Source organism: Macrotis lagotis, chromosome 1 (genome assembly GCF_037893015.1).
Source record: "Macrotis lagotis isolate mMagLag1 chromosome 1, bilby.v1.9.chrom.fasta, whole genome shotgun sequence".
NCBI classification, from domain to species: Eukaryota; Metazoa; Chordata; class Mammalia; order Peramelemorphia; family Peramelidae; genus Macrotis; species Macrotis lagotis.
Window position 1 is genome coordinate 152,783,765 of NC_133658.1, and position 135,666 is coordinate 152,919,430.

The 135,666-nt window shown below is 34.9% G+C and overlaps 1 protein-coding gene and 1 pseudogene across 1 annotated transcript; one reads left to right on the forward strand and one right to left on the reverse strand.

The window, feature by feature from the left end:
• The first annotated feature begins 11,243 nt into the window (after positions 1–11,243).
• On the forward strand, positions 11,244–106,312 carry LOC141517344 (XK-related protein 6-like). Its single transcript, XM_074228302.1, has 4 exons — positions 11,244–12,007; positions 33,641–33,766; positions 94,583–94,695; positions 97,332–106,312. Exons 1-2 carry the CDS (start codon positions 11,244–11,246, stop codon positions 33,657–33,659), a joined length of 783 nt encoding a protein of 260 aa, XP_074084403.1. The 3' UTR covers positions 33,660–33,766; positions 94,583–94,695; positions 97,332–106,312.
• Positions 27,307–27,708, reverse strand: LOC141500162 (large ribosomal subunit protein P1 pseudogene; annotated as a pseudogene).
• Positions 106,313–135,666: the final 29,354 nt, after the last annotated feature.

Sequence of the window (135,666 nt, forward strand, 5' to 3'; positions counted from 1 at the left end):
CCAGAATTACTCGTCATCTCTCAAGTGCCAAGATTTAATGACTGACCTTTCCTCTGTCCTCATCCTTCTTGACCTTTCTACTCCTGAATGCTTTTTCCTTTTACATACTATTTCATGCTAGCCCTCTGTTGAGGTTCTCTTTGTGCCTTTTTGGCTGCTCCTTCTCAGACTGCTTGGCAGGATCATCATTAATGTCCTGCCCACTAGATATGTTATTGTGCCAGGTTTTATCCCAGGTAATGTTTCAGGTCTTTCGCTTCTATCTTGATATTCTCATTGCTATTATGGATTTAATTATTTCTATGCAGATGATTCCCAAACTTATATCATCCCAAACTTATATTATAACTTCTTTACTTCCCCTGGATTATTTTTATAGTTTCCTAACTGACTTTCTGCCCTTAGTTTTATCTTTCTTCTTTCTAATAAATTCTCTAACTAGCTGTTAAATTGATACTTCTGAAGTTCAACTCTAACTATGTCAAACTTTTCATCAGTGATTCCACATTTCCCTTAGGGTATAATATAAATATAAATATAAATATAAATATAAATATAAATATAAATCTTTGGCATTTAAAGCCTTTAACAGGCCTCAGTGTTTCTTACCTGCTTGTTGCAGGTTACTTTTCATTATACTCTCTTACATTCCATCTAAGTTATACTCTTACAGAACTTAGGCCTTTGCACATGCATGTCTAGGATGGTCTTCCTTCTCATCCTTGCCTCGTGGCACTCATAGCTGCTTCGCAGTTCAAGTGCTATCTCTTTCAAGAGGTCTTTGCTTAATCTTTCAGTTGTCCTCTTCCCCTACCCTACCCATCATGGATTTATTATGCATATCTCCTCTAAATTCTCTTCTGAAATTATTGTATCTACCTAGCAGAATATTAATTCTTCAAGGGCCAGTATCTAACAAAATGTTGGGTTCACAGTAAGCACTTAAAAAATGCTAGTCATTTAATTAATTTACATGACCTTTACTGGTTTTTCCCATTATTTTGTTGTTAGTAGTGGTGGTAGTGGTGGTGATGGTGGTCATAATGGTTATAGAGTTGGTGATGGTGGTGGTGGTGGTGGTGGTGGTGGTGGTGGTGGTGTGTGTGTGTGTGTGTGTGTGTGTGTGTGTGTGTGTGTGATATTTATTTTATAATCTGATATTTTCCCAAAGCAATTTACTGTCTCAATTCTGCATATTGGGCTTTCTAGATTTATACCCCAAAATAAGGTCATTTTGCCAATCTTATTCCTTCAATTTCTGTTTTCATGTTTTAGTGTTATAGTGAATGTTTTTAGGATTATGTCAAATAAATGTTCTGATAGTGACCAGTTTTAAACTATTAAATGAAAAACTTTTTTGCTATTTTACATAAATCTACTATATGAAATATTTTATCAAATTAAAAAACCATCTATTTCTATATTTTAAAATATTTTGAATACAACTGAATATTATCTTTTGTTGTTGTTTGTCCCTCATTCTTGGAGAATACCATGACATTGGAAAGGTGATACCAAGACTTGCAAGTAAATTGGATTTAAGTGAGGGGGAAAGCTGAGCAAAATTACCAGTCTCCTAGGTCCAGTGGCAAGATATAGATCAGGATGACTGACATGACTTTGGCCTTTTTAAGCTAAGGTCTTTTCAAGGTCTCGGTTTTACTGAGGCAATGGCCATTCAGGGATTAAAGCTAGGTAAGAAATGAGTCAAGTTAAAAATGAGCTTAGTTTTAAAAAAATCAATCTAGAAGGGAAGACCCTCAGAGTTTCTGGTCAAAAAAGAAACAAATGCTATTCACACTGACTGAGCTAAGGAGAAAGGAAGGGAGGGAGGGGGAAAGAAGTAAGGAAGGAAGGGAGTGAGTGAGCTGTGTTGTCTAACTAGAACTGGCCAGTTGGATCCTTAGTGGAGCAGCTTCTATTACTCACAGGTTGTTATTTGTTCTTTGTTTCATACCTAGCCTCAATCACTGAATGATAGTTGCCTCAGTCAAACTGAGACCCTGGAACTTTTAGTTTCTATGTATAGCTTTACTTTTAAACATTATTTATTTCAAAATTTATTGTACTATGATATATAGAGTACATATGTCTGCTTTTCTAAATATATCTATCTTTTTTGTGGCTGAGGTTGGGGGGATCTTTCCCCCCACATCTATGTTTTCTTCAAAAGAAGAATGAGTAATCTTTGCTTTTCCCATTGAGTTCTCTCTCCATGTCTATTCTGTAATTTGTTTAATCTATTGTTCAGGTCCATTTTTTATTTCTTGTTTACCTTTTGTAATATCCAAATATTACTGATTTTAATTTATTTTATAAGATTGCTAATTTTACTAATAATTAGGTATGTCATAATGAGGAAAATAACAACTCAACTGAAATTGTACCTTAAAATTTTCAAAGTTCTATACAAACAACATCTCAACCTCCTAATAAGTCTGTAAAAAATATTATTACAAACTTCATTTTATAGATAAGGAAACTGAGACTGATATAAGTTAAATGATTTACCTAGAGTTATACAGGTAGTAAAATGACTGAAATGGAATCTGAATCTTGGCTTTTCTAAATCTTGGTCTAATACTATCTACTTCATTTTGTTCTTATTTTGCATTAATTATTTAAGCATAATATAATTTCTTTATCTCTATCAATGTTTTCTAGTTTAATTTCAACTTTGTCCAGAATCATCAATAATTTAACAATAAGATAATAAATTTTTATCCAGACTTTCAATTTAAACCTTGGTTTGTCCTTCTGCATTAAATGTGTGCCTTGTAAGCAATGTATTGTTAGATTCTGTTTTCAGTCCAGTCAGTACTCTTTTTCATTTTATTGGTGAATCTATTTACATTTAATCACTCAGTTCTGAAATTTGTCTATTTTTCTAGCACTGCTGCATTTTTATCAGAAGTGATTATAATCTCTTTTCACTACCATTACTATGATTAAAACAAAAAAAAAACCCAACCAAACAAAAAACCTACCATATTAAGATACTTATATATATTTTTTAAAATTTTGAACCTCTTCTTTATCAAGGATAGATGTTAACTTTAGGATCACTTTGACCCTTTCCCTTTTAGTCTCTATTAATATCCTTCTGAAGTATTTAGTGATATAGCTAATAGAATATGTTCACATATATATGTGAATGCATATTATATATGTGTTTGGATTTACCTTGGTTTGAAAGTATAAGTTCATTTAAATATTAATCCTCTAAGTTTCATGTCTTGGCTTTTTTTTTTTCATTTTTAAAAATTATATTTAAGGCAATGGGGTTAAGTGACTTGCCTAGGCAATTATTAGTTGTCTGAGGTCTGGATTTGTACTCAGGTCTGTCTGACTCCAGGGCCAGTACTTTATTCACTGTGCCACCTAGCTGCACTAGGTTTTTTTTTTAATTTTGTTTTAGGTTTTTTTTCAAGGCAAATGGGGTTAAGTAGCTTGCCCAAGGCCACACAGCTAGGTAATTATTAAGTGTCTGAGATCATATTTGAACTCAGGTCCTCCTGACTCCTGGGCGCATGCTCTATCTTATTGCGCCACCTAGCAGCCTGGCTTTTTTTTTTTTAAAAGGTGTTTTGAAGTATATTTTCTGCTTCCAGATTTTTACAACTTCTTCTGATTTGTGATTATTACATTAAAATAGTATACTTAGTTTTGCTACTTAGATGCTTTTTGCTTAATGACCTACATTTAAAAATATCATTTGTGTCCTATTTAGATTTCTCTAATTATTTCTAGAAAAACCTGCTGATATGCTGATAGATTTTCTTTGGTGCTTTATACTTTCTTTCACTTTGTACCATTCTTGTTTTGTCACTGTAATGTTGAAATTTTATAACATGTTGAAAATTTAAGTTTTTATTTATTGGGGTTCAATAAATTCTAGATAGATATAGAATGATCCATATAAGATATATATTTATAATAGAATGATACTTTTAAAAAATATTCTGTAAAGTTTTACTGAACTATTTCTCCTGGAATATTGTGCTAAAATTCTTTTCTTTTTCTCAATTATCTGGCATGTCAATTTTCCTTATGTATCAATGATGACCTGTCATCCAAATATGTCACTTGCCTCTGCATTGTTTCAAACTCTTTCCAGTTGAGTCACCTTCTGTTCTTATTTTTTTAACTTTTAGTTTTTTTTGCATTCAGGACTAAAGTCTGTTGTTAATTGCTTCTATTAATACTTCAAGGTTTAAAAAATTAGTATTCTACATATTGGGCTCCCTTCCCTTCTTTCACTGATCCTTTTTGGTCCTTTATTTTTTTGTTCTTAGCATCTTTTAATTCTAGTTTCAATTCTTCCATTGTAATTTTTTTGATTGATCTAGGTTCTTCCTTTATTTTTCTCCCCTGATTTTCCTGTGATTGGTCTTTAGCTGCTCTTTAAGTGGGTCACTGATCCATTTTTACTATCTTCTATTATTGGTTTCTGCTGCTTTCATTGCTTCTGGTGACTTTGTTTCATTTGCTTCAATTTTTTTTGTATCTGTGATCCTTTTTTGCCCTCATTTATTTTCATTTCTAAAAACTAAATTTTTATTTTTTAATTGTTTTTAACTTTTTTCTCTTTTTATTTGTTCCTATTATTTTTGAGAGGAATGAGATACCTGGACTCCCTGAACCTCTCATTCTTCAATCTTTCCAGGAGATTTTTTTTTTAGGTTTTTGGCAAGGCAAATGGGCTTAAGTGGCTTGCCCAAGGCCACACAGCTAGGTAATTATTAAGTGTCTGAGACCGGATTTGAACCCAGGTACTCCTGACTCCAAGGCCAGTGCTTTATCCACTAAGCCACCTAGCTGCCCCAGGAGATTCTTTTAAAAAAGAAGAAAACCCAACCCAGATTCCTATGGTGCTTACACACAATGCTGAATAAAAGATAGGTGTTTAATAAATACATGGTGAATGAAATTAATGATTAGGGAGGAGGGATTTCTTATGAGGATTAATTTACTATAAGCTCTTTAAAAAGAGATGAAAATTGAACATTGCTATAACTTAAAAACTTAAAACATATTCCAGCTTCTCCTGAAGAATCTCTCAGTAACCTTTACTGGCACTGAGCTCTTCCATTCTTGAGTATCCTCATCAATTTGTATAGATACCATTTTAGGATCTGATTAGATGTAATTTAGCACTATATGTCTTCTTACAATGTCTACTCCATGAAATGTAAAGCTCATCAATCTAGCTTTCAAAGCTGTCTATTATCTTGTTCCATTCTATTTAACCTCACTACTCTTAAAAATGAACCCTCCCCCCTTCTCAAGTCAGTGCCCTTTCTTATCTCTTGGGTCTTATCTCCTTCTTTCCATTTATTAAATTCTATTCATCCTTTAAAGCACTGGTCATATCACCACTCTGTGAAGTCTTTCCTCAAAAAGGGCAGAGTCTACTACTACTACTTTCTCTATTTTTTTTCCTATTGTTTGCACCACACCAATGATTTTGGTGCCTTTCTTAGTATGGTCTTATTCTATAACTGTATTGTAGTGGAAAAACTGTTAAATAGAAGACCTAGGTTTGAATTTTGGCTCTGCCACCAGCTAGGGGACCATGGTTTAAATCATTTAACAAATTATATATTCAGGGCCAGATTTATCTTTAACTTTAAAAAAAACACTTTTAATTGCCTGCTGGACCTTTCTAAACTAAATCTCCTGTAAACTCCCCAAATATGCTTCAAACATTATCTTCTCTAATGTCATCTCCTCTTATAAACTTCCTTACTTAAGTGAAAGACAGCATCATTTTTCCAGCTTAGTAGTTTAGTAATCTTGGCCTTATCCTTGACTCCTCACTCTTTCTTACCAAACATATCCAACCAGTTGCCAAGTTTTATCTTTTATTCAGCACTGTGTGTAAGCACTATAGGAATCTGTTTGCTTTTTTTTTTTTAAAGAATCTCCTGGAAAGATTGAAGAGTGAGAGGTTTCAGGGAGTCCAGATATCTCATTCCTCTCAAAAATAATAGAAACAAATAGAGAAAAAGTTAAAAACAATTAAAAAATAAAAATTAAAAAACCTCTTACATCCAGTCTTTTCTCTCAGTTCACACAGATATTCCATTAGTCAACTCACATAGATACCTTCTCATCTCGCTCCTAGTTTATTGTAACTGCTGCCTAATTGGTCTCTTCATAGTCTTTCCCTACTCCAAGTGGACCTTTACACTCCTGCCAAGTGATTTTTCTTAAGTGAAGCCAAGATCATGCCACCTCTCTACTTAATACATTGCAATGGCTTCCCAACGCTTTTTCTGGTAAGGTTTTAAAGCCCATCAAAATGATTTCCAGCCTTTGTATCCCCCTATCTGAACTCTGTGATCTGAATAGCTTTCTCTCTGTTCTTCACAGGTGACATTCCTTCTTCAATCTCTGTCTTAAAACTAGTCATCTCTCATGGCTAGAACTCCTTCCTCACTTTTCAGATCCAATCAATTGCTAAGCTTTATTTATATTTGTTCTCTTTATATCTATTCTATATAGACTTATAAATGTGTAGGTTTTACTAATGACAAGGTAAGCTCATTGTGAGTAGATATTGTTTCATTCATTGTTGGCTGCATTCCTAGCACAGTATCTGGCAATAGGAGATATTTAATAGATGCTTGTTAATGAACATTCCTGAGTATCAGTTGTCACATAATGGAATAATTTCTGTACTTACTTCATAGGGCTGTTGCTGGAAAAACATTTTATAAATCACAAATCACTAGGTAAATACAAATTTCTAAACTTCTTCCCTCAATTTTTCTTTTTTCTCTTGAAAGCCTGTCCATTCTCCTCATCACTCAGGGATCTTAATTTCATCATTTATGAATCTTTAACTTTCTTCACCCCAGATATCCAGTCAATTGCAAAGGTTTTTTAATTTTACCTCCATGGCTTTTCCAGTATCTGTCTTTTTCTCTTCACTCACAATGGTTCAGACTCTGAAGTCTCTCAGATAATAGCCCCCTAATTTGTTTCTGTCCTTCCAATGTTTCCCTACTTCAATCTATTCTATTGTTTAATAATCTGCCAAAATTAAGTTTCTAGGGCACAGATCACTTCACACCTCACTCCTGTTCCTTCAAATCTTTGTCTCTAGGATAAGCTCTTCAGTTTTGTACTGTAGCTCTTCCTCAGTACAACTCCAATCTACTTTTTAGGCCTTATTTTACATTATGTCTGCTTCCAAATTGTTTATTCTAGGCAAAATGGACAGAAGCTGTCCTATGAATTTGGAATTTCATATCTTGCTTTTGTCTGGCTGCTAGCTGGCCAAACCAACCAAGATGCTAGGAATGCATCTTCTCTCCACATTTTCTTCTCAGAATCTTCATTTCTTTCCATGTCAACAAGTGTCATTTCTTCCAAGAAGCCTTCTCTCATTTGCCTTGTTAGTACCCTGGCCTTGCTTAAATTGTATTCTTTTCTCTGTGAATATGCTGTACATTCTACTTTCCTCCCAGTAGAATGTAAGCTCCTCATGGGCTGGGCTGTTTTGTTTTTGTATCCTCAGTACACTATACAGTATTAACACAAAGCAGACACTTAATGTTTATTGAACTGAATTCACAAATTATGTGAAGCTATGTGAAACCATTTATCATGAGGATAAAGCACTCTAAACCTCTCAATAAACCCTAAGAGTTTAATTATTATAAACACAACTTTTTCTTTCTTCATATCAGTACTATTCAAAACTAGAATGTTGACCACTAGGTGGTGAATTCTTTTGGTCACGTCAACTCATAAAACTACCTTTGGAAGAATGAAGGTATTCCATATGTGTGGGTTATGATGAGTCTGATAAAATCACAGACTTCCTGAAGTACTGAAGGAATATGGCATAGTGACTTATATTCCTACTTAAACCCCCTATGTTACTGGTAAAAAGTTAAATTATGTTCAGTTACTGTTTTAAAAGTACTGTTTTAAAAGGCAGGGAAGTAAGAATGGAGTTTTGGAAAGATTTCCATCAGAAATAGCTCAGTTTGGCGGCTAGGTGGTGCAGTGGATAGAGCACTGGAGTAAGGAGTACCCGAGTTCAAATCCAGACTCAGACACTTAATAATTACCTAGCTATGTGGCCTTGGACAAGCTATTTAACCCCATTGCCTTGCAAAAACAAAACAAAACAAAACAAAAACTTAAAACAAAGAAATAGTTTAATTTGAAAAAAAAAAGTTGGATTAGTTATATGGAAAATTCACTTCCTCATCTAATGATGCTGGATAAATGAGGTGTTGCTACACTGTTTACTTTTATGTCAACTACAACTGATTGAGCATAAACTGTTTCTGAGCAAAAATTGTTTTGAGCACATTTGTTCTTAAGAAATTTAGGATATTTTAAAAAAAGAGAACCACAATATTTCTAGTTAAAGTAGAGGATCCTTAGGGAAATGTCTTGGACTTCAATAGGTTATGAGTATGACACTGTTGACTTTCTAGTGGAGACTTCATAAGCACTAAAAATTTTAACTAAAAGCTACATTTTGTCATTTTTTTTACATTGAAATGTTAATTGTTTCATAAATTTCTTCTAATAAATAATGTACTTTTTTTGGGGTGGGTGGGAGAGTTCAGACCTTGCATGGTACAGTGGGAAAAAATGATGGATAGTAGAAATATAGAAATTGGGTTCAAATTTTGCTTTTTCCATTTACTGTTGATTTTGAGCAAAACACTTAACCTCTTTGGGTATCAACTTTCTTATGTGTAAAATGAAGGAATGGCAATAGAAAATTTCCAAGATCTCTTTTAGCTTTAAAGGTGTAAGATCTAAAGACTTAATTGGTATTAGAAACTCTTTCTCTATTTACTCATATTAGCAATTCAGCTGTAATTTCAGAGCATTAAAGATTGCTTGAGGTGATCTCAGGTTAATTTATTTGTCTTGCCACTGGTATTGTTTGCTGTGGATTGGGAACCCAATTTTTCCTCATTTTAAGGGCATTTTCCTAGCCATTAGGCTCAGCTGTATCTTTCAAGTTCAAGGTACTTAAAAATAGTTCTCAAATAGATTGCTGTTGTCTCCTTTAATCTATCTCTATCATCATCGATTCATTGGTTAAGGACTTTGATGGAAGTTTTATCATAAATAATCACAACTCTCCAGAAGTATTTCAGATTATTTTACTTTATAATTTTAAGTCTACCTATTCAGTATAAACTGGCATATAGATGTTATTTGTTGAAGACATTTTATAAATGATGGTTTTTTTTATAATACATTCAAACTAGAGGAAGTAGAATTCAAACTCACAATTGTCATATACTGTTTCCATTACCTTTGTAATAAAAACATTCAGAAAATTCATCCCTATAAGTAGTCATAGAAGTAAAGCTTGTAATCACTTTTTTGGAATTCTTCTTATAAGGAAGTGATGAGGTTCTATTTTTTTAAGGGTCCTTGTATGTTCTTAAAAAAAAGAAAAAACTAAATTACTTTCCTCTTTGATGAGGTGGTCTAAAAATAACTTCTAAAAATATACATGGATATTAATAATTATCAAATAAAAAAATTAGTACCATAGATTTATATAGCACCAGTTTTTCCATGTAGAAATTTAAATGCCAAATATATGTTCTTACATAGCATATCTGATGGTTAAGAAGTTGCTATTTACTATTTTTGTGGCTGGGGAAACAAATATAAGATATAACAGAATAAGATCAAATGAGTTCACAAAGGTTTATTTTAAAAAGAGAATCCTGGTTTTCTGCCTTTTGGTGAAGTATTATTTTTCTTTTCACTTGACCATTAATTACATATGCAAATTGCTCTGACAGGGTTAAAATTATGCTTTCTTTGGAAAATCATTATAATTCAAATCCATTCAGTGCTGTTTCACTTGTGTAATTTGTTTCCTAAGTAGCGTGTGCTGCACCTATTTTAATGATATAGCACATTGATAACATTTTCACTCATTTAAAGTCATGTTTACTAACAAGAGTCTTAGCAAGGAAAAATTTGGAAAAGTAATTTTTGTCACTTAAATAGTCTTTTGTAACAACAAAGGAAAAAGGCCAGGTAATCACTTCCCAGCTATTTCTAGTCCTAAAGAATTAAGCATATTATTCTGACAAGCATTTAAAGAGAAACTGTAGTCATTCTCTTATTTTTCTCCTCATATAATAAACACACAGGTTAATGTAAAGGTAGGTGTATATGTAAAGTGATGATGACATTTAGCCAAAAATGCACTTTAGGGCAGTAAAGATAGTCAAGGTCATTCTGTACCTAGCTAATCCTCACTTCAATCCACAAGATTGAAAAGTCTAACTAATCGTCCACTGGCTTATCCTGGAAAGCACCGCAGAGAAGGAGCAAAAAAACCTGCTGACAACAGAGAGACAGAGTTGGAAGTGAAACCGAATTCAGAAGGGTCAGGAGAGGTGAGTCTAGAGAGAGAGAGAGCAGGGCAAAGTCAAAGTTGGGCTGTGACTGGGGTTGTTTGTGGGAGGCTCAACTGAATGATATTTATATTAAAGCAGGATCCCATTAGGATGGGAAAGACTCAGTTTGATATCTGTGTGTAAGTGTGTGTGTGTGTGTGTGTGTGTGAGAGAGAGAGAGAGAGGCATAGAAGAGTGCAAAACAACCCTTTTCATTCTGGAGGCTCTGGAGTACAGAATGAGGTCATCCCATCTCCTGGAAGTGACATCGCAGCACCTGCTCCCGCTCGCCCCGCCCCTTCCCCCCTAGGCCCCGCCCCTCCGCCAGCGGCGGGCCGGGGGGTGAGGGGGCGTTCCTCGCAGGGAAACTGCACGGAGCGGCGCCGCCGAGGAAGGGGTCCTGCAAAGCCGCTGGCACCGTCCTCTCCAGAGGTCACCTCGGGCCCCGCGACCGCCCCCGGCCGGTTTCTGAAACGCCAAGGGGTCAACCTGATGGGTTTCGGGGTCAACGGAAGAAGGAAAGCGGAGCCCTGGAGGCGAGAAACCCCCGGCCCCCCGGCCAGCGGCTGAGGGACGGGAGGACGGCCATCTTGGCTGGGCGGGCCGGGCTGGGGAGCGGCGGGCGCCGCGCGATTGGGGGGCTCGCCCGGAAGTGACGCGCGCCGCCCGGAAGCGGAGGGGGTTCCCCGGCCCACTCCCCCGCTTCCTCCCCGCCCCCCTTCTTCCCCGTTCCCTGCCTTCTCTCTTCCCCCCTTTCCCTCCCCGTCCCTCCCCCCCACCCCCCCCACCCCCCCCCCCCGCGCGCGAGCGAGCTCGGGCGCTGGGAAGAGAGTCAAGATGGCGGCGAAATCCGATGGCGGCGGCGTGGGGGTGGGCTTCGCCCAGCTGCACAACCTGGACGAGGCGGTGGGCAGCGGCGGCGAGGAGGACGGGGAGCCCGGGGGGGGCGGCTGCGGCGGCGGCGGCGGCGGCGGCGAGGAGGACCCCGGCGAGAGCAGCTCCCTGCACATCTGCCACTGCTGCAACACCTCCTCGTGCTACTGGGGCTGCCGCTCCGCCTGCCTGCGCTCGCTGCTGGGCAAGAAGCCGCGCCGCGCCGCCGCCGCCGACGGCGGGGACCAGCCGCTGCAGCCGCCGGCCGCCGCCGCGCGCCCCCCGCCGCCGCCGCCGCCGCCGCCGCCGCCGCCGCCGGAGCGGCCCTGGCTGGACTGCCTGTGGATCGTGCTGGCGCTGCTCGTGTTCTTCGGGGACGTGGGCACCGACCTGTGGCTGGCCCTCGACTACTACGGCAAGGGCGACTACGGCTGGTTCGGCCTGACGCTCTTCTTCGTGCTGGTGCCGTCGCTGCTGGTGCAGAGCCTCAGCTTCCGCTGGTTCGTGCAGGACTACACGGGCGGCGGGCTGGGCGCCGTGGAGGGGCTCAGCAGCCGCGGGCCCCCCATGATGGGGGCCGGCTACGGCCACGGGGCGGCCCGCGCCGCCGGCGGCGGCCCCGGCCCGGGGGGCGGCTCGGCCACGCCGGGCGCCCAGCGCCTGTGCCGCCTGTCCGTCTGGATCTGGCAGTCGGTCATCCACCTGCTGCAGATGGGGCAGGTGTGGAGGTAAGAGGGGCGGCGGGGGCGGGGCGCGGGCTGTGGGGGGGGGGCCTCGGCCACACCTTTGTGCCCCGAGGGAGGCCGCATGCCCTCCTTCCCCGACCCCTCCTCCTCGTGCCCGCCGCGGCCCTCGCCATCGCTGCCCGCTGCGCCTTTCCTGGTGCCTGCCCGTGCGGGACCGCCCGGTTCTCCCCCCACTGCCCCGACGCGGCCAGCCCTCCTCCTTCCTCCCGGTAGCTTTCAGCGGCAGGTGGGCTTGTGCGGCGTGTCAGGAATGTTAAGTGCGCAGGACTGGAGGGAGCGCGGGCCGGGGGCCCTGTCCGCCCGCCCGGGGCCCTGTCCGCCCGCCCGGGGCCCTCTGCGCCCGCCCGTCTTCTGCCCCGCTTTGATTTCTTGTTGGCAGGTCAGGCATTTGAGAAGAATGGGGAACGTACACACGTACACATAGACTTGGCTGTAGTCTTGCTCCTTTTCTCTGAACATTTTCCAAGTGCCAGTTGCATCGGGAAAAAGCCACTTGCAGATGCTCCTTTTGCTTGCTTCTATCTAAGACTTAACACCCTGACAATCATATTTATTAGTCATCCGCAGCCTTCCCCCGGCATTTGTTCAGAAACAGTAGGTTGAAGGTAAGAAGAAGGTGTTAGGAAAATATCTCATCTGACTGGAGAGGTCTGCATGGGGAAGAGACAGCTTCACATATATCGTTTGTATGAAGAGATACGTTCCCGAGGCTGCCCTGACTCTTTAATGCAGATTTGCAGTACCTCCAGTATCTGCTGGTTTAGGGCAGCTGACACAAGCCCCATCAGATGAGTATTTCAGAGTCACAGCATAAACAGAAATAAGGTTCCCTGCTAGTTGGGTTATTCTGCTTGTTCATTGTTCAGATGCCATAGATTGCGAATTGAAAGTTGGAAGATTTTTATAGAACTTAGATAAAATAATTGCAGCTTATGGACCTGAGGCTTTGTGGGGGGGGGGTGAATTGGGGCACCTGAATAGGAGTTCTTAATTCTTGTCTTCTTTTGTTTGGTATTTGGACTCGAGTTTTTTCCCTTCAAAAACTAGCCTGCCTGTAGCTTATTCGTTAAGGAGTATAAAATTAATAAATTGTCATGAGTATAAAAGAGATGTAGAGCGAGCAATTTGCAGTGGGCATTACAAATCTATCCTCTGGTACAAATGTAATTTTGAAAAGAAATACAATTTTTAAAACAATGTAAAATAAAAAAAGCAAACTTTTGAGCTTTGGAGAAAACTATTATAATAAGGAAAGCTTTTTGCTCTTAGATAATAAATGGAAATGCAATGAGAAGCAGAGAGTACCTGATCTCCAATTAACTATAGTTAGTGCAGATTACATTATTAATGAATTTTTGACAGAATGACCAAATCAGGAAGGCTCCCTAAAATATGAAGGAGGAGAGTGAATAATTGATTATCTAACATTTTTAATCGATTCATGCTTGGCAAAATAGCTTCCAATGTAACTTGCCGATTATTAATAGTTACTAGTAAACATTTTGAACGTGATAAAGGTCATATTGGCTTTTAAGAATTTTTAGAGACAGTGTAGAACAATAATACCCTTGTTGATGTGATTTTTCCTTTTTTTTAGCATTTGGGATTATGTGATGTAGGCAGGATTAAAGGAAAGGCAGTTTTTTTGCTAGTTCTCTGTAAAGCATGAATCTATTGAAATCTTCTCTTAAGGTGTTGAAACAAAGCAAAGATTATTTTTTGAGAGGGGTAAGAAGATAAGAGACAGAGACCACTTTAACAGGTCCATGGCTTTAACTTTTTCAGACAAGAACATTTCAGAGGAGTATTTACTTCTTATCTTTCCCTGTTTTTTAATCTAGACACACTGTAAAAGTTTAGATTTCAGAATTACACTTGTTTTTTTTTAATTAGACAATTACAGATTTAATTCTATTAACATCTCTACAAGATTTTTTATATTTGGCTTCTGTGGATAGAAATAACCCAACACCGACATGAAGTGCTTCTTTCTTGGGAGGAGGGGCAATTCTCAAATTTTATTGTGTATTGTTTGCCATGGATTCATAGATACACTACAGATTAATTTTGATTATTGTAAATATCACTAGTTTCTATTAAAACAATTTTATTTCCATTGACCTTAAAAGTTTTATATTATCTATTTCTTCCATGAAGTCAGAAATAATCAACAAATAATTTGCCCAACTTAGAGAAAAACAGATACAGAGTTAAACTCTTGTCTTTGAAATGTCTTTTGGAATTTGCATAAAAATGGAAAGTTATGGGTCCCTTTGCAGGAACCTGGGGCAGGAAAAGGGGGGTAATTTAATATTAACTTTTGCAGGCAATAAATTGAAATTCCATGAAACTAGATGCCCAACCCAAGTTAAGCTCCTGGTTAACTCAAGCCTTGCCTAACACTTAACTCCCTCAACTTCCTCTTTTCTCCGATTGGAGGGTTGGAGGGTGGTGGAACAAACTCTTCCCAGTGCTTCCAAACTTTTCAACTTATTTCCTTTTGCATCTACCTACCCTTCCTGGTTTCAACTCAGAATGAGATACCCCCAGACTAGGTATCTCCTGGTCTCTCCTCCATTTCTATTCTTCTTGTATGTTTCTTCCTTCCCCAGTAGATTGTAAGCTCCTTGAGAGCAGAGACTGTCTTTATTTTTACTTTTATTAATTTTAATTTTTATTCTTTATTTTTTATTTTTATTAATTGTATCCATACCCTTAGCACAATTCCTGGCACATGGCAGGCACTTGATAAATGTTTGAGTGGTTTGGATTGATTAAGTTCTGTTTATTTTCCTTCTAATTACTTAAGATGCTACACATTCAGTATGTCTTAGGTGAGAAGCATCTGGCTTTTTGAGAATATTTCCTGGGATATCACTTATTAACATTTGAGAAGTAAACATAGATCAGAAAATATTTTTATTATTGGAAAATAGGATAACTATTTTCTTGGTGAGTTTGGCTTTTGAGAATATTTTATTTAGTTTGGCATAATCATAATGTATTTTAATCTAGTTTGTCTTTGTATTTGAAATATTTGTCTTCTTAAGTTGCATCTGAATTGTGTTGCCATTTAGTTTATTTGAATGGAAGCTTAAAGAAACTTTAGTTGCTTTTTCTATAAATACTAAAAAAGATTCAGTCTAAAAGAACTTACATTTGGAGGAAAAGAGGTCTTTTAAAAATAGTTTATCTTTTTTTTCCTATCACAAATCAACTTATGTACATAGTAATACAATAGCATTGGTTAAATCTTGTCAATTAGTAAGCCAACATCAGAATTTCCATTTTAGACAGAAGATCGAGGGAATTAAGAAAGCAGGCATTGTGAGATGACAATCCAGTATGGAATATCTTGAAGAGTGTGTTTCTTGAAGGGGGCACAGTTATTCCACAGTTGTATCAACTTTTGAATAGATGTTGATGTAAGAGACAGAATACTAGTTTCAAGGATTTGTCATAATCTGGGAGTTGGGCCATATTGCAATAGAAATAGTCTTTGGTATAAATTTAAGATCTATTCCCTGTTATCAGACTAGAAAAGCGCAGGGGAATGCTGTAGAAATGCAAGGGCAAATATAGATTTCAATAAGACAGTTTCTCATGTTAGCTTTGTGAACATAATGGAGAGGTGTGGTCTGGACAGTGTGATACTATTTAGATTTGTTATTGGTCAAAACAGCTGCCTTCAAAGAGTGTTTGAAGGACCTTTGTTGGGTAGGAGGAAGATCTCATTTACTGTACCACTAAATGCTATCTGTGTTCAGTACTCTGTGTCAGTCACATCAAGGTATATTTTCAGATTTGTCTAGGATATGAAACTGGAATGAATTGTTAACACAATAGATGAGTCAGGATTCAAGAGAATTGTGATATGGTACCATGGACAAAACTTAACAAGACAAAATGTACCAGGAATAAGGGTTAAAGTTTTGCCTTTACAGCTTAAAAAAAAAAAACCCAGTATAACTACAAGATTTGCTAATTTATTAAAAAAAAATTATGGTGCCCTGTTCTTCCCTATACTCTGTCACCCCCTTGTCCCCATTGAACTTGTCTTTGCAACAGAGGAAAAGTTAAACAAAATTGTTGGTCAAAATGACACCATTCTGCTTCTTCTACCCCAGTTCTTTGCTTGGAAATGGGAAAGGTGTTTTGTTTGTATATCATCTCTTCATCACCAAGGTTTGGCTTTGTGTTTGTGAGTTAGATTTTCACTTAGTGTTCATTTGTGGCAAAGACCCATTGTAGTTAGTAGATAGAAGCCTCATCTCATCTCAAGACCTTCCTGTCTCAAGACACCCTGCTTTTGAGAATTTAAGCAAGTTGCCTCACTTTCTCAGCCTTCTAGATGTGCCTTGGTGAAAGGGGTTAATCATGTTCCAGTCCCTATTCCCATCCCTTCATTTAAATTATTGTGGTCATTACGTAGATAGTACTGGTTCTGCTTCAATTCTTTATGGAGGGTATCCTAAAAGTTTTTGTGCTGTTTTAAGCTTTAATAGGTTTCAAGTTGCGGAAGGATTTTTGGGATATTATATTGCACAACTGTGGGATTTGTTGCATCAAAGGATATGACCAGTTTGATGATTTACTTGCAAATGTCTGCAAATATTTTTAAAATACTATTTGCTAAACACCTGTTATACAGATTCAAATATTATAGCCACTTCCCTGAAGAAGCTTATCTCAAGCTATTAGAAAAAGAAATTAGAACTCTGGGAAAAAATTAGACACTTAAATTAGACATGATTTAACTTAGAAATGATAAAGATTTGGGAGATGTCTGCTTAACTGGACTAGTTAGGCCATGGACTAGTTGTTATCACCAAGATGGGGAATTTAGATAGAGAAGAGCCAGGAGAAAGATGTCATCAAAGAAGATGGAAAACAAGTCAGAGATGGAGGAGGAGAGAACCTTGAGATTTTTGGATCAAGAAAGTCAAGGGAGGATGGACTATAAAGAAAGAGGATAGTGGTCAATGCTGTCAGATGCTGGAGAGTTCAAGAAAAATGACATTAAAAAGACCATTGTATTTAATGATTACATTAGTTGACATTTATGTAGCACTTTTTAAGTACTTTACAGATAAAGCATTTCATTTGATCCTTACAGCATTTCTCATGTAAGGGGATGGCATGTCTAGATACCACTTCGACAAATTTTAAGTAATGATTTTATGGGCCAGGCATCATTTTTAAACTCTGCACATGAAACTTGCAATTGAATGGGGCTGGATGAGATGAATGAGATGAATGAGCACAAATAACTGAAACAAAGTAGCCTGGTATTTGAGAGGTATCTCAGAAGTGCTATCAGGTACTCAAAGAAGGTGGGATTACTTTTAGTTTAGGGGAGTAGGGAAGGTTTCATGGAGGAAGTGGCATTTGAGTTTCATCTTGAAGAAATGAAGGATAGAGAAAAAAAATTACATGTAGATAATAGCAGAAACAAAGACACAGATATGAGAGAGCAGACCAAGAATAGGGTACCATAAGTACTTTATTTTGATTCTAATATGAATTTCCCAGAAGGAAATTCTAGTGTGAAAGAAGATTGAAAAAGTAAATGGAAACTTGATCGTGGAGAATCTTCAGTACCAAGATGCAAGGTATTTCAGAAGAAAGACTTAGAGGGTTTCTAACTGGCTACAAGGTCATTATGAGTAAACAGTATAGAGTGACTGCCAACCAATTTAATGTGATTTTTGTCTACACAAGAGAGTTCAGAATATAGAATTATTATGAAGAAAGTATAGAAAGTGGAACTTTAGAAAATGGAACTCTGTAGTGTCCCACTCATTATACTTGGCTAAGTACATTACAGTATTGTGAGCAATCCTGGGAACCTAATTTTTTTTAATAATGTTGACAGTTTAGAGTACATCTTGAGCAGAAGTTCTTAACCATTTTTGTTAATCAAAGTTAGACTTTGTAAGTCAGAAGCCTGTGGATTCTTTCCTCCAAATAATCTTTTAAAATGCATAAAAGAAAATACACAGATTACCAATGAAATTAGTTATATTGCAATGAAGATGTAATTTTTTTTCTCCTATCCAGATTCCTGGACCTCATGTTAAGAACGCTTAGTTCTTAACTAAGGAAAGTGAGGGAAGGACCTTGTAACCACAACTTAAGAAGATTCGTTAAGAAAAAAAAAATTAATGATTCTATTGAAGGGAAACTGTTATACTTTCATTGACTCCCCCTTTTCATTTAGTGCCTTAGTTAAGAATCAGGTAAAAAAAATATTAAATTTACTAAAATTCCTTAAGAGTTTACTATGTATCAGACACAATATTAACAATATTTATGTTAAACATTGGGGATACGAGAAAGAAAGAAAGCATTCTTTCCTTCAAGGAGCTTACATTCTAGTGAGAAAGAACAGTACTACAAACAAGATATTTAGGTTAATTGGAGGGAAGGTACTATTGTTGAGAAGGATTCTGAAAGGCCTGTTACAGAAGGAGCTGAGACTTTAAGGAAGCTAGTGAGAGACCAGGAGGTTGGAGATCAGGAGGTAGCACAGTCTGTGCATGTGACAGTCTGTGAAAAGACACAGAATTAAAAGTGGATTATCTTCTGTGAGGAATAGTAAGCAAGCTAGCATACCTAGGTCATAAATAGAAAACAAGTGCAAGAGGATTAGGAAAAAAAAACAGGTTGTGAAGTGTTTAAAACCAAACACATGTAATAGAGAACCATGAATTTATTGAGTGTGGAGAAGGCAAGAATGATCATATCTGCACTTTTAGCAAAATTACTTTGGTAGCTGAGAGGAGAATGTGCTGAAATAGGAAGAAATTTGAAGTTAGGATCCACCAACTAGAAAGACTTGCGGTAGTACAAGGGCCTAGGTCAGGGTGGCAGCTGTACCACAGGAGAGAAAGTAACGTATTCAGAAGATACTGCAAAGATAGAAATCATTAGGACTTGGTGTCATGTTGGATATGGGGGATGAGTTTAAGTGAGGAGTTGAGGATGATGACATCCAGGTGGGAGGCTTGAATGATTGGCAGGTTGGTGAAGAAGATCCAGGACCTAGTGGGATATCTGGTTAGCAGAATGTGACCTGATTGAAGGTTTAGCAAAGGAGACTGAGGATGAATAGTCAAATAGGATAGTCTGGAGAGAATATTGGTAACTTTGGAGAAAGCAGTTTCAGTTGAATTATGAAGTCTAAAGCCAGATTTTAGTTTAGCCAGAATTTAGATGAAAGTAAGAGGTGGAGGCACCTATTATTAAGTGGCTTTTTCAAGGAGTTCAGCTACTGAGTATAGGAGATTCTATATACTGATGTGGGAGGATAGGTAGGAGAGACTGAGGAGTGATATGATCTTATCTCAACTATCTCAACTAATCTTTTTACCTCTTTTCCTTTTTTTCACTTTTACTTGTTTTAAGTACCTCTTCTTTTTTTTTAGGGTTTTTTTTTGGGGGGGGGTGGCTAGGCAGTGGGATTAAGTGGCTTGCCCAAGGCCACACAGCTAGGTAAGTATTAAGTGTCTGAGACTGGATTTGAACTCAGGTCCTCCTGACTCCAGGGCCGGTGCTTTATCCACTGCTCCACCTAGCTGCCCTTAAGCACCTCTTCTAAACTAGCCATTGAATACTTACACTGACATATATACACATACATGAGTGTTTATATATATATATATATATATATATATATATATATATATATATTGTACACACATAAATGTTTGTGTTATCTTTCTTAGTCTTCTATTTTGTCTGCTAGATTATAGATCCCTTAGAGTAGGGCTTATGCTTTAATTATTTATATCATCCCTGTTCCTTGACAGTATTTCTCAGTAATAGATGCTTTATAAACAGTAATTGAGGTAATGAATGAATGAATTTGGTTTAGTTTTTGAGGAAGACCTAGTAGGGAGTAAAGTGCCTGAGGCAAGGTCCTTCAACCTAAAACTGTTTTCCCTCAATGCCTAAATTATAGAGGTTCATTTGAATTAATAAGTTCTTCTAACGTGCAAATGCCCTTCTAGGGGTTTAGGTCATTGACCATTTCTCCTTGAGTGTGAATGACTTTAAAATCATACTATTAACCTCCTATCAGCCTTACCAGCTGAAGTTTAATTCATTTTGTGAAAGGTAGGGAAACGGAGAGGAAAAGTCAAAAGTAATTTTGGATTATGAAGTAGGCTTAGGTGAGTTACTATATCAGAGATTATATTAGGAATGCTGGATGCCTTATTAACAGAGCTGTGTGACATGAGGAATCGTTTCTCATTTAAAAAGATTTGCCATTTATAGGAAACTGAAGCTAGAAGAGATGAAGTGATTTTTCTAAGTCAGAGACAGAATTTGAACTTGAATCTTTCCTGACTCCAAGTCTGGTGTTCTTTCTACTACAACTGTGTAAACTCCCTGATAAGAAATAGTCTGAGATGAGATCTTTTGGTAAAGTTCTGGTACACAGTGGGCTCTATAGCAATGTTGATGTTGAAGGCGTTGGAGAAGATGCACTTTGAGGCTCTCCTGCAGTGTTAACCACTGATGAGCTATTATGTGAGGGCAGGGGTATACAGACTTGGAACATTTGGGGGAAAAGGGAGTAGAGTCAAATCAGTGACAGGCCTTTGGTGGCTGTCCTCTAGTGGACATTTGTGATGAAACTTTATGTACATTGCACTATGCTAGGCACTAGGGCATATAAAAGAAAAATAGTTCCTGCTCTGAATGAGCTTGCAATCTACTAGAAGCCAGGTTAGAATAACTTTTTTAAATTTAGAGTCTGTAAACCAAATGTATTACTTTGATGCTAGAAAGATAGGGAGACATTTTCTTAAGGTTAAAACATCATAGTTTTAGCCTTGGTTTGCTTTGTCTAAGAGGTCAAAACTTGACCTCTTAGAATTTACTAATTAGTAAGTATTTATAAATTGCCTATTATGTGCTAAACTCTAGGGATTAGAAGAAAGGCCAAAGATAGTTCCGGCCCTTGAGGTACTCACATTCTAATGTGGAAAGCAACAAAGATATACAAGCAAAGATAGACGAGCAAACTATGGACTGGAAAAGTACAAAGAAATTGATTGAAGGAAAGATGCTAAAATGAAGAGGGATTGGCAAAGGTTTTCCTGTAGAAGGTGGGATTTTTTTAGCTGGGACTTGATGGAAGGCAGGAGACAGATGAGGAAGGAAACGCATTCCAGGTATGAGGGTCAGCCAGAGGTATTCCCAGAATAGAGAACTGGAATGTCTTGTTCTTGATCAGGGAATTACTAGGAGGCCAGTGTTAACTGGGAGGTTTATGGTGTAAGAAGACTGGGGGAAATGGGGTGATGTTATGAAGGTCTTTTTACACCAAACAGCAGAGCATTTTTGTATTTGATCCTGGAATTTAAGTTGGGGGGAGGGGAGGTAACATTGTTAGACTAGAGCTTTTGGAAAATCATCCTGCTTGTCATTTCCTTTAGTACTCTCATCTCATAGTATACCACAATTTGTTCAGTCATTTCAAATTGATGGGCATCTCTTCAATTTCCAATTCTTTTGCCATCACAAAAAAGAACAGCTCTAAATATTTTTGTACATATAAGTATTTTTCTTTTTTCTTTGATTTCTCTTGGATACAGACTTAGGAGTGGTATGAGTGAGTCAAAGGGTATCCAGTTTTAGCCAGTTTTTTGAACATAGTTCCAAAGTGTTCTCCATAATGATTGAACCAATTCATAATTCTACCAATGTCCCAAATTTTCCACATTCCTGCCAGCATTTATTTTCCTTTTCTATCATGTTTGCCAAACGAATAAGTTAGTTTTGATTTGCATTTCTCTAATCAGTAGAGATTTAGAACAGGTTTTCATGAAATTATTGATAGCTTTAATAGCTTCTTCTGAAAACTGCAGTTCGTTCATAAGCTTTGATCATTTATTACCTGGGGAATGACTCTTATGTTTATAAATTTAGTCCAGTTCTCTGAAATAAGGCCTTTATCAGAGAAACTTCTTGTAAAATTTTTCCTCAGCATACTGTTTTCCTTCTAATTTTGCTGCATTAGTTTTGTTTGAACAAAATCCTTTTAATTTTATATAATCAAAGTTAATCTATTTTACTTCAAATCATCTTTTTTTGTTATAATCTCTTCCCTTATCCACAAATCTTAGAAGTACATTTTCTGATGCTTCTCTAATTTACTTATGACCTCAGTCACCCTTTCTTTTTAAAACATTTATCCATTTTGACCTTATTGTGAGATATACAAATATGCATTGTAAAATGTTGGTCTGTACCATGGGTGTTCCACCTTTTAGCTCTTTTGGGCTGCATCACTCAACAAATTCTTGTCAAAGGCTACATACAGAATTTAATATTTATTCATGATTACAGTGTGATCCATATTACCAATAAATGTAATAATAAAATATAATAATGCTGCCTGAGGGCCAATATGGTCCACATACCTGGCTCTATACCTAATTTTTACCATATTGTTTTCCAATTTTCCCAGCAATTTTTATCAAATGTTGAGTTCTTAACCCCCCCCCCCCCCATCTAGAACTTGGGGTTTATCAAATTCTAGGGATTATATTTACTTAATTGTCAATTATATTACTGTGGTCATTTTTGATTGTGTATGTTACATAATCTGTTCCACGTATTTCTTAAGCCAGTACTAGATTGCTTTGATGATTACTGTTTTGCAGTAGAGTTTGAAACATGGAACTGTTTGGCTGCCTTTCTAACATTTTTTTTTTCATTGACTACTTGATATTCTTGAACTTTTCTTCTTCCATATACATTTTGTTACTATTTTTCTAGCCCTTTTAAAAGTTTCTTTGGTAGCTTGATAAGTTTGTCTGTGATTAAGCAAATTAACTTAGGTAGAATTGTAATTTTTATTGTATTAGTTTGGCCTGTCCATGAACAATTAAATTACTTTTGTGAGAAAAGTGTTTTTGTAATTGTGTTGATATAATCTCTGGGTTTGTCTTGGCAGGTAGACTACCAAGTATTACATATTGTCTGCTATTATTTAAATGGAATTTCTCTTTCTGTCTCTTCCTGCTGGGTTTTGTTGACAATATATGTAATGATGATTCATGTGGGTTTATTTTGAAGTTGCTAATTATTTCAATTTGTTTGGTTTATTTTCTAGGGTTCTCTAAGTATAGCATCACATCATCTGGAAAGAGTGATAGCTTTGTTTCCTCGTTGCTTATATTTATTCCTTTTCTTTGTAGGGGAGGGATCTTGTTGCTATAACTAGTATTTCTAGTACCCTATTGAATAATAGTGGACAAACAAGGATAATAGATATCCTTGTTTCATCTTTGATCTTATTGGGAAGTCTTTAAGTTTATCCCCAATACACATAATGCTTGCTTGTTGGTTTAAGAAAGGTTCCATTGATTCATAGACTGTGTAATATTTTTAATAGAAATGGGTTTTGTATTTTTTCCAAAGGCTTTTTCTGCATCTATTGATATGACTCTTGCTTTTGTTATTGATATGGTCAGTTATGCTGATAGTTTTCCAAATATTGGTCCTGTTTTCCTGGTATAAATTCTGCTAGGTCATATTCTATAATATTTGTGACATTGTAAATTTTTTTTATTTGTTGTAAATTTTATTTTATTTTTGTCTCAATTGCTATTTTATATTCCTTAACTAATTACATGTCATGAAAGTTTTTCAACATTCATCCACATGACTATGCATATTTTTAAGTTACATAATTTCCTTCCACACCCCCCCCCCCCCCCCCCCCCCCCCCGCTCAGCATTAACAGTCTGGTGAACATTGTACATATACATTTACATTTAACATTTATACAGATTAATCATTTTCTGTATGAGGAATTAGGACTAAGGGAAAAGAAAGAAAATCATGAAATAGGAAGGAAAAACATAAGAGACATTTTTTAAAAAGTGAACATAGATAGTATTCATTTAAATTTTGTAGATTTTTGTTTTGTTTTGTTTTGTTTTTCTCGAGATGTCCCTGTCAGGTCTCCCAGCATTGTCCTAGCTTTCTGAACTGCTGAGAGGATCTGTGTCCATCAAAGTCGATCAACTCACCATGTTGTTGTTAATGTGCTGTACCATGTTCTCTGGGTTCTGTTCCCTTTGCTCAACAATAGTTCCAATAATTCTTTCCTAGAGTCTGACCAATCATGGTTTCTTATAGAACAGTAGTACTCTATAACATTCTTCTATCTTAACTTGTTCAACCATTCCCCAATTGAGGGTCATCCCCTCAGTTTCCACTTCTTTGCCACTACAAAATGAATATTTTGGAACATATGGGACTTTAATCATATATTTTTTTTATGATTTCTTCTGGATATAGGCCTAGTATTGTTTTTGCTGGATCAAATGGTATGATCAGTTTATTTGCTCTTTGGGCATAGTTCCATAATGCTCTCCAGAAACGTTGGATTAGTTCACAACTTCACCAACAGTGCATTAATCCTCCAATCCTCCCACAGTCAATCCAACATTGATCCTTTTCCCATTTTGTCATTTTAGCCAATCTGATAGGTGTGAGGTGTGTTACCTCATAGTTGTTTTAATTTGCATTTCTCTAATTGGTAATAATTTCTAGCATTTTTTCATATGTTATATATGGCTTTAATTTCTTTGTTTGAAAACTGCCCCTTCATGTCCTTTGACTAATTATCAATTGGGAAATCACTTGTAACCTTATTAAGTTCGATTTAATTCTCTATACATTTTAGAAATGAGACCTTTATCAGAACCCCTAACTGTGAAAATTGTTTCCCAGCTTTCTGTTTTATTAGTGCAAAACCTTTTCTTATTTAATGTAGTCAAAATCATCAATTTTGCAATTTATAGTGTACTCCATTTCTTGTTTGGGCATATATTTCTCCCTTTTCCATAGATCTGACAGAGTATTTCTTGTTCTGTTAATTGGTCTATGACCTCTCCCTTTAATGTCTAAATCCTAAACCCATTTGACCTTATTTTGGTATAGGGTGTGAGATGTGGGTCTTTGCCTAGTTTCTGCTATATCCCATTTTCCCAAAATTGTTGTCAAATATTGAGTTCTTTTAGCTAATATTTTATTAAAAACTTTTGCACGGATAATCTAAGGGAATTGGTCTATAGTTTTGTTTTGTTTTTTTTTTGACAAGGTAATGGGGTTAAGTTACTTACCCAAGGTCATATAGCTAGGTAATTATTATTTTTTTAGAAAGATTTTATTTTGAGTTTTACAATTTTCCCCCCATTCTTGCTCCCCCCCCACAGAAGGTAGTCTGTTAGTCTTTACATTGTTTCCATGCCATGCATTGATCTCAGTTGAATGTGATGAAATCATATCCTTAAGGAAGAAAAATAAAGTATGAGAGATAAGAAAATTACATAATAAGATAGAGTTTTTTTTCCCTAAATTGAAGGTAATAGTCTTTAGTATTTGTTCAGATTCCACAATTCTTTCTCTGGATACAGATGATACTCTCCATCGCAGATACCCCAAAATTGTCCCTGATTGTTGCACTGATGGAATGAGCAAGTCCTTCAAGGTTGATCATCACCCCCATGTTGCTGTTAGAGTGTTCAGTGTTTTTCTGGTTCTGCTCATCCCACTCAGCATCAGTTCATGCAGATCCTTTCAAGCTTCCCTGAATTCCTATCCCTTCTGATTTCTAATAGAACAGTAGTGTTCCATGACATACATATACCACAATTTGCTAAGCCATTCCCCAGTTGAAGGACATTCATTTAATTTCCAATTCTTTGCCATTACAAACAGGGCTGTTATGAATATTTTTTGTACAAATGATGTTTTTACCCTTTTTTCATCATCTCTTCAGGGTATAGCCTCAGTAGTGGTATTGCTGGATCAAAGGGTATGCACATTTTTGTTGCCCTTTGGGCATAATTCCAGATTGCTCTCCAGAAAGGTTGGATGAGTTCACAGTTCCACCAAGAATGTAATAGTGTCTCAGGTTTCCCACATCCCTTCCGGCATTGATCATTGTGCTTTCTGGTCATATTGGCCAATCTGAGAGGTGTGAGATGGTATCTCAGAGATGCTGCTAGGTAATTGTTAAATGTATGAGGAGGGACTTGAACTCAGGTCTTCCTGACTCTAGGACTGGTGGTTTTTCTACTGTGCTGCCTACCTGCCCCAGAGGTTTTCTTAATATCTTTTTGCTTTTGAAATTAATGTATATAATTTTTTTAAGTTTTTTTTTTTAGATTTTTTGCAAGGCAATGGGGTTAAAGTGGCTTGCCCAAGGCCACACAGCAATTATTAAGTGTCTGAGGCTAGACCTGAACTCAGGTACTCCTGACTCCAGGGCCGGTGCTCTATCCACTTCTACACCTAGCCGGCTCCGGATGCGATACCTTTTGATGCAAATATGTTTAGTATTGATATTGCTTCATATCTATGACTTCTTTTAGTAATATGTAGTTTCCCATCTGACTCCTTTCAATTAATTCTGTTTTTGCTTTTGCTTTCTTTGAAGGGTCATGATTGCTACCCCTGTATAATAGATTCTTTTCCTGCCTCTTATTTTAATTCTTTTGTTTCTCTGTTGTAAGTTTTTCTTGTAAAGAACGTATTGTTAGGTTTTGGTTTCTAATCCATTCTTCTACCTGCTTCTGTTTTATTGGTGGCTTCATTCCATTCTCATCTTTCTAACTGCATTTCCCTCCATCCTATTATCTTTTACTAGTCTTTCCTCTTTATTTATATCCTGTCCCTCTTCTAATGTCTATTTGACTTTTGGCAACTCACTTGCCTTTTCTTCTGCCCCCCTTGCCCCTTCTATATTGCTATTGGGTGAGATAGTTCTCTCTCTCTCCCTCCCTCTCTCTCTCTCTCTCTCTCTCTCTCTCTCTCTGTGTGTGTGTGTGTGTGTGTGTGTGTGTGTGAGAGAGAGAGAGAGAGAGAGAGAGAGAGAGATCCCTTTTTGAAGCAGTGTAGATGTGTGATTTAAGCATTGTTTCCCCCATCCCAGTAAAGGTTCTTCCTGGAATGACTCTTTTACATGAGAAAATTTTCCCCATTCTTTTTCTCCCTTTGTTCCCAGGACGTCACTCTTTTTCACCAGTCTTTTTTTTTAAGTCATTCCTATATAACTTGCTCAATCCCACACTCTTTCTATATAGAATCTGTTTAACTGCTTTAATAATGATAAAGTTCTTAGAAGATACATACATTGTGTTTACATATAGAATGGTACACACCTTAATCTTATTTGATTCCCTTTTGATTTCTCCTTCCTGTTTTTTTAGTTGAATTAAGCTTTTTATTCAATGTTAAGAAAAAATACTTAGTCAAACAAACCTAAACCCCATATCATCATTAGACTCCTCAGATTTTTATTTTTTTGCTTCCTCTTTCTTCTCAGCTGGGGCAGTTGTGCTCACAGGAGCAGCACCTCCAGCAGGGGCAGCACCACCAGCTGCTGGGGCAGGTCCACTAACTCCTACATTGCAGATGAGACTTCCAATGTTGACATTGGACAGAGCCTTTGCAAATAATCCAGGCCAGAATGGTTCAACATTCACACCTGCTGCTTTAATGAGGGCATTAATTTTATCCTTTGTGGCTGTAACCTCGTCGTTTTGAAGGATTAGGACAGAATAGATGCAAGTGAGCTCAGAGATGGCCATTTTGGGAGATGAATGAGGAGACTTGTTTGTAGTGGTGCTAGTTGCCAGCTGAAGTGAGTTCATCTCAACATGGCCTTAGCTTCTGAAGAAGAACCGAGCACCTTACAGACAACTGAAGAGGTCCTGTTTACCTTTTTATACTTGAGTCTTGTGTTTAAAAACTAAAATTTCTATTCAGCATTGGTCTTCATCAAGAATGCTTTGAAAGTACTCTTTCATTAAATATCTGCTTTTGAAATATACTCAAATTTTGCTTGGTGAGTTATTCTTGGTTATAATCCAAGCATTTTTGCTTTATAAAGAAATATTATAGTCCAAGCCCTTTGCTCTTTTAATCTAGTAGCTGCTAAATCTGGTGTAATCCTGACTGTGGTTTCATGATATTTAGAGTGGTTTATTTCTTGCTGATTGAAGTATTTTTCTCTTTGATCTGGTTGCTCTGAAATTTGACTATAATATTTTTGAGAATTTTCATTTTAGGATTTCTTTTAGGTGATGACTTGGTGGATTCTTTAAATTTCTATCTTACCCACTGGTTCTAGGATATCAGGGCAGTTTTCTTTGGTAATTTTTTTGAAAATGTTATCTGGATTCCTTTTTTTAATCATAATTTTGAGATAGTCCAATAATTTTTAAATTATTTCTCCTTGATCTATGTTTTAGGTCAGTTGTTTTCCAGTGAGATAGTTCATATTTTCTTCTATTTTTTCATTCTTTTAATTTTTTTATTGTTTTTTTATGTCTTTATGAAATGATTAGTTTCCACTTGCCTAATTCTAATTTTTGAGTAATGATTTTCTAAGTGAGTTTTGCTTTTAGTATTGTGCCTTTTTTACCAAATTGTTAATTTTCTTTTCAAAATTATCTTTCTTTACTTTCATTTCTTTATCTAATTTTTTAATACCACTTGATTTTGAAAAGTATTTTTTCAGGGAATTCTTGCCTATTTTTGTCCAATTCACATTTTTTTCAAGGATTTTGACTTCTGAGTTTCTGTCTTTGTTTTCCCTCTTACCACTTAGTTTTTTTTTTAATGGTCATCATTTTTTTTTTTTTTTTTTTTGTTATTTGTTCACTCTTAAACCCTATTTCTCGAATTGGAATTTCATGTTAATGTTGAACTCTGTTCCAGAGTAGGGGCAGCCTCTGTCTCAAACTTCAGCCTTTTTTCCACTACTGTTTTCAGAACTAGTTTGGTGGATTTGGAAGTTTTTGGTGCTTTCAAGGTGATATGATCTGAGGTGAGATGTGATCTGTTGTAAAGGGTCCCTAATCCCATGAGTTTGTAGTAAATACTACTTGTTAGAGCCTTCCCTTTCTTGGGTCAGGAAGTGATACTGTACTTCAATGAACTGATAGTACCTCTAAGAGCTTCCCCCGCCCCCACTCTTGACCAAAAGTCCCCTTCTCCAGGAAATGCCAAACATTTGCCTCTCAGGACTCCCATTCCTGAGCGAAAGTGCTTCTCTTTGTCCCTGGACTATGACTCAGAATTGGGTATTAGCAATGGAGTTGCTAAACAGCATCTGGTCCTGTGTCCAATGTATTCTCTTTTCGATCACTTGCCAGATTTCCTTACTATCTGTCTCTTGAGAACTTCCAAAGCTACTGCTGCTTCTGTCACCACCACTTAGTCTTCATTACTAGTCCATGTGGATTCTGGGCCAACCTCTTCCTCTATGTCTCAGAGCTCTCTTTCCAACCTTCTATATTGTCTTGGACTGGGAAGAATATCTAATTCTGATCTTTGTTGGCAGTGCCACTCCAGAATTACATTTGAGGCTTATTTTAAAGTTGTCTGAAGAGAAATGTTGAGCAAGCAAGCGCTTCTCTACTTTGCCATCTTGACCCTTTGTTGAGATATTGCAGGAGTAAAATTAAAAGACCCTGACAACACAGATTGGATGTAGAGGGTGAGAGTGAATGAGAAATTGAGGATAATACCTAGGTAACAAGCCTGAGATATATAACCAGGTTGGTGGTGGGGAAGGTTTAAAAGGAAAGATGATGAGTTCTGTTTTGAATGTGTTTAGTTGAAGATGTCCAGTAGCCTGCAATTTGAGATGTCTTAGTGGCAGTTGTTGAGAAGACATTGAAAGTTAGCAGAGACATTAGTTGAAATTGTAGGAGGCAGAGCTATCCAGAAACCTTTTCCTCTTTTACTTAAATGTATTTAAAACCCCAGATAAACCCTTGTTGGTGGTGGTTTTAGAGATACTTGGTCAGGTATGAATTGGACTAGATAACCTCAGATTTCTTTTAATTTGGAAACTCTGGTTTTGTTTTGCATGTATTAATGCTTATTATACAATTAAAATTAAGTGCATAAGAGTATGACCTAAGATGAAAAAAGATTCATTGCTCTTGGAAAAAACATTTCCTACTTCAGTTGTAACCTAGCTCCTGGGCAACAGAATCAGACATTGCTGACCTTAATGAAAACAACATTGTTCCTGTAAACAAAGAAAATGCCAGGAGACTATTAAAAGTTTTACTTCTTTCAAGGTAATTATAAAGGATAGGCTAGTAGTCATGGGAGAAAGTCAATCAAGTGTCACTTCAGTTGTAAAAATCTTATGATCCTTCTGCAAAATTCAGATTTATAATCAGTGTACCCCTAAACAAAAGCAACCAAGTAAAGATTTGGAAGAAAAACTAACCCTATTGAAATTGGAGATCCTTTTAATCCCTTAAGGACAGCTGGAAACCGGTAATGAACATTAAAATATTAAAAAGTTCCTCACTTCAGGGGCCATTCCTCCTAGAGTCATAATAGAATCTCAGAACTGGACCTTAAAAAAGTCATTCTTAGAAAAGAAAAAAGAAAGCTATGCTAGTTTTGAAAGAGGAGTGATAACCTATATCAATACCAATTTAGCTATTACTCAGAATAACTAGTTTTACCCCACTCTTGTTCCTTTTTTTTTCTCTTCCACTTTATATATTTCTGATAAATTTTTTTTTGCAATTTTAGATTAGAATTTACCTCAAAACAGTAGTAGGATATGAGGAAGGAATTTAGAAGCTTGTTAAAACATTTTTCTTTCTACACTTTCTATTAAATTATACAAATATAAGAGAATCCTATAGGTTACTACTAACAAAAGTTTTCCCAATATCTTTTTAGAATTTTGGGCCCAGAGTACCCATGATTATAGATAAGGAATTTGGGAGCTTAAGTACCTATAACTCTTTGTTTATCTTCTTTATTGTACAACAGTTGTTTTTAATCTGGAATCAGTTAAAATTGTTTAAAATTTTTTTTATAGCTATCGTAACAATAACAACAATAAATTTCACTCTTGGCTTACTGAGCATGATTCCATTCTGAGGCCAATTAAATGATTACTGAGAATTTGCTCTGACCCACCACATCATCTAAATTCTTAGCCAGTATACTCGCGTTATGATATGGCCCACCTATGTAGGTCTGCCTCATCTAACAATCTACTTTCCCCTCTCAGTGGTCATCCCCCTCCCCCCTTTTTATATGTTGTCTTCCTCTATTAGGATGGAAGCTCCTTGAGAGTAGGTATCATCTTGTTTCCTTGTTTGTGTATCTCCATCACTTAGCATGGTGGCTGGCACATTGTAAGAGTCTAATAAATGATTTATTTACTTTTCTATTTGTTTTTTAATATACTTGGTTTCCTTGAGATTTCTATGTATTTTATTTTGTGTATTTTGAAACTTTTTTTTCTGAGAAGGGGTTCATAGGTTTCACTAGACTGTCAAAGGCATCCATTACACAAAAAAAGATTAGGAACTCTTATTGTAGAGTTGTAATAAAGCCCCCCAAGTCTGGAAGTCTTTCTGTCTTCATCTTCATTTCCTGGTTTCCTTTAAGTCTAGTTAAAATCCTACCTTCTACTAGAAACCTTCGCTGTTGTTTTTCCTTAACCCTAATGTGTTTTCTCTGTTTAACAGAGTGTGTGTATAACTATATATATGCATATATATATATATATATATATATATATATATATATATAAATATTTTTTTTTGTATAGAGTTGTTTGTTGTCTTGAAAGATTATGAGAGCTTCTTTAGAGCAAGGCTATCTTATCTTAGGCTTTCATTCTCTCACCAGGGCCTTGCATGTAGGAAGCACTCAATAAAATGCTTGTTGACTGATTAATGCAAAGAAGGAAGAAAAGCAAATGAGATACTCTGAAATATAAGGAAAAAAAAATCCAACTGGTAAACAGGCATATAGGAAAAACCTTGCAGAAGGTGAAGTCTTGAAGGAAGCCAGGGAAACTATAAGGGAGCCAAGTTTGGGGAATGACCAGCCTGTGCAGGAGAGGAGAGCACAAGTGGAGAAGCAATGTCAGTTCAAGGAGCAGCATGTTGACCTGGGTGTAGAGAATGGAGCAAGATGGGAGAACAGAAAGCAGGAAGGGCTTTAAATATTAAGCAGATTCCTGGAGGTAATCGAGAGTCATTGGAGCAGTAATTGGTAGTCATTAGAGCTACTGAGCAGAGGAACAGCATTATCAGACTTAGACTTTAGGAAAATGATGGATTGAAATGGAGAGGGATTTGAATGGGGGAGAAGCAGTTAAGCAGCTATTTATTTTAGAAGTCCTGACAAATGAAGAGGCCCTGAATTAGGTTGATGATTGTCTTAGGGGAGAGCTAGTAGTAAAATGGCCTCAAATGGCTACATACAAATGTCAGAAGTTTAAGTAACAAAATGAATGGAAGGTATTAAAACAGGGATGCAAGTTTGATCTCAGATATTATCAATTGGTAGGATAAATTTTTTGACTGAATGATAACCCTGGATAGATTTGATTAATAAGGTAGACTCATGTGAAGAAATCTGATAACTAGATTGGGTAAACCTGAGAGTATTTGGGTGAAAGTCAGAAAAGGGAGAAACAAAAATGATTTTGTCATTTGGGATATCCTTTTAACCCTGTGGACAAAAATAGGAAGTAGATAAAGAATTTGCCTGGCACAGAAGAACGATACAATAGTGATTTAGGATTTAATTATTAAAACATTTTATGGAGCTCTCTCAGTACTAAAAACAGAACAGTTAATAATTTCTTTACTTGCCTTTGTGTTCATTTCCTCTTGCAAGGTGCAAGAACCAATAAGGGACGGTTCTGAATCTGATTCTCATGGAGGAATTGGTTGTATGAGTGCAAATGATCAGACATCTGTGGAGGAGTGGGGAAGGGAATTGAAATTTACCTGTACATCCTAGAGTTTGTGATCAAGAAAAAGATGAAATCTTGGTATAGTCTAATGTTCTAGATTTTGGGAAAATAGATTTCAAAGGGTTCACAGGAAATATTAGTATTAGGTCAGAATCAGATGCTTGAGTGATAGAAGATGCTCAAGAATGAAATTCTCTAGATACAAAGGAAAACAGTTCCAGTGAGCCAGAAAAAAATGGTATTTGTCTGAAGATCTTGGTAAGGATGCATAGTGAGCTCACTATCTAACTTGGTTTTTTAAAAAGAAATATACAGAAGATGTGGAAACAAGAACAAGTAAGAGAGGATGAATGTAGCCAAGTCTAATAAAAAGAACATTAGAGCTGCTGAAGCTTAAGAGTGATCAGAGCCTGGGAAGAGATGAAAGGAAAGGGAAAAAAATTTCACTTTTAGCTATGTTGGGAGAAAAAGAATCAGAGAAGGAGCTTAGTATCTCTGTTTGAGGTGAATGGGAAGATGATAACTGAAAATAGAAATTTAACTTTTTGTGTTGTTTTTGATTTCTCTAACAAGGAGAAAGACCATTTGGACAAAAATGACCAAATAATAAAGGACAACTTGGAGTTGCTATCCAAGATAAATAAGGCATTAGCAAGAGAGCATTTGGTTATCCTTTGATGAGTTTCAGGTCACCAGAACCCAAGGAATTATATCTTTCAGTTATATTAAAAAATAAGCCTGATGATGATGTTGATGATGATGATGATGATGATGATAATAATAATGATGATGATGATGATGATGATTGATGATGATATCTCTGGCAGATATGTTGCTGAGCTATGATCAGTGATACTTGAATGATCTTGGAAAAAGAGAGATGCAACAGGATTGAAGAAGAACAAATATTTTGATTTTCAAAAAAGCGAAGGGAATAGACTACACACCATAAGGTTAGTGATCTTGATTTTGTTTCCTGGGAAATTAAAATTAAAGAGGTGATTGGCAAAATCTGGATAATTACAAAGAGCCAACCTACCTTCATGAACAAATTATGGTAGATTAGTTTCATTTTTTTTTTGGCTGGATTAAAAGATAAGCAGAATGCTCTGGATGTAGAGTATTTAGATTTTAGCAAAGCTTTTTATAAAGCATCTCATGCTCTTGAAAAAGATGGACAGATATGGAGGAGAGGAGAATACAGTCAAATGTATTCAGAACTAATGGAATGTTACAACAGACCTCCAGTGGAATACTCTAGGAATCTATGCTTGATCCTATACTTTTTCACATTTTTAATCAGTTGACTTTTTTTTTTAACACTGACTTTGGATAAGGGCATAGATTAGATAGCATGCTTATCAAATCTGCAAATGATTCAGACTGGGAAAAGTAGCTTACAAATTGGATGGCAGGAGTCAGAAGGATCTTTATGGGCTGGCTGTAAAGCCTTGGACTTAATCTAAATCAACAAATTTTAATAGAAATAAAATTTAGATAATTACCAAAATGTCAACCTTACTCTGCAAGTGGTGAAAGAATGCTTTAGAAAACAATTTGGAAAATAAAACTGGGGCTTTTCACAAACTCCTTCAGCTTCTGGCTTCTCCACCATGTCCCAGTAGCCTTCTCATGCTAGAAGACATGTTTCACCCCTGCAGCCAATGAAAGTTCCCTCTGATCTTGGGACTCTGTCCTCTGATTGGTAGGTTCCATCCGGAATTTCTAGTTTGAGGAAAAGTCCACCATGCCCATTGCTTCACTGTCCTCCTGATTCTTGGACTTTTCCTTCACATCCTCCTCCCTCCCCTATATGTATTGCCTTTCCCCTTGATGACAAGGACTTGTCTTGTTGGTACATAGTAAGTGCTTAATAAGTACTTATTGAGTTGACTGTGTATTCAATCAAAATTAGCATTGTGATGTAGAATCTAGTCAAATATTGACTTGTATTAAGGGCATAGTTTCTCAGAACAAGGAGTATAGTTTTGATTCAATACTCAGCCCTCATTAACACATGTTGGTAGTATTGCATGTATTCCTGGGATTCACTATTGAGGGCATTTATAAGTTGGAAAGTGCTGAGAGAATTTGGCACTACAACTTGGAGTGGTGAAAGGCCTTGAGCCTGGAAGAGACATTGGAGGCTGAGACATTGGCAGCTTGGCCCTTGAAGGCAAGTTAAAGCAAGTGCCCACCCTTCAGATTGTTGAAGGGTAGGTAGTGAGGGTACCAGAGAGAGAACTATGAGGAGATTCCCCTGTGTCAGTGTGAAGACCTGTGTTCCAGCAAAGAAAAGAAATAAGATCATAGAAGGATCAGTTGAAGGAAGTAGTCATGTTTTTCCTTGGAGAGAGGGCATAATAGCTTTCTTAGGGTATGTGAAGGACTCTTGTGGTAGAATAATATGACTAGTTCTTTTTGGGCTCAGAAGGTATAATAACAAGGAGCTAGGATTGAAATTTGCAAAGAGGCCAGTAGAAGGTTGATAGAACAAAAAAACTTGTTAACAATTAGAGCCTCCAAAAGTAGAATGGACTGTTTCGGAGAACTGATGTTTCCCCTTCTTGAAAGTCTTCAGAGCAGATTTTGCATGTATGAATTAAGCTGGATGATTGCTCATCATCATTCCAACTTCCAGATTCTGTGAGTCTCTAATCTTAATCTCTGTTTTCCTATTTAAAGTAAAGAATATCTAACCCTGGACCCCGAAGAATATCTAACCCTGGAGCCCAAAGAACATCTAACCCTTGGATCCCTTTTCAAATTAGGAAAAAAAGTTTATCTTTTTTTAACCTCACCAGAGATTCTCTCACTGTCTCTCCCTATGCTTCCTCCCAGAGAGCCATCTAATACAACAAATAATTTTTTTTAAAAAGGGAGGGGAGAGAAAGAAGAAGGAAAAAATCATAATAGAATCAGTACTTCAAAAAGTCTGAAAATATGTGCCAGTGTTCTACATCTATGGACCTTCCACTTCTACAAAGGAGCAAAATGGTAACCCAGGTTTTCTTAAACTCCGCCCCCCCCCACACACTTAATGTGGGTTCCCATACTTGTTTGTTTTATTCCCAGCTCATTGCATTCTTGGGACTGCTCCACCTCCTCACTAGTAGACTTGTCTTACCTTGATGTTCCTTTATTCTGGTATCTCTTTTCCTCCTTTACCAGTCTTTGCCTGGATCCCTATATTATGAAGGGACCTGGCCATACAGACTTCATTCTCAGCTCAACTTAATCTCTGGACTACTCTGCTTCTCACTAGTAGCTTTGCCCCATTGGAATGGAAGTTCTTTAAGAATAAGTCTGAAGTGTATTTTTGTAACTATTTCTATCCCCAACACTTGGCGTTTTAAAAACTATTGAGAACAGTAATAAAACATTACCATTCCTGGAAGTGACATGTCTATGATTATGACTCAACTCTCCATCTTTATGCCTTTCTTGATCAAACCATTTCCCCTTACCATTACTCCTTTATATGTATTGTCTTCCCCTCTTGGAATTTAATTAAGTTCTTTGAGGGCAGACTTTTTCTTTGTTGTTTCCCCAGTTTAGTTAACTATTGGAGGAAACACATTTTGTATACTAAGTAATTTGGTCTTGAGATGATATTAATAACTGTGCAGTATTCACAGAGAACTAATTGCTAAAGGATAAATTTAGCCGCAAAAATAATAGTATAGATTTTTCTCTACCATTTGACTGAGTATAGGTTGCATTCTGAAGTGATCCCTTCATGAAACAGAAGTGTAGTCATGGCCTTTATAGAACTTAATATCTGAAGGGGGTGGTGTCCTTTTTATTTCTGTGCATTGGAATTTATTAAATTTGACTGAATTTGAAATTTGTTGTTTAGTTGCATACAATTTTTGGTGACCCTGTGGGCCTGACTGTCCATAAGGCAAACAGAGGTTAAGTGATTTGCACACACAGCTATTAGGAATCTTTGATCATATTTGAACTCAGTTCTTCCTGACTTCAGACTCAGCTCCCTATTTGATGAACCATTTAGCTGTTTCTACTTGAAATACCTCTCAGTAAATGCTTTAGGTAAACACAAGAAAAAGGGAATAGGGCTTGTGCTCTTATGATTCTCTGATGATGATAATTATAGGAACATTTTTTCCAGCCAAGAAATAAAGATTTTTCATTCATTCCAGGCCATGCTGAAGTTTTAAAAAGCTTTTTGTCATCTATTTCAAACCCTGCCAATGTATGCAATATATGCAATGTTTCATTAACATTGTTTTAATTGGTAAATTTCAAGATAATACTTCCATTTATTTTTCCATATTCAGTTCAACCCATTTTATGTATTTGAGGGGGGAAAATAAAGTTGTTGGTCAACATGTGACTCATAATATAATGAGGTTGCTTTATAACTTGTTTGAAGGGGGAAGAAATATTTATAGTAGGAGGCCTATTGTATTGACTTTATACCTACAATGATTTTATATAAAGCATTTGTCACTTGGGTTAACAGTGAAAGCAAGTTCTAATGCTTCATGTTTGAAAATTGATCTTTTTTAAAGTTAAATTATGTGATTGAGATACTTTTTTATTTTTTGATTTATTTTAGGCAATGGGGTTAAAGTGACTTGCCCAAGGTCACATAGCTAGGCAATTATTAAGTGTCTTGAGGTCAAATTTGAACTCAGGTCCTCCTGACTCCAGGGCCAATGCTCTATCCACTGCGCCACCCAGCTGCCCCAAGATACTTTTTTTCTTAAAAATTTCTTTTAACAAATAACTTTTAAGAGTAAGTAAAAAGTTTTAAGAAAATAGGTAAAGAGTCTTAATTATTTAAATTGTTGCTATCCAGTCTTTCAAAATGATGAGAAAGTTTCACTACAAAAATATGACTCAGTAGTTAAATTTGGTTTAAAATAAATATTTTGCTTCTACAACATTTTTGCACTTTGCGTATTTACATTTCTTTATACAGAAAGGATTGTGTACATCATATATACAATATATTGCATACACAGTATATTGTTGCATATTACTTTTAAGAATTAATTATTAAAATTTAAATTTAAGATGGTAACTTCATTATTCTTTTGTGAAATTTCTGTCCTTCCTTTTACCAAATAAGTGTAGTGATTGGTAAAGGAAATCCATGTATTGTCCTTGTCTAAGAATTAATGTATGTTTCACCCTACATTGATCTGTGTACTCTGTTTTCCAAGAGGTGGAAGGCATATTTTATTATATCAGTCTTCTGATGTCATGATTGATTATTACATCAATTATAAAGTAAGTCTTTATTGATCATTTTCCTTTACAATTTATCTTTTTTTTTTTAAATTGTTTTCTTGGTTCTACTCATTTTCCTCTATATTAGTTCATTTAAGTTCCACTATGCTTTCTCTGAATGTGTTCCTTTTGTCATTACAGCTCACTAGTGTTTCATTACATTATTCAGCTCTCCCCCAGTTGAAAATAGCTCACTTTGTTTCCAGTTCTTTCTTGAAGAAAAAAAGGACTGCTATCATTATTTCTGTACATATTCATCCTTCTGTCTTTGTTTCTGGTATTTATCCTTATAGTAGTAGTGTTGTTGGATCAAAGGGTGATATTCCTGGTTTAATAGATTTTTTGGGTATAATTCCAAATTCCTCAAATTACAACTCTACCAACAATATATTACTGCATTTATGCTTTCTCCAGAGTACAGCCCTTCCCAAAATGGTCATTTTTCTTTTTTGCCATCTATCTTTCTGATAGTTGTGAGGTACAACCTCTAGAGTTGATATAATTTTCATTTCTCTTATTAGTATTTGTAACATTTTCATGTTAATAGTTCACATTTTTCCCTTTGAGAACTGCCTAATCTTACCTTTGATTTTCTATTGGGAAATGGTTTGTGTGCTTATAGTTGTATCAATTCCTTATATATTTTTATATTAGGATGTCATTGAAATTTGCTTCATTTCACCCTTGTTTAACTTTTAACTGCTCTGATTTTGACTCAGTTTTTTGTGGTCAAAATTATCTTATTTATGAACATTGTATGAGCAAGACACCTTCTTTTTCTATAATTGTGAAAGGTATTCCAGTATCCTTTTTTTTCTTAATGATATCTTTTATATCTAGTTCTTGTATCCGTTTGGTGCTTATTGTGTTTTATGATATATGATGTTTTATCTAAATTTAATTTCTATCAAACTGTACTTTTTGCATCTTCTCAGTTCTTGCCAGTAAGGCTTCTATAACCTCATCATTCAGTTATAACTGGTTTCACTAAAGTTTGCCAACCTATTTCAATTGCCAGATCTGATGGTCTTCTTAATCCTTATTCTTTTTTGACCTTTGACCTTTCTCTTCCTTTGTGATGTCACTGTCTGCCTCATTCACTTTTCTGGCTCCTCCTCCAAATCATATTTCCTACCTCTATGTGTATTTCAAGGCTCTACCTAGATTTTCTTCTCTCTTTACAAACTTTCCCTTAAGTCTTAATTATCTCCAATGCATTTAATTTTCATCACTATGTAGAGAACTCTCAGACTAGATACTCAAGTTTCTCTTCTGACCTCTGATCTTACATTACCAACTCCCTATTGTAGTATTTCATACTGCTTGTGCAATTTAGGAAGTACAAAATAGTTCAGTATTTTTTCTCCCAAAGGACTCCTCTTCTAATTTCTCCGTTTCTGCTGAAATATTCACCCAATCACCCAGGTTCACAGCCTTATTGTCATCCTTAACTTCTCACTCTCACCCCACCTATCCTTCCCTTTGCTAAATTTTAGCTTCTTCTTTCTTCACAGCATCTGCCATACACATCCTCTGTTCACTAAGTATGTAAGTAATCACATCTAGTCTTATTTAAACCTCTGGGGTGGGAGTAGGGAGAAAGACAGGAAGGAAGGAGAGGTAACTCTTTTGGATTTTCTTTGATTAATACAAGGCATTCCATTTGTTATTATTTTGTTATGTCCTTTCTATTTATGTGAGCAGGGAACATTTTTTTTTTATTTGTATCCCCCCTCCCATATCCCAATCCAATTCCGTTCACATTTATGAAGTATACCATGCCAAACCCTAAGGATAGCATAAATAAAAAGAATAGACCCTTCCCTCTCTGAGTTTACAGTCTGAAGGGGAGTAAACAGAAGGAAGTATGAACAGAAAGAAGGAAGCATGAATAGGGGAGAAGGAAAGGGGCCACCAGGGGAACCCAATTCTGCTATCATCTTCTGTGGAGTTGAAACCAGGCAGGGTAACAGATGCAAAGTGGAGTGATTTTGAGCATCCAGTTTCTTCCCTTTGGACTGTACTGTTAAGCCTTTCAAACAGAGGGAAAGAGGAAGCTGAGGAAGGTGGAAACAATCAAGGATTGAGTTAACATCATTGTTGCTAACACAGTGCCTGGTACTTAGGTACTTTAAAAATACTTGTTGAGTGTTTGTAGTTAGTTGTATATTATTTTTTCTGACTCTGCTTATTTCACCTTGCATCAATTCATGCCTTTATATGTTTGTTCGAGAGCATATCGATCATTTCTTATATCACAGTATTATATCTGAATACCTCTACTTATCTGTTAATCATTGGGCATTTACTTTATTTCCAGTTCTTTGCTACTACCCCCAAAATGTTTATGAATATTTTACTATATATGCTTTTTTAAAAATTTTGTCATTGACCTCCTTGAAATAATCATTCTTTTTATTACACCCTATATATGCTTTATATATATTATACCTTATATATGCTTTATATATTCCACCTATATATGCCTTTTTTTGCTACCATGACATATTATTGATTCGTGTTGATTTTATAGTCTCTGGATTTGGGAAGTTGTCTAACTATACTTCATCATTCTGTACTTGTGAAAACATTTTAGAACCCAAGAATTAGACCCAGAATTCTAAGCTATTGAAATTCTTTTGGATCTTGTCATCTCCTGTGTAACCCTGTTAATGATCCCTACTGAGTTTTATATCATTTGCAGAAATCAGGAAGAACTGATTTCAAATATGATCTCAAATACTGAGTGGGATATTCTCTCTTTAAGAGTTAATATTCTCAATGAAGTCCTTTCAGGATTAAAAATCATTAAAACAAAGACAAACTATTACTCTTAGACTATTCTTAGAAGAAAGAGGGAGAGAGACCTTGTATTCCAAGCCAGGCACCCTCCCGATTCTGTTGGGGGGAAATAGTGGACTATTTCCAGAGAGATCTTGCATTTTTAGTTAGTCACCTGTTTTATGATAAAACTATCTTAACTGGGAGAACAGTAGAGTGTTCCCATGAGAAAAACCTTGCATTCCAATGAAGCTCATAAGACTCCTTCTTGTTTGATGATAAGTAAAGTAGACTGTTACTTCAATAAGATAGTTATAATCCAGAAGGTTATTCTCACCATCTGGATGGTGAGGTAATATTTTATGAAAACCTTTCATTCTTTTCTTTGTTGCTGGGGTAGATTTTCACAAGTAGAATGTAACTCGGAAGACTAACCAATAAGTTCACAGAGAGGGTTGATAGGAAGGAGGAGGAGGGGATTGCATTAGGCCAAATCTTGCTTGATTATCAATTCAGGGCAGCTACTTGATCTTCACTACCTTTGTGAGACTTGGAATGTGCCCTTTTCTTGAAAAAAAGCCAAAATAAACTCTTTTTTTGCTCAGAGGAGTCTATATATATATTTAGGTTTTTGCAAGGCAAATGGGGTTAAGTGGCTTGTCCAAGGCCACACAGCTAGGTAATTAATTATTAAGTGTCTGAGACTGGATTTGAACTCAGGTCCTCCTGACTCCAGGGCAGGTGCTCTATCCACTGTGCCACCTAGCTACCCCCACTTAATTTTTCTGAGGTACTAGTTTCCTCATCTATAAAATGAGAACATTAATGCATGACCTGCCAATTTACAGGATGAGTAATGAGGGTTAAATGAGGTGATTTATGATCATAAAGCAACTTTTTAAAAGATTCAAATATTATGATTCTTACCACTATTATTTACTGTCTTTTCTTCTTACAAAAAGCAGTTAGTGGGTAGTTTGGGGTGGGGGTAGGAGGGGAGAGGAAATTAAAGCTTTTTTTAATTGCCTATAAATATTGCTAGTAGGCATTTCTATATTATACAGCACCAATCAGTTGATATTCATAATAGTAAAAAGTTAACTCTGTTCAGTATACTTTTTACAGATTAATTTATATTAATAAAATGGTTGAAATGAAATCTTGGTAGGCATTTCTATATTATACAGCACCAATCAGTTGCTATTCATAATAGTAAAAACTTAACTCTGTTCAGTATACTTTTTACAGATTAATTTATATTAATAAAATGGTTGAAATGAAATCTTAAGTGCTTAAACCAGTGAAGTTTTATAGGAAATTGATTTGGGGATCACATTTCTTTTTCTGATGTTGCTGATGAATGAATGGGATATCTATACTTTGTAATCTGTATATGACCTGACTATAAATTAATAAGATTGATTTTCAATGTCTAGTTCACAGTATTCATTCTCCTTTCTCATGTTACAGTTACAGATTCTTAAAAACCTTTGACACAATTTCTCTTTATTTAATTCCATTTTTTAATGTTTTAGGATTTTTCTTCAGAAAAATCAGCTCTGGAAGAAGAGAGCCATATATATATATATGTGTGTATATATATATATATATTTTATACACACACACACATATATTTACCTCTTTTTGAAAATCTGTAGGGCTTAGAATAGATTGAAATGGATTTCATTCACAGCTAGCTCTTTTGTTTAGATAATAAGTTTAGTCTCAACCTTTTTTCATTTATTAAGAAAAATACTTCAGAGGTCATTTAGAAGGCCTTTTCTTTACAAGCTGCTTGAGCTAGTTTTGCTACAGTCACTTAGTGTTATTGACTGCAAAATATTCCCTGAAAGTCCAGCAAGTGTCAGAGAGTAGGATTTATAATAGATTTAAATCTGAAAGGAACCTCTGAGGTTATCTCTTATCTTCTTTCTAGTGTAGATAAGGAAACTTGAGTGAGGTGACTTACCCAAGATCAGATAGTAGTAGTAGAGGTAGAATTTGAACCCAACACCTCTGAAAAATGAGAAAGCATACCACTTTCTACTCTTCCATACTGTGAGAGAGCTAATAATTTTAAAACTTTGAAAATTTGGATTTTTCTATATACATACATATTGAAATTTAGAATAGGGAAATTGCTTCTTGATTCCTGTTTCTTTTTTTTTCTTCTGTTTTCTATTTTGCATAGTCATGTATAATTTACCCAGGGTCACACAGCTTAAGTAATTATTAAGTGGCTGAGGCTGGATTTGAACTCAGGTCTGCCTGACTGCAGGGCTGGTGCTCTGTCCACTGCACCTTCTAGCTGAGTTGTAATAGTAATAGTTCATGTTTATATTGCATTATCTTCTTTGATCAGAATGGAAGAGGAGATACAAGAGCCTTGGAATTGCGCGATGAACTGTGTTCACATCTTTGCCTCTCTCCGTCTAGCTCTCTGAACCTAGTTGTCAGGCAGCCAACTCTGAGATTATAAATTGCAGATTTGCAGTGTTAGAGAGTATTCCCTACACCAATGAAAACTCAGACAATCAAGAAGCATTTATTAAGCCCAGCTTTGTGAAACTCCACTGGGTCAGGTGTTAGGGATTCCCTTCAAGGTTCTTACATTCTCTGAGAAGGAAACTGTGGACAATAAACCTGTAAATGAAACTTCTCTACAGAATGAAATAAAAAGATAAACTTGGAAGGTAGGAGGAGATTCAGGTAGGAGACTGTACTGGAGGTGATTCGCGTTTTTACAAATGAGTAAAACTAAACTTACCTTCCTTAAGTGTTTTTAGGTAGAATGATGGGAGGCAGAGAATAAGGGAACAGGCCTAAGGGTCAGACCTGAAACCTACAAAATAACATATCTCCTGAATGTGGTTTATTAAACAATGGGGAGCACATGGTGTTCTCTGCCATGTTCATTTCTACTTTGTTGCTTGAATAGAGGGAAAGAATAGAGTTTCTAATTATGATAATCTTCTAATAATTAGAATATTTTGCATTCCTTTTCTTTTAAAAATCTATTTGGGTAAGTACTAACCATCAGAAGTTGTTAGAAAATAGTATTTATGCAGCAGCTGGCAGCTACCAGTGTTCATGAATCTATATTGTGATCAGCTAGTAAAAGTATTTCATTAGTTGGATGTACAGTTTGATTTCCTTATTGCTGCATGAGTAAGTCCTTTGAGCAGCTGCTTTGGAAGGAATGTATAATAAACATTTCTCTACTTGTTTTAAAAATGTAGCTGTTCTTTTTGGAGAGTATTAGCTTGCCATCTGGCACAAAGGAAGTGCCTTACTATATCTTAAGTCCCTCCATGTGGTGTTGATATAAGTTGAGGTATTTATTGTCCATTGAAAACTGATAATTGATAACTGTTATAGACAGATAAGAGCATTCCTGACAAATAGACTATTTGTGTAGTAAAAAATGGGTTAAAAAAGTCTCATCTTGTAACTGTGTAAAAATTAGTTTCTTCTAAAGCTATAAGACTGTTATTCCCAATATTTTAAAAGTACTTTTTGAGTACTTTTAAAAATCTTAAAATATTAGCAGACCTCTATCATTTAGTATCCGTTTATTTAGAAACTAGATAATTCCAAACAAAGGAACTTCAGTTAAATTCGATAAAGCTTTTAAGTTAAAATGTATTTTATTAATCACAACATTCCTTCATATCTTGGAAAAACGTTTTAGTTTATAAATTTTTCAGTTTATAAAAGGTAAGTAAGTTTGCTTTCTTCATAAATAAATCTGGACCACTTGCACTAGCTCTCCTCAGGACTTTACCCCACCCCCATTATCAATATATACTCTTTATTTTACTTTAGTTGGGGAGGGATAATGAGCTAAAAATGGGAAAGTGGCCAGGAAATAGTTGACCATGTATTGCATCCTTCCCCTCATCTCCACGAGCATCTGATTGTAATAGCAAGTTTTCTGTCTATTTGTCAAATAAATGACAATGCAGCTGTCTTTTTACACAACAAATGATTCAAACTGTGGCTTGAAAGAGTCCATAGTTAAATTACTTTCGTGTGTGTGTGTGTGTGTGTGTGTGTGTGTTTGGGGGGGGTGTTTGGTATTTATTTGGTTAGTGTCTTCAGTCTAGATTTTTGTCTTTATTCTTAGAAGGCAAACAACTGTATTTGGTCAAACAACATTTCATTCTGGCTACAAAATAAAACAGACTACTAAATTGCAAAGATGCCAGTTTTTTCCTTCATTTTTATTTTTCCTCTGGTTCTCAGCTAAAGGATATACTAGTCATTTTATGTGTATGTATAGGAAGTATATACAGAATAATGAAGTAAATTTAGCTTTGAAAACTCATTTCATTGCATGGAAGGCTTCTTCAAGGAATACTGTTAAATCATGCCTTTCTGAGATTAAAGTAAGAGGTACAATTTAAGGATATTGGGGGAAAAATAGCACAGCCAAAAGATTTTGTTTCAGTATCCTTTATCTGATTTTAAAATATTTTTTTTAATACTGATTTCCTATGGGCAAAATTTTTTAAATCATAATATTAACAAAATTTGTAACATTGGTTTTCCTTGCCTTTAGGGACTTCAGTGGAAACATTTAAGAGGCAAGCCCACTTCCTCGGCCTTGGATTGGTCATCCACATTGATTACCTCGACTGCTTATTTATCTGTGTTTCTTGTATTTAACCATTTTGTATCTATATCTCTTTACCTAATTGAGCCTGTGACTTTTTGAAAGCCCAGACTTGCAAAATGCATGATCAGAGATTTTAATTTTAAGCTATTGAATTAAAATAAGTCAGTTTACCTAGTATTTCTCCATTCCTGGAGTAACCAAACTCAGATACCTAGAAGGTAATGTCCCTTGTGGATAATAATAGTGAGGAATGTCATCCTTTGATGATGAGAAACTTCATATTTTTCCATTTCTATAAAAGACTTTGCAAAGATAATTGAAATGGAAAGTAAATTTTTGCTTTCATCCAGCTTGGGTTGAAAAGTTTGACTCTGAGATTCTATTCCTTGTGACCTTGTGACCATACAACAATACCACCTCCCCCCCCCCCCCCCCCCCCCCCCCGTCTCTGAGTCTTTGTTTCTTCATCTGCAGAATAAAGGAGTTGGTCTTGATGATCTCTGCTTTTCCTTCCCGCTCTAAATCTCTTATTTCTTTACTGACCCAGCACCTGAAATATGATGATAATAATGTGAAAAGCGTACTTTTTAGACATGTAAATAATTGTATTGTGTCTCAGTGTAAAGATCATCTCATCTTCAGTTTCAGTTTAACATTTGATAGCCTATATCACTTTATTCTGAGCACTTGTCCAGATATATAGTGGAGTACTCTTTATTAACTCATGTGCACAGATTATGAATACAAAGGAATACTTGACCTATCTTGCCTGGTTTCAATATCAAAATCTATTTGGAGTACAGAATTATCATAAAATTTACTTGTTAGAGGAAATACTTTACTTTGGTGGACTTCTGAAATACCTGATGGCATGAAAATGAACAGCTGTTGACTTTTTACTTCTCTTGCTGACAATCATCACAGTATCTGAAACTTTAAAGTACAGTGCTATATCTTTATTGTAAGGTTTTATTGAATGATATTAATGTTAAGTATTTTTCTTCTTAAATATGGGATTTGTAAATAGTTGGGTGTGTTGTAACTTTGATATCTTTTGGAGAAGTGCTATTTTTAAAAATAGACATCCAAGATGAAACTTGGTGGCAAGATAGGACTTGGGGTATACAGTTGTGTAGTACTGAATCTTTTGTCCAAATTGAGACACATTTGTTGTATCCATTTTCCGATGCTGAAGATGCAGATACATTTTCTAGGTAGTTGTAAATAATTCATAAATATTAGAAGTTGAGATCATCTGGAGGAACATTAAACAGTGAATATAGCTATGTAGCTCTTCCCGTTTGGAAGAATTAACAATGTAAGAAAAAGAAAGCAGGAAAAGATTTACTTACCATTTAAAAGTTGAAACTATTTATTCCTGTCATTACTGGTTATTAGAAGTGATCATTTTATTAAGACTCATGATCCTTGGATTCTATGAATTCACAAATATGGAGATGTTTGAGACCCAGGAATTTATTTTGATATCTTATAGTTGGGATTTAGTTTAATTTTCAGCGTGCCGCCTTAGATTTTTTTTTTTTAAATTGCCTTTCTTCTGAGAAGTATGTTGAATAAAGAAGCTTAATTGTTTGGGAGAATTATCATTAACTCATTGTAGGCGTAGGATATTGTTTATTGTACTTGGACAAAATGTAGTGGGAAAAAACCTAGAACTTGTAGGCAGAAAACCTAGATTGTAAATCTCATCTCTGCCACTCAGGCACTAAAACCTTGAACAAATCAAATGGCTGTTCTGAGCCTCAGTTTCCTCATCTGTATTGTAGGGACCATAATTTTTTTTTTGACAAGGCAGTGGGGTTAAGTGACTTGCCCAAGGTCACGTAGCTAGGCCATTATTACATGTCTGAGACTGGACTTGAGCTCATGTCCTCCTGACTTCAGGGCCAGTGCTCAATCCACTGTGCCACCTAGCTGCCCTCATAACGCTTTCTTGATTATTTCAGGATTGTTTTGATGATCAAAAACAAATCAATGTGTAAATGTTTGGGAAAATTGTAAAAACACAATACAGATAAAGGTAGTAGCACTATTATTTTACCTAAGTTTTATTCTCTCCCCTCCCCCCAATTTCCCTGATAGGGTGTAGATAGTGGAAGGAGCTTTGACACAAAGGCTTGGGAGTTAACAGCAATCTAGGGAAAATTGAGAGGTTAGGGATAGTTAGATTTGGTTTCTTCTTGTCACTGCCTCTGCAATTTCCACTTGACTTTTTCTTTCTTCCCCAATCAAGAATTATAGTTATTTGATTGTTAGAAACATCTTATACAAATCCTATATGTCTACCCTTTGTTCCAAAATGAATTTTCTGTTTTCTGGGTTTTCTGATAGGTTTATCAGAAATTTTTGTGGCTGTGCTTTATTTCCTGATTGAAATAATTCATATATACTGAGATTTAAGTACTACATTAGGCTTATTTCTGTAAAGGATTAGTTCTTTTTTAAAGAAACCTACTAAAGGAAATCATTATCTAGCTAGAATATTTGGGGGGGGAGATAATTTTGAGGAATGGGGAGCTTCCAAGTATCCCTTTCCATTTTAGCATTCAGTACCACACAAAAAGGGCCCAGGACCTGAGTAGCCTAACTTTTTTTGAGAAAGTCAGTTAAAACTATGTGCAAGACATTATTTTGGGATCTGGAAATACATATATATATATATATATATATATATATATATATATATATATATGTATGTATATAAATTCTCTCCTCAAGGAGAATATATCTTATTAAGTAAATTAAGTTGTAAAGGAAAGAAAACATTATGCTATTGTTGCTTTTATGGAGTATTAGTCTTTCCTAATTATTTATCCCTAAAATTATAAAAAATATTTTATTTCCTACTTTCAAATCAGCATTTGATGTTAATATAGGATCATAAATTTAGGTTTTTAGAAGGAAACTGGGACATCATTTTATCCATTTCCTTTATTTTATTTTAATTTTTAATTTTAAGGCAATGGGGGTTAAGTGACTTGCCCATGGTTACACAGCTAGGCTGACTCCAGGGCTGGTGCTCTATCCACTGCGCCACCTAGCTGTCCCTATTCCCTTTATTTTACAGATAAAAAGCTAAATCTGAGAAGAGTGAAGTGATTTATGCAAAGTAATCCATCTATTTAATGCAAGTGTGAATTTGGATCCTGGTTCTGTCACTCCACACATTCAATGCCCTCAGTTGCTCTTAAATTTGAAAAGAAGGTGGCCACAGGAATTTTTCTTAAGCCCAAATTGATGATGTTATTTCCTGCTCAGAGGTTCCCTGTTATAGCTAATCCTCTGTTTTTTTAGCTTGTAGTCCTCTGCAATTTGATCTCATTAGAACGTGTACTTCTAATACCTTGCCTATATCACCCTCTTGTCCATAAGAATAGCATAAAATACTTAGTAAAACATCATAAAAAGTAGGCCAGTTGAGGTGTGAGTAAAATACTTGAGAGTAATGTACAATAAGCTTAGAAACTAGCTTGAGCTAATTTATGAAGGATTTTAAAAACCAACAGAGTGGTTAATTTGTATTTTTCCTAGAGGCAAGTGTGAACCTCTGAATCTTCTTGAGAGTCATATGGTTAAGCTTGTACTTTAGGAATATTTTGATCATTGTGATAAATGACCTGAAGAGGGGAAGAGACTTGAGACAGGAAGCTCAATTAGGATATTATTGAAGTACTTTACATTAGGGGTTGATAAGCACTTGAATTAGATTGCTTGTTCTGTGAGTGGAGAAAAGGAGATGAATGGGAGATAAATTTTGCAAGTAGAATCAACAAGGTATGCTAACTGAATGAAGGTGAAGGTGAAGGAAAAGTTAAGGATCAAAATGTGAGTATAAAGATGCTGCTCCTAGTGGGAATAAGGAAGTTAAGGGAAAATGGGGGTTGGGGTAAGGAGGATTAATTATCTTCTGAGATAACTTTTGAGATAACTCACTTTGAGATGTCTTCTTGGTGAGATCCAATAGGTGAGCAGTGAGCCAGTTAGGAGTGAATGAGATTATTTGGAGAGAAAAGGGGAGGGAACCCAGAACCTAACTGTTGGTACCTTTGTGCATGGGATAAGGGGTGATTAATTTGCAAAAGATTGAAAATCAGAAGCCCTGATGTTTTTTGTTCTTTAAGACCATGACTTCAAGGGAGATGGTGCCATGACATGCAAGTGAATTAGATTTAGGTGAGGGGATGCTATGCAAAGTCACCAGCCTCACTTTCTCCTCTAGAGTTGTTTTTGGTGGCCAGATGTGCATCAGGATAAGTGGAGATGGCACTGGATGAAGTAGGTGACCATGACCTTTTCCCCAGAGATCTAGTAAAGAGCAGTATTATAAAAGGAGGAAGTAGGTGGCCAACAGTTCAAGAGGTTATGGGCAATTAATTATGAAATATTGCAGTGATGGACCCAGACTTTCACAATCACTGAGATTAGTTTTTGACTCCAGATCCTAGCTCTGATTTTCCTTATTAAGGTGATTTAATACATTTAGAGAAACCTAGCTATATAGGGAGTGACATGGGAAGAACAGAAATTAAGGGATTTTAGGAATCCCAAGTAATAAATATAGTATTCCACTGTAGTCAATGAAATAGAACCTAAGAGACAAACACACTTCCTGTTATTCCTTATAACAGATTGTATACTCTACATTTTATATTTGCTTCTATCTTCCAATGTTAAGCAAAACTCTGCCCTTCAAAATAATATCATAAGTCAGAGACAGAAGGAATGAAGCTAAAGTAACAAACCCAAGTTTCCTCCCCTCAAGTATTAATGTCATTTCATTATTCAGTAGTTAGCTAAGGTTGCTACAAACAAATCTTGGTGGTACGCTACATGGAAAAATATATCAGTTAATATAGTGTCAAAATATAAGAACCCTGCATTTGGAATCAGAGGATTTGGGTTCAGATCTTAGTTCTGCAGCTTATCATCTGTACATAGCTTTTGGCAAATCATTTAACCTTTGGATCTCAAGTTTCCTCAACCATAAAATGAGATGGTTAGTCTAAATGATCTTTCAGCTTCCTCCCAGGTCTAAATCCTATGATTGAGCTTTGGATAGTAATAAAAATGAGCAAGGAGAATAAGGGAATATCTGAATAGGAGTTCCTGGAGCAGGAACCTCAATACTAGAAGTGGAGATGTGGAAAGCTAGAGTAAGCAGTAGCAGTAATTGACCTTATTCATTGCATTGCTGCTTTAACACACATTTGAAAAAGAGTGATACTGTAAAGGATCAGAGAGCAGTTGGCTCTGCTTGAGTTGCTTTAAACTTCTCAAATTGAAGTAGAATCCTGTGTTAACATTAACTTCTGGACATGAATAGACAGACCCAGCAGGAAGGAAGCTGAGCTGAACTATTCACTTTCCTCCCCCATCATAGACTAAGGGAGAGTGTACTTATTTTAAAAAACCTGACTACTTGTCCTTAGTTTTTCCATTCAGAAAGAAATTCCTAAAAATTGAAAAAAAGAATAATAATCAGAGGAATAAATTTCATTTTTAATACTTGACACTTTTGCACAGAATATAATTTTCTGTGGGGTTGGAATACAATTTTATTTAAAACAAAAGTGAAATTTAATCATTTCATTCTGAAACTGCAACATGTAAATTTACCCTATCCTTGAAAAATGGTCAAATAAAATGATAACATATTATATGTATATATATATAAATATTAATTTCTTCATATCATGTAAACTTCAGAAATAGTTGTGATTAGGGAAAGAATAGATATCAGTAACCTTTAAATAATAGCTCCTCGCGCCCAAAGAAATGGCAGTGTTCTGAGACACAGACCCATATTATTAGCTTATGAAGTACTTGACCACTACCAGTCATCTTTCCAAGAGATAATGCTTGAAAGTATTAATTAATACTTCCAAGGGAGTGTTTATTAATAATAAGTTGGTCATGGAGGGCTTTAGATGATACTTTTCCAAGTATTTCCAAAATAGAATGAGAGTGGTAATGTTAAAATGTTTTCAGTTAAAAAAAAAAAAGAAAATGGAAAAAATGATATGGGAATTTCCCCCTTAAACACCATTTACTAGTTTCAGATAATTTTTATAGTATTTTTTATAGCTCCGTGTAATCACAGTGAATTATGTTGATTTTATTTAGAGAATCATTAGTAGTAAAGATTGTTTTCAGATGACTGGATTAGTTACTAGATTGTCCTAAATCTATCAGACCTTTTCTAGTAATGTTTTTAATTCTTAATAAAAGAATAACGTTACAGATAGCAAAAAAAGTTTTTCTCACTATTAACTCTGAAAAGCTATTCAAAAACAGAGTTTGTTCCTAAATTTTTATACTCATCATTCATAAGATGGAAGTAATATTTATGAAGTACTTAGTAAACTTATAAACATCATATTCATGCTTTTATTTTTTTCTGTTTTTGAAATCAAAGTTTTGAAATAGATATCTAATACTCAGTATTGAATGATAATTGATCCTCAGAAGTGATCAGAACCAATATGTTAGCTATTCATTTTTGTGTGTTTTATATTACTTTTTGAATGGTTGAAATTGCTTGAGAGCCCCAGTCTAGCACTGCTAGATTAAATACTGTTCTTCATTCTTCCTGGTACTCTTAAAATTTCTTGTCAAGAATGAGTCTTCAAGATTCTTTGCTTTGTTTTAGAATTTTAACCTACTAGATGAGATCCCTTCTAGTACATAATAGCTCCTTAATAAAGGTTGATTGAATAATAGATATTCGTTTATGACTTAGAGGAAAAAAAATGGTGCTTGTTCAGTAGATTTCTCTTGATTCTACTGTCTTGGTAATCTAAGAGGATTTTTCATTTCTCTTTAGTATTCTTTCATAATAAACTTTTGAATTTTGAACCAGCTGCTTATATATAATAACTATTTTTGCTTTAATATGAAGAAAGAAAAGTTTTATATACAGTCTAGGTTTGTGTCCAGTTTAATCCTTGGGTTGGAATTTCTTTTTCCTAAGTTAAATTTTGCTTTATTTTCAAATGACAGTTTCTAGCTACCATGGACTTGGAAATCTTTTCTTGTTGGATTGCATTAACAAGTTCAGATAGAAACTGCTCTCCTGACAGCCCTCTGACTCATGAACTCCATTTACTAGTTCAATTAATATGTTAAGTATTTGAATAGCTTACCTTTTTTTCCAATACTAAGTGACTGTGGGGACATGTAGATTTTTAAAACAGGGTTATGTAGCTTCCTTTGAATTTGAGATTTGTTTTCCAAATTTAGGATAGCCAGTTGGCACAACCGATAGAGTTGTAGTCCTGTAGTCAGGAAAACCTGGGTTCAAATTTGGCCTTAGATGTTAATTGTATGATCCTGGCTAAGTCATTTATCTTCTACCTCAGTTTCTCTATATGTAAATGGGGTATGAGGGGGTAATAAGAGCACTTCTTGAGTTGTTGTGAGGATAATAATAATAATAATAATAATAATAATAATAATAATAATAATACAGTGCCTGTAACATAGTATGTACTATATAAATATTAATTACTACTTCTATTATTATTAAGAAGGCAGATAAAATTTTCAGCTTTTATAGAAAGGAGAAAAGAATAGAATACTTATGGGAGTATTCTAATTTGATTCTTTGAAAAAGCGCAGAGAAATTAAGCATAATTTATTACTGAAATCTTAAAGCAATATTGAAAAAGAATAATTTTCCTCTTTTATATGCCCTCAAATTGCTGAGTTGCATCACATGCAGATTTTTAAGTATTGTGGATATTTGGTGGTTTTTATTTATATGGTTGAAGGAATAATATAAAAAAGAATATTCAAATGTATTTGTAATCCCATAAATTCAGTAGTTTTCTTCTCTAAATCACAACTCATTTTTGCTTTCCTATCTTATAAAAACCCTTTTCCATGTTCTCTAAATGTTCGCCAAAAGAACTCTACTTAGTGTGCTGCAAGTATTACTGATTTTTTTTTTTTTGCCATTACCAGAGCACTGGAGACATCCACTTGTGTGAGCCTCACCCTCTGATCAAGTTGTAAACTTTTATATCAGCAATTGTGTGACATATCCTTTTTGATTGACTTTGAGTTAGCAGAGTTGACAAGATCTGCAGATAAATTTATAGATCTCTGTGGCTCATTGATTCTCTTTCTGACAAGGATAATAGCCATCATCTGCACAAATGATAAGCGAATTGGAATTTAAGTTGAAGTTTTCTCCCTCGTGCTATATCTAAAGATGTGTGAGACTTATGGGCAAGCCTCTCAAATTTCCAAGGGTTATGAAAGGTACTGGAAGATGAATTTTATTTGATGGAGCTGTGATCCTCTCTAGAGAAATAAGAGTTGGACAATGACTTTTTTCCTTAACTATTCTACCATAGCATTTTTTATTTTTCTTGAAGTAGCATCTGTTATGTTAAATCTATTACAGAATTTAGCCCAGAGAAGTATTTAATATTTTTATAATTCTAAATTTGCTTTTCTGAAATCCTTATCTTTTTATGCTATGTCTATCTTTTGACAATGGAAATTTCTAATAAGGAATGGTCAGTGAAAAACATCTTTTCTTAAATTGTCAGTCTTATCTAGTTGTTCAAATCATGGTGTTTTTCTCATAAATCTCTCCCTATCCAGAATTTGGTAGACCCCAAGGTATTGAGTGACCTGACAGGATTTGTTCTCTATTAAGTGACTTTAGAGAACCACAGAGTCCTCAGCAGGTTAAAAGGGAACTTGTGAAGAGGAGTTTGGAGGGAAAGACAATTAATTCTGTTTGGGTATATTGCATTAAGACAAGTTGGTGATGAGAGACTAATGTGCAGTTCAGGAGAGAAGTTAGTGCTAGATTAAATATATACATTCAGGAATCTTCTGCTCAGAGATGATAATTGAACTGATGGAATTCTGTGAGGACATCAAGAAAAAGAAATGAACTTTGAAGAATTCTAGCTCTAAATCTTAGGAAGGTAGTACCAATGTGGTCACTAATGTTTTTCCTGCTGTGTCTAAAAGTAAGGCTAACTATAGATTACCTATTCTCTTGAAGAAAGAGTTGAAATGGAAATGATTCACAAAGAGGAGGAGGTTGGATGGACAGCATAAATGGGGAATAAGAATGAGTATGGGATGGGAGGATGGAGAAAATGCAATAAAGACAGCAAGAGATCGAGATGCCTATGACTTTTTTCTATCCATTAATGAATGTGATTATCCCCAAGGCTTCTGACTTCTGAAGACTAATTCTTATCTAACAGTGTCAAGTCTAGCATTGTTGATTTTTGACAGTTTAACCATTTTCAAGAATACTGATACTTTTAGTTGCTCTCCCCAAGCTTTCTCTACCTAGATTACAGAAATGGTGATTTAAAAAAAAAAGTTTGTCAGATTTTGTTGCAGTTGAGCTATAATTTCTCACACCACTCATTGATATTGCACTACAGTTAAACTAATTTTCATATTTCTCTCATTTTTTTCTTCAGACTAGTTCATCTAATCGGTGTGCCTATGACGAGGATTTTGATGTTGATTTTTTTCATTTCTCACTTCATTTCACTTCACTTCACTTGTTAATTCTTTTTGTTCACTTGAATGAAGACCTTCATGAGTAAGCTATTGTTAGTCCCAAAACTGTAAAAAATTTTAGCACAGGCTTAAAATAAAATGACAGAAAGTATAGATGAGTCATTTTAAACTTTTATTCTCTGTGGTCTTAATTCTAAACCTTAAAGTGGAGACCATCTTATCCAAAAATTCCCATTTATTTTTATATAGCTACATGTGACATTGAATCAGGAATGGGGAAAGTTGCGATGTGAAGGGGATAATTGTACTGCTTTTTAAAAATGATAGTTACTAATCATTCAATAAACATTTATTAAATGGAAGTTATGTGCCATACACTGTTATCCATTTCTGGGGATATAAATACAAGTAATTTGGACATGATTCTTTCTGAATCAGACTACAACTTGTCTGTTTTAGATTTCAAGATTTTTAGATTTTTTAAAAAAATAAGTTTATTTTTCTTTATAATAATATACATTTGGCAAAAGCAAGGTGGATTTATTTTAGAAATTTACTTTGAGAGCCAAGATGGGGGCATGAGGGCAGCATTTCCCAGGAATTCCTTTCCCCCCAAACTCCAAAAGCCATCAAATTATGATTCTAGCCAAAATTTAGAGGTACACAACCCACAGAAAGACTGAGTAATATATTTTCCCAGTCCACGATAACTTAGAAGCTCTGCAGGAAAGGTCTGTTTCATCAGAACTCAAGTTGGAAAAAGCTCCAACCATAGCACAGCACAGCCTGGCCCAGGGATCACCTGGAACAGTTTGAAGGGGCAGTGAGAGAACTCTGCTACACCAGAAGGAACATGGAATGAGGAGCACCAGTCACAGAACCTGCAGCAAGAATCGGGAGAAACCAGCCTGCACCTCCAGAGCACAGCCCACAGACGGTAAGGGTGTCAGGGGAGACTGCAGAAATCTCTCTGCCCTCCCTGGGGCAGGACTCTGCTGTTCATCCACACTCAGGTCCAGCTTGAAGTTTGGCTTTCCATACTAAGACAGCAGGTATTCTCCTCACAGCTCCAGGGCAGAGGGGAGTACCTGTAGTCATCTACATATCAAAGCCCAGGCAAGAGAGCATAAGACCTTGGAGGTATAAAGATCCCAGTGGGGTGTCCCAAAAACTCCAAAGCCTTGGAAGTACTGTAAATTAGTCTTGGGCTGAGGAAATGAGTAAACAACAGAAAAAGAAGAATCTGACCATAGAAAATTACTTTAGTCCCATGGAAGATCAAAACATGTACTTAGATTATGAAAAAATTGAAGCTTCTCTATCCAAAACCTCCAATAGAAATAGAAAATGGGCTCAAGGGGCGGCTAGGTGGTGCAGTAGATAGAGAACTGGCCCTGGAGTCAGGAGTACCTGAGTTCAAATTCGACTTCAGACAATAATTACCTAGCTGTGTGGCCTTGGGCAAGCCACTTAACCCTATTTGCCTTGCAAAAAAAAGAAAAAAAAAGAAAATGGCCTCTGACTATGGATGAGCCCAAAGACTTTGAAAGCAATTAAGAGAAGTGGAGGAAAAATTGGGAGGAGAAATGAGAGTAATGCAGAAAAGTCATGAAAACCAAATCAGCAGCTTGGTGAAAGAAATACAAAAAATACTCAAGAAAATAATATCTTAAAAACCAGTTTAGGTCACTTGGAACAAGCAAAGCAAAAGGCAAACGAAACGAGGAGAAGAATGCCTTAAAAAGCAGAATTGGCCAGCTGGAAAAGGAGATAAAAAACTCTCTGAAGAAAATAACTTCTTCAAATGCAGAATGGAACTAAAGGAAGCTTATGACTTTGCAAGAAATCAGGAAGAAATAAAACTCTTACAAAAAAGTAAAAAATTAGAAGAAAATGTGACATATCTCATTGGAAAAACTGAACTCAAAAACAGATCCAGAAGAAATAATTTAAAAATTATTGGACTACCTGAAATTTGTGACCAGGAAAAGAGCCTAGACTTGATTTTTCAAGAAAAAATTCAGCAAAATTGCCCCGAAATCGTAGAAGCAGAAGGTAGAATAGAAATTGAGGGAATTCACAGGACACCTCCTGAAAGAGATCCCAAAAGGAAAATTTCCAGGAATATTATAGCCAAATTCCCAAACTCCCAAATCAAAGAGAAAATACTAAAAGCTGCCAGAAACAAACAATTCAACTACCGAGGCTCCATAGTCAGGATTACACAGGATCTGGCTGCATCTACATTAAGGGCTTGTAGTATTTGGAAAATGATATTCCAGAAAGCAGAAGATCTTGATTTACAACTGAGAATCAACTACCAGCAAAACTGCACATCATCTTTCAAGGGAAAAGATGGACTTTCAATGAAACAGGGGACTTTCAAACTTTCCTATTGGAACAACCAGAGCTGAACAGAAACTTTGATCTCCCAAGTACAGGACTCTGGTGAACCATAGAGGGGGTGGACGAGAAGGACTAACTATGAGGAGCTTAATGATACTGAACTCTTTGTATTCCTGCATTACAAGAAAATATTGATAACTCATATGAACTTTCTCATTTATAAGAGCTGTTAGAAGGAGCATATATAGACAGGACACAGGAAGGAGCGGAATATAATGGTATAATGTAGTAAAAAGACAGAATCAATGGGTGATAAAGGAAAGTATTGGGAAGAAGGAAAAAGGAGAGGAAGAAGGAGCTAAGAAATTTCATGTAAGAGTCAAAAAAAATCTTTTTCAGTGGAGTGGAAAGGGGGAAGGCAAGGGGGAATGAGTGAGCCTCCATTCTTATCAGAGAGGAAATAACATACACACTTAATAGGGTATAGAAATCAAGCTTACCCTAGAGAAAAATGAGAAGAAAGGGATGGGATGGGGGAGGCATAGGTGATAGAAGAGAAGCATTGATTGTAGAAGAGGGTACTCAGATACAACACACTTTTGGACAGGGCCAGGTTGAAAGGAGAGAGAGAGAATAGAATAAATAGAATAGAATAGAATAAATGAGAGTGGGGAGGAATAGAGTGGAAATACAGGTAGTATTAGCAACTGTGTGTGAAAAATATTGAAGCAACTTCTCTTGTGAACTTATTAAAGAACGCAGCTCACCCCAGAGACAGAGCCATTGGAATCTGAACATAGACTGAAGTAAATTTTTTTTCTCTCACTTCTCTTGAGGTTTTCTCATCTTCTTGCGGGGGAAGAGGGTTTATGTTTACTCTTATAACACATTTGTTGTAATAATATAAAATAAATAAGCCAAAATAAAAAAAATAAAATGTTAGTAATACCTTTATTTTTCTGTATTATTGCTATTGCATCAGATATCAGTGGTGAGATTTGGTAATGTTTATTTTGGGGAAAAGAGGGAAAATCAAAGGATAAAAATATTTCTGAGGTGAATGGGACAATGATGATGAATGGTGGAGAGCTACACCTTGCCTATTAAAACAGCCTTCCATTTATTGTTTTTATCTTATATATGCTGATTTACAGAACATGTTCTCAATTTAGAATGTAACCTCCTTGTGAACAGAGACTGCTTTTTTTCTTTCCATCTTCAGCCCTGAGAGTAGTGCCTACTACATAGTGAACTATTAGTAAATGTTTATTAATTGAGTCAAGATAAAACTACTCAACTTTTTTTTTCTTCAGTTTTCTCTATTGAGGAGAATGATCTTTGGCCTGGGAGAAAGAAACCAAAAGGTCTAAAAGAAAGAAAATAAATATTAAGAGAGTTACCTTTATGTCTTTGTTGAAAAATTCAAATCATTAATCCCAGTTTAATTATATTGAAAGGATACTGAAAGAACTAGCATATATGATTATTGTGTTGCTCTAAATAATTTTTGATAAATCAGTACACTTTTTCTGATATAAATCCTTTGTGAAAACATGTTCACTAATCAAAATAGAATTCTGCATTTTGAAGAAGAATTGTATTATAAAACACTGAAATATTATGTTTAGATTTAAGCATCTCTTTAAAGAAAATTATTTTCCATCTTACCTCCAGGCCAGGCAAAGGATGTGCTTCAAAGTTCTGGGGGTTGAAAATAAAGGAGATTTAAATTTTTTCAAGTATAGGTGGAAATAGGAAAGACATGTCCATGGGGGAAAGTCAGCACAGATTATAGAGAATAAGTAAAAGAATAAGGCATTTATGTTTTCTGAACTATGTCTACAGAGCTTCTTTTCACCAGATATATAGAAATAGTTGGCTTGTCTGGAGGTCTAGTCATCAATGATTCAGTGATTGTAAATTATATGCTCTTGGGTTAGGATAGTTACATAGACTGAATGTCATAATCTTAAATAGGTCTTCACTCTGATCATTTTTGGGTACCTTCCTCAGTGGCATTGATTACAACCTAACTGTTCTCTAATTCTGTGTAATTAGGGAAATAAGCATTATTTTACAGTTATCATCTCATCACCGTAATTTTGTGAGATAGATGCAATTATTAACCCCATTTTGCAGTTGAAGAAACTGAAGTAGACTATGGTTAAGTGACTTCTTAATGTAGCTAGGAAGTATCTAAATCTGGATTTGAATTCAGATCTTCTTGACCAGGGCCTGCTCTTCTCTATTACATTACTTCACTACTTGTAGACATCTTGTCCCATAAATCCTCCAAAGATCATCTACTCAACATCCTGAGGATTTTCTTTAGGTCTTTTAACATTGTTTAAGTACCAATGAAGTACTTGGACTATGTCTAAATTTTATTAATCTTGGGCCCTTACCTTTCTGATGACACATTCCTGGGACAGTTGGCTTTTATGCTGCTTTCTTTTGGTGTTTTATATATATATTTATATATATATATATAAATTTTTTTTTTAGTTTTTTTTTTGCAAGGCAAACGGAGTTAAGTGGCTTGTCTAAGGCCACACAGCTAGGTAATTATTAAGTGTCTGAGACCGGATTTGAACCCAGGTACTCGTGACTCCAGGGCCGGTGCTTTATCCACTACGCCACCTAGCTGCCCCTAATATATTATAAAATTAGTTAAATCCACCATCTGACCATTCATTGAGTTTGCTGTGACTGATTATTTGGGCGTGGTCGTAGCTCCTTGATGTATACAGCCAAATAGTATTTTGGGGGAAATATTGTTTAAAAAAAGAGGCCATTGTGTCAGAGAACACTTGGAATTTTTGAAAATATTGTGCAACTTATCAAATGCCAGCTAACATGCTTTTTCCCCCCTTTTATTAAATTACAGGTACAGTTTATTGTTCATCTCCAGTGCTTGATTATCTACAGTCTAGTATATACTTGCATTCATACATACACACAGATATTAACTCAGTAGCTTGCTTATTCAAATGAATATGGTACTATGCAGGTAAGGAATTCTTGTTCCTTACATGTTACTTGGTGATCTAAAATTTGAGGGCCTTAAACTCCCCAGGGTATTTTTGGGCAGTGTGGCCATAACTAGGGAATAAGTGCAGTGGCAACTTTGGGATTTGAGAGCTCCTATTACCTGCTTGTATTTTGGACCCCTAGGGAAGACTAAATATCACCAGTGAGGAGAATAATGCATGTCCCATGAATAACATGAAACAGTTTGATCATGAAATTCCAAATTGAGCTATTCATAAAATTAAGTGAGGTAAGTCCTATTAATACTTCATGGTTAAAAAGCTAGGTAGTCTGCCACTCTTGAAAAGTGTGAAAATTATTCCCTGTTATTGAAATGAATGAAAGTTATTTTTTGAAAAGCCCACCTTGCCCTCTAATGGGGTAATATAGCTCTAACTATTAACCACTGGTAAATGGAAGTGTCTTCATCAAAAGTCCTTTTCTTGAGATCGACACTTTTAAAAAATGTAGTTAACTTTCTTCTGTCTCCATTGTTAAACTAGAAGAAAATTATATTCTTGGAATATAATTGCTATGGTAGTAATATTTTCTGTTGCTAGTAGAATTCTGTTTATTCTAGTTGACCTTAATTCAGAATTATTTTCTGTTTGAATTATGTGGCTCTGTAGTGTTGGATAGCTGTATTAAGTTCTTGTTTGCACTTAGTATGTCTCTGAATTATCCCAACAGAGTGAAAATGAAAATCTGAATGGAGAGGTGTCCTAGGAATTGAGAAGACCCTTTTGTTCAAGTCTTCCCTCTCTCCTTCATCATTTTGCTCTCAGGCTCTGGGTCATTCCTTCTTCCCTGTGGGTCTTGGGGATGCTAGATGGTGCAGTGGAATCAGGAGGATCTGAGTTTAAATTTTATCTCAGATACTTAACAAGTATTAGCTGTGTGACCTTGGGCAAGTCACTTAACTTTGAGTGCCTTGCATCCAGGGCCATCTCTAGTTGTCCTGATTCATCTGGCCACTGGACTCAGATGACTCTGGAGGAGAAAGTGAGATGGGTGACATAGCACAGCCACCCCCCCCAAATCCAGTTCATGTGCTTGTCATGACATCACCTCCCTGATGTCCTGGTCTTCTTCAAGAATGAAGAGTAAATAACAACAGGGATGCTAGGGATAGAAATAAAAATATATATTGGAACGAGAAAGAGATAATGATAAGATGGTCTCTGTTCTGTGAATTAACAAAACAAACTTTCAGAATTAACTGGGGTACTTTTAAGATATTCATTGTGCATTATTTGTAAATACACATATCTTTAAAGTTCTTAGGGAATTTAGGACCATTGAAAGGAGACTGAAGAAGGCTAATACTATAAAATAAAACATTTATTGTAACATTTAACTTTTATTATAGTGCTATTAAAAAAGCAGTGCCTTATTTTTTTTTTTGATACTTGCAACAGTCCTATGAGAAGTAGATAAGATAACTGTTATTCTTGTTTTGCTGAGAATAATGTGGAAACTGAACTTCAGAGGTGAAGTGTTTTGACTCAGGTCACATATTGAAGTTGAAGTTTCATTAAAACCCCTCCATGTCTCATACTCTTTCTACTGTGCAACATCTAACTACATACCTCTAAAACTATATTTACCTGTACAGTTGTATTTGAATGTACTATGAGATAAAATTTAATAGGTTTGTAAAAAGTTACTATTTTTTTATATTTTTATATTGAAGTTCTGTTCTTTTCTTTTCTTCCTCTGTCTCCCTCTTCTCTCCCCACCTCCCTTCTTAAAGAAACATGGTTTGATAAGCTGATATTCTGAGAAGATTACCAGTAGAGTCATAGAACCATTAACTTTAGGAAAGGGGAGAAATAAAACTAGGAGATAGATTTCTTTGTCCCTTTTCAAAGCTTTGTTTCCCAGAACCTGTTTAATCTCTGACATTTATTTCCCCTGTACTAACTTTCCACCTAAAGTATGCTAACTGCTCCCAAGTTTGTACTCTTCTAGTATATTATTTCTCTTCTCTCCTGACTGATTAAATAAACTATCTCAGTTATTGCTTCAATTTTTCCCAAGAAAATATAAAACAAAAGGAAAAAAGCCCTTATTTTCCAAAAAAAAATCAAATGATAAGCCCTAAGAATATATAAGTGGCTTTCTTTTTCTGTCTTTGACCTTTGGGTCATGGACAGTTTTAATTACTTATTTTTTAGCCTAGTTAAAACCATTACTTGATGGTTGGACTGTTAGCTTCAACAACAGTGGGATTAGTAATGTTGTCCTTTCTCTTTCACCTCATAGAATTCTTAGGTCTTCAAAGCTTAGTTCAAGTGCCAATTTCTATAACAAACTATGCTGTGGTGGGTAATTATTTTGTATGTATTTTTATTTAATGTGCTTTATGCATGTTATTTCTCCTAGTAAAGCATAAACTTAATGAGATCAGGGAATGTCTCATTTTTGTCTTTGTATTGCCACTGCCTGGCACAGTGCCACATACATGGTTAGGTACTTAATGTCCAGGGAGTTGAATGGAAATTTTGTATCTTTTATCTTCAGTTGGTAGAAATGAGAAAAAACCCCACCAGTACTATAGTTGTCATTGCACAATATATTATAATATCTGACAACTTTGTAAATTCCTTTTGACAATATAATTTATGTCTTCATTAATCATCATAAATGAGTTTGTGGTATCTATTTTGAAAAGACTGAGGAATTTTAGTGTTATGCCCATCATATTAGTTATATACAAACACGCACATGTGTGTAGTGTATTAATTTATGTTAGAAAGACAATCTTCTTTATTGGTAAGCCATGGTGCTCAAATTAACTTTAGCAAAGTAGCATAAATTTATTGACATAAAATAAATGATACAATTTTTTACATCTTAAAAAACTTAATGTGCCATATGTACTTTTGCAGTCCCTTGTTTTACATGATTTTGCATTGAGTTTATAACATCTTAGAATTCTTCAAATACTTTTTATATTGCATATTAAACTACCTTTTAAATAATCATCTCATCCCCCCCTCCCAGTCTAGCCTTGATTACAGATCAAGGCTTTTCATATGAGTTTAAATCCACTTGAACGACTTTTTTTCCCATCTCTTTGATAAATTTCTTACATTTTGGTGAGTATATCATAGTACAAGATTGGTTTTTCAATATTCTATCTCAGTTTTTGGATTATTTTTAATTCTGAAACAATTTCATTTTTCAGTATAAAAATATAAATCTCCCTTTTTTCTTTTCTTTCTTTTTTTTTTAAAGGTTTTTGTGGTCTTGGGCAAATCACTTAACTCCATTTGCCTTGCAAAAAAAAACCTAAATGGTTTGCCCAAAGCCACACAGCTAGGTAATTATTAAGTGTCTGAGACTGGATTTGAACTCAGGTACTCCTGACTCCAGGGCTGGTGCTCCATGCACTGCACCACCTGGCCACCCATAAATCTCCTTTAGTGAAGATTACATCCAGAAAATAAAGTTAATCTTCCAAACATTTTTTGGTGGATATTATGGGTAAAGATACGTAGTAGGACTTTGAGCTTTACCTGGTATGGCAAATGTTTTGATGTAGCCTTGAGTTATAAATAGTTTCTTCAATGAAAATTACTTTTTTTCAGTCTTGAAATTGACATCTCTACCTGGAGCACTTTGCCTCACTGGAAATTGCTGATGAATTCATAGATTGTTTGTGTATGTAACTTTGTGCTCTAAATTTGGGTTTTTGATGGCTTTTTTATTTAGCATGTGTCTAAATGTAATACTCTTGAATTCTATAATTCTGATCAAAAATTGTTTCTTTCAGCTTCTTAATTAAGATTTGTAGGTCTGAATGACCTCTATATACCATTCTAATCTGATTGGTTGGTTGCCTAAAATTTATGATCCTTTGTTTCCTCATTTCTCTCCTGGTTGGTATCTTTAATGATGGGTTCAGTAAGATTCTAGAGAATAAAGATTTCATGGACAAAACTAACTTTGTTATTTCATTTTTCACCTATGAAAATTATGGTTAATATATGTTAGCATAACTATAAAATATATTTATTTAAAATTCTTTAACAATTTCCTTAAAAGTCTTAGTGCAGTTTTAAGCTTTGCTGTAGCTTAAAACCACAGTGAGTAAAGTCACCTGCCCCATGGAGTTGTTGAGGTTCAAATGACTCCTAGTAGGAGCTTAGTTAAAAAACAAAACCAGCTTATTTCCTTCTTTTCTGCTCATTAGAATCTACTTTTTGCTATGTACTTTAGGACCTAGGAAGTAGAATAAAGGGAGAACGCTTAAGGAGTCAAGTCTAATCAAAAATCATTTATTAAGTACTCACTGTGTTCTATGCTTTGCTAAGTGCTGGTGATTCAAAGAGAGAAACAAGTGTATTCCTAAGTGAATGAACAGAAAGCATATTGGACTTGGAATTGTAAATTTCCCCCTGGCTATATGTGCTCTTGGGGTAGGTCTCACAGAGTCATAGAATATTAGATTTTAGATACTGTCTGACTCTGTTCTCTTACTTTATACATAAGGAAATAAAGCCTTAAAGAAGTTAGGGAACTTGTGGCAGACTAGGATGTGAATGCAGGGCTTCCAAATTCAGAGTTAGTTTCACTTCACAGTACCTCCTTCCTGAACCTGTTTACTCATCTGTAAGGAATAGATAGTAATGTTAGTAATTTCCCTACAGGATTTATCTATTGTGAGAAAAGTGATTTGTCACTTGCAAAGTATTAGATTGTTGGGAAGTTTAAAAAGAAATAAATTTTTGAATTAGCTCTTTAGGAAGTTTATAGCTTAGTTGAAGAACTAAGATATGTAAAATAAGTAGAGAACAGCATGTAAACAAATGCATCATGGTGATATACTATATATGTATTATATAGTATATGCTGTCTATATTTCTGTATATCTGTATATCTATATTATACACACACACACACACACGCGCGCGCGCACACTATGCTATAATTCCATACTATGTGGAGTTGAAATTTTTGGCTTCTGGATATTTGCCAGTTGTATGTGAAAGTGGTGGTAGTATAGTGATTTGTTTATGAGTATGGAAAATGATTAAACAGGAGTGCCAGTAAGTAGTGTTAGGGAGCATGTTAGGAAGGAGCCTAATTTGCAGATATACTTTTTCAAGTGGCAGTCATCTCTAGATACCATCAGGTATTTTTTTTTTTTGTGTGTCATAACTCAAGTCATCCTTATCTGTTGAAATCAGAATTGGAAACATTGGTCACTTAAAACATGTATACATAGATTATAAGATTAGAGTTTCAGAACTAGAAGGTACTTCACAGGTCTTCATTTTACCAGATGAGAAACTGAGGACCAGAGAGTTTAAGTGAATTTGTCCAAGGTAACAAGTGTTAAGACTGAGATCCAATTCAGGGCTGGGATTTAAAGCAGGGTCCTCAGATTGTAAATTTATTTTCCTTTCTGATATACCATATTTATACTGTCTTTTGGAATCTGTGTAATAGTGGGGGCTTCTGGTACAACTCTGCCTAAATCCTGAAGTTAAGGGAAAGGTCAAGAAGTTGGGAGGTCTCTTGTCAACTCTACCAGAATTAGCTTGATGGAAAAATTGAACTTGTATTACCTCTATCTGCAGCTATTAAAGTCAAGTCTTTTGTCGGACTTAAATGTTTCAGATATCTCTTCTATCTAAATGTAAGTGCTTTGAGCTTTTGATGTTTTCCAAAAGAACTGAAAATCAATTTTTTTATTATTCAAACAATTTTGTGATTCTTTATTTGATTTTGTTAGTGGTACTAATTCAAAGATCTAAATTGTATTTAGATTTTGTAGTTAGTAGTCTATTATTAGAATTGGTAAATGTATTCTGACTCAAAGCACATTTTTAGAAATTTACCATATTTTATGACAAGTTTGATTCATTTCATATTTTCTTCCCATTCAATTATTGTTATCACTATGTCCATGAGTGCCTTCTCTTCTACTGTTCTCTTTTCCCAGTAGGATGTTTTATTTGGGTCAAACCAAAATGGTTATTTAAGGGAGTCTGCTAATGTTGAGTTTCCTTGCTCATTATCAAAATGTAACATGACTTCTTTGATGGAAGGTATTTTTATACTGACACACTTATTAAATTCTCTGATTTAAAAAGTCAATGTTGGCAAATTTGGATATGTTAGCAAATTTTACTGTTTATTATTATACTTATTTTTCAGATGGTTGATAAATATAAAAAATGCATTAACCTTTTGAATTAGCATTTATTTTTTTGTTAGAAAATCTAATAACAAAAACTAAATGTTTTCAATATGCTTTGCTGTGGTCAGTTTCTTTGATATATCTTGTCTTTGTGACAGATCACTTTGCTGGAACTTATGATCTGTTCATGTCCTAGTGACCCAAATATTTCTTTGTATTATGAGAAAGCAAAATCTGTCTTCAACAGCCATGTATTGTTTAGCAAATTTATTTCAAATTGGGTAGAATTTTTCTTGTTGTAAAAAAGATGAATTTAACTGTAATTGCTGCTGTAATTTGTTTATAGAATTGAAAAAAATCAGAAAAGATATTTAGTCTGATATAATTTTCTATCCAACAGGGAGGGCTCTGCCATTTATTAAAGTTTGTCTTGGAATAATCTAAACCATTAACTTAATTCTTTCCTCTTCTCCCAGAACAACATATTGAGTAGTGAAATAAAGCAATCAACTATTATTGTGTCTGAAATTTAAAATGAAGAAAACATTAAATGAATAATATTCTTCTTGAAAATATGTATATTTTGAATAAAGCTTTAAAAATTATTAAGTAAGCCCATCTATGAAAATATTGTATATATTTGCATTCATTTTCTTTCCACAATTGATTTATGCTCAGCTTCAAATATTTTTAAAAGAAATTTGGTTTAGCTTTAAAGGGGAAGAAAAGAATTGTACTAAATCTTGAATAGTGTTGTTGTAAGTTGTACAGTTTTAAGTAATAATTTTTTTTAGAGATTTTATAGAATCATAGGTCTGGAAATAACCTTTTAAGTATGTAAGGCAAGAATAATTTAGAACTACAGATAGATAAAAATCTATCCTTTTAAAAAAACTTTAAAGAAAATAATTACCGTGTCTATATTTCTAAGTTTTATTTACACTTTTGAACAGTCTTAACTAATTGGAAATTCTTTTCCAGTGTAAAGCTTAATTTCACTTTTTCATTTGATTTCATTCATAAGTAGAAATGGAGGAGGAAATTGAGGCGTCCTTCTTTATCTCTCTGCCTTTAAATAATAAAGTAATAGGAACATATGATAGTGCTTAAAGAGACCTTAGAGGCTGCAATGTGGGCATTTTATTCTTTTTTTTTTGTTGGACTATGCTTATTTGATATCAGGATTGTGTAGTTTTACTTCATAATCATTGTTTCATTTGATCCTTACAAAGTCTCTGTGGGGAAAGTTCTGGTTTTTTATAGCAAAGAAATTGAGCCCTAAAGAGGTTAATACAGAAGAACCAGGAGTTAAATAGTTTTTCAATTCTGAATTTGTTATTGTTTTTTACTACATCAACTGTGCTCTTCCTGGGATCAATATTGTGATCTTTTTTAATCTTGGACATGGATTCCAGAGACTTTCCAGTCTTTTCTCATGTTGTATGTCTTCCTCATTACATTACATTTCCCACAGCACTTTGTCAGCCTTCTCCTTTTTAGTTGACATTATATATTTGACCTTGGTTCAGGTTACTTATGAACATCCTCTTCAGCTTCCTTTGATTGTAGCTCCTTCAGGGTAAGGTCATTGTCTTAGTATATATGTGTGTGTGTGTATACACACACACACACACACACACACACACACACACATATAGTTCCTAGTATAGTACTTTACATAATTAACACTTAATGAAAATTTATTGAATTGATCTGTTGTTGTCTGGAATAAATTTTCTCATCCTCTTCCAGTAATAACTGTAGAAGCTACTTCACAAGTTTGTTGTAAAGCTTAAAAGGATTATGTATGTGAAGCACTTTGACAACTTTAAAGGGCTCTATAAATGCCAGACATTATTGTTTTTGCTATTAAAACTGTTGACATTTAATTGTTATTTTTATTATTCAGTTGTTTTTCAATTGTGTTTGACTCTTTGTGACCCCTTTTGGAGTTTTCTTGGTAATGATATTGGAGTGGTTTGCTTTTTCCTTTTTCAGCTCCTTTTACAAATGAAGAAGCTGAGACAGGGTGAAGTGATTGCCCAGGGTCATACAACTGATGTCTGAGGCCATATTTGAACTTGGGGAGATGACGCTTCTTGACTCCTGGTCTGGCACTGTACTGCACCTTCTAACTGTCCATTTGTTATCTTTATTGACCTCTAATCATCATTTGATTCTCTTGACTGTAATACTCTGTGATTTCTTATTTTCTGTTACATTGCACTCTCTTTAGTTAATCCTCCTACCACATCATCCTCTGCTAGATATTACTCAAAAGTTTGCAGTGACTTCCCTTTAAATACCAACAATTCTTGCTTTAAGTAAATTTGCATTATGCAGATTCAGCTCCCTGTCCTGTAGTACTTCAATCAGTGAAGTTGCTCTGCCTGGGGGAATGACACATTGGCAGAGGTGGGCAAGGGAAGTCTGCTATGCAGTTGATTTAATTAATTGAGAATTAATTGTTTTACCTATGAAATAAAAGGTAATCTCTAATTTCCTTTTTTATTCTTATCTCAAATCAACTTCATCTACTTGTATGCCTCACTCAGATTTGTTAAGTCTCCATCCTTTTCTTGTCCTTCCTATATCTATGTCTTTACTTTGTCTTTCCTTAGTTTAAAGCTCAGTCTCTCATATTCTTCTCTTTGAAAACTTCTCTAACACCTCACCTGGTGTTAGAGAAAGTATCCTTAATTTCATTCTTTACTTTGGATCTTTTCTTCATCCATCATTTACTCTTCCTCAGTACCTGTATGTTTGTTTCCTCTTAATAGTAAATTTCTGTAAAGTAGGGTATGTATCCTATCTGTGCTTATATTTCCCACCTGGTATACAACTATTTTATTAATGTAAATACACTGTTCTGCAGCTCTTCCCCTCCTCTGGTAGGAGTCTCCTCGTCCCTGGTCCCCTCCATTGCTTTGCAACCTTTCTGGGACTTCTGTGCATACAGCACTGTTATTAAGAACTGCTTCAGTGCCCAGAATCCCTGCAGAGGGAGCAGCTTCTGTGTCTGGAATTGAGGACTCCTGCAGACAGTCGAAAATTTGAATTTACATAAAGTGAGAACTCACCTTATATATTGTAGGTACTTAAGTTTTTTTTGAGTTGAATTGTTTTTTTACTTTGACCCAAGAGTGTGGAACCACTTGTATGACACTTGGATGCAGAACTTAGTTTGACCTGGCTTGTCAAGTAAATATATAAAATGGTGAAAAGTTTTCTCACTCTTTCTGTAGTCTTTTTCTCTAAACCGAATTCATTTCTCTTTTGCTTTTAGATTTAAGTTTGTGACTACCCATTTTGTGGAAAGAATTTTGCCCCAAGGATGCTTTTGATTCATTTAGCAGAAAATTTCGATTATTGAAATTGGGCAACCTTGAAATTGTCCTTCATCTAATTTCATTTTCCCCTCCTAGTTTTAAGTATACATGTTTGTTGAAACCATGTTAATTTATTCCTTGAAAAAAGGACAACAGATTGTCACTTTTAAAAGGTATTATATAGATAAATAGGATAAATATCAAAGCCATTATATTTCCATATGCATTTTCATTTATTCTGACAAGCATAATATGTTTTGAACTGTTTGTGTGCTGCAGTAAGACTCTGTAAAAATTAAAAACTTGATTCTAATTTATAGTTTTTTGCTGTGAAATCTGAGGATGTTAACAATTAATTCATTTTATTTTGAAAGCAAAGTTAATCGAAAATTAAAGTCCAGGGGGCAGCTAGGTGGTGCAGTGGATAGAGCACCAGCCTAGAGTCAGGAGGACCTGAGTTCAAAGCCAACCTCAGACATTTAATAATTGTCTAGTTGTGTGACAAAAAAAAAAAACAACAACAACAAATTAAGCTCCTATCTGGAACCAGCAACACATGGAGAAAAGATTCTGCAGGTATTCTCCAAACATTAGGATATCTATCCTAGCTTCCCAGAAAGATCTCCTATCTAAAAGTCTAGAAGAAAGGCCTACTCTAGCTAAAAATATCAGGACAAAGAAGTTTCAAAGAACATTCCAAGTACTTTTGAATTCTGGGTCAAATGAAGTCTATATATTCTTTAGTGGTTATTATCTACCAAATGTGCCACACTATTTTTAACCTTCAGTTATCTTGCCTCCTTACTTTTGGTCATCCTATCTAATTTGCTATAAGTAGCTGTACCTGTACTGTTAACCCTAATTTTCCTTACACCAGCTCCTTTCCATTTTTTTATCTCCACACACTCCACTGTGTGTTCTTTTTTTAACCTTGCCCTAATATCAAGGAAGCTTCTTATATTCTCATACTTGGTGGAGTAGTGCAGTTGAAAAAGTGCTGGTTTTGAATCCCGAGTGCTATGAACTACCCATGTAATCTTGGGTGAATGAGATGTTTGTACTAGGTTTGAATCCTCATCAACTCCAAATCATTCACCCTTTGCAATGTCTCTGGCATCCATAGATCCATCTGCTCTGTGTTCCTACTACTACTATCTCCTACAAGTTCTCGTTACACAGTTAGACTATTTCAATACCTAAATGATTTTTTTCTGTTTTTATTCTCTTCTTTTTCCAACTTATCCTTCATGGGGCTCCAGAATCTTTTGTGACGAGCTGGTTATATCACTGCTTTGCTTGAAAATCTTCAATTACTTCCTCTTGCCTGAATAGAGTTCACACTTCTAAATTTGGTATTCAAGACATTCCATAATTTGGAGTTACACTAACTTTCTAGATATATATTGCTGCCAACTATGTGCTCTACTCTGTGAGAACAGATGTAGCTTTCCGTACCTCTAATGCTTGCCTCCTTTTGAAGCTCGCACCATTTCCTATCATCTCTGGAATGTCCTGTCTGTTGCTTGCTGCTTATTGAACTAGTCTTTTAATATTTCAAATGACACATCCTCTATGAATTGATCATGACTTTTCTTTCTTGGACCTTACATTGTATTTCTTTTTGCAGTTTTAATGTATTTATCATGTGATCTATATTGTAATGACTTTTTTTTATATTGTATCCCCCCGCTCATTTCTAAGTTCTATGTTGTCAAAGGCTGCATCCTATTTAAATTTTATATCTTAGTACCTAGCATAATGATTTGAATTTATTAAGCACAAAATGGTGCTTAATAAAGATTATTAAATGTATTAATGAATCATTTAACTTCTTGGACTGAAAAACATTTAGCTTTAGGTTCTGGCTTTAGTTGTATCTATATTCTTAAGACCTTTATTACAGTGATGTAAAGAGTGTTAAAGATTCTATCTTTGTGACATCTCTTCACTTACATGATCCTGTGTGTGTGTGTGTGTGTGTGTGTGTGTAGCAGAGTTCAGATTATCATTATGTCTTGCTTGTATTTGTGATGGCCTCTCTGTTGATCTCCCTGCCTCCTTTCTTAAATCCACCTTAGATCAGGTCTGCTGAGGATACTCAAGTAGCAAACAATTCCAACTCCTCCCCCACTTCTATAAAAGCTGATATCATTTAATTGAAGAATGCTAATGAATAGCTTTATTTTATATAAAAGGTTACAATGAAAAGGGTTGACAAGGCCAAGTAGACTTGTTTGTACACATACTTGATATGTCTCACAAGAAATATTTCTTTTTTTTTTTAACGTGTTATACCTTTCTTTTGCCAAACTATTATTCTAGTTGCAATTAGTTCATCTAGAACACAAAAAATATTGTCATAACTCTACCTAGGAAGTGTGTCAGGGAATTTCTTGTAGCTCAAAGAGCATTTGGGCTTTTTTAGTTCGAAATGTTATTTCTTAGGATATAAAATACAAATGCTTTTGGCCTTTAAGGCAACTAGATGCATGCAGTGGATAGAGCATTGGACCTGGAGTCAGTAGGACCCAAGTTCAAATATGGCCATAGATACTTAATAGTTGTTTGCCTCAGTTTCCTCTTCTGGAAAATGGTGATATTAGAACCCCTCCCCTTGTGATGAAGATTAAATGAAAGCCTGGCATGTAGTAAGTACTATATAAATGTTGCTTGGTGTTATAATATTTTTTTATTATTTAAAGCCTTTCATGGTCTGATTCACTTATCTTTCCAGTTTTATTATTCATTTTACCTTTAAAATTTAGGAAAAACACCACCTTCCTCTTCCTCCAATATGATATGTCCCAGTCTTTTTTTCTGTGGATAGTGTTCATATTTGTTCTCCATATCTGTAATCCACTCCCACCTTATTTTGTTGTATATGCCTAGAATTCATTCCCTTCGCAACTTCAGCCTCTTAGAATTCTTAGTTTCTTTGAAAGGTTAACTGATATGTATCTTCTATATGAGACTTTTCCTAATCCTAATCCCCCTTTCTACCCCAATATCTCTTCCTTTGCCCATCTAGAGATTACTTAAACATATATAAAATGTTTATCATGTGACAGAATGTATACTCTGCATTGAGGACTAATTTTTTTCTTATTTGTAACCATGGTGTCTAGCACATAGTAGGCATTTTATAAATGATTGTTGATTTACTGAATTTAAAAAGAGATGTTATAATTTAAAAACATTGCCATGTTATTGAAAATTCTATTTTTTAGTTGATCTATAATCATTTTCACTAGGAGAATTTAGTGGCACACATTTTAATGGTATAGAGACTAAAATGTCATCACTTTGGGAATGTTTAGCATTTATTATATGTCTCATTGTATTTGATTTGCTAATTTCAAACTCTTCAGAATTATGATGCTATATTGTGAAGACAGTTTTAGGAATAAGAAATTTATACAGTTTTTTCTGTGTCTAACAATTCATTCTCAGACTTACACAGATCAGAGGATACATTTTGATTTAAAAAGACCTATTGCTGGGTTTGGTATAAAACAGTCTCCACAATAAAGATGCCAAAATAGCTTAGAAAACACCCCAGCCAGCAAACACTTGTTCTTCCTGCCAAACCTAGAGGTATGGCAGCCAAGGGCAACACCAGTTTAGAATGTAAACTAAATTACACAGTCTTACAGAAGAATATGGTGGAAGATTATAAGTAGCATCATCCCATAAACAGCAAAAAAGCAGTGAAGGGAAAAATGAGTTTGTAGAAAGCTTGGCATGAGACCTAATTAATTCAGAGCATCCCAAGAGCATTTAAGGATAAAACTGGAAGGAGAATAATGAGATGAAGAGAAATGGAAAACATTTTTCACTATTTTTATAGCAAACTCTTTCTCTGTCAATAACAATAGACCTACCTTACCATACTGCATGAAATAGTTGAAATGTGCATATTATTACTTTAAAAAGGACTTATGATGACATTAAATAATGACTTGCCTTGAAATTTAATTTCAGTTCTTAGGAGAATTGTATTTTGTGTCAGTCTTCCATATAATGACAATGGTAGAATGATAAAATAAAACTAGAGTTATTAAAGATCATTTGCAATCTCTGAAAGGTAATCCAACTTGATCTTTCTGTTTACCCTAGTCCCTACCATTTCAACTATGTTATCTCCCTTAGATTTACTCATAGAGCACCTCCTTTACTGATTGAACAAAAGATTTTCCTTATAGGTTTCTCCTTTCATCCCCCAATAGTGACTTGTATATTTGTGTTAAAATCATTCAAGATCCTATAAAGGGTTCAATAATAGAGAGACCTGTGGCCATTGAATCCTTGATTATTTCTATCTAGTGAGTCATGAAATAACTAGACTTAGACTCTGAAAGGTGTTTGTCAGAATCATGGAGCTTATTCAGTATATAATTCAAATGGAAGAAAAGGATTCCTTATATATAGTAAGGTCCTATTTGTGATGACATTATACTAACTTGAATTAATAACTCTTAGAACATCATAGAGCCTCCTAATTGAAGTGCATAATCACTCAAGAATTTGGTTCAATACAGGAAAACTAAATGGAAGAAAGGCTTAAATGCTTGTTGTTCTGTCTATGATATACAATGGTATGGACAATGAATGAGTTGGTCCATCAATAAATATATCTTGGGATAGACACTGCAGGTTAATAATGAATTGAGTCCAGAATTGAACACAAAGAAGAAGAGTGGTGTAAATTACATTTGGGAGATTGCAAAGCAGTCTTCTCCATGAAACAAAATATTATCTTTTGAACACCAGTTTTCTTATAACAAGACTAATTTGCTGTGAATTTTGGCAAACCACTGTTGTACTTTCAAAGATTCCAAGTTATATATCACCCAAAAGATATGAAGAATATAAATATAAGCTTTGTAACTATGGAGTACCTTGTAAGTGGCATGAAAGATAATTGAAAGAAATATGGCTGAAAAAAATTTGTTCAGTGATATAGTTTTGGTTGCCATATAATGCCAAGAGACGTGGAAGAAGGTTCCCAACACAGGTGAACTCTAAATTGAGAATTTGAAAGTATATAGACAAGTTGCATAGATTAATAGAAAGGTCATCTGCAGTGGTGATAGGATGGTCCACATTACTACAAAACCATATATTGAAGTGTTGCTTGATTGTAGACTAGATTGCAAGATGGCCAGAGGCATCAAATAGTAGTAAATGATTTTTTCTGTGTTCTTCTTAATCATCTTAGTAAAAATGTTAAGCCAAAGATTGTTGAAGGTAGTTACAAATGTGGATGATTAACCTTAGACGTAATGGATGATAAACTCTAATAAATTATATTATTCATTCAGCAAATATTTAATAAACTTTTGCCCTTTTTAAAATACCATTTTGATGACTAGATTAATGAATTCAAGAAATTAAATGGAGTACAGTTGTTTCAGTAGCTGCTTGCCTATGTTTTATTTCCTCAAATAAGGAAATACTATTATAGTTAATACATATCTTGTAATTGAATAAAGTGTACTGAGTATAGGTAGTTCCTTTAGATACTGGAACTTGTACTATGACTTTCTATATTCATTCAATTTGTTATTAAGGTGAGCCTCTCAGTAATAAATCCAGGTGATTTAATACTAGAAAAAAATAGAAAGATCACTTTATAATCCTTTAAACTTATATAATATATTCCCTGCTGGTGTAAGCTATAAAGACAGAATTATATTGAGTTTTGTTTTAGCACACTGAAATTGTGAGTTTTCAACTCAGAAACATAAGAATTACTGTGTGATGGGGGAGAGAAGAGATTGAATAGAGATTTGGGGATGAAGATGGTGAACTGGAGGCAGGGGACAGTGTTTTTTGACATAATGAAAGTAAAGTCTCCTTATTCCTTACACAATTGATATTATAAATGGTGTTCTTATACTCATATATTATTAGTTCTATAGTTTAGCTATATTAAGATTTGAATAGACTTTTTTTGACTAATGAGAATTTAATGATTGTGCTATACTATATTGTATAGTTGTTTAATACTATAAACTTTATAGTATTGTTTCTCTGAGGAAAAAGCTTAAAAGTAAACTTTTGAAACATTATGAATAACAGCTCTTGGAATTTTATAGAAATCTTATGTGGGTGTTAAATAAGAATTTTCATAAATAGGACCATTTGTTTTGTTTCTTCCCATATCACTAGTGAAAACCTTCCACAATCTTTGCTTTGTATACTGGTTTCTCTTCTGTCAATTGGCCTATCATTCTATGATAAATATTTTTTAGCCCCTGGTTTATAAGGTGAGGGCATTAAGACTCAGTTGGGATAATGATCTGCTGAAGATACTTACTAGTATCAGAGTTGGATTTTGGGAGCTCATTTTTTCTTGACTCCAAGTCTAGTGTTTTTTCTTGTGGAACATGTTTTAGTCTTTATAATTTAGTTCATCAGAGAAGTAGACACCCTCTACTTCTGAAAAGTGTTCATATTATAACTCCTAATTTATCTAACTTTGTTGAACATCAGAAAATATTTTCTTTGGCTTAGACCTCATGAAGTTGTTACAGTCTGATGCTCATCAGATCTCTGTAGAAAGGTTTCACTGAACTAACTGTGGCTACTACTCTTGCTTTCCTTCTGCTACCTTTTTGCCACTCCTCAACATGAGGGAAAGGATGCCTGGTTTTAGCCTTGGTCCACTTAGTTCCTCCTTTTTTAGTCTTGTATCATTTTCTTAAGCAATTAAAATAAAAACCATAACCTAGATCAAAGCTTTCAAAATTCATCCCATACTATATACAGCTGTTATTTCCTATTCATTTGTAGAAGGAGCCTCTTTCAGCTATCATCCTAGGTAAATCTATTTTTAGCCTCACAATATGTTGACTGGGCTGGGGCCAAGCAGCAGGGCCAAAACTTTGTTTCTGTGCTGTTGGGAATATTCTTGAAGTCTGTTACATAGCAATGTGATAGCATCCAGTAATGAACTTATGCCTTCTTCTTAAGGATAGACTACTAGCAGTCCTGTCTTTTAAAAAAATTACAAATAATAGATTTTTACAAATATTCAAGAAAAGTTAAAATTTCATATCCTACTTAAGAGAAAGGGGGGAGAGAGAGAGAGGTATGTTCACTCCACTGTTCTTGAGTGAGGCTCAGGGAGGTTACAAAGGTAACCAACTGTGATGAAGTGAAGAAGAAAAGATTTGAGTTCATGTCCATGGAATCCATGATTTTCTAAGTTGGAATAGAACAAAACCCCAAGCAAAAGCAAAACAAATGATTAACTTAACTACTGGAGGAAGGCTTAGATTTATTCTGCTTTACATCAGAGACAGTTATTAAAAATATGGGTGGTTGATTTTAATGATATAAAGTAAAATTCCCCAATATAATCATCATCATCATCATCATCATCATCATCATCATCATCATCATCATCATCCTTGTCCTTTCAAAAAAAAGATCATTTTCAAAGAAGACCATGACATGAAGGAGTTGATGCCATGACAAGCACATGAATTGAATTTGAGTGAGGGGGTGCTGTGCTAAGTCAACAGCCTCATTTTCTCCTCCAAAGCCATCTGGGTCCAATAGCCAGATATGGGTCCGGTCAACTGGAAATGGCCCTGGATGTAAGGAAATCAGGGATAAGTGACTTGCCCAAGGTCACACAGATAGTAAGAGTCAAGTGTCTGAGCCTGGATTCGAACTCATGCCCCCACCCCAAGGCCAGTGCTCTATACACGGCGCCACCTACCTCACCTTTCCACCCAAAGTAGAATAGATTAACTCAGGAAATAGTGGGTTTCTAATCATAAAGGTCTAAGTAGATGTTTAGGGTATCTCTGATTATCCTTGTGGTAGAAGAAACTCCTGTTCAGATAGGATTTGTATTAGATGATTTTTGAGGTTTTTCCTTTTTTGAAATTAATGTGATTCTTCAAGCTTTATTGTAAGCTCTCAATGGATAGCAACTGTTTTTTCATGATATTTCCAGAAATGCAAAAGTAGTGAGTATTCAGTATATGTTTATTGAATTAAGTTGAATTAAAAGAGATAAAAGACAATTTACTTAAGTAAATTGACTTCAGTATTTAAAACTTTTTTCAGCAAAACTATAAAAAGATCTTTATTCCAGTTGGCACATTTAAAAAAACACAAACCAAACCAAACTATGTCATAGCCTCTCTGAGGGGAACTACTTTCATCTTATCATTCTGTACTTTACAGTCTTAAAAGAGTTTCAAGCAGGGCACTGGTCTTCCTGACTTCAGGAGGTCTTCCTGAATCCACTATCAGCTCGTAAGATATTTGCAATCTTTTTTTTTTTTTGGCAAGGCAATGGGGTTAAGTGACTTGCCCAAGGTCACATAGCTAGGTAATTATTAAGTGTGTGTGTGGTCGGATTTGAATTTAGGTCCTCTCCCACTCAAGGGCCAGTGCTCTATTCACTGCACCACCTAGCTAGCTGCTCCTCAGCTCATAAGATATTAAAATATTTTTATAAGATTTCATTGCTTCTGTTCTAGGGTGTTTAAAGAGCATTTGGAAAATTATGAAAACTACTGAATAATGTCATTCTTTTACAGTTCTTAAATTTCATATTTCTCAATAAACTTTTTACCATGAAGCACTCGGTGGATGATCATGTGAGCATTAATAAGTTTAAGTGTGTTTATGTGTTTTGGGGGAGTCATAATAATAATGTTAGTTTGTATTTGCATAGCACCTGATCTGTACCAGACACCAGTGTTTTTCAGTTACTGTTTCATTTTATTCTCTCAATGGCCCCTTAGGGGCTGAAGTGGATGCTATTATGAGCATCATTTTATAGATGGGAAAACTAAGGCAGAAGAATAAATGACTTTCCATGGAACACTATTGTTCTGTTAGAAACCAGGAGGGATGGGAATTCAGGGAAGCCTGGAAAGATTTGCATGAACTGATGCTGAGTGAGATGAGCAGAACCAGAAAAACTGTACTCCCTAACAGCAACATGGGGATGATGTTCAACCTTGATGGACTTGCTTATCCCTTCAGTGCAACAACCAGGGACAATTTTGAATTTTCTGCAATGGAGAATACCATCTATATCCAGAGAAAGAATTATGGACTTTGAACAAAGACCAAAGACTATTACCATCAAATTAGGGGGAAAAGCGCATTATACTATTATTAATTTTACTATCTCATACTTTATTTTTCTTCCTTAAGGATATGATTTCTCTGTCATTACATTCAACTGAGATAAATGTATAACATGGAACCAATGCCTTCTGTGGGGTGGGGGTGGGGGAGGGAAGCAAGAATGGGGGGAAATTGTAAAACTCAAAATAAATAAAATACTTCTTAAAAAAAATAAATGACTTTCAAGGAAGTAGTGCAACTAGAAAGTGTCTGAAACTAGATTTGAACTCAGTCCAACCTGTTAAAGGAGGGTATGGAGCTGAGTGGATTTTGGCATGAAAGATGATAATTGATGATTTCCCAATGTCACAGCTGAATAGTGGCAGGGGAGGAGTAGAGCAGAGCTCTTCTTATCATCCAATAACCATTTATTAATTAAGTAACCTGCTTTGTGCAAGGCATTGTACTAGTGCTTGGTGACCAAATTGAGAGTATCTCTATCCTTAAGTATTCATGGAGGAGACAAAAATACACGTTTAAGAGTAATTGCTAAAAGATTGAGGATCTCCAACTTTTCTGGAGAGCACTATGGAACTGTGCTCAAAGAGCAATAAAGATGTTCATACCCTTTGACCCAGAAATAATAATTCTAGGTCTTTATCCAGAAGAAATTATTTTAAAAAAGGAAAAGTCCTACATGTTCCAAAATATTCACAGCAGCTCTTTTTGTAGTGGCAAAGAATTGGAAATTGAGGAGTTACCCATCAATTGGGGAAATGGCTAAAAACAAGTTTTGGTACATGAATACTATAAAATACTATTGTTCTATGTGAAATCAATACTTGGTTGGACTCTAGAGAAGCATGGAATGACTTACGGGATCTGATGCTGAGTGAAGGGAGTAGAACCAAGAGGACAGATGTACACATTAACAACAACACTGTGTGATGAACAACCTGGATGGAAGCAGTTCCTCTTAACAATTCAGAGAGCTAGGACAATTGCATTAGACTGGCTATGGACAATGTTATCTCCAACGAGAGGAAGAAAAAAACGAAACAAAACACACACACACACACACACACACACACAACCCTTCAGAATCTGATGAACACTTTATAAAAATTATCTCTTATGTATATCCCTTAATCCTAATTCCTCATGCCAAAAATAACTAAAATGTAAACATGTTTATCAAATAATGCATGAACAAAGCTATCGATAGCAAAAGCTATCGAGAGACACATTTCTGTACTATTTGCAATTTTACTAAAATAATTTTTTTTCTTTGCAGATTTGCAAAGTAAAATTTTTGGTATTGTTTCTTTTGAAAGTCTTAAACCAGCATAAATTAATATGATTTTTAAAATTTCAAAATAAAATTAGTTATCTCTAAATGCAAATTTCCAATACCTATCCATCAATTAACTAAAGCATTAAGTTCATGTATGTCCTTGTGGAATTAGTATTATATTTTCTAGCTGCATGATATAGTATTTAGGGTCAGGCATTTGAGGAATTAAATAAGATAATCTTTTAGTAAAGTTTTTTAAATGGAAAGTTATTTATATCCTATCTATCCTATTATCTTTCTTCATGTAATTGATTTTTTTTTAACAAGACAATAGGGTTAAGTGACAGCTAAGTAATTTTATTAAGTGTTTGAGGCCAGATTTGAGGTTCGTTCCTCCTGACTCTAAGTCTGGTGCTCTATCCATTGTACCACCTAAGTGCCCCATGTAATTTTCTTGTGAACATTTCACATTTTTCTCCCGGAATTGATCTTTTAATTTGCTAAAATAGACTTTAAGAATCTAGTGCTAATCTTGTTTTAATGCTACTTGAACATGTTCCAATCATTTTAGTTAATATTCCCATTGAAGAAATATTTGGTATGGGGGGATGGGTGTGTGTGTGTGTGTGTGTGTGTGTGTGTGTGTGTGAGTGAGAGAGAGAGAGAGAGAGAGAGAGAGAGAGAGAGAGAGAGAGAGAGAGAGAGAGAGAGTGTGAGAGTGAGTCAGGAAGACCTTGAATTAAGATCATTGCTAGTTGTGTGAATTTGAGCAATTCACCTTATCTCTCTAAGTTTCGGGTTGCCTGCACATCTGGGAGGTTCAAGTAATAATAGCAACTGCCTTGCAGAGTTTAGGAGAGCAAATATTCTATGTGAAAGTAGCTTTGCATAACTTGACTAGGGTATAAATACTAGCTATTATATTCTTCCTAAAATATGATACCAGGAAAACACAACACTTCAGCTGTCTTGACATAGGCAAAATGTATTAGAATTTTGCCTGCCTTGTTTTGGAAATTCTGTTAGTGAAATTTAAGATTATTATTTGCCATATTGAGCTTGTGTCCCCAAAACTCCCAGATCATTTTTTATTCAAAGTTTTATCTTACTATGTTTCCCCACCCTTTACTCATACAATTATTTATATCCACAATATATTTCTCATATTTACAAATTTGATAAGCATCATTTGTATGTTTCCTACTATTTGTTTATAAAAATATTGAACAGGAGGTTAAGGAGATATACCTGGGAAATTGAGCCCTTGAGGGTTGACATTCATCTATTAATGGCTATTTTGGGGTTTTAACCACTTTTGAATCCTTTTGTTATCAGTTAATTAGGCTCTGGGATAAATAACCTGAAAAGATTTTGAAAAAGGGCAAAAACATTGATTGTATAAAAATGTTTATAGCAGCTCTGTTTGTGGTAGCAAAGACTTGGAAATTGAGGGGATGTCCATCAATTGGGGAATGGCTGAACAAATTGTGGTATATGTATATTGAACACTCTTGTTCTATTAGAAACTAAGAAGGATAGGATTTCAGAGAAGCTTGGAAAAACTTGCATGAATTGATGCTGAGTGAGATGAATGGAACCAGAAGAACATTATACATCCTAAAAGCAATATGGGCTGCTGATCAACTTTAATGGCCTTGCTTATTCAACATCATTGCATGCAATAATCAGGGACAATTTTAGGGTATCTGCAATGGAGAATACCATCTGTATCCAGAGAAAGAATTGTTGAGTTTTTTTTTAAAAAAAGACCAAAGATGATTACTTTCAATTTTAAAAAACAGTTGACTTATGTACTATATAATTTTGCTATCTCTAATATTTTATTTCTTTCTCAAGGATATATTTTTTCTCTCAACACATTCAATTTTGATCAATTCATAGAATGAAAACAATGTAAAGATTATCCTTCTGTGGGGGGAAGGGGGAGGGGAGTGAGGATGGAGAAAATTGTAAAATTCAAAATCTTACAAAAATGATAGGTAGAAACTTCTATTGGATATAATCAGAAAACAAATAAAATATTTATATAATAAAAAATTAGGGGCAGCTAGGTGGTGCGGTGGATTGAGCACTGGCCCTGGAGTCACGAGTACCTGAGTTCAAATTTGACCTCAGACACTTAATAATTACCTTAGCTGTATGACATTGGGCAAGCTACTTAACCCCATTGCCTTGCAAAAACCTAAAAAAAAATAGACTCTTTTACCAATAAAGATGAAAGCAAATGTCCAATAATTTGCTTTGTGAATGATTGTTGGAATGTTTTGAATTCCTGATTGACTTCTCTTTACTACTCAGCATGCATAAAGGTTTCTTTACTAAATTGCTACTTGGTAGATATCTCTATATCTATAACTCTATTCATAGATATGTATCAGGGAAGCTACATTCATTTTTAGTATTTGCCTAAGAGAAACATCCACAAGAAGATAAGCCTGCAGCATATCAAAGAAAACTTTGTGTATTCAAAATCAAATAAAAATTTTGTTTGTTTTGTCTTCTCAGCAACTGGTTGGAGGAGTTAAAAATAGACTTGCATTGCCTTAAGGTCCTGCTTTAACAATGTAATGTGGATTTTGAACCTCCATTCAAAGCTTGAAGTCAGCCAATTGCCAACTGTGTGACATTGATCATGCCTTAAAATGCCACCTGCAAATGAAGAAGTTGGTTTAGATGATATTCTGTAGCCCCTTCTAGCTGTTATTTTACTTTGAACAACAGTAGTATATTCTATAGCTTTAAAAATATTTTTGGCAGGAAAAAGCATGTTTTAGTAATTCTTGTAGCAGCTCCTAAGAACCATCTTCAAATAGTTCTCTCTTTCAATCTGATGCACAATTTCTGGATTATCTTTCTAATGTATAGATTTGATGTTGACACTCTGACGTTATAAACCTCAAGTGATGCTTTGCCTGCCAGATTCAAAATTCACACTGTAGTTCTGTTGTTTAAGACCTTGTTGTCTGATTTCAGTAACATATAAACTATTACATTTGAATATTCAATCAGTTTGTAACCTGCTGGATCTGTATGTGTTAGTGAACTGTTTCTGTTTTAATTTGAAATCACTGCTTTAGATCAAATTCTTCATTTTTATAGATGACTTCAAATCCAGCACTACTCTACTCTATCATAATGCTTGTCTACACATTTTGTACTTAAGTCAAGAGATATAGTGGTTGATATCTGTGTAGCTTTTTAAGTCTCATTATATTTTTTATTATTATCCCATTTAATCCTTATGATAAACCTGTAATATAAATGTTAGATATGAAATTGTGTGATCACAAAGCTAACTAGCCAATTGGATTAACAAATAGGTATTAATGTGCTAGAGTATGCTATTAAATCTGGTAGTTACTCTACCAGACAGATGTACCATATTTCCCCATATATAATTATGATATTGCTTAATTATGATATATATCGATCTAATTATGATATTATATATATATATATATATATACACTTTAATTTTGGGGTCTGAAATTAGAAAAATATATATGTATAAAATTATTGAACTCGAATTTTATTCATCATAAAATTCTTACAGCTCCTCATCGCTGTCAAAACTCCCTTCCTTTAGCTTGTCCTCATCTGTGTTTGTTGGTAGATCACTGTCTTAAGAGAGGCTCTGTCTGTTCCCCTGCCTCTGCTCTGACCTGTGGTTGACCATGAGCACTCCCTGGGCAAGTCTGGTGCCTGGGCACATGCTTATAGTCCATTCCATTTCATGAACCTGAAGCACCAATCGTGTCCTCCTTTGAAGTTAGTCACTTCTTTTCCATCAGCAATTCTTCTGGCCTCCTGCTGAACCATCTCTGTGGACACAGGAATTCCAGTGGCCCTTTGCTCTTCACTTCTCTCTCTAAATCAGATCATTTTGCTTACTTGCCTCTCATGGCATTCTTCTGCCAGAGTTTTCAGGAGGGTTTCTTCTTCCCATAGCCATCTCAGATTGATTTCTCCATTGGAGGAGGACCAAACTGACCTTCAGCAGCACAATTTCCATTTTCTTTTGCAAACTGGATTACTTTGAAATTGAATTTAGCACTGGACAAACATCTTTTCTGAGCCATTTTTGGGCAGAATGTGGCAAAATATAACCTAATATATCAGCAACAAATGAGAAACAATGAATGCAAAGACAACAGGTGTGAAAAAGCAGAAATACAAGTAAAAAAAAATCTTCAGCCTCTATATAAGATGCTCCTAGGTTTTAGACCCCCAAATTTTTTAAGAGTGTGCATCTCAAAAATGGGGAAATAATGGTGTGCATTTTAAAAATTAAAATTTTTTTCTACTAAAATAAGTTTTTTCCTTTCACTTTACCCATTAAAAAAGAAAAAAGCTTTGACAGTAAGTGTACCTAAGCACAAGCAAAACTAATTTTCTCTGCATTGACTGTACAAAAATATGGATGTCTTTGAGCAGCCTGAATCCATCACCTCAGTGTCAGAAGGAAGGTTGGACTTTGATGCAATGATCAGAGTTTTAAAATCTTTTAGAGTTGCTTATGATGTTACAGAAATTGTTTTTTTCTGGTTCTGTTCACTTCAGTTTACACAGGTCTTTTCAGGTTTTTCTAAAACCATCTCCTTTACCATATCTCACAATCCAGTCAGTAGTCCATCATATTTCTGTACCATAACTCATTTAGCCATTTCCCATTTGATAGAATCTCCTCAGTTTCAAGTTCTTTGTCTACCACAAAATAAAGCTCAGTTCTTTGCCCACCACAAAATAAAACTGTTGTAAATATTTTTATGCATAAGGGTCCTTTTTTTCTCTTTCCGTGTTCTTTTTGGTGTATAGTAGTGATAATGCTGGGTTGAAAGGATATGCATAGTTTAATAGCTTTTTAGGCATAGTTTAAAATTGCTTTTCAAAATAGGACCAGTTCACAGCTTCACCATCAGTGCATTATAATACACATTTTCTCATAGTTTTGGGGGATTGTTTTTTAGGCTTATAAATTTGTATCATTTACTTACATAGCTTGGTAACAGATTTTATTAAAGCTATGTGATGAAAGTATTTTTTTCTACTCAACATTTCTCTTTTTATATCTTCATTGGTTTTATCCATACTGACTTTAAACTGTTGTCTTTTATAGTTTATCCTCCAATTATAATAATTTCCCTCTAGCCATAGTTATAAAAGACACCTTCTTCTGTAATTTAAAAGAAGATAGTATGGCCTTTTGTATTAAGATTGGACATTTCTTTTTAACTTATTATTTAGGTATGAGTTTCAAGAACTGTGGAGATATATATAGAAATATATATTTTTATTTCGTAGTTAACTATGTATGCAATCCATACTGCAGCATAAGTCGTTCATCTAAAATCAGAAGTTTATAAATTTATGAGACAGTGAGAATGAGAACTGAGAAAAAAGAAAGGTCATTAGTAATGAGTATGAGGTTGGTTTGGCAGTGTGGCATTCTGGAGAAAGAGGATGTTGAGTAAGTCTGTAAGCAATCTTAAGTGTAAAAATAATGGAAACAACTTACCCAAAGTATCTAGGTAGTATGGTGGAATAGAGGATTGGACTTGGGAATCAGTTCCGATTTTGCCACTAATACTTACTAGCCTTATGATGTGGGCAAATTAATAAGCCTTTTTCTGCCTCACTTTCCTTATCTATAAAATAATAATAATAATATTATAATAGCCCCTATTTTTGTATTGGCAAAGAATCAAAATATACCACTTAGTAGTGGTTTTACTGGGTCAAAGAATGTGCATGCATGTGTTTTGGAGCAGGTTTACAGATTTCTTTTTTGAATGGCTGTACCACTTCTTTGCTTTACCATTTACCATTCTAATAGTATTTATTATTATTAAAACTTTATATATTATAATGCTAATTGCTGTGAAAAATTACAAGCAGAAAGATAATTCTGTCTCTCAAGAAGCTTACATTCCAGAGTAGAAAGATATATAAAATGAACTTACAAGAATAGGGTGTAAATGAAGATGCCCTGGTAGAGGTGCAATGGTGAAGAAAGTCTAGAGTGTAGCCTAGAGAGGAATGAGACTGGCTGGGTTGGGCGTTCTGGGATCAACTGTTTCAATCATTGGGAGAAGCTCAGAGAGTACTTCTATTGTATGAATTATAGAATTGGAGTGTGCTTCCAGGATGGATAGGTTTCTGGAACATGACAGAGAAGGTCACAAGTGCATTAGTGTACCTATTTTATAACAGACCCTTTTCCCCCAACAATGATCATTTTCTTTTTTCCCCCCCCCAATTTTATTGGCTTTTACAAAATGGTATGAATAAATAAGGTAGAACCTCAGAGTTTCTTTAATTTGCATTTCTCTAATTATTAGTATCAGCTTGTATTTGTTAAATGACTATGGATAGAACCTCTTAGCATCATTTGGCAGCCTCAGCAGAACAGCAGTTGAATGTTCATTTATTTTGATATGACAAAGACAGATTTTTTACATACATACACACACACACACACACACACACACACACACTCTCAAATATTCTTAAAGATACATTTCACTTTTCTTTGGATAATTTTGAAACATTTAAGCATGTTTTCAGTGCTACCAAAGTTAAGACTAAACTGAGGTGAAATTAAAAACAGATGCAGAGACTTCTCTACTGGTATGTGAATATAGTATCTAACCAGTGAAATCTTCATTATTGTGAGTATATTATATTTTAACTTATGTTTCTGATTTAGGCCCAGGAAAATTGGGAGTACAATGAATGTCATATTATTGTGTCTATAAGTCACTTTTTATGAGGAAAGAAAAATATTACCTAAACACTTGTATTGTGGAACTATAGAAAATGACAATGTAGCAGTGAGGGTTAGTGGCAGAAACTTTATCTATAAGGAAGAAAAATTCTGTGAGCAGATTTTTTTCTCTACTGATTTATTTGTCACCAGAGCCATTGTAATGCAGAGTTCTAGAGCATTTTTCATTTGGAAATCAAATCAGTAGTCTCTCTTTTGGAGACTGATATTAGTTGTTTGTTTTCTTTAATCAGTATAATAGTAAAATTTGAGCAAAAAGTAATTTTTAAAATTTTATAAATTTGTATTGGGTTGGTTTTGGGTTTTTTTTACATTCTAGAATTCCTTTATAATGTCTGTGTTAAAGGATAAAGGGTACTATATAAAGAGTTTTTTTGAGAGATAGATTATATGTTGTGAATGAACATTTATTGCAGGATGATCCCCCTTTTTTCTTTTACATTTAAGAATGGTAGGAATTTCAGCTATTATAAGAGTAAGAGAAACTATTTGAAGACACATAGGACTTTGAAATGCCCTTTAATTATGGTATGGGAGCATATATACATATACATATATATATATATATATATATATATATATATATATATATATATGTGTGTGTGTGTGTGTGTGTGTGTATGTATATATACATAATTTTTTTACACACACACACGCTACTTTATTTCATTTAATAATTGGGGCAATGTTATTTTGGTCCAAATCCAAATTTTACTTCATGAGACATTCTATTCTTTTAGTTGTTTTACCACTGATCATACAGCAAGCATTTGAGTATCTTTCTTTCACAGCTTTTATCTTACATCTGACTTTTCTTTTTTATTTGCCTCATTCCTTGTGACTTCGATTTTCTTTTAGAGAAGGGGGTGGAAGAGGAAAAAAAATGAAGGGTGGCACTTATACCTCTATACTTTTTTTTAAAAAACTAATTTCCTTTTCATCTCTCTTCATCTCTGATTATCTCATTGTAGTATTTCAGCAGTCTTTGCTTGTACAATTGACTGATTACTTGCCATGTAATTACAGTGTCTTTTGAACTTTATTAGAACTAGCTTTTGATCTTGAGGAGCTGGACCTAGAGTCAGGAAAATTGATGTTTGTGAGTTCAAATCCATCTTCAGACTCTTAGTAGCTTTGTAACCCTCAACAAGTAACTTAACCCTGTTTGCCTCAGTTCCTCATCTGTAAAATGAGCTGGAGAAGGAAAAGGCAAATCATTCCAGTACTTTTGCCAAGAAAACACCAAATAGAATCATAAAGAATTTGGCACAAGAAGGATAACATTTGGTGTTTTCATTAATTTTGATACTTAACAGTTTTTGTCCTTCCTTTGAAAGATGACTTGTTATTTGGCAGTTTCTGCTTGGTAAGTCCTAGATACATTAGGTCTTATTGTGTTTGTGTTGTTTTTGCCCTTGAGGACTTTTTGAGAAATAAAATATTGTGGATATTAGTCAAGAATCTCAATGTATGCAGTGGTACAGATGGAAGAAATACTTCAATGTTTTTTAGATGGAAGAAGAAATGGTGGTTGAAGGACTCTTGTACGTGAAGAATTAGTAAGTTACAGAACAATAGAATATATATACAGAGAATTTTTATTGCTATGATGAAAATAGGACATTTAAATGGTATTCATCAAACTAAATTTTCTTTTACTCTTGAATCTAGAATTATCACTAGTCTGAATAGGAGCTATACTTTCCTCAAACTTGGCTTGCTTGAAATTTGAGTATAGCTTATAATTGATAGTATTCTTCAATGAAAAAATGTGTGTTCAAATTATAACTATATGAAGTAAAAGGAAAATGAATGCAAAGTTGCCAAGCATCTATGATTTAATTTGCGAAGCTAGCCTTTGCATATCAATTCAGGTCACTTGACATCTCAAATGTCAGATAAAGAGTAATTTAAAGAGATGATTTTTATAGCAAAAGAGAAGAATTTAAAAATTATAGGAAAATTGTTTTGAATGTAATTTAAGTTAGGTCACCTTACTGTTACATTTCTCCCAGACTTTTTGAGCCCAACAGTTGTAAAGGTGATATTTTTTGTAACCTTTTGTAACCAAAGGGATTTGTATATGTAACAGTCACACCCCCCATTTTCCATTTGCCAACTTTAGAAGATTCCATTACTTAACTTGACCTCTAGTTCAGACTTAACTTGACCTCTAGTTCTACTAAAACTGGAAAGAGTAATCTAACCTTTGACTAACCCCTTTTTCAAGACCCTGGGGAAACCTTCAAAAAAAACCCTCTTATAATCTTATGATTATTTTATTCTTCCCAATTATCTGCTACTAAATCTATCCATTCATTGAATCTATATTTAACCTAGATTTAGGAGACTTTGTTAAGTCTGACTTAGTTAAGGCTAGCTTTTCCTAAGGAAGGGAGTTTAATCCTATAACCTAACTAAAGATAAATCCAATAATGAATACTAACTGATTTCTAGGGAATATGTGTCTGTAACTGTATCTCTGTCTATATGTCTATGTGTATGTATGTTTGAGAGAGACAGAAAAAGAATAGGGGGAGATAATGACTAGAGGAAAAGAGAGTTGATTTCAATGTTAGAAAGACCTGGGTTTCAAGTTCTACTTAAAGACACAGTGTCTATATGATTCATGACTAAGTCACTTAAACAAGTCAGTACTTTATTAAACTTTTTTTGTTTTTTTGGACCCTGGTGAAAGCTATGGATTCCTTGGGGAAAAATTGTTTTTAACTTCATAAAATGAAATATTACAAAATGAAAGCCAACTAAATTGAAATACTTTACAAAGAGTTGACATAGCCTAGGTTAAGAACATTTAGCTTCTCTTAGAAGTTCAGTGATCAAGGACAATTCTAAAAGACTTGTGATGGAAAATGCCATCCACACCTAGAGAAAAACTATAGAGTCTGAATGCAGATCAAAGCATATTACTATTTTACTTTTTGAAACTTGTGTTTTCTTTTTCTCATTTTTTGCCTTTTCTGATTCTTTTTTCACAACATGACTAATATGAAGATACATCAAACATGATTGTACATATAATCTATAGCAGATTACTTGCTGTCATGGGAAGGAAGGGAGGTAGAAAAATGTGGAACTCTATGTACAAAATATTAGTAGCTCTTTGTAGTTGCAAAAATTGGAAAGTGATGCCTATCAATTAGGGAATGGCTAGACCAATTGTTGTATATAACAGCTAGCAATAGCAACTGTGGGGAAAAAATAAAAATAAATGGTGGTGATTTTATTCCAACAAATCCCTTTTCCCCAGGAGGCTTTCTGGTTACAAAAAATATTACCTGCACAACTGTTGGGTTCAAAAAGACTGGGAAAAGTATACTAATAAGATGACCTTCAGAACAAGTTTCTATAATTTTTTTATTCTCTTCTGCTATTCTCTTCTCCTTAAATTACTCCTTATCCCAGAAAAAAACAACTTTTAGAAAGTGAATATAATATATACATTCTGATTACATGATTATTTTTCTCCACTCACCTCCACCTACCCCCAGATGTGGATGGCATTGTTCATAACAGGTCTCCCAGGATTGTCCTTGATCTCTGAACTGCTGAGAGAAGTTGCATCCATCATAGCTGATCAGTTCACAATGTTGTATTAATGTGTACAGTGTTCTCTTGGTATTCGATTCCCTTTGCTTCAGTTTCAGTGCATGTAATTCTTTCCATACTTCTCTAAAGTTTGGGTGGATTTCCAAATGTAAAGTGAGATAGTCATTTTTTTTCTGGAACACATAAAATCTAATCCTCAGTCCAGTTTTAAAAGAGAAAATGTTTATAAAAACTTATATTAAAAATATTAGCAAGAATTTTTCTGTGTTCCACTTTATGGAACTCACCCAAGAATGTCTTCATGTAAATGCAATTGAAAGCTTTTCTGGAAATTATTTTGAAACAAGCTTTCAAAAATATTCATTGGGATTTTTTAGTGAAGGTATTTATACGGCTTATGTCACTGTTGGCATAGTTTATTAAAATCAACTTACATTTTTGAGTCAAGAATATAAATGAACACATTTCCTCCATTGATACATTCTGAATTTACTCACAAGTCTTCTCATTTTGAATAGATTCTTTTTTCTCCTTCCACATGTTGGTTAATAGTAGCAGAAGGACAATGCCCTGAAATACAAAGTATTTATTTATCTGTATTGTCTAGAGTGATGTCTAAATAACCTCATGAAACCCTGTAGGACCATCAAAGCAGTCTAAGGGGTCACCTGCAGAATGAAGTTGTTAAGTAATCAAACACACATAATCCAGCCTTCAGTTTTTAGATCGCTATTAGTTGTGTGCTATATATATATTCATTTAAATACAGTGCCTTCTTCAGCATGCTTATTGACTGAATCAGACCAGTTAGAAACCATCTTTTCAGTCATATGGAGTTCAAACAGCCAGTTTTTTGTTTTTGTTTCTTAAAATCAGGCTGTTTTAGTACATGCCCATTTACTTTGGTTGGTTTTCATTATGCTTCATTTTTTGTACCAGTTTGCATTATATAATGGATTGGTTGTTTTCAGAAGTTTGAGGAGACTAAAAGCAACAATGTTAATGATCAAGACCCATAATGAAACAAACTTCCATAAATCTAATTAAATGTCTAAATTGTAAATATGAAAGAAACAAAGCAGTGGTTAACTTCAATTTGATTTCTTCTTGTATTTTCTTGCCAAATTAGTTTCATGGTTTGACAAAGTTCTAAGGCATTTATAAACTCCACTTGCTTCAGGTAGGTTTTTGAGGGGACTTTGTATTTATGGACTTAGCTATATTTAAACCATAAAATAACATATAGATGTAAGTTAATTTTCTTATTAAAATGTTGATAAAAGCATAACCATTTCTTTTTAAAATTTCTCTCCCAGGCAATGGGGTTATATGACTTGGCCAAGGTCTGACAGCTAGGTAATTATTTAAGTGTCTGAGGTCAGATTTGATCTCTGGTCCTTCTTGACTTCAAGGCTGGTGCTTTATCCACTGCGCCACCTAGCTGCCCCAAAAGCATAAATATTTTCATAGCACTTAGGAAAGAACTCCCAGAAAGTCTCTTGATTGAAAAAAAAAAACAAGATCAAATGGGTTTTCTAGTTTGTTTTGTTAAGGCATTTGTTTCCTTGCTTCAAACTGTGGTTTGCTTGAAATAACTTATTCTCCTATTATTGGTTTATATTTAAGCAATACTAATAGTGTTGGACATTCTTTCTTTTGCATTTTCTCTATTTTTCTATCATCAGTGTCTACCTCCTAACTAGCATATATTCCTGTTATTGCTGGCTTTCCTTTCCTGACTTTCCTTTACAGGACAAATGAACAATTTAGTTTAATCAACTACTGGATTCCAGAATATTTAAAGCCTAACCTTCTTATTGGAACCTAAAACCCTTCTGCCTATGTGACATGCCCCCCCCCCCCCCAGGATTTCTGATTAAAATCTGCTGCCTAGACTTAGATACCAATTTCTTGATTCAGATTCTTAATCCATATTATAGAACCATGTTATCTTCTTAACTCTTCATGTCTAGCAAATGTTGACCTCAATTAATTTTCTCGTTTTTGTCTCCCAAAGTCCAACAATTCATAGTTTTGCTTAAATGCCTACAAAACTTTTAGTTTATGAAGTATTAAGGAGAAGTTTTACTTAATCTCTCAAGGTTTAAGAAAATTCTCTAAGACTACAATTTGTTGTATTTGAAATACTAAGTTGAATTGGTAAAGAAAAGAAATGAAAAATGCAGTGCAGTTATGATGACTTAAATTGTTTTAGATTAGATTATTGCTAAAACTATGATATAAAATGAATTTTGTAAGAAAAAAGGGAAAGAAATGAACAATTTACCATAAGAATGTTGTTGGAAAAATGTTTAGAAAAATAGGAGATAGAACATATCTGTATCTTCTCTTTTATTTTATCATAACAAACTTAATTTTAAATACCTTAAGATGTCATTTTGAACTTCTTTATGTGGTCTTTTTAAAACATCTGTGGTGATTCACTCATTTCAAAGAAAATATTTTTCACTGACGGTTCTTGACTCTTCTTTGCCTGGTCATTGTTATAAGAACAGGATAATTATAATTTAATTTTGGAGTAGGATGACTTTTAGGAAGTAATACATCTCTTTAAGGGAAGCAGAGTTCATTTTCGGATTAATTTAGGATTATAAAAATGCAGACCTAAAATGCTAACAATGATTATTTCCCAGATTTGGGGATTCTCAGTGGTTTTCTTGGGGCATTTCTCAGTAGGAAAGAAGGAAGATTCTTAGGGAGCCCAGGGAGAATCTTACCCACCAGTGTGGGTAATTTGTGACTTTCAGTAAGTAGAGATAAATAAAATTATGAAACTGAAGTGAAAAGAAATATCTTGATTGAAGGATACTGCCTTCTGATAGCCGCACTTCCCCTCTACCTCAGTATACATATTTGATTTATATAACTCTCCATGCTTGCTTGGAGTACACACCTAATCAGCAGCATTCTGTGGCATTTCCTTAGACCATGTAAGTGTAGTGCTGCCATAAAAGAAAAGTTAACGACTGGACTTTCCAGAATGCAGGCCCTGCATTTGCCAATGGACTTGTTTAACCAGATTTTTTTCACTTAGAAAGTCCCTACGAGAGAAAAGAAAAACTTTTGTGACATTGCAGTCACACAATTTATTTGTAAATGATATGTCTTTTTTGTTCTACAAATCTTAAATGTTTTAATTTTGAAATCCTAGCCATCTTATTCCTCAGCCTACTCCATTCCCACTTCCCACATCAGCATATTATCATAACATAGCATTTTACAAGGAAGGGAGAATTATAGGGAAAAAGGTTCATTAAGAAAGTAAAAGAAGCAGGTACTTTTTTACTTAATGAAGAATCTTAGAACTGTAAGAGGGTAGAGGGAAACCTAAGAGATTCATATTAATTTATAGTTTGCTTGTGGCCAGAGCTTTGATTTTGTGATCATTGCAGAAACAACTCCTTTGGGGGTAAACCTAAACCTTCACTTAAGAAACTTTGAGTTCACCTTGTATTGTTAGGTGAAATCCTTGTTTGAAATTAGAAGCAGTAAATTAGGTGTGTATTTTGGAAAAGCAAGTTTTTTTTAATAATTTGATTATGCTTGCCTTAGTGTCTGTGTAATGCAAGTGTTAAGATGTCTAAGTCATTTTTTTTAAAGAGTAATCTTTGTTGTATGGAGCTGGTTAATTGCCAAAAAAAAGTATAAGTGCCTCAGAAAATTAACATGTGAAATACATCTTTTGATTTTTAAAACAGAAGTAAATTTTCACAAAGGATAAGGGGAAGAAAAATTCTGGTAAAAATGGTAATGCACAAAGGATAAGGGGAAGAAAAATATTGGTAAAAATGTTAATACTAGCTATTACTGAATGCTCTATGTGGTGATGTGCATACATTCATTCTTCTGTGATTAAAAATGATTTCTAACATTTTTCTATTTCTTAGTGTCATGCTAGAATATCATTTCACAATCATTTGTTCATTCATATGTATTTTTATTTTTAGCTTTAAGAGAAAGACATGAGGCCTAAGACTGAAATGAGGTTGTTTTGAGGTCATCTGATTTCTGACTAGAAGGTGTGAGATCTCATCGTCCTGAAACTACTTCAAACAGAATGGTAATGGAACAATAAGAGAGGCCTTCATGTTTTTCCATGTCTTTGTCCTCCTATCCCAGCTCCTTCCTGTTTTAAGATGTTTTGTTTTTATATTTTGTGAACAGAACATGTTCAATTACATGTTAATTGACATAGAAAATAAAAAGATGCTACTTTAATCAAAGAATTTTACTTTTTGTCTAAATTATCTTTCTATAATCATGAGTTTATGGATAATTATTTTAACTTAAAAACTTTTCCACGAACATTTAGAGTAAAACATTTGTGGTAAAACCTCACTAATTAGAAGTTTATACTTAGAGTAATTTCTTCCTCTTTTGAAAATGTACTTACAGATAAAATACAGTTTTTTTAACCTAAAGTTCAAAAAATAGATTCCTTTTCTATTTTAAAGGATTTGGATATTAATACTCATTTTAAATTTTTTTTTGATTTATCTCACTTTATTTAGTTAAAATTTTGAATCATTTGCAAAGGAACCTTAGGGATATCTAGTCCAGGGAAAGGGAACCTTCTGCCTATGGGCAGCATTGGTCTGGGATTGCCAAGATAACCAAAATTCATAAATCTAGTAATTTTTAGAGGTGATTTAATTAAATGATTGACCAAAATATAGCCTACGAATGATGTTATAAATGTCTAGATGACCCTTGACAGGAAAAAAAGGTTCCCTGCCCCTGATCTAATTCAACTTATTTTATAGATTTAAAAAAAAGATGAATATAGAAAGTGGACTAGAAAAATGTGGATCTCAACTTCTAAAATAGCCTTCTCTCTGCTGTATCTTTAATAATATATGATGTAATGTAAATGTACCAAAACTATGAAAAATGCAGTAGAATAATATTAGATAACACTTTTATTAGAAAAATTTAGATATCCCTTGAGTTGTTGGCTGTTTGTTCTGAAACACTTTTATAGGCAGAAAATTTTAAATAGCAGTTCCATAACATGTTAATTTTAATCCTCACAAATAGCAATATTCTGAAGGGATTTCATTGTTTCATAATTCATATTTTACACTGTAATCTCAAATTAGTGAGGTTTTATGACATTCTTTTTGTTATTTATACTTTAAAAGAAAAATATGGTAATATTTCTAAAAGCAAAATTAGTCATTATAGTTTTTGTAGATAGTTTATTAATTTATTTTCATCCTAAATTAAGTATTCTTGTTATTGAAGCAGGAATAATTGTCAGGTAACTTAATAAGAATGTAAAAACACTAAGATGCCATGCCATTCTGGATGATAAATACAAAGGTCACAGATAAATAATATTTAGGACAAATTTGAAGAAACCAAATTATTTCATAATACTGAAATTTGTATGTATAATATATTCCTCAATTTATAGACTGATAATGGTTCTTTACAAACTTGTACACAGATATTTTTAAAATGTTATTTATGTCAGAATTTAACCTCACAGTATAGAATCTTTCAGGTTTATTTTCCAGCATGTGTCAAAACAGTGCAGATTATGACACCATATACATTTCCACTATTTAATATCTTATTTAATAGCCTCAAACATTGAGTTCTGAGTTATCTTGTTCATCATATTTGTGACTTTCAGTAATGTCCATGAAAATTGGTTATGTGCATTGAAAGAATTAACCTCTGTGCTTTCCATCTAAATTGAGTAGCTCATACATAAGACTGAAAGTTTTTGGATCTTTTTCAATCTGTGATCTACATTTATATACTAACTAAAACATCCACTCTTCTCCTGACTAAAATCAATATGAAATTCATTGCACATATTTTCATGCAATTTCAGTTGTACCACAGGAAATGTTAACTTTAAGCTAATGATTTTCTTGGCAGAAACCAATTGAATAGACAAATGTCTGTTAGTCTATAAGCCTAAGTTGAAGAATTTTTAGTATACTTAAATTGAATGTGTATTCAAATTTATTTTACTAAGACATAACTACCTTATGTGATTATTTTTAAAACAGTGATTTGAATCATTATTTTCAGCCACACCAACTGTCCCTTTAACTAAACGTTACACAAGAAACTGCCTTGAAAAGAGTGATACTTTGGGTGTTATTTGTTCTATAAAGAATCTTATTTTTCTTTTTATCTCATAAAAGTTATATAATACATTACAGATTGTGAACAATTTTACTGTTTAACTACATGTTTTTTTTAAATACTATCCATTTGTGGGGACATAAACTATACACAATTGTCAGAAACTGCTTTCTAATAGTATTCTAACCATTGAAAATTAGTTGCTATGGTGTGGCTAATGGTGTGATTATAGCCAAATGGGCAAAAATTACTAGGGCAAATGATTTTTTGACCCAGTATTGATTAAATGATTATAAGGGTCATGTTTATAAGGGTAGAATTTTATTTTTATTTTATTTTTATATAATAAATAGTGAATATCCTTCCAGAAAGTCACATTTGAAAAGACAGCTTTGTGATGAGGACAAAAAGCATTGTTTAGTTTTTAATGAAGTTGTCATGTTCAAGGTTACACATATACTTACTTCATAGGGATTTTAAAATTTTTACCTTGGAAATGTTACTGTAAAAATTATGATGTTAAATGTTGCTCTCTTCTAAATAAGTCTTTTTACTTTTGACATTGTTTAATTTTTTTTCCTTTTTGTTTTTTAGGTTTGCAAATTTTTTTGGTGATGGCATGTTCAGAATCTTGGATCCTTATTTTGAATGTATTGGAAAATATTAATGACATTTAGTATTTCTGAAAATAATTTTGTATAATAAATTTTATTTGTTTATATATAGGTGAACTGCTAGCCTTAATAAAATCTAACAAAGGAAAAGATACTGCAGTTTTGTAAGTTCGTGGTGTTACTAAATCATTTCATAGAGCGACATGCATATAGAAAATGCATATTATATAATTATTTTCTAGAAATTTACCAGTCTGACCTTTGTGGTTTTTTTCTTTACTCTTCTTCAGCCTGTTTGTAATCTTTATTTTTTCTGCCTTCTTTCCTCTCCACACTTTCATTGTAGGTCACCTGAGTCAAAGATAATTGGTGAAAAAAAATCAGAAAATAAGGAAATCAGAAAATGACAATCTGAAAGGTAGCAATAGAAAACTGCTTCAGAATAGAATTTGTATTAGCATATTGAGACTAAACTGTATCCAGAAATACTTTTATGATTAAATTTCATGCAACTCTCAAATTATTTTTGAATTTACAGAAGAACAGTGTGAAAAAGGAGAAAAATTGAGTTTTTAGTTTCACTTTCTCTCCTTTAGTTCATCTTCTGGTGGATTGATAAATGAAAAAAATTAGATGACTAAGAAATGAGTAATATTGTAAGGGAAAAGGAGAATTAAAAATTAAAGGCCATCTCTGAAGATTAGATTATGACCCTGAATAAAGAATTGACTGGATTTCATTCTCTTGAGGGGACTCAAGAAATCCTTGAGAGGCCACTAAACTGGAGATTTGTGCCATTTTTAAAGTAGCTCTTGAAAATTTGGAGCAAGGTAATCTGAAATTACATAAGGGTTAATAAAATGTGATGGTTTTGAGGAAATCCTGTAAGTGATGGGCACATCATTTATTAAGCATGTTTATTTGTCTTCAGAATTCGTTTGGTCATGATGGAAACGGGGATTGATCGATCTATCTATCTATCTATTTATTTTTAGTAACTGTTCTTGTTTCCTTCACTGGAAAGGATTTTTTAAAAGGGGAAAAAACCCCAGAATAAATCCAGTCAATCAGGAAGACATTTGTGTGTGTGTGTGTGTGTGTATTTTATATATAATATAAAGTAATTGAGTATATGGTAGTTTTGTTGGGACTAGCACTTGGGGTATACCCTGGAAAGGCTTTATTTAGAAAGTTGTGCTTAATCTGTGACTTAAAGGAAGTTAGATTCCTTGAGCTGGAGGAAGAAGGATCTTCCAAGTATGGAATAACCAAAGAAAAGGCAGAGAGGTGATAGAATATTGTAACAGAGGGAAATCCAGTTTGGCTGAATTATAGCTTTATAGCTTGTGGGAGGGGTCAAAATGTAGAATGAGTCTGAAAAGATAGGCAGAAAGAAGTTAGTTGTGAAGGCTTTGAATGGCAATCTGAAGAATTTATAATTTAATGTAGATGCAATAAGAAGGAACTAGTTTATTGACTTAGGAGAGTTATATGAAGGAAAATGCAAAGAGTTAGCTTAGTACAAATTTTTCAGACTTGCCTAAATGTTCACTCTGAATCTTAAGTTTGATTCCTTAATGGGTATCCTACCTCATAACTTTTCTGGGCTACATCATCCAGTAAAAAACTTGTCAAGGGCTGCATATAGAATTTAATATTTATGATTACAATATAACCCCATTACCAGTGAGTATAATAATAAAGTGTAATAAATACTCATGAATTGACTTTGAAGGCTGCATATGGCCCATGACTTTGAGTTGAACACACCTGCAAAGATTTGGACTTGAATCTGAGGTTTCTATCTGGGGAATACCCAGTGTAAAAATGTCTTTGAGCAATTTAGCTAAGCACTTTATTTGTGACCTGTTATGGGGACAGTGAGAGGTTAAATGACTTGCCCCAGTCACTGAGCCAGTATATATTAGAAACAAAATTTGAGCCAAGACTTGACTGACTTGAAAGTCAACTTTCATCTCTTTTGCTAAGCTTCGCTTCTAATTTGCATGTAACAAATAATGCATATCTTAAAAACACCTTCCTGGTGAGTTTAGAAACTAAATCACACTTAACATTTTCTCAGAATAAATGATTTTTCAGTGTCGTAGGTGAAATTATACTAGTCTTTCTCTTATCAGTAATGCCAGGACAGAAGAGACATTTTAAGAATATATCTATATTATTACTTAAGGAATCAAGTTTAAGAAATTATGGTTTGTCATTTTTCTTTTCAGAAATAAACTAAATTCCTTAGTATGTTTTATTTTCCTAAATTGGTTTGTGGAATAATAAATCTTATTGAAACTTTAAAATTGTCACAGTTACTAGGAATGATGATATTGATGGGACTTGAAGGAATAAGGCACATTGATATATATATACCCGAAAGAATTAAGTTAAATGAGAGAAGACTGTTTCTATCAGACATTAATTGAATTTAATTAATTAATTAATTTAAAGTCCTTTGCTTTCCAAAGGATGAGAGTACAAGTACATATTTCTAGAGTCAAGAAAACCAAAAGACTAAAGGGGATGTCAGTTGAGAGTACACCTGCAACTCAGGTGTTCCATAGATATGTGGGTATAAAGGTTAACTAGATGCTGGCAGTGTGCTTCATTCTTAAATAAGGATTCGGCTCAAGGAGTATTCAGTTAGAGGCCTTTATCAGGTACACCTATACCTTAAGAGACAGGCTTAGTGTGAGTAATGTAGTGTGACTGATTTCTTGACCACTAAAGAGTAATATAATGTATACTTGTAAAAAAGTAAAATAATGCTAAAAGCATGAATCAGGGTTCCATGCATTAGTTGCTTCTTAAACACATTCGTTATATTCCATTTGTTGACATTTGCACTTGTTTCAGGCAGATTTACTTTAGTTGGAAGTTCAGGGTGATTTAAAGAAAATTAAATAGCAACTTTTATTTTCATTTTTTAGAATAATGCCCTTCTTTCTTTAAAATTTTTTTTAGGGTTTTTTTTTTTTTTGCAAGGCAAATGGGGTTAAGTGGCTTGCCCAGGGCCACACAGCTAGGTCATTATTAAGTGTCTGAGGCCGGATTTGAACTCAGGTTCTCCTAACTCCAGGGCTGGTGCTCTATCCACTGCGCCACCTAGCTGCCCCAGCACCCCTCTTTTTTACTGAATATGCAACATGTTATATCCACTGATGCTATCCTACTTTCGTGTTTTAGCTTGACCAGCTGAATATAACCAATCACTTTGCTATTTTTCATGACTTTTACTTACCTTATTGATCCTCACTGAGGAAATTTCATGGGAGGGGAAAAGTTCATGGATAGACTTTAGGGATTGGGCAACTTGGATGGGGAGAGGAGAATTGCATCTTTATTTCAATATAGTTATTTTCCTTTGTGATCTTATGCATACATTATTCTGAGAAGGAATCTGTAGGCTTCTTCACTAGACTGATTAGCAAAGGAGTCTATGATACAGGGTTTAAGAAACTGGGATCTGTTCTTTTTACAGATAAAGAAACCAAGAGCCACAACTGTTTGAACTTTTTCAAGGGAAAACTTGAGTGTACTGGCTCAAAGTCCAGTCAGTTTTCTTTTCTTCCATAATATGTTGCTCTTGATACTTATATTCCTTTTTCCCAGTAGGGACATTATAAGAATTAAAGCACTACTGGGAAGAAATGTGTCACATAAATCATCCAGGATGCTTTGTCCCCCCCCCCCCCAATCTGGTATGATCACAGAATGTCTTGAATTAGAAGGAAGTTGAAAAGTTATCTATTCCAATTTATGTTTGAGTAGGAATTCCCATTTAGAAGAAGTTTACACCTGGTTTCTATTTGGAGAGATCTCCTGAGATTGGGAGCCCACTTGTTCATCAAGTAGACCATTCCAGTTTTGGGGCAACTTTGATTGAATCAAAATTTTTCCTTATATGGAGCAAAAAAAAAATCTATCTTGAACTCCCTCCTGGAGCCAAAGCAGTTTGAGCTGCTGCTTTTCTTTCAGGCTGAACATTGTCAGTTTTTGGACTGAATCTTATATGACCTTGTAATTATATACCCTCACCATCCTGGTCTCCTGGTTATAGTCCAAGTTTTCCAGTCATTTAATAAAATGAGATTCTAGAGATGAAAGATTCTACTCCAGTTATGATCTGACGTGTGCAGAGATGGAAGGGTCCTGGATTTGGGGTCTGGTGAACTTGAGTTCAAATTCAGCTTCAGATGCCAATTGGGCAAGATACTTAACTTCTGTTTGCCACAGTTTCTTCATAGTAACGAGTGACCTCCCAAGGTGGTTTTGAGGATCAAGTGAAACAATAATTATAAAGCACTTAGCACAATCCCAAACACAAAGTAAACACTGTAAATGTTAGTTATCAGTATCAGTCAGTGATATATTAGAGTTTAAAAAAGGACCCTAGACTTTGAGGCATGGGCGAGATGAAAAGCTTGACCCAGGCAAGGACTTTGTCATCATGAGGTGAAGAAGCTTAACATGTTCAAAAGTTGCCTCATTATCTGTTCCTAATCCCAGTTTCTCTACTTTTACTTTTAGTACCACCATGCAGGGATGGCCCCCAGGCTCAAAATACCCAAACCCTCTTTGACTTCTTCCTCTTTTTCACCCTTGACATCACCTCGGTTGCCAAGTCTTGTCCATTCTACCTCCACAGTTATCTCTTGTACTAATATTGTCACTATATTGGATTAGGTCTGTCATCTGTTATCTAGAAACTGCAGTAGCCTTCACTACAAGGCATTTTTCATAGAGCTACAAAGACCTAACAAAGTGATTTTTTTTTAGTGTGAAATTAGGTGAAATCAGGAAATTCTTCCTGTAGGAACTTGACTCCCAACTTGAAATAAAAGGGAGCCAGGAATTCTAAGAGGTACATGTGAGGACTGGAGACATTCCCAGGCATGTTGCATCCAGAAAATAGACCAGTTTTGTCTGGAATATAGTGTATGTCAGAGGGAATGATACAGAATGTCTAGAAAGAGAGAGACCAGTACTAATTTATAAAGTGTAGTCTACTCTTAAGATAATAGGAATGCTTTAGACGATGTAGGTGGCTGATCAGCATGGTAGATTGCACCCAGAGCCTGAAATCAGGAAGATCTGAGTTCAGATATGGTCTCAGACACTTATTATTAGCTGTGCAACCTGTGCTGCTCTAGGGAAATAGCAGTTTGGCAGCCACATGGAAGGTGCAATAGAGAGGGAGAGACTAGCAGGGAGACAAGATAAGAAACTGTTCGCTATAATAGATCAGGCATGAGATTGTGAAGACTTGGACCAAGATTTGTAGGTCATGTAGGCATATATGGAGATAGACAGGTAAGACTGAGAGATGTTAACATCACAACTTTGCCCATGACTTACGTGAGTTCTGAAGAACTAGGAGAGATTTAGGTCCTTGTTCTGATAGATACCAACTTGATAAACCATGGCCAAGCTATAGATTCCTCATCTATAAAATGGAAATACCACTACTTAAATCTTTATAGGAATGTGAGGAAAGAATTTGATAAGCTGTATGTAACTATAAATTTAGAACTAACAAATGTCTTCCCATTTGATATTTTTGCTTCTTGAGGGCAAGGATTATCTTTTAACTCTTTGTTATCTCCAGTGCTTAATATAACTATGCCTGACATATGGTAGATACTTATTGATTGATTAAACTTAAAACTACTGTAGAAATATAGTTATTATGAGTAGTGATATTAATATTCCAGAAATGTTTTTTCTGCTTTTCATGGGAGTTGTTCAGTATTTTGTATTATGTATTAAATAGGCAGTTTCTAGGTTATTTTGGAAATCTAATCCTCATTTACTGAGCAAAGGAATTCTTAGTTACAGAAGATTGACTCAAGGTGAGTTTTTGGAATAAGACTGATCCTATGAACTTTAAAAAAATTTTGATAACTATTTTTTTTTTTTAGATTTTGCAAGGCAGTGGGGTTAAGTGGCTTGCCCAAGGCCACACAGCTAGGTAATTATTAAGTCTCTGAGGTTGGATTTGAACCCAGGTATTCCTGACTCCCAAGGCTGGTGCTCTATCCACTGCGCCACCTAGCCGGCCCTCGATAACTATTTCAATACAATTATTTTCCTTTGTTATTCTGTGCATTTAATTTTATGCATTTAAAAATATTATTCTGAGAAGGCGTTCATAGGCTATAAGAAGAGAGAAATCAGGAGATAGAAAATAGGATGTTAATCTGTAAGGAGATTTAGACATGATAATGATATGATAACTATCTTCAACTAATTGATGTTGTTATTAGGGTGATTTTATTTATTCTGCTTTGCTCCAGAAGGCAGAACCTCTGGATGAAAGTGGCAGAGAAGGAAATACAATTGAATGAAAGGAGAATTTTCTAACAAATTTGTCTAAAAAATGTAGTTGACCTTGCCAACTAGAGGGTTCCTACTCTCAAGGTTTTCAAGTGGAGGCTGGATAACCCTTTGGCAGTGATGTTGTTGTAGAGAGGATTTTGGGAAGGGCATAGCTTATCGTATTTCTTATTACATATATGCAGGCACATGTGCACACACAGACACATATACCTACCCCCTCCTCATTTTCCAGATCAATATTTCTTCTGTACATTCTGTTAAGAATCTCTCTCTCTCTCTCTCTCTCTCTCTCTCTCTCTCTCTCTCTCTCTCTCTCTCTCTCTCTCTTCCCCCACCCCCCCCTTTTGAAAAAAATTGGGACTTTTAATAACTCTACCACACTGAGAGAGAAATTTGAGATTAACCAGATATGTACAGGATGAAGCACTGGTTTCTCATTGTCACTTCTGCATTTTGGATATTTTATTTTAAAGTTAATTTTATTTTGTTAAGTTAATTTGGGCATTCATATTTTTTTTCAAAATGAACATTTTCTCATTTAAATTTATCTTAAAAGGAATTTCAGAGTATAATTTTATCAACCTCAAATATTTTAGGAATATGTCCTAATCTTATTATTAATAACTTTGAAAATCAGATATCTGTCATCAACATCATCATATCATCATCATCATTATTGCTTGCTTGTTCTTTTCCAGATTTTTGAACCTATTTTCTGGTGTGTCATTAAGACATTTTCAAGTGTGTGTGTGGGGGAAATTATTTCCTAAACATATTGTTGACATAGAATAATTCGATTTCGCTTGCTGCTCTAACTGCCCTAACTGCCATAAGACAACATCTTTTAAATTGTAATGTTGCATCTTGAGGGATTGTAAATAGTCTCCATGTTGGAATCCTATTCTTCAATGTGTACTGTTCATTAGAACTGTTTTATAAAATACAGCTCAAGCTAGAAGACCTGAAAAATCAAGATGTCTGCAAGAATCATATTTTGAATTATTGGACTAACTAGAGAGAAGAATCCAGCAGAATAACAAAATCAGAATTTTGAAGATATCTTTAAGGATCCTCAAAATATCACCCTAGTTTTGAAATATTTGAGAGACAATAGACAACTCTTTGAAGAATAAAGAAACTTTCATGAAGGTTGATTAGTGTGTGAATAGATTGTCATCAATTTAAATATGAAATTTCAACTTGAAACTATTCAGTGTCTTAAGAGTTTAAATATGATTTTCCTTTTTTTCTTTATCCAACTGATTTCATAAAGCTATAATGCAAGAACAATTCAATCCTAGTCTCCAAAGCATTCTTTTTTAAAGAATTTACTCTCATGGAGTTTTCCTTATACTTTTTACACTAATGGGAAGTTGGGGAAGGGATATGAAAATAACTTTATCAACATTTTGAAAATGTTTTTACAACATTTCTGAAGTTGGAGTGTTTTCACTTGTTATTCCTCTTATTTACAGCATTACCCCAAATGACAGACTTGTGATATAGTGCATTTGTTGTAGGTCTCAACATTTCTATCGCAGCTGAAGGTGGAAATCTAGGGGAAAAGACCTCTAAAAATCTGTAAATCTCCAACTTCTTCAGTTGATCTCCCTGGGTTCTTAAATATATCCACAATACTTTACAAAGATCTTTACTTTAAGATTTTCAGTTATCTGCCTATAAGGAATTAGGGAATAGAAGAATCTCTCATCCTCTGTCCCCTAGTCTTATGTCACTTTAAGGTTTTTATTCTACTCTTGAATGATGATCATAATACCTGACATATTTATATAGGCTTTAAAATATGAGCAATGTACTTGATATTCTTATTTGATCTTCAAAATGGTAATATGAAATACATACTTGTAATGTATTCATCTTGCAGGTGAAGAAGCTGAGACTTAGCAATATTAAGTGTCCCGTTGCCCTAATTATACCAGAAGCAGGGTTTTAAGTCAAGGACACCTGACTCTTTCACTAGCATTCTTTCTACTATATGCCCATAACATCCTTCCCATCCCTAACCCTAACCCCAACCCTCCCTTCCACCAATATTGCTGAACCTTAAGAGTATAATGGATTGTTAGTTGCCTTATTGTTATCTTCCTCCTACTTTGCTGGTCTTCATATCTCTATGTACTGTAGTCTTTTGATGTAATCAGCCTCCATTCCTCTATTAGTGGACTTGAAATAGATGGCAGGACTGAGGATAATGAACCACCAGGAGAAATCACAGTACAGTCTTTACAGCCCTCCCCCCAACATAAACATACATACAAAACAAAAAAGAATAAAATATGATGCTTTTTTTTAAAGTCTCATTTTCTCTCTATTATTTCCCCTTTTGTCTCCCCCAATTACTTGTAATTTAATGGTAGGAATACATTACCTGATGGATTGAAGTTGGTCATATATGATACTTTCTGGGAAAGGAAAGTGATGGTTTTGAATGTTCTATCTAGTTGATTATAATGTCAATAAAAGTTTGAAATAAGTATCAATTTCAGTATTTAGAGTTTTTTGTAAAACATTTTTTCAGAATTTCATTGATCCAGTTGTAAAAATTAAGCATTAATTATTACAACATATACATGTCTATTTTTGTATGTTTACAAAGATGTGAACTTATAAAAGAAATGAGAGGTTATTTCTATGAGATAAATTTCTTTAGTACATTTAAAATGATATAATTTTTAAAAATTCAGTGCATAAATTTTAGGAATTTTCATTCAGTGTAAGTTATTTTTAGTATGTAAATTATATTGTCTGACTTGTTTTTAATAAAAAGTGATCAAGAATAAGTTGAAAAATTACGACTTTATGTTGATTGTTTTCTATGGAAAAAATTATTGATTTTATAAATGCTATGCATTTTTTCATAAAACTTATAAACAGGCCCTTTTTATAGTATTCAGAAATTTAATGATCTTGAACCATATACATCTTGTATTTCTATAAAGTGAATTGATTGGGGTTCCACAAAGTGTAGGAAATTTTTTCCATCTAAATAGAATATAAAATTTTCTTTAGTAATTTAGTATTGTATAAAAAGAACCTAAACGTGTTCAAGGATGTGAGGAATTAAAGACCAATTTTTTATTAAGTACACCATGTATATCTGCAAATATGAATCATCACTTCAGAGTTGACATCTGATAAATTATCATTTCCAAAAGTTTTAGTAAAATGTTAGGCATTAACATTTATACAGATCTTTAAAAAATTAGAGTATAAAATTTATGAAGAAAATCTTGAAGCTTTTCTTTTCCTGATGCTTTTTAGTTGTTGGCGTAGTACCCCAGCTAGGTGGCACAGTGGATAGAGCTCCAGTCTTGGAGTCAGGAGGTCAGGAATTCAAATCTGTCCTCCAATATTTGACACTTAGTAGCTAGGTGACCTTGGATAAGTCACTTAACCCTGACTCCATCCTGGACTGTCTCACTTGTTTTGATTCATATCTGGACCTGTAGGAGAAAGCGAGGCTGATGGCTTTAGCATAGTACCCCCTCACTCAAATTCAATTCACAGCCATATCATGGCATCACTTCCTGATGTCTTGGTCTCCTTTGAGAACAAAGGACAACATCATCATCATCATCCTCAATCATTGCCATCACCACCACAACCACCACTACAGTGCTTAATGCCAAGCCTGGAACATAGGAAGTACTTGCTAAATGTTTACTGACTGACTTGTTAGTCTCTCAGCTGGAAAAGACAGTGTGGATGGCTTGTCTTTTCAGTCATTTTTAATTTACTTTTTTATTATTTTTTGGTAATCTCTAATTTAGGCTCCAATTCAATGAACACTTAACAAGTACTTACAAAGTGCAAAGCACTTTTCTAGGCACTGGGTTAACAAAAAGAAAAAGGGAGTCATCTTCCCTTCAAGGAGCTTATGCTCTATTTGGGGAAAGGTGATACTATATAAACAAATAAATTTATTACAATTTTTGTAGAAAGAGAAAATCACTGACCAGAGTGGCATCTGAGTTGAGCCAAAAAAAGTAAGATGGATTCTGAAAAGCAGAGAGCAAGGAGTAAAATTAAACTTGGGAGAGGATGTGTGCATATGTATGTTTTGTACAAATATGATTGAGACATAGAATGTTTAGATAATTGAAATCATTTGATTTGACTTGAAAGTAGAGTCTGAAAGGGAGTATTGTTTGAAATAAAACTATAAAAAAATAGGTTGGAGCCACATTGTAGGGGTCCTGAGTGACAAGTTCTTATTCTAGAGGTAAGAGAAGCCACTGAAGGTATATTAACAGGTGAGTGGTAATGTTCTTCCAAAATATTGTTTTGAATTGAGTCTGATTCTGCTTTATAATGACTTTGAGATCTTTAAACTTCTGCCAGAAGAGTAAGTTGTAATATGCTATAAGGACTTTAGATCATGGTCCTGGCTACAGCTTTCTGAAGGTAGTCTAGCCAAATCTAGAGATAGTCATTACCAGTAGGTTGGCTAGTTGGTAATGAATTCTTTTTCTGTGGCAACCATGGTGTTCTTGAGTCTTTAACATGGCTCTTTCTTGCTTATATGGTAGTGATTGGCAGAGGGTGCCAAGAATAGAAACTCACTTACCAAATTGTACAGATGTACTCCTGGAGGAATTGAACTATAGCAATCAACATTGACTTGTAGTTAAATGGAAGGATGGTTCACAGGTTCTCTTTGAGGAGGTAAGCAGGGGAATCTACAGTTGGTTTTGCTTTGCATCCAAAGGAAACAATCATTTTATGGGAAATTTGATCATATATTGCAGTACTCTAGAAAGTGGTTGCAAAAAAATCATTGTGCTGTGTGTGTGTGTATGTGTTACATCTCTTGTAGCAAACAAATGGAACTTGTTAACAAAGAACTCAACCCTTCCCCAAATAAATTAATATATTAATAGCTGATGACTTTAAAGTGTGATACAAATGTATTGGAAAAACATGTAAGGAATGAGACCCAAAGTCTTATAGTCTTTTAAATCGTAATACCTACTTTGGGGTAGCTATCCATCCATGATAGAGCATCAGGTCTGAAGTTAGATCTGAGTTCAAATCTGAACCCAGACACTAGCTATATAACCCTGGGCAAATCACTTAACTTCTATTTGCCTCAGTTCTTCATCTGTAAAAGGGGACACACTGGAGAAAGAAATGGTAAACCATTCCATTATCTTTGCCAGGAATGGTATTTTAACCATGAGGTCATAGAGATGGACACAATTGAATAAACAAGACCTACATACTAGTTCAGTTCGGCTTTTTTCAGGCAGTAGTTTCTGTCCTCGAGGATTTTGTGGGGGAAATTTAAGATAAGTGCATAAAAATAAAGATGAGACAGTTGTAGTACAAAGAAATAACAGAAGGGATCAGAAAAGAGCTCTTTTAGGACTTTATACCTGAGTTATGGGCAGCTAGGTAGCACAGTGTATAGAGCATCTCACTTGGGATTATGAAGATGTAAGTTAAAATCTGGACCCAGACACTAGCTTTGTGATCCTTGGCAAGTTATTTTACCTATTTGTCACAGTTTCCTCATCTGTAAAATGAGCTGGAAGGAATGGCAAGCTACCCCAGGATCTTCCAAGAAAACCTCAAATGGGACCATGAAGAGAGTTGGATACAACTGAGAAAACGACTGAGCGACAACTTGATCTGTCCTTTGAAGGAGCCTAGGTAATTCTGAGTCAAGATATGAGAAAGAGTTGGGACAGCTTCTCTGATGGCTTAGAAGTGAAGGGTGAATGTTGTCTGTGGGCAAGAGCAAATTGACCAGTTTGCTGAGATGAAGAATGTAAAATGAAGGCATTATCATAGTATTAATTAAAAATGGGTTGAAGTTGGATTGTGAAGGATTTTAAATTCCAAACAGAGAAACTAGTTAATTTTTCCCAGAAGCAATAGGGAGCCCCTGAAGCTTCTTCAGTAGGAATGAGAAACAAAACTTGGATATTATGTGGGGAGTTGTACTGGAGATAGATATGCTTTAGAAGATAGCTGAGAGATACTAGATATGGTAAACACAAATATTGAAGTGACTTGTTGATTTGAAAATCATTTCTGGATCAGCTGTTTGTATAAAAAGATAAAAGTATATTAAAAGAATAAGAATTAGATTCAATGTGCATTTGAGGCAACTCTTAACCTTTTTTTAGTGGGGTTTTTTATGGCAAGGCAATGAATGGGGTTAAGTGACTTTCCCAAAGTCACACAGCAAAGTAATTATTAAGTATCTGAGGTCAGATTTCAACTCAGATCCTCCTGACTCCAGGGCTGGTGACCTCTATTCACTGTGCCAGTTAGCTGTCCCCCATCTTAACCTACTTTTAAACGTGACAACAGTACAAAACAGAGAGAAAAACATCCATCATTGTAAACTATTGCCATTTCCTAAGGAAGCATTATGTAAATTCACTTACCACTGTGAGACCAAAAGATAGAAAGAAGCTGCTTGAATCAAGAATAGGACCCACTTGCCAAATAGATATGGTAGCACAGGTTTAGTTGTGGGTTTAGATCACGCCCTTGTTTTTAAAAGTGAATGATGAAATAGAACAAGTTACCAAAATATAAAATGTCAAAGGAAAAACAACTTTGCAGAATGTTTAGGAGTCCTGTGTAAACCAGATTATCCAAGAGCATAAAGGTAATACTGGAAAAGGACTAGCAACAGGTGGAAAATCTGCAGTTGTAATACTTTTGTTCTTCCATCATTAACTGAAACTTACCATATTCCATTATACTGCATGAAAAATTGGAATGGCACTAAAAATATGTTAATAGATGGAGAAAAAACTTCGCAAAATTCAGTATTCAAAACTAGAAGGTAGAGATTAAATGGATCTTTCATAAAAGCAGTCAACAGTGTCTTTTGAAGATCAAGCACTAACTTACGTAATGGAGAAACATTAGGTAATTTGAGTCAGGTAGAAGGTAAAAGGATGCTCAATTTCACCATTAGTTAACAGTGATAGGACAGGAAAAAGATTGAAAGGATAAGCATATATAGAGAAGGAAAAAATTATACTATTTGCAGCTGATAAGATGGTTTGAAGAGCCCTAGTGGTTCAAAAAAAATTAATTGAAATAAAATCATTACATTATGTTTCCTTAGTAAAGTGGCAGGATATATTATTACCCTGTCCCCTAGATATCTACATATTATTTCTCTCCCTCTTTCTCTCTTAAACACACACACACAAATTATTCAGTGTCTGACTTGACTCCATATGATGTTTTCTGTTTCCTTCTAATGGAGAAGTAAAGTATTGGTTAATTCTCCCAGGTCACACTGCAAATCAGTGTCTGAGGCCAACTGTGAACTTGGGTCTTCCTAATCCTAGGCTCTGTGCTCTATCTTTTGAACCGTCTAACTGCCTCATATATTACTATAGTCATATTTCTGTATATTACTAGCAAAAGTCAATAGGAAGACAAAAGCATTCAAAGTAAGTGCAGAATATGTGTGGGGGGGGACTAGCAACATAGAAGGCACGAATCCATTTCACTGAAATGAAGATAATGGTCCATAGTTGGGCATTGACAACATAAAAAAGATGATAACTATTCAAATTAATTTACAGATTAATTAATATACCTATTTAACTACTGAGGAGTTATTTTACTGAGCTTGACAGAATAAAATTCATCTATAGGAACAGGCTTCAAAAATTGTTACTATTTCAAGATAAAAAGTAGCAATGAATGTGGCCTTTTCAGATCTGTAAAGTAGTAAACAGAATAATTAAGTATTGGTTAAAAAATGGAAAAGTTAATCATTAGAACAGAGTAGGTAAATCAGATGCAGAAGCAATGAAATATTATAGTATAGTGTTCAATAATGTCCAGGAATACTTTCTATATTGAGGCAAGGACTTATTTGAAAAAACTGCCAGAAATCAAAAAGCAGTTTGAATCTAGCTTAGTTTGGAATTTAGCTTATGGTTGATCAATAACCTATGAAACCTATCACAATAAAATTCCAAATAATTACATGATTTGCACATAACTACATCCAAGGAAGAATTTTTTACATAAGAAATAGAGATAATTATAAAAGACAATGAATAATTTTAATTACCTAAAATTGAAAAGCTTAGCAAGCAAAATTGTTAGTTTCAGAAGGAAAACCATTTGGAGAAAGTCTTCACTGCAGATTTCTCTAATAAGGGTCTAATATTCAGAATATATAAAGAATTGATAAATGAGATAAATGCCATTCCCTGCTAGTTTAATACTATGAACAGGCAGTTCTCAAATGGAGTAAAAGCTATCGACCATCTTATGAAAAGTTGTATTACTAATAAGTGCCAATTAAAATGACATCAGGATGGCAAAGATGATAAAAGAAGAAAGTAGTCATTGTTGACAGGATTGGAAAACAGACACTAGTCAGTATTGGTAAAAGTGTGAATTAGTTCAATCATTCTGGAAAACAATTTGGAACTTTACTCCAAAAGTTACTACGTTGTACATACTCTTTGTCAAGTGATAACTATCATTAGGAATGTACCCCTAAGGCGATCGAGATCAGAAGCTAAGAATATTTACAGCAGCACATTTTGTTACAGTAAAGAATCAGAGACAAAATAGTTGACCATTGGTTAGAAACAGCTGATCACATGGTGGCATGTGAATAACATGGGATGTTATTATACCGTAAGAATTATGCAATATAATGGATTCAGAACAGTATGGAGAGAGTTAATGCATGAACTGATGCAGTGAAGTGAACAGAACTTGGAGAACAATTCTCAAGAAAACATAATAGCACTATGAGGGGTGATAATCGACCAAAGAATTGAACAATCATCACTTAAAATGACTGGTAAAGAAGCATATTTCCTGTTCCATGGCAAGGAAGTCATGGACTAGTGGTACGAAACCTGACCAGCATTCAGTCATGATCAATAGGTAGATTTGTTTGAGTGTGTGTGTGTGTGTGTGTGTGTGTGTGTGTGTGAGAGAGAGAGAGACAGAGAGAGACAAACTAGTTGGCTACCCTGAGTATACACATGTAGAATGTCCAGAAAGTAACACAATTTTAAGAGTGTGGAGAGATCTATTCTCAAGTTATCTCAAAGGGAATGGTAGTGGAAAATGAATGTTGGGAGTCATGAGTATATTTGTAGAAATCAGGGAAGGGATCAGTGAGAGAGAGAGAGTGTGGGAGGGAGAGGGAGACATTGAGACTGAAACTATGAACCAGAAGAGGAATAATCATTGGGGCAAACTTGGAGGAGTTACAAAGGGAAAAAATCAAGGGCACAAATAGAGGGTTGGCCTTGGGAAGGAAAATAGCCTCCTTTTCACAGAGTGCAGCTAAAGAGGAAAGGAATATGACTATATAAAGGGGTTTTGAGATTCTCCCAAAAGGTCTAACTTGAAAGGTAAAGTTCTTTACTGAGAGGAGCTAGGGTAAGGAGTTTCAGAGAAGAGAAAGTTTGGGAGGGTTACTGACTGGCAGGAGTGTTATTGTCAATCAGAGAAGATTAAAAGATTTTCACACAATAAGGAAGGCCCGATTGAGATTAGATAAATGGAAAATCCTGTCTGCAATCAGAGCACTTTGAAGTTGTGGTACAGGGATAAGTCACTGAATCTCTGTGGTACTTACTTTCCTCATTTGCAAAGAGAAAGGTTAGCCTCTGAGGTTGCTTTCAGTTCTAATCTATAGTTCTGTATTCCTAATACAGCCTTTAATTGATTAGTTCAGAAATTTTGCATGAATTTCTCTAGCAATGGGGAATTTGATACATCTTGGACAAAGGTGTATATGAGTCTAAAGTAAATAGAGGAAAATGAAGTTGGAACAGAGGGATGCAATAATACTAATAATAGCTAGTGCTTTAAAGTCTACAAAGTACTGTACATATCTCATTGATCCTCACAATAATCCTGTAATGTGGGTGGTATAATTTTTTTTTTCCATTACAGATGAGGCAGCTGAAATAGAGGTTAATGACTTAATCCCCAAGTAGTAAATGTCTGATCAGGATTTGAACTCAAGTCTTCCTGACTCCAGTACCAGCACTTTTTTTTAAATTTAAGGCAATGGAGTTAAATGACTTGCCCAAGGTCAGATGGCTAGACAATTATCAAGTGTCTGAGGTTGGATTTGAACTCAGATCCTCTTGACTCCAGGGTGGATGCTCTATTCACTGCACCAACGTAGTTGCCCCCCCCCCCAGTAGCAGCACTCTTACTCACCATGCCACCTCATTGCCTAAAGGCCATGGTGGGATCAAATAATAGACTTAAAAGAGCTTGAGGGAGTGATTAAAGGACAAGAATATTTTCAGAAAGGGAAGTACAGAGTTTGAAATCATGGAGGTGTCACCATTATGTATAATAGTGAGATCTAAGAGATGACATTCTCCTCATCTTTCACCTCTTCAACACTTGTCCAATACCATATGTAAAATCAAGATATAGAGCACAAGAGTTGGGGTTGTTGTACTGGTAAGATTTTTTTTTTTAAATTTATGAATTGTCAAGTGTTTGAAGGCACACACCAGCATGCATATTGAAATACCATTATCAAATAAGAAAACTAATCCAGAGGTCAGTAGAAGGCAGCATCCGAAACCAAAATGGTGTAATGGACTTGGGTGCAATGAACTGGAAAGAAGGAGGGATTGTGTCAGGCCTTTCAGAGAAGGAACAACCTCCAATGAGGGGTTTGGCCAGGGTACTTCTGTCTCCTAGTGAGATCCAGGTGTCAGTGAATGCCTGAAGACAAAAACAGTAGGAGATGAAGAGATGGAGAATGAAAAGGAGTTCAGTAATATAGCCAGGATTCTAGAGCCCAGGTTCTTTTTCCATGCTTTTAGTCTCATAGTTTGTATGGCTGCTTTATGTGATTTGATTAAAGTAATGGGGATTATTTAAGAGAAAAGAGAACTATGTTCCTTCAGATGTGTTTCTTCATATCCATGAAGTTATTTGGACTACATAGTCATTCATGGTCTTCATTTCTTTTGTGGATAGATGAGAGGAAAATGGGATTAGAAGGCATTTTTAGGTCAGCTATGAGAGCTTTGTGGAAGGCTACTAAGAAAGATAAAGAGATTCCATCCTTGGACATCTTCAAGATTAGGCCAGGTATTGATCTTGAGAAAAAAAGATTCCAAGGACAGTGTTCATCAAGACAGGGACTCTGAAATTTAGCAATTGATGAATCTAATATGAACAACATTGCATATGTATTAGCAATACTTTGTGGAAATCACAATTGTAAACAAATTCTGAACTTTTTGATCCCCTCCCTGCCAACCATTATTAATAGTTTAATAGTTAACATTTATATAATTCCTACCAGGAACTTTGTTTAGCATTTTACAATTCTTATAAGATCTTCACAAGAACCCTGGGAGATAGATGCTATTTGTTTTCCCATTTTACGGATGAGGAAACTGAGGTGGACAGAGGGGAAGGAATTTGTCCAGAGTCTCAAAGGAAGTGAGGGTGGATTTGAATTCAGTTATTCCTGTCTTTGGGCTCAGTGTTCTCTATACCATGGCTGACTCACTACCCTTATCCTTCATCTGCTTTCCTATTTCCTTATTAACCTTATTACTGAATCCTCTTCTTTTCTTATACTTATTTCCTCTCATATGTAAATGAAGTTTACATAAGGTGGCAGTTTTAGTACAAAGGATGGAAAGAGTACTGGGTTTGCATCCTTTGAAACTGAGAAGGGTGTGTGTGTGTGTGTGTGTGTGTGTGTTATTTTTAATAAGAGTACATTCTGTTAGGGCACCTTGATAGTGCATTACATAAAAGCATCAGGTCTGGAGTCAGGAAGATCTGAGTTCAAATGTGGCCTCATGTACTTACTAGTTTGGGTGACCCTGGCCAAATTGCTTTCTCTCTTTTTGCTTCAGTTTCATTTTCTGTAAAATGGGGATAATGGTATCTCATTTGATCCTCACAACAACCATTAAGAGGATCATATGAGATGCTATTATTATCTCTATTCTTGTGTCCCTAGTACAGCCACAATAATTAAGACCAAATGAGATAATAATTAATTAGGATCAAATGAGATAATATAATGTCTGGCTCATAGGACGAAGGCTATAAATATTAGTTCCTTCTCCTCCTCCTCCTCCTCTCTTCCCTTTCATCTTTCCAGAAATTGTGTTTTGTCTTTATATAGGGAAACTTAGTATTTAATGATATGTAATATAATATAATGGAAAGAGTACTGTTCTTAGTAAAAAACAAAATCTGTTTTCAAGTCCCAGCTCTGATTTTTCTAACTGTATGACTTTACAGACTGACTTCTAATCTGGACTCTACTATTTCTTACTACCTTTTAGACTTTAGACAAGTTCCTTAATCTGCTTTTAGTTTCTCTGTTCATGAGATGAGGGACCTGGACTGCATACATGAAGTCCAAGATCTTCTCCAATATCAAAGCTATAATATTGACAGTTAACTTCTCTGAGTCTCGGATTCCTCATTTCTAAAATATTGATTACTATTCATAATTTGCCTCATGCAGTTATAAGGAAAATATAGCAGAATCCTCATCTAAAGATTTTCCACCTGTCTTCCCATCTCTTACTTCTCTTCAGTTGTTATATAAATCAGGAGAATAAAGTATATTTGACGTTCTATATATCCATTCTATCTTTTAAAATGACTGCCACCTTCGAGATAAAGTTGGAGAAATTAAAGTTAATTGTTTCATCTCTTTCCTTTGGGAACCTCAGAACAGGGAAAAGTTGGTCATTCTTAGAATTTCTTGAAATTTAGAGCATGGAAAGTGTGTTTGCCTTTTTGATGATAAAATTTTCTCCTTATCTCTTTTGTTCCCCCTTTAACTTCTGTAAAAAAAGAATGTTAATTGTTTGTTAAATGAATGGAAGTAGATGATTGCTAACATCTCTTTCGTTTCCAATATTCTATGGTTCTGTAATTTATTTTATAATGTATAAGAAGTTATATGAAAGGGTCAATTTAGATGACCCAGTTTTAAAAATTATTTTCTTAAATACCCTAGATTCATTTTTGTCCTAGTTTTCTTAATTGAGATGGAGGATTCAGAATTTATTTAGTAATGTAAAAATTTATCTTTGAATGGTAATTTATGCTTTTCCAAAATATTTTTACAAAAATATCTCAGATCCTTACCACTCTAAGAGGTGATGCTGTTCTATCTTTAACCAGTCTTTAACAGTTGACCCTCCCCCCAGCCCTAACAAATATGCACATCTCTGCACACATTTTTAACATTTTTTTCTCTCATTTCCTTAAGTGTAGACAGTCAGCAAAACAATAAATCAAAGCCTCATTTTTAGTCTTTGCTAATTTCTGAGATGTATATTTTCACACTTGAAATTTAACAAATTAGCTCTACTGAGTTAGCACTGACTCCAACACATCCCTGATGGTATAGTCATTATCCCAATTTGAGAAACCAAGTTCATGGAAAATAATTTAATTGCTCAAACCATGGTCTCACATAGTCATTTATTTTTATATGTATGTATTCAGAATTTATTCTATCTCACCACCTTGAATAAAATTATTGCAAATTTTCAAAATACTTATTTTAAAGGATAAAGATATAATTAACCCTTGGAATATATAAATGTTATCTATTATATGAGAATTAGCAAAATTTAGAGCCAAGGGGTAGCTAGGTGGTGTAGTGGGTAAAGCATTGGCCCTGGAGTCAGGAGTACCTGAGTTCAAATCTGGACTCAGACACTTAATAATTACCTAGCTGTGTAGCCTTGGGCAAGCTACTTAACCCCATTTGCCTTGCAAAAAACCTAAAAAAAAATTAGAGCCAAATTAGATATATTTTTTAATTTTTAATCCCATGAAATTGATTTGATTCTTAATCCTACTGTTTTAAGTGAACAGGTCAAAGATTCAACATTTGTGCTCTTTAGAATAAATTCTAAAATAGTTGATAAATAGATAAGTTTTTAAAAAATGGTTATTCAGTATCACAGACACATCAATCTTGACCTATTATGTTAGAATAGTCGTTTTAATTTTATTTACTTATTTTAGGAGCTTAAGTCATTTTAGTAGAGTAAGGATATTCTAATCAAACCCACATTCAACTGCACTTCTGTATAATATCTTGCGACAGTTAACATTCCTGCCAGATTGCTGAAGATAATTGTTTTCTTTCCAAACCACTGCAAATATTTAAAAAAATGTTATATTTTTTCCAGTCTTACTACAAGAATGTCAGCTTAAACTAAGATGTGGTAAATGTATATGTGTATTATTTTTTAAAATTACTTTTCTAGATATAATATCTCTGGCTATAACATAACTGAGATATGATACTCATATCTATTTATAATTGAGTTGCACAAGTTGCCTTGCTAAAGAGAAGATCCCAAATGATTTCCAGATTACCTATTAGATTATATCCTCTTTCTGGTGAAAAATGTGATAGGACCAATTTAATTAATTTTTATTACCAACTGATTGATTGCTGGTTGGTGCTGGAACTTGAAAGCACTATAGCACTATTTGAATAGCATGAAGGAAAAGAAATGAAAAATCTTTTATTAAATGTCCATATCATTAAATTATCATTATAGTCATCAAGCAGAACACAAATGTCTTAATTCTAACTGACTGGAGCTTAATGTTGTATTTGGGTAACTTGCAGTGAATTCTCAGTTATACTCATCCTTTGTAAGAAGAAATAGCAAAGTTCAGATGAACATGCCAACAATTCCTTTGAGCATAGCAGCATGCTCTATTGAAACTTGCTACTTCAGTATATCTTTATATATGTGCCCTTGGGCATAGAGGTTGTAGGATTTGTTTTCTTGGAGGATCAGAGAGTAGCTACAGCATCATATAATGAAATGAGAACTTGTCTGAAAATGGAATGACCTAGGAATACCATATAGTCTGAGAAAATAAGATAGCCACAGAAGACAACGGGTCATCAATACCTAGCAGAATATATTAAATGCTATATATAGTAGTAAGGGCATATAGAGTACCAGACCTGTAGTCAGGAAGACTTATCTTAGAGAGTTCAAATCTGACTTCAAATACTTAAGTGTGATCTTGATAAAGTCATTTATCCCTGTTTTCCTTGGCTTCTTCATTTGTAAAATGAGCTGGAGAAGGAAATGGCAAATCACTTCAGTATCTTGGTCAAGAAAATTCCAAATGGGGTCACAGAGTTTAGTTGAGTTAAAAAAAAATGATTTAACAAAAAAATATATAGTCCAGTTCATAAGTACTATAGCAGTTATAGAAAGGGAGAACAACGTGGACTGGCATAGTTATTTGATTATTTTTTCCTCATCACTGTGAAAAAATATATCAAACCTGTTTTGGATCCCTTGTTGAGAGGCTAATTGTGACAAATATCTTGAGAAACAGAATATTCAAATATTATTAGAGAAGCAAAGATTCAAATTTCAGGTTACTAATGAGCAGAAACTTACAGAACACTCACTGAGTGTGAAACCCTATTGTAGGTAGTGTGTGAGAATAAAAGAAAATCAGTCTTGGTCTCATCTCTTAGGTTACTGCCTAGCAGGGGAAATAAATGGGTACATATGAAAATAATAACACCACAAGCTAGTGCAAATCTTGGTGTCCAAAGGGTTCTTGTATAACAAAAAAGCTTATTTTTAAATACAACAATATTATCTTTTGGTTAAGTCTTACAACTATAAGGCATATGTAGAAATATATAAAAACCAAAATGAAATAATACAGAATAAAAAAAAAGCCAAAGCAAAAATGGGCAAAAAAATTCTTATTTGTTGAGCCTTAATGGAAATGATTGGAAAGTTGTATTTTCTGCTTTGAAATTAATTAATTGTAAATAATTACTAAGTCAATTTAATTACTTGTATTGGTTAGTATTTTTAAGAAATCATTTAATTAAAAAATGTAAAAACCCTTTAAAAATTCCTCAAAATGTTTGATACTCAAAGACTAGTTTTGAGCTTATTCTTTTAATAGGATTTAGTTTAGGATTAACTTCTAAGCAGACAGATAGATGAAGATCTTTTTTTATTACCTTCTGCTTTTATTTTAAAAGACATTTCAGATTTCTAAAAAAATGATATATTATGGATTTACTCCATTCTTTATTTCCAAAATAAATGATTATGAATTTAATGCCCTCCCAGATCACCTTTCCCTTCCTATGCTTAATTTAATATTCACTGAATACATATTTATACATCTAGAAAGCAATTACAACACTAACGTTGTCTCTACTCCTACAACCTTCAGATTCCCAAGTTTTTCCTTTTCTTTTTATGGAAAATAGGTGATTTAGACTCAATTATAAAGAATCAAAGACTCCCCTAATGGAACCACCTTATTAATGCAACTGTCCATTCTTCAACTATCCAGTCTCTACTTGATGAGTTTCTGTCTATCCATTCTCAATTAAATGGAAGCTCTGCAAAGGCATGCTTATATTCATGCTTATATTACTAATACCAAATATGTTGCCCTGCACCTGGGTGGGCACTTGATAAGTATTTACTGAATGAATTAATGAGTGAGCCCACTATGAAGTTCTTAGTACACATTTGGATCCTAGTATATTTATTAATGAATTGTGGACATCATATCCAGGTGTTGATTGCCTCTGATAATTTATCACAATCCAAAAAAAGGATTTGGATCTGTGACAACTGTTCTTGGACAATAATTATTAGCTTGTTAGCCCAAAGAATATCACACATGCATAGATTCCTAAGAAAAATAATTATACCTTTTAACTTGTCATCAAAGACTGATTTTTCACCAGGTACTCTTTGCCAGTGAAGTATTTATTTAAGTTTAAAGTCATCATTTGGTGAGTCATTTTGACATTTGTGAAATAAAACTGTTGTATAGGAAACCAGGTAAGATGTAGACTGTATTTGCTAACATTTCTCTAAGTACCTTTGTTTCTTTGTTTTGGGGGTTTTAAATTTTAAAGTTGCTTTTTGTGTACTAGTCGATATAAGGCAACATGATATACTGGTAAGACCCTCTAACCTCTAGAGTCGCAGGACCTGGTCTCTAATCTCATCTTTGATGCTTATTGCATGTGTGACCTTGGTCAAGTTGTTTAACTTGACTGGGCCACTCATCTTTTCTTATGAGGGGATTGGACCTCTGAGATCTCTGACCTTAAATTGAATTTCCTGATAATTTAACAATAGAGAGAGCTTATTCTTGGCTTTTAAGACTTCGTTGTATAAATAGTAAGTGCTATCATAAGTATTTGAAGAGGACATGGCCACCAGCCTTTTTATGAGACGTTATTTTTTATTTTCCCCAAAGTTTTGAGGTTATTGGGGGAAGAGAAAAGAGAGAAGGATGAAAAACGGGTTTTCCAAAGTCATTTTTACATTCTTCCTTCCTGAAAATAATAAATCTTTGAGAAGGGGCAGATGATATGGCAATAGAACCCACTTGGAACTCTTAGGCTACTGCCTGAGGTCTTGAGGCATAGGAAATTCAATATCCTAAAGGTTACACAACTTTTGGTGGATGAACAAGATTCTAACATTTTTCAGAACATTGGGGAAAGTGAAGATGAGATGCTAGTATGCCTTTTAAAGAACCTGTTTCTTATAAATTGCACCAAAAACTCCTTAGGTTTTAATAATTATACATCTCAGTGTTTTCACCAAAAACTAATTGGATTCTGGCACTTTTCATATAGCATATTACCTTTATAACTAATGTATGAGAACATAACTAATTTCTATGTTTAGTATTGTTTTTAAGTATGAACATTAGGAGGATTTTTTATGTTAAAGAAAACTTCTGACAGAACATAGAGTTGTATTTAGGGAGATGAGGGTTTTTAGTCTCAGAGTGGCCATTTATAAACTTATTCTATGATATTTAGCAAGTCACATAATACCTAATGTTTTGGGCCTCAGTTCCTTCATTTATAAAATGAACATTTGCCTCTAAGCCTCTTCCAAATAGCAGTTCTCCTGAAGCAATTAAAGTGTTCTTTGGTGCCAGCATGCCAAAGATGGCCTTTGGCTATTGCTCTTGAACATTCCTTTTTTCTACCTAATTTGAGGAATTGAAGCTTTTGCCTAGTATACTGTGCTTTGGGACTGGCCCAGGTGTAAAGGTTATCTTTAGTGCCTGCCCAGCAATAAAAGGCAAGTGTTGCCTCAAGAACTCAAAGAACCCAGAATCAAAAAATATTTTAAAGTTAGAAAATATTTTAGTGGTTATCTAAGCCAAACTTTCCATTTTACAGTTAAGGAAACTGAAGTCCAGAGAGGTTCCCACTTGCCCAAAGTAAGCATTAGACACAGCAAGAAGTTCAGTCTGTTGAGTTCTGGTCTACTAGTCTGTCCTCTAGTCTATTCTCTCCTAACTTGTACTGCAAATACCTCATCTTTTTTCTACTCCCATTCCCATGAGGACACCTATCTCATTGTCATACTCAATATACCCTTTCGCTCAGAAATCTCTATTCCTTTGGAGAAGGAAGTTTCAGACAATGAAACTCTTGATGATGGTAAAACATACTAGGTAAAGCTTAGGCTTGCTGGTAGATTTCCTCATATGTATAAACTTTTGAGAACTGGTACTAATCTTGATTTAGTCTAGCTTCTTACTAGAGCAAGAATTCTTAGTTTAAGAGTGTGTGTGTGTGTGTGTGTGTGTGTGTGTGTGTGTGTGTGTGTGTGTGATGGGGTGGGGTGGGGGAGCCTCCTTCAGCAGTTTGAAGAAACCTATAGACCTTTATCAGAGTAAAGCTTTTGAATGCATAAAATAGTAAGGATTTTAAAAGGAAAACCACTGGTATTATGGAGACCAAATAATATGTAGTTTTCAAAATATTTTTAAAGTTCATGAACTTCAGGTTAAGAATCTCTATATTGGAGCATTGTGGACATGTAGACCCCCCCCCCCACCAGGATATATTTGCTCTTACCCCCTTTGTGTGTGTGTGTTTTCATCATAGAGAATACCTTTTCCAAACCTCTAATCATCAATAAAATACTCCATACAACAAATATTGTGGCTATATCTATAGAACTTAGGTAATACTCTAGGTAATATCAAGTAATTGAGTCCCTTTGCATATTACAGTTCACTGGTGGCTTTGAACTTTCTCTTTAATAAATGTGAGTTAACATTAAAAAACACTTGTTCTAGGGAACAGGTTTTTTTTACATCAAAACTATATGTTTCAAGTTGTGTTCCTCCTGGGTGCTATAATTTTGGTGGCCAACATTGCCTACTTGTTCTTTATTATATGACCTGAATTATTGGGTGATTTGGAGATGTAGTGAGAAGGTATTAACAAGTCAGGTTTTTCTTTTCTGAGAGCTGAAGTTTCATCTTTGCCTGGAATATATACACTTAACCTATGTCTTAGTGAATAGAACTCATTTTGTCATTCATTTATTCAAGTGCTTAGAGGTTATATGAAGAATATTTGACTCATGATATTAGTTTGACTCTCTAGGTCTTCTTACTGCCTGCTACTGAGCTACCCCATAACATCCTTAGTTTTACATTCTTCTTCTGAATCACATGTTAGTTACCATTTCTGATGGTTCAGATTCCCAATTTATTCTTACATCTCTGCAAGGAAGTCATCTAAGAATGGTGAGTAATTTTTTATAAAACCACTTGGAAATTTATGCTGTTATATTCTTCTGATCACAGGAACTTTGCCTCTAGGTGATCCCTTAGGACTTCTGGCTGTTAATTTTTCTGTTTTTGTAGTAGCTTCCAAGAATGAAGAGTCTACAGGTTAAATGTTCACCTTCTAAGTTTTCTGGGACAAATCACCAGTCAACACAAAGATCATCTTTAAAGTACATAGCATGGGGGCAGCTAGGTGGCACAGTGGATAGAGCACTGGCCCTGGAGTCAGGAATACCTGAGTTCAAATCCCACCTCAGACACTTAATTACCTAGCTGTGTGGCCTTGGGCAAGCCACTTTACCCCATTGCCTTGCAAAAAAAACCCTAAAAAAAAGTAAATAAAGTACATAGCATGGCAGTTTTCTTTCGTGTGAAGAAAAGGCACATTTACTCGTCTTTGAATTCTTCAGCATGTGAAGCCATATGGATTATAGATTATGACAGTCTGCCTAATGGAGGTCCAAAGCATTTAGGGATGACCTTTATAGGCAAGAAGCAATTCTTTACAAGTGGGCACCAATCTAATCATGGCCATTGAATGGACATGTTCTGTTCTTGCCAGAGGGGAATCTCTTTGCTTTGGTAGAAACCCAAAGCTATCCTGCTTCTGGTGTTTTGTTTGGCTAGGATTGGAGTTTTACAGTAGACTATTTGATCTCAAGAACTACGCATTTTCTCCTGTTCTGATCCAAGGGCTCCCCAGAATTGACCCATATCCTGTTGAGACCTTTATATCAAAGAACAGTGCTCCACTTTCCAGTGCCTAGCATGGTGGCTTTTTCTTCTCTCTTCTAAGGACAGTGTAACAACAGTCATGTTGCTAGTCTTATTTCTTTGGATTTTGAAGTATAAAAGCAGTTTCAAGGAATAGGACCCTAAGTGGTGCTCCATTGATCTACTTGCAACCCAGACTCCTACCAGAAAAAGTAACTCATTTAGCATTTTAGAAAAATTTTTTCTTCATAGTGTAAATATCACTAACATGAGCATCCATTGACCATTCTTTTACAAAGAAAGAAACTGAAACTCCAAGAGATGGGAGCAACTTACCACAGGCCACAGGGTCACATAATAGCAAGTCAGACTATGCTTAGCTCTGGGATTTGAACTCATACATCTCTTGCTTTCAAATCTCTCTTTCATCCCGTGTTTTCACTGTATTGTCCTGGAAAGACCTATCCATGGAAGTGAAAAGCCTTGGGTATAGAAACAAAGACTTTTAGCTTACCTACCAATGACCTTTCTTAAACCAATTCAACTTGCTGTTTTGAAACACACCCAAACAAAGCTTCAGTCCATTAGTCTTTGGCTTTTGAGGCCATTTCTCCTGCTTGGAACAACAGGGTGATTATTGCCCCAGTCTTCTAATCTTTTTAGATTAAGGGGTGGTACAATGGGTAGGACACTGGACCTGGAGTCAGGAGGACCCGAGTTCAAATGACTTCAGACATTTATTAGTTGCAACCCTTAGATAGAAGTCACTTAGCTTTTCTTTGCCTCCAGTTTCCTTGTTGGTAAAATCTGTAATACTACCTCTCCCAGAATTTTTATGAGGATAAAATAAAGTTATAATTTTAAAGTACTTAGAAAAGTGATTCATATGCACTAAGGTGCTAAATAAATGTTTATCATGATGACAATGAAGGTGATGATAATGAAGAACCTTGACTCTGCCCTGAAATCTAGACTTAGATAAATATTCATTTAAATATTTATTAAGTGTCTTTGTGTGCAGACCATTTGTAAGGATACCAAAAAAAAAACCCCAACAAAAAACAGCCAAAAAACAAACCCAACACAAAACAAAACAAAACAAAAACCACATAACTTGATCTACCAAGAGCTTCTTGTAGAGTAAGAGAGCTAAGACAAGTGTTTGAATAGCTACACTAAGGTAGTACAAGATAAGAGATATATAATTGGTAAAAATGAACAGGCATTTTTTATTCTTAAGCCATCAGAAGTTGGTTTATCCTGCTTAGACTTTTTTTTCTTAAGAGCTTGACCTAAAATCATTGGCTTGGAATATGGAAACTCATACTCTCATCCTAATATATTCAGATTCTGGCTTGAATTTCTTTTTCATCTTCATTTTCAGTGATCAAATGATTGAGAATACTTGCCCAAGATTAGATAATAGCTAGCATACATTCAAGGTGTTCTCAAGTTTTAGTGCAATTTGAAGCTGTAGTCTTGAACTAGAAATTTGAAGCTTTGTACTGCACTAAGCCTTTTGAGACACCATCTAAACTTTGTGAAGTGTTTTTATATGATTTCCATTTTACAGATGTGAAACTGGACTGAGAGAAGTAGACTTGCCCAGATTCACTCAGGGAATATGTGTCTTGAAGCCATTTTTAAATTTAGAGTAGATTGTAAGTCCCTCAGGTCTTTTCAGCTCCAAGGCCAACACAATACATTGTGCTACTTTGCTGCCTCACAATGGATAGGATAATAAGACATTTTACTATATCTGAAAGCACAGCATTTAGAGTCAGACCTAAGTTTGACTCTCAGTTCTGTTATCTCCTGCAGTTCACTAAAATGGAAATCAGGAGACTTGATTTCTAGGCATAGTTCTGCCTTTAAAAAATCTATAATTAAGCAGATCTCTCATCCAGGTCTCAATTTTCTCATTTGTAAAATAATGTGAATCTAGATGATAGTCTCTAGGGCAGTTAGGTTGCTTAATGACTAGAGCGCTAGGCCTGGAATGAATTAAAATCCAACCTCAGGCACTTTCTAGCTGTGTGACCCTGGCCATGTCATTTAATCCTCTTTTCCTAAGTTGTAAAACTTAAGAGTTTTGTTTAAAAAAAAAAAGTTGAGTTTCCTTCATCTGTAAAACGATCTGGAGAAGGAAATGGCAGACCACTCTAGTATCTTTCCCCAAAAAGCCCCAAATGGGACCTCAAATAGTCAGATATGACTGAAATGAGTGAACAAGAATATGATCTCCAATGTCCCATCTAGTCCCAAGGTTGATTCCTTGAATGCCAAAAGGAATGCCAAGTCAGATCCCTTTCTTTGCTTCCTGGGAATTATACTTAATGACTGAAAAGCTGTCCCATTTGATCTGAACTCATTACAGTACTTTGAGGTAGGAAGGGAAGGGATAATAGCATCCCTATTTAACAAATAAGGAAAGATTCTTAGAATGAGTCTTACTCAGGACTATTGCTTGTAAATGGATCCAGGAATTTGAGTATTCTGACTGTTGTCTGAAATTGTGTAGTTTACTATACTAGTCTGACTTTCACTTTGGGAAACTGCTTCTATGAGCTTATGTAGCCTTGTTAAAAAGAGGTGAATTGTGGAAACTGCTTCCCTGGAGGGCTCTAATAAGAGCAGGACTGATGCCCATCTGGCAGGAAGTGAACTCTGTAACCTCTGAGATGTATGAAATTACTCATTTACTATTTGAGGTATCTTTGGTGTTAAATCTATTCTGGGGAGCCATTCATTTATTTTGTTTCCGCTATCAAAGTCAGATTGGACCCACTATATTTGTATTTGAAGTTTCACCTTTCATTGTTGAGTCAGTAAGGTCTAGAAAAGAGCAGATATCAGACTAGGCCACTGGAGACTTTGATTGTAGTTTTCACTTTGCCAGTGATTCATTCTGTAGCCTGGGGTTAGTCACTTAACCCCTTTACACTGAAATTTTTTAGTTTTTTTTCCACATTTTTTAGATTTGTCATTCCATTGTTGCATAAAGCAGCCTTGCCAGAACTCAATTTGTTCATTCCCATTAGGATTCTTTTTGATGATTATATCTTGATTGTGTTCTGGAAATGATTCTGATGATCTCTCACCATTGGTCTCTGTCTTCAACATGTTTAAGCCCATTGTTATTGATGGCTTTCATATGATGTTTAGAAATTGGGACATTTACTAGTTGTGTGACCTTGAGCAAATCACTTATGCCTGTTTGTCTCAGTTTTCTCATCTGTAAAAATAAGCTGGAGAATGAAACGGCAAACCATTCTAGTACTTTTGCCAAGAAAACCCCAAATGGGGTCACAAAGAATTGAACACAACTGAACAACCACAACAATAGATGGCAGGAATTCCATTTGGACTACACTGATTTGTAATCACTATGGTATTCTGGAAAAGTATGCTTCAGTTGTCTCCACCACCCAAATTTAGACTTGACTTTAGAATATCACAGTAACCTAATTGGTGTGTATAATTCCAGTCTTTGTGTTTTCCATTCCATGCTCTACAATCAAGCCAATTAAACCAGTATTTATTAAATGCTTGCTGTGGGTCAGCCTCTATACTAAGTATCCTGAATACAAATAGGAGGAAGACACCCATTGCCCTCAAAGACTTTACATTCTAATAGGGAAAGACAGCACAGAAAAGGAAGCTGAAAAAGGAGAAGGTAGAGAAAATCTAGAGTCAGGAGGGCATCAGTCCACTTTCAAAGGTACAGATCTGACCAGGTCACTCTCCTGCTCAAAAACCTAAGTGACCCAATATTTCTTCTAAAAATGCAAACGTCTAAGCTTTGCATTTAAGGCTCTTCATTATCTGACTGTAACCTATATAAGCCATATTTCCACAGCACTCTAGTCAAATTGGATTACACAAAAAAGATGTTGACATCTTCTGCCATCAGGCGTAGGTACCATGCCCTCTAAGACTGAAGAGAGTTCTTCCTCCTTTCTTCCAGCTTCTTCTTTTTTTCTTAAAGGCATGACTGAGGAACCATGACTAACATAACGCTTTCCTCAGTGTCCCTACTCCCATTTAATAAGCACTCCAGCTCCTCCTCAGGGAGCATGCAGTCTAATTTACCCTGTTTAATTTTGTAAGGTTTTATTAATCTGCTTTAGGCTCCCAATAGATGGTATATTCCTTGAAAGGGTATCTCATTTTCATTTTATTTTCTTCCACCTATCAAAAGGAACCTCAACGCTCATAGGTATTTGCTAAAGTAAAATGAAATGATAAAAGCTTAATTTAAAAAATAAACAATTTTGGGGCGGCTAGGTGGCACAGTAGATAGAGCACTGGCCCTGGAGTCCCAAGTACCTGAGTTCAAATCTGGTCTCAGATGCTCAGACCTAGTGTGTGGCCTTGGGCAATCCACTTAACCCCATTTGCTTGCAAAAAAACTAAACCCCCCCCCCAATTTCAAAAAATTCCTCCAAATGAAAAATTATGCTTAAAAATTAAGTGCTTCTGGTTTCTCATTTTCCTAGACCAAATGACTGTAAAAACTCTGAAAGGAACACGTACCTATTTGTCCAATTGACCTGTTTGAAATATTATTTTGGATTCTCTACTAAGATCCACCATCATTGAAACTTCTTTCATAATAATAGAACATTCTAATGTAATTAACATTTATTAAGAGCTATTATTATATGTCAGACACTATGCTAAGGGCTGGGGTACAGTTAATAAAAATAATGATAGTCCTTAGGGAGCATACAGTCTAATGAGAAAGTGAGGATGGGGGAGGACATCAAAGGATATCCTTTTCTGTGGAGTTGAAACCAGGCAGAGCAGCAGATGCAAAGAAGAGGGAAGCCCCTTGAGATAGATTTACCTGGTACCAGACATATGTAATTTTCATGATAATCCTATTAGACCAGTGCTGGTGATATTCCATTTTTATGAGCAAAGAAGCAGAGGTTCAGAAAGGTTGTGATTTGCCCATGTCATTTAACCAGTAGGCTGAAAGTTGGGTTTCAACTGAGTTATCTCCTAAAATCAAGGCTAGCACCCTACATTGCTTCTATATGCAGTCGTCCTGTTTTGTCACTATTTACTATGACTTAGATAATGTCTCTCCAAGATTGGGAAGGATACCTCTTTATCTTATTTCTGATTAGGTCTCATTTTATCTTCCTGTGTCTCATTTAGCATGGGTGTCAGAGCCTGCACCAACTAGCACTGCTATATATACTACACTGTTTGCACATTAGTAATAATTCTCACTTTCCATTACTAGGAGTTATAAGCTTATAGAAAATTAAGAGCCTCTTGCAATAAAAAGCAAAACTGTCCTTCATCATGCATTTTGGTTGGATGTTCAACTATTGATTCTTAAGCTCAATTCCTTTACTATGAGAAGTCCTTAGAACCTAGAAACTAAGACAGCACATTCTCAAAGAAGCAGCTGAAGAATATTTCCACAGAGCATTCTACAGGATGCAAATTGATATGGTAAAGAGAGAGAATACCAAAACAAAGGGGATAGGAATGAGTAGATTCACTCAGCAAAGATCTTGGAAGATGTCTTATAAGAGTCTTTGAAGAAATTTTTTAAGCAGTATCTTTTTTTCCTTTTACTTGTAAAGACAATTTTTAATGTTCATTTAAAGAAAATTTAGTTCTCCTCCCCCTTCCTTGAAATGGTAAATAATTTGATATATGTTTTATAGGTGTAATCACATAAACATATTTCTGCATTAGTCATGTTGTGAGAGAAAAAACTGATCAAAACAGGGAAAAAAGCCACAAAATAAAGTGAAAATACTGTGCTTTGATCTGCTTTGTCTACATCATTTATTTCCCTGGATGTGAATAGCATTTTCTATTGTGAGTCCTTTAGAAGAAGAAAAGTTTTTAAAAAAAAATGAGGGACAATATGCTATTACTGAAGCTTCTCAGCATCAGAATCTAGTCCTAAAATTTAGGGTCTGAGTCTAATAGGAGTCTACCCTGGAGATTGGACTCTCCACAGGAATGAATCTTCCTTGTCCTAATGCACTTAAAACAAAACAAGATTCCCTAAAGCAGGGGTGGGAAACATCTGGCCCATGAGCTGTGAAATCATTTAAAATGGTGCTGCCATGGCAACTGCAGGTGGGACTTGAAATGCAACAAATCTAGGAACCTTTTAGGGAGGAATGAAGTAAATATTTGAACAAATATAACAAGGTAATTTTTAAGTTGAAAATTTTGTATGGCTTGCAAATGATGATAACTATCTAAATGGCCCTTGGCAGAAAAAGGGTTCCTCACCCCTACACTAAAAGTGATCTTAAACTGACTCCAAATTATTGAGATCCTTCTGATGCTAAAAGAAGTCAACCTAAACATTTAGATAATGTCTGATCCATGATGCCTAGAAGGAGGCATCCTTCTAGAAGTGAACCCTGGCAATGTCATGTCATTCACCCTTTGGACATATCAGTGATCTCAGCTTTAATGGGGGATAATCAAAATTATTTACTCCCTATCTTAAAAGGATGACACAAACTCCTCTAGGTTTCTCTCTCTATATATGAGAACTTTGAATAACATGCAAAAAAGGTGCCATATAAATCAAAAGTATATCACTTCATTTCATCTAACATCTTCCCTGGCATTTGTCATGTTAATATTTTCTACAGTATATTCTCACTCTCTCTCTCTCTCTCTCTCAACACACACACACACACACACATACACACACACCCTTCTACCTAACTCTCAACAGAACTTAACTCTGATTGCTATTTTTAATTAAATTACTTTTATCCTAGGATTAGGGTTTCTGATGCTTTCCCTTTGTCAGACAAGCAACAAATATATCTATAAAACCAAGAATACTGTTATTTCTTTTAGGGATAACATTTTCCATTTTCCCTAATGCTGCCAACCATGTGAATAGAGTACACAGAGAAGAAAGGGTAATATTTTCTGAGTCTTAGGGATAAGTGAAGATTGAATTGTGACCACATATTTATAAGAGAGAGAAAGGTCAACATGTTTAACAGGTAAAACTAGTCACTTTTCTCTCAAACAAATCTGAATGACAAGTAGATAACACAAGGCTTGTATTTCTAGTTCCATTTATGGCTTAACTTTTTAAAAAAAAATCTAATTTATTTTGTTAACTATTCCCCAGTTGCATATAAAATTTTTTAACATACATTTAAAAATTTTTGAGTTCCAAATTCTCTATCCCACCCCTCCCCCATCCATTAAGAAGGCAAGCAGTATGATGTTGATTATACATCAGAAGTCATACAAAATGTGTTTCCATGTTAGCCATATGGAAGATCACACACACATATAAAAAACAAAATGAAGTAAAAATAGTATACTCAGAGTTAATCATTTTCTCTCTGGAGGTAGATAGCATTTTCTGTCATGGATATTTTGGAATTATCTTGGATCATTGTATGATTTAATTATCAAATAGAAGATTTTTATCAGTTTGAGGTGGAAAGAACATCATATATCCTGAGTAACGATTTTGTTTGGAAAATTGGAAGCACTCTGTTCTAAATACAAATTATGAAAATCTTACACACAGAATTAAATTCTCTTTCTAGATAACTTAAAAAATTTAATAATTTTTTAATAATTAATTTTTCCCAATTATTTATAAAGACAATTTTTAGCATTCAATTTTTAAAAACTTTGAATTCCAATTTTCTCCTTTCTCTTCTCCCCTCCCTAAGATAATAAACTATGTTTTTATATATATATATGAAATTATATAGAATATATTTCTATATTAGTCATATTGTAAAAGAAGAAGCAGCCCCCCATAAAAATATGAAAAAAATTATGTGATGAAAGCAGAATGCTTTGATCTGCATTCAAATTCCAAAAATAATTCTGAATATGAAAATATTTTTAATTATGAGCCCTTTGGGATTGTCTTGGATCATTGTTCTAAGAACTTAATAGATGGGATCTACTTTTGGGCAGAACTTAAATGACCTAGCATTGAAACAAATATATTGTTTCATTTTATATTTGTGTGTAAGAATGTGTAAGAAACATTAGACACCACTGTGAAATGTGTATGTGTATATTGTTGTGCCTTCCTCAGAGAAGTTTGCTGTGTAATTTGTATATGTATGTGTGTGTGTTTACATACCTACAGGCAGTGAGGTGGCACAGTGACTGGAGTGCTAGGTCTGAAGTCAGGAAGATCTGAGTTCAAATGTGACCTCAACCTCATACAAGCTGTATGACCCCAGACAAGTCACTTAACCCTGTTTGCCTTACTTTTTCATTTGTAAAATGAGCTGGAGAAGGAAATAGTAAGCCATTCCAGCATTTTTGCCAAAAAAAAATTCTCAAATGAGATCATAAAGGCAAATACATCAACAATATCCACACACATATATCTGTTTATATATAGATTCTATCGAGTGTATATGTATAGCAGTATATATATATATATATATATATATATAATTCATGTATAACATGTAGCATAGATGTGTATATGTACACACATACATAACATATATATATATATATATATATCTTTTTTGTGAAACAATGGGTTAAGTGACTTGCCCAAGGTCACACAGCTAGGAAGTATAGTGTCTGAGGCTGGATTTGAACTTAGGTTTTCCTGACTCCAGGGTTGATGCTTCATCCACTGCATTACCTAGTTGCCCCTCTATTTATCTTTCTAACTGTCTATTTGTCTGCCTGTCTCTTTATCTATGTCTGCAGCTTCTCTGAGGAAGGTATAGCAGCAGGGGAAAATGAATAGACTTTTGACTTTTTATTTGACTTTTTATTCCTTACTTTGACAAGGAAGATATTAGTGGCTGAGATTTCAGTGCTTCTTACAAGTAGTAAAACAGAATCATTAGATCAGAGAATGTCAGAGCAAAAAGGGGCCTTAGAATCATTTGGCCCCAATTTTTCCCCTTCCAAATGAAGTTAGAGCCTGAGAGTTTGTGCTGTGTCAAAAATCACCAAAATTAGTGATTTGGAAAACCAAGACTAGAAAACAAGCTTCTTGACTCCTTGTCAGGTTCTCTTTCCATTCTCTTCTTAAATATTCTCATCTCATCACATTAAGAGCATGAACGAGTTGTCTGAAGCTTGCTCTTCCAACTCCTCTGTGGATAAGGCCTGCTGTCCTCTAGGAAATATGACACAATTTAAAAAGCAAAATTTCAAAAGGTGACTCTCTCATCCTTTTTTCCCCTTGTCCCACACAAATTCCATAGGGAGAGTGCTACTCATCAGCGCCTTCAGATGGAATTGGCACGAAATGTGATATGGCATTTCTCTGGGCATTCAGCTGCACACTGCCTGGGATATATAATATAGAGAGACTAGGATGAGGAAGCCGCTTAACTGACAGATTAGACAAGGATGAATGCAAGCATCTCTAGCTCTTCACCCCTGCAACTTCCTCAAAAGGAGTCATGAAGATAGAAGGGATCCCCTCAAGAGGTTCTGTTCAGGCCTGAGTGCTAAGGATAATAACCCTAGCACAGGGAAGTACAATGGGCTCTTTGAAAGAGCTGGGCTCCTGCAGGTAACTGAGACTTGGAAAAAGAATGGTTTGGATAGACTGCAGCTGGCGCAGTGATCCCAGAGCTGAGTACAGAAGGAGCAGCAGGCTGCAAGGGACTGATTCATTCTTAGGGAATTGGCTGATCATAGAACCTTACAATTTCTGAGCTAGAGGGAATCTTGGTAATCACCTGGTCCAACCCTTTCATTTTACAACTGAGTAAAATTGAGTCAAGAGAAACCACATCAAAGGCCAAGAGATTCCCGTAGCATCCGGACCATCACCAGTTATCCTGTCTCCTATTAGATCAGGTCGTGGACTGGGATGATTCTGGAAAAAATAAGTGAGAAGGATATCTTTGGACAATACTCCCCTCACTATAAAGAACATAATTGTGCAAGTCATGTCATCACACATATAACAATGTGGTTGTCTTTGATTACGAAGGATGAACATCAAAATTGAGTCCCAGAAATTGTACTAAAGCAGTTTATTTAGTAAATGGAAGGACTAGAACTAAAAATCTAAGTCCCCTGATTCTCAATCCAATGAACTGTCTATATTTATTTAACATATTCTGTTAGGGGAGTGAGAGAGAGGGGACAATTAGGTGACACAACAGTACAGAGAATGCTGGACCTGGAGTCAAAAAGACTCATTTTCCTGAGTTCAAATCCAACCTCAGACACATACTAACTGTGTAATCCTAGGCAAGTCACTTAACTTGGTTTGCCTCATTTTGCTCAATTGTTAAAATGAACTAGAGAAGGAAATGGCAAAGCACTCCAGTAGGTTTTCCCAAAAAAACCCCAACTGGGGTCATGATGAGTTAGACATAATTGAAATTATGAGAGAAGGCTATATGAATAACTTAGCATAGAAACTCTTCCACCAATGCAGAGGGACAACTTTAACAGGACTTCTGAGGAACTCTAGGAGGTTAGTTAGCTAGTACGTGTCAGAGACAAGACTTGAGCTCAATTTTTCTTGACACCAAGGCTGACCGGTATAGTACCTTTCAGAGAAGGAAAAAAAGTATAGTTATGACAACTCTCAGGAAGATAAAAATCTTAAGTACTTTCTCTATTAGTTCTCCTATGCTGCTCTCAAATCCTTTGGTCCCTCCAAGGATTTGATGTTACTAGTCATCAAAATCTTTGATGCAAGGTTGGACTGAGGGATAGCCCCAAATGATAGGCCCACTTATCAAATATTGGCAGAGATCCAAGAGCTGACTGAAAGTTGTAGCATAAGCAATTCCTTCCAGTCAAAGCAGTATTCAGTAAAAGTAGGTTTCCAGGGCTAGTAGATAGTGCTGTTTATAGAGTAATAGGCATGCTTTGCACAAGAATGGTGCTTTTTATTTTGGCATATTACCAGAGGAGGTATCAGTGGGTTTGAGCATCAACCTCTGAAATTCTTAATTCTTTTTTTTTTTAGGGTTTTTTGCAAGGCAGTGGGATTAAGTGGCTTGCCTAAGGCCACACAGCTAGGTAATAAGTGTCTGAGACCGGATTTGAACCCAGGTACTCCTGACTCCAGGGCCATTGCTCTATCCACTGAGCCACCTAGCCACCCCTTGAAATTCTTAATTCTTTTAAGTCTCACCTAAACTTCCACCTTCCACATCAATCCTTCCCCATCCCCTTGTATTTCTAATTCCTTCCCTCTGTTTACTTATTTCCTATTTATTTGCCATATAGCTTGCTTTTCCTAAATTTATTTGCATATTTTTCCCAGATTAAATTGTAAACTTGAGGGCTTTTGCTTTTTTTTTTTTTTGCATTCCTAGCGCTTTGCAGCATTTAATAAATGTTTTATTGTTTGGTGAATATTCCCCATCTTTCATTCAACCTAGTCACTGTCGGGAAAGTTTTTATTTTTAATGTTTGTGATTCCCAATATGATTATCATCACCCAAACTAATTTCCAATGTGTCTTGTACATGCTAACAGATAATATTCTATGTAAACTCCAAATACACTTAAAAGATTTAAATCCAGAAGGGACAGTATGGCATAGTGGAAATAGCTCTGATTTAAGGTCAAAGAACCTGTTGTCTTAGACAAGTCTAACTTCTTTAGGCATCATTTTTTTTTCTGTA

Coding starts and splice junctions, on each gene's coding strand:
- LOC141517344 (XM_074228302.1), top strand. CDS start 11,244: ATGGCGGCGAAATCCGATGGCGGCGGCGTGGGGGTGGGCTTCGCCCAG.